Source organism: Lathyrus oleraceus, chromosome 3, assembly GCF_024323335.1.
Source record: "Lathyrus oleraceus cultivar Zhongwan6 chromosome 3, CAAS_Psat_ZW6_1.0, whole genome shotgun sequence".
Taxonomy (NCBI): Eukaryota; Viridiplantae; Streptophyta; class Magnoliopsida; order Fabales; family Fabaceae; genus Lathyrus; species Lathyrus oleraceus.
The window spans coordinates 516,793,614-516,937,792 of record NC_066581.1 but is presented as its reverse complement, the minus strand read 5'-3'; the positions used below and the strand labels follow the sequence as shown (position 1 = coordinate 516,937,792).

Genomic DNA, 144,179 nt, shown 5'->3' with positions numbered 1-144,179 from the left:
GATAGTAAACAAGAGCCTTCGATTAATCAAATTCAGTGGTCAGGAATAAAACAAGGAAACATAAATTGATAAATGGGTGATTAACAATTTGTGTCTCTTTGTTTCCATCCGGGTCATTGAATACGATTAATTAAAGGCTCAAGTTTATTATCCTAAACTTTTTCTTATTTAGATTTTTTTCATTTTCTGATTATTTGATTGGATGAGAGAATAAGTTTAGGATAGTAAACAAGAGCCTTTGATTAAAATTCAATGACCAGGATTGAAACAAAGAAACACAAATTGTCAACCGGGTGATTGACAATGTGTGTCTCATTGTTTTAATCCTGGCAATTAAATCTGATTAATCAAGGGATCAAGTTTACTACCATCAATTTTCACTTATTTTGATTTTTTTATTTCCTGATTATTTAATTGGATGAGAGAAATAAGTTGAGGATAGTAAAGAAAAACCCTTGATTAATCAAATTCAATGGTCAGGATTAAAACAAAGAAACACACATTGCCTAGCGGGTAGTTGGAAATGTATGTCTTTTTGTTTTAATCTTCTCTATTGAATCTGATTAGTCAAGGGCTCAAGTTTACTATCCTAAACCTTTTTCTAATTTTGATTTTTTTATTTTCTGATTATTTGATTGGATGAGAGAATAAGTTAAGGATAGTAAACAAGAGCCCTTGATTAATCAGATTCAATGGTCAGGATTAAAACAAAGAAACAAATATTGTCAATCGGGTGATTGACAATTATGTCTCTTTGTTTTTATCTTGGCCATTGAATCCGATTAATCAAGGGCTCAAGTTTACTATCCTAAAGTGTTTCTGATATTTCTTTTAATTTTTTGATTAATTGATTAGATGAGTGTATAAGTTTAGGATGGTAAACAAGATCCTTTGATTAATCAAATTCAATGGTCAGGATTAAAACAAAGAAACACAAATTGGCTACCGGGTGGTTGGTAATATGTGTCTCTTTGTTTTAATCCAGATCATTGAGTACGATTAATCAATGGCTCATGTTTACTATCCTAAACTTTTTATTGTTTTGATATTTTTAATTTTTTGATTAATTTATTGGATGAGAGAATAAGTATATGATAGTAAACAAGAGCCTTTAAATAATCAGATTCAATGGTCAGGATTAAAACAGAGAAACACAAATTGCCAAGCGGGTGATTGACAATGTGTATCTCTTTCTTTTAATCCTGACCATTGAATCCGATTAATCAAGGGTTCAAGTTTACATTCCTCAACTTTCTCTTATTTTTTTTCTTAATTATTTGATTAGATGAGAGAATAAGTTAAGAATAGGAAACAAAACTCACAGATTAATCAAAATAAATGGTCAAGATTAAAACAAAGAAACACATTGCCTAGCGGGTGATTGACAATGTGTGTCTCTTTGTTTTAATCTTGGCAATTGAATCCAATTAATTAAGGGCTCAAGTTTACTATCATAAACTTTTTCTTATTTTTATTTTATTTATTTTCTAATTATTTGACTGCATGAGAGAATAAGTAGAGGATAGTAAATACGAGCCTTTTATTAATCAAATTCAATGGTCAGGATTAAAATAAAGAAACATACATTGCTAGCGTGTGATTGGCAATGTGTGTCTATTTGTTTTAATCCTGACCATTGAATCCGATTAATCAAGGGCTCAAGTTTACTATCCTAACTTTTCTTATTTATTTTAACTTTCTGACTATTTGATTGTATGAGAGAATAAGTTAAGGGTAGTAAATAAAAGTCATTGATTAATCAGATTCAATGCTCAGAATTTAAAACTAAGTAACACACTTTGTCAAGCGGATGATTGGCAATGTGTGTCTCTTTATCTTAATCCTGACAATTGAATCCAGTTAATCAAGGGCTCAAGTTTACTATCCTCAAATTTTTCTTATCTTTTCTTCTTCTGATTATTTGATTGGACGAGAGAATAAGTTGAGGATAATAAACAAGAGCCATTGATTAATTAAATTCAATCGTCAGGATTAAAACAAAGAAACACGCATTGCCAAGTGGACGATTGGCAATGTTTGTCTCTTTGCTTTAATCTTGGCCATCGAATTCGGTTAATCAAGGGCTCAAGTTTACTATCCTTAACTTTTTAATTTTTTGATTTATTTTTTATTTTTTGATTATTTGAGAAGATGCGAGAATAAGTCGAGGATAGTAAACAAGAGCCCTTGATTAACCAACATCAATGGTCAGGATTAAAACAAAGAAACACACATTGTCAAGCGGGTAATTGACAGTGTGTGTCTCTTTGTTTTAATCTTGGCCATTGAATACGATTAATCAAGCGCTCGAGTTTATTATCATGAAACTTTTTCTTAATTTGAGTTTTTTTTATTTTCTGAAATTTTTGATTGGATGAGAGAATAAGTTGAGGATAGTAAACAAGAGCCATTGATTAATCAAATTCAATGTTCAGGATTAAAACAAAGAAACACACATTGTCAAGCGCGTGATAGATAATGTGTGACTCTTTGTTTTAATGTTGGCCATTAAATCCGATTACTCAAGGGCTCAAGTTTACCATTCTAAGCTTTTTTTTATTTTATTTTTTATTTTTTTCTGATTATTTGATTTGATGAGAGAATAAGTTTAGGATAGTAAACAAGACCCTTTGATTAATCAAATTCAATGGTCAGGAATAAAATAAGGAAACATAAATTGATAAACGGGTGATTAACGATTTGTGTCTCTTTGTTTCCATCTGGGTCATTGAATACGATAAATCAAAGGCTCAAGTTTATTATCCTAAACTTTTTCTTATTTAGATTTTTTTTTATTTTCTGATTATTTGATTGGATGAGAGAATAAGTTTAGGATAGTAAACAAGAGCCTTTGATTAAAATTCAATGACCAGGATTAAAATAAAGAAACACGAATTGTCAACAGGGTGATTGAGAATGTGTGTCTCATTGTTTTAATCATGGCAATCAAATCTGATTAATCAAGGGATCAAGTTTACTACCCTCAAATTTCACTTATTTTGATTTTTGTATTTCCTGATTATTTAATTGGATGAGAGAAATAAGTTGAGGATAGTAAATAAAAACCCTTGATTAATCAAATTCAATGGTCAGGATTAAAACAAAGAAACACACATTGCCTAGCGGGTAGTTGGAAATGTATGTCTCGTTGTTTTAATCTTCTCTATTGAATCCGATTAGTCAAGGGATCAAGTTTACTATCCTAAACCTTTTTCTAATTTTGATTTTTTTTATTTCCTGATTATTTGATTGGATGAGAGAATAAGTTAAGGATAGTAAACAAGAGCCCTTGATTAATCAGACTCAATGGTCAGGATTAAAACAAAGAAACACATATTGTCAAGCGGGTGATTGACAATGTATGTCTCTTTGTTTATATCTTGGCCATTGAATCCGATTAATCAAGGGCTCAAGTTTACTATCCTAAAGTGTTTCTTATATTTCTTTTGATTTTTTGATTATTTGATTGGATGAGAGAATAAGTTTAGGATGGTAAACAAGATCCTTTGATTAATCAAATTCAATGGTCAGGATTAAAACAAAGGAACACAAATTGGCTACCGGGTGGTTGGTAATATGTGTCTCTTTGTTTTAATCCTGGTCATTGAATACGATTAATCAAGGGCTCATGTTTACTATCCTAAACTTTTTATTGTTTTGATATTTTTAATTTTTTGATTATTTTGTTGGATTAGAGAATAAGTTTAGGATAGTAAGCAAGAGCCTTCGATTAATCAGATTCAATTGTCAGGATTAAAACAAAGAAATACAAATTGCCAAGCGGGTGATTGACAATGTGTATCTCTTTGTTTTAATCATGGCCATTGAATCCGATTAATCAAGGGTTCAAGTTTACTTTCCTCAACTTTCTCTTATTTTATTTTCCTAATTATTTGATTGGATGAGAGAATAAGTTAAGAATAGGAAACAAGAGTCATTGATTATTCAATATAAATGGTCATGATTAAAACAAAGAAACACATTGCCTAGCGGGTGATTGGCAATGTGTGTCTCTTTGTTTTAATCTTGGCCATTGAATCCGATTAGTTAAGGGCTCAAGTTTACTATCCTAAAATTTTTCTTATTTTTATTTTATTTATTTTCTAATTATTTGATGGCATGAGAGAATAAATTGAGGATAGTAATTAAGAGCCTTTTATTAATCAAATTCAATGGTCAGGATTAAAACAAAGAAACATACATTGCTAGCGTGTGATTGGCAATGTGTGTCTATTTGTTTTAATCCTAACCATTGAAATCGATTAATCAAGGGCTCAAGTTTACTATCCTAAATTTTTTTTTTTGACTTTCTGATTATTTGATTGTATGAGAGAATAAGTTAAGGGTACTAAACAAAAGCCATTGATTAATCAGATTCAATGCTCAGAATTTAAAACTAAGAAACACACATTGTCAAGCAGATGATTAGCAATGTGTGTCTCTTTATCTTAATCCTGACAATTGAATCCGGTTAGTTAAGGGCTCAGGTTTACTATCCTCAAATTTTTCTTATTTTTTTTCTTCTGATTATATGATTGGATGAGAGAATAAGTTGAGGATAATAAACAAGAGTCGTTGATTAATTAAATTCAATGGTCAGGATTAAAACAAAGAAACACACATTGCCAAGCGGATGATTGACAATGTTTGTCTCTTTTCTTTAATCTTGGCCATCGAATTCGATTAATCAAGGGCTCAAGTTTACTATCCTTAACTTTTTAATTTTTTTATTCATTTTTTATTTTTTGATTATTAGAGAGGATGCGAGAATAAGTCGAGGATAGTAAACAACAGCCCATGATTAACCAACTTCAATGGTCAGGATTAAAATAAAGAAACACACATTGTCAAGCGAGTAATTGACAGTGTGTGTCTCTTTGTTTTAATCTTGGCCATTGAATCCGATTAATCAAGCGCTCGAGTTTATTATCATAAACTTTTTCTTATTTTGATTTTTTTTTATTTTCTGAATTTTTGATTGGATGAGAGAATAAGTTGAGGATATTAAACAAGAGCCATTGATTAATCAAATTCAATGGTCAGGATTAAAACAAAGAAACACACATTGTCAAGCGCGTGATAGACAATCTGTGACTCTTTGTTTTAATGTTGGCCATTAAATTCGATTACTCAATGGCTCAAGTTTACCATTCTAAACTTTTTTTATTTTTTTTATTTTTTTCTGATTATTTGATTTGATGAGAGAATAAGTTTAGGATAGTAAACAAGAGCCTTTGATTAATCAAATTCAATGGTCAGGAATAAAACAAGGAAATATAAATTGATAAACGGGTGATTAACAATTTGTGTCTCTTTGTTTCCATTCAGGTCATTGAATACGATTAATCAAAGGCTCAAGTTTATTATCCTAAACTTTTTCTTATTTATATTTTTTTTGTTTTCTGATTATTTGATTGGATGAGATAATAAGTTTAGGATAGTAAGAGCCTTTGATTAAAGTTCAATGACCAGGATTAAAATAAAGAAACACAAATTGTCAACCGGGTGATTGACAATGTGTGTCTCATTGTTTTAATCCTGGCAATTAAATCTGATTAATCAAAGGATCAAGTTTACCACCCTAAACTTTCACTTATTTTGATTTTTTTATTTCCTGATTATTTAATTGGATGAGAGAAATAAGTTGAGGATAGTAAAGAAAAACCCTTGATTAACCAAATTCAATGGTTAGGATTAAAACAAAGAAACACACATTGCCTAGCGGGTAGTTGGAAATGTATGTCTCTTTGTTTTAATCTTCTCTATTGGATCCGATTAGTCAAGGGCTCAAGTTTACTATCCTAACCTTTTTCTAATTTTTATTTGAATATTTTCTGATTATTTGATTGGATGAGAGAATAAGTTAAGGATAGTAAACAAGAGCCCTTGTTTAATCAGATTCAATGGTCAGGATTAAAACAAAGAAAGACATATTGTCAAGCAGGTGATTGACAATGTATGTCTCTTTGTTTTTATCTTGGCCATTGAATTCAATTAATCAAGGGCTCAAGTTTACTATCCTAAAGTGTGTCTTATATTTCTTTTAATTTTTTGATTATTTGATTGTATGAGAGAATAACTTTAGGATGGTAAACAAGATCCTTTGATTAATCAAATTCAATGGTCAGGATTAAAACAAAGAAACACGAATTGGCTACCGGGTGGTTGGTAATATGTGTCTCTTTGTTTTAATCCTGATCATTGAATACGATTAATCAAGGGCTCATGTTTACTATCCTAAACTTTTTATTATTTTGATATTTTTAATTTTTTGATTATTTTATTGGATGAGAGAATAAGTTTAGGATAGTAAACAAGAGCCTTTGATTAATAAGATTCAATGGTCAAGATTAAAACAAAGAAACACAAATTACCAAGTGGGTGATTGACAATGTGTATCTCTTTGTTTTAATCATGGCCATTGAATTCGATTAATCAAGGGTTCAAGTTTACTTTCCTCAACTTTCTCTTAATTTTTTTCCTAATTATTTGATTGGATGAGAGAATAAGTTAAGAATAGGAAACAAGAGTCATTAATTAATCAAATTAAATGATCAAGATTAAAACAAAGAAACACATTGCCTAGCGGGTGATTGACAATGTGTGTCTCTTTGTTTTAATCTTGGCCATTGAATCCGATTAATTAAGGGCTCAAGTTTACTATCCTAAACTTTTTCTTATTTTTGTTTTATTTATTTTCTAATTATTTGATTGCATGAGAGAATAAGTTGAGGATAGTAAATAAGAGCCCTTTATTAATCAAATTCAATGGTCAGGATTAAAATAAAGAAACACACATTGCCTAGCGTGTGCTTGGTAATATGTGTCTAATTGTTTTAATCCTGACCATTGAATCCGATTAATCTAGGGCTTAAGTTTACTATCGTAACTTTTCTTATTTTGATTTTTTTTACCTTTTTGATTATTTCATTGTGTGAGAGAATAAGTTAAGGTTATTAAACAACAACCATTGATTAATCAGTTTCAATGGTCAGAATTTAAAACTAAGAAACACACATTGTCAAGCGGGTGATTGGTATAGTCTGTCTCTTTGTCTTAATCCTGACAATTGATACCGATTAATCAAGGGCTCAAGTTTACTATCCTCAAATATTACTTATTTTTTTCTTCTGATTATTTGATTGGATGAGAGAATAAGTTGAGGATAATAAACAAAAGCCATTGATTAATTAGATTAAATGGTCAGGATTAAAACAAAGAAATACACATTGCCAAGCGGATGATTGACAATGTTTGTCTCTTTGCTTTAATCTTGGCCTTCAAATCCGATTAATTAAGGGCTCAAGTTTACTATCCTTTACTTTTTAATTTATTTATATATTTTATATTGTTTGATTATTTGAAAGGATGTGAGAATAAGTCGAGGATAGTAAACAAGAGCCCTTGATTAACCAACTTCAATGGTCAGGATTAAAATAAAGAAACACACATTGTTAAGCGGGTAATTAACAGTGTGTGTCTATTTCTTTTAATCTTGGACATTGAATTCGATTAATCAAGCGCTCAAGTTTATTATCATAAACTTTTTCTTATTTTAATTTTTTTTATTTTCTGATTTTTTGATCTGATGAGAGAATAAGTTAAGGATAGTAAACAAGAGCCATTGATTAATCAAAGTCAATGGTCAGGATTAAAACAAAGAAACACACATTGTCAAGCGCATGATAAACAATGTGTGACTCTTTGGTTTAGTCTTGACCATTAAATTCGATTACTCAAGGGCTCAAGTTTACCATCCTAAACTTTTTTTTCTTCTGATTATTAGATTTGATGCGAGAATAAGTTTAGGGTAGTAAACAAGAGCCTTTGATTAATCAAATTCAACGGACAGGAATAAAACAATGAAAAACAATTTCTGTCTCTTTGTTTTTATCCGGGTCATTGAATACGATTAATCAAATGCTCAAATTTATTATCCTAAACTTTTTCTTCTTTAGATTTTTTTTTATTTTCTGATTATTTGATTGGATGAGAGAATAAGTTTAGGATAGTAAACAAGAGCATTGATTAAAATTCAATGACCAGGATTAGAACAAAGAAACACAAATTTCCCACCGGGTGATTGACAATGTGTGTCTCTTTGTTTTAATCCTGGCCATTAAATCTGATTAATCAAGGGGTCAAGTTTACTATCCTCAACTTTCACTTATTTTGATTTTTTTTTATTTCCTGATTATTTAATTGGATGAGAGAAATAAGTTGAGGATAGTAAACAAAAACCCTTGATTAATCAAATTCAATGGTCATGATTAAAACAAAGAAACACACATTGCCTAGCGGGTGATTGGAAATGTATGTGAAGGTGAGAAAAACAAGAAAGGGGGGGGTTTGAATTGTTTTGGAAAATAAGCGCTTTTTCAGAATAAGACCACACAAGGATTTTATACTGGTTCGCTTATAACACAAAGCTACTCTAGTCCACACGGCCAAGGTGATTTCGCCTTCAAAAAGGACTTAATCCACTAATCTTGAAAGATTGTTTACAACCAACGTCTAAGAGAAGGATCTCTTAGTCCTCTCAAGTATACAGACTCCGCAGAGTCACTTGAGGAAATAAAGCAATAGATAAAAAAAACTTTGTAATCTAGAGTGCTTCTAGGATAAAGCAAATATTACAACAGTAAGAACAAAAGAATGTTTCACGTTCTAAGCAAAAGCTTCGTGAAAGATTGAGAGAGAGAGAGAGGAAAAAGTTTATGTGCGTTGGTGTGTCTCTCAATGCTATTTGTTGTCCTTTATATAGAGGTGAAAGGACCGTTGAATTATTAATGGCAGATATTTGTCTTGATTAGAAATTAATGCCATAACTTCTGTTGTTTCTTGCCAAAACAACTTTGTCTCCCTGAATAACTTCTTTCCAATAATAGTTCCTTTCCATTTAATTTCGAAGTTGACGTTACTCTTTCTGAATTAGGAAATCCATTATCAAAGTCTACGTAACTCTGTTAATCTGAGATCTTGCTATGTGGCTTCAGAGCTTCTGATGATTTTGATTGCTTAGAGTTCTGATGGTGACTTCAGATGACGTTGAGAGCTTCTGGAATTTTTGATATATCGTTGTTCAGAGTCAGATCTTCTAGAGTGCACTTCTTCTTTAGATGCTTCTGATATTCTGATCTGCTGTATGCTCAGAGTCAGAACTTCTATAGCGCGTTTCTACTTCAGATGCTTCTGATCTTCTGATAATTTCTATCTGATTTCATTCTGTATCTGATGACGTAATTAGATTCCTTTCTTCTTGTTTAGAATCCTGCACACTTAGAAACTTTTCGTTAGAGTGCCATTTTTGGTTTCATCCTTTGTTATCATCAAAATCCTGGAATCTGTTGTAGAACAATTTTTGTTCTTACAATCTCCCCCTTTTTAATGATGACAAAACAAGCTTAAATGACAGATGAAACATTAAGAATTTAAAGTTTATCAGATCAGATAGAAATGAGCTCCCCCTGAGATAGGCTAGGGAGTTCAGAAGTTCTTACCAGAGCTTCCAGGCAATGAAGTATCTCGATACCTTCTGCAATTTCTTAAGTCCAGTGTTAGATGAATTTATTTTTAAGGAATAGTATGTTTGCAGAGTGCTTAAGGTATTAGGCAATTTTTCATCAGAGCTATTTGATTTCTCCCCCTTTTTGTCAGAATCAAAAAGACTTAAACAAAATAATCAACAAAACATTATATATTCAGATAACAGAACATCAAAGATAATGGCAAGAAAAACAAACATCAGAAACAAAGATAAGCAAGGCAACAAGCAAAAGATCCTAAGTGCCTAAGGGTTGGGAGGAGGAGGCATTCTCTGAAGCAGTTGAGTCAGCAGGTTCTGGATATTGACGTTCACTGAGTCCTGTTGATCCATTCTGGCTCGGAGTTCCTTCTGGTCTTTCTGAAGTTCTTCAAGCGTCTTGAGAACCAGAGGGACAAAAGTAGAGGTCTCCCCCTGAGTCAGAGCATTCTCTGCTTCAGCAGCGGCTTTAGCTTCAGCTTCAGCAGCAGCTTGTGCTTCAGCTTCAGCAGCAGCAGCAGCATCGACAAGTGCTTTGGCTTCAGCTTCCCTTGCCCTTTGGATTTCTTCTTGTCTGGCTCTTTCTTCTTCTTGCCTTCTGGCTTCTTCTTCAGCTTCTCTGGCCAGACGCTCCTGTAGTCTTGCCTCAGCATCTCTGATGAAGTCGATTCTGACTTGCTCAGAGATGTGCTTCAGCTTGAAGGCCTCAGAAGTCATCCAGCCAATGACTTTGTTCCAGTGTGTCCTTACAGAGGATGGATCATCACTGATGCCAGAGTTTATGGTCAGAGACTTGACCTTTTCCACTGAAGCCCCTGCGAACAACATAATGGCTTCCTCTAGGGTAGGCAGAGAATGTTTTGGTTCAGATGTTTGAGGTGGAGAGGTTGGAGGGCTTAGGTTGAGTGTTTGAGGTTCAGCGGAAGTGTTTGGAGGGGTGATGTCAGAGGTATGGAGGTCAAAGGGTTGAACTTCAGATGGAGTGGTGGTTGGTTGTTCTGTGGGTGGTGAAGTTACTTCAGGTTCAAGTGGAGGTTGTTGGGGTTGTTGTGGATTACGGTTTAGAGATTGAAGTTGTGCTAGAGTGGGAGAAGCGGGGTCAGAGGGTTCTGTGTCAGAGGAAAGGATAAAGTAGGGAGGTGATTCTGGGGCTGAGGATGAGGAAGTGGTTTGGTTTAATTCTTCAGCTTCGGATAGTGGTAAGGAGGTGTTGGCAAGATTAAATTTTGGTAGGGGTTGCTGTGTTCTGGTTGTGGAAGGAGGGGTTTCAGATGTGGTGTAGATGGGTGTTGGTAGAGGAGTAGAAGAAGCCAATGGCTGTACAGAGGGAACAGTAGAGGCAGACTTACCAGAAGATTCTTGCAGAGGCGCTGGAGGTCTTGATTCAGAAGATTCTCCTAGCTTTGCTTTCTTCGCTCTTGAAGCCTTCTCAGATGGACCCCTTTTGAACCTTACGAAATCTGAAGCTGAATCAGGCAGTTCGCTTAACTGAAAGTCAGAGATGTCCACTCCTTCATCCTTTAGGCGTTGGAGATAGTGGAGAATTGCTTCTACGGGTTCATTCTTGTAGAACCTTGCGAGACCATTTGGCATATCCCTCTGATCTTTTAAAGCTTCCCAAGAGGTGTCCAGAGTAGGTTTAACTTGAATCTTCTTCAGAATCCCCATGCTCTTTAGATTTCTGGAATTCAGAGGCCTTCCAGTTTCTATTGCCATATCTTCCATGAGATTATGTTTTTCTAGATGATCTACGAGCCCATTTTCTATCAGTACATCTGATAGAAGTCTTCCCTGAGGGATGTAGGTTCTGGGTTTCATGTTGTTCCTGGTCTCCCGTACGGAGTCTCTGAGGTATTTGAAGAGGAGTGCTGGGAGGCAGAGCTTCAAACCCTTGTGAATACAGTACAGAATACACTTCTGATTTGTATTGATGTAATCTGAGGAGTTGGATGCTGGTCGGTGATGAATGGTTCCCAGAATGATTTTGAGCCATACCCTGAGGTTCTGATGAAGTTCCTTGTTCTTTGATGGGTTGCCTTCTGTGTTGAATTTGAAGATAGTGGGGTTGATTTCATGAGCAATGTATTTTGACCTAGGATTGATGTTGTAAATCCTTCTTCCTCCAGCTTTCTCCATGTTCAGCAATGAGGCTATTGATTTTTCAGTAATCACGATTTTTACCCCCAAAACGTAGGAGACGATGAAATGGTCGTCAGCGTCAGCAAACCTCCAGAATTCCTTGATGAGGTTTGGGTAAACAGGACCATAAAGGCGTTGAAAATAGTTTTCCCAACCTTGTTGATGAAGTTCTTCAGTTAGGTCTACCCCATTCCTCTTCATGTTGTTGAAATCCACAAGTGATTCACACAAATCATCCAGTTTCTCGAAAGGAGTTGCAAGATTGATATGAGGCTCACGGTCAAGAATATGAGGCTCCTTGTACACTGGTGTTATAGTTACGCCTGTAACTGTTGGAGTAGGAATGCTTGTGCTTTGAGCTGCGTTGCTGGAGTCCATTTGTTGAGAATAGTTGAACACGGATTGTTGTTGAGAATCCATTGTTGATGAAGAACGAGATGAAGATGAACTGCTTGCAGAAATGCCTGAGAGAGCTGGTTTGAGAAAGTGAGTGAGAGTGAAGTGTGTGTACAATGTGAGAGAAGTGTTTATATACTTAAACGAAACACATGCAAAACGACACAGAAAAAGAGTTTAGCACAAAAACCAAGTTAGCACGCTTAGAGGGAGAAATGATTATGGCTCATTAATGAATGTCTAATCCCAACAGTATGCACACTGCTCGAGGAGATCTCAAACGTCTGTCCTTTGAATTTCTTCTGGACAGCTGACTAGAAGTTCCAAGGTTAGACGCAATTCACTCCACGTGTTTGCTTTATCTGATCTTCAGGAATACCAAACGAATGGTTCCTGGAGATTTCTAACTCAGATATCTTCTTAACTTGGTAGAAGTATCAGAGTCAGAGGCAGAAGCTCATTTGTTTATGTCAGAGTCTCATTTGACATCTTCAGAGGCACAATTTATTCAGGGCAATTTTGAATGTTCAGATTCTCTAAGATAAAAAGAAATCTATCTTCAGCTAAAGGCTTAGTAGATATATCTGCCCATTGATGATCTGTATCAATGAACTTCAATGTTACTATCCCTTTCTGAACATAGTCTCTGATAAAATGATGTTTTATTTCAATGTGCTTAGCTCTGGAGTGTAAAATGGGATTCTTACTTAAACAAATGGCAGCAGTATTATCACAGAAGATAGGAATGTTACTCTCGAAGATTTGCAGATCTTCTAACTGATTCTTCATCCAGAGCATCTGAGTTGTGCACAGTGATGCTGAGATGTATTCTGCTTCTGCAGTTGATAGAGCGATAGTTGACTGTCTTTTGCTGGCCCAGGATATCAGATTATTTCCTAGGAGCTGACAATTTCCAGATGTGCTTTTTCGTTCCAATCTATCTCCTGCATAATCTGCATCACAGTAACCCGAAAGTCTATACTCTGATGTTTTCTCATACATCAGGCCCAGGTTAGGAGTTCCTTTCAGATATTTGAAAATTCTCTTAACTGCTGTTAAGTGAGTTTCTCTAGGATCTGATTGGAATCTGGCACAGAGACAGACACTAAAGAGAATATCAGGTCGAGTAGCAGTCAGATAGAGAAGGGAGCCTATCATACCACGATAGAGCTTCTGACAAACCTTTTTACTGACTTCTTCCTTTTCAAGAATGCATGTTGGATGCATGGGAGTTTTTGCAGAGTTGCATTCAGCCATGTCAAATTTCTTCAGAACATCTTTTATGTATTTGCTTTGATGAACGTACGTGACTTCTGAAGTTTGGTTAATTTGAATTCCTAGAAAGAACTTTAGTTCTTGCATTAAGCTCATTTCAAATTCTGCCTGCATTAACTCAGAAAATTCTTGACAAACAGAGGCGTTAGCAGAACCAAAAATAATATCATCAACATATATCTGACATATCATGAGATCATTGTTAAGGTTCTTACAGAAGAGTGTGGAGTCAACTTTCCCTCTGATAAAATTGTGTTCCAGAAGAAAATTACTTAAACGTTCATACCAAGCTCTTGGAGCTTGTTTAAGTCCATATAAAGATTTTTTAAGTTTAAAGACATGTTCTGGAAAATTTGGATTTTCAAAACCTGGAGGTTGGTTGACATACACTTCTTCTGATATATAACCATTAAGGAATGCGCTCTTGACATCCATTTGATATAATCTAATAGAATGGTTAATAGCAAAGGATACAAGAAGACGAATAGATTCTAACCTTGCGACTGGAGCAAAGGTTTCATTGTAGTCAATACCTACTTGTTGACTGTAACCTTGAGCTACCAGTCGAGCTTTGTTTCTGACGACTTCTCCTTTCTCATTCAGCTTGTTTCTGAATACCCATCTGGTTCCAATAACGTGAGTGCTTCTGGGCTTGGGAACAAGATCCCAGACATCATTCTTTGTGAATTGATCTAACTCTTCTTGCATGGCTGAAACCCAGTCGTTATCTTGAAGTGCTTCATCACAGGACGTAGGCTCGATCAGAGACACTAGTCCCAGAGGCGTCGCTTTAGAGGTCCTGAAGGTAGATCTGGTTCTGACAGGTTCGTCTTTGTTGCCCAGAATCAATTCTTCAGATACGTTGATACGACTTTTAGCTTTCTTTGGGATTACTGGGGAATTAATTTCCTCAGAGTTCTGAGTGGCAGTTGCTTCTGGAGCTTTATCAGATCCTGCAAGAGTGATTTCTAAATCTGCAAAATTTTCAACTAGCTTTGACTTTTCAGGGTCAAGCTTATCGTCAAATCTGACATGAATTGATTCTTCCACAATTTTGGTTTCTGTATTGTATACTCTGTAGCCTTTAAAGCGTTCTGAGTATCCTAACATAATACCTTTCTGTGCTTTGGAATCAAACTTGTTCAGATGTTCTTTAGTGTTTAAAATAAAGCAAGAACATCCAAATGGATGAAAATATGAAATGTTTGGTTTTCTTCCTTTACACAGTTCATAGGGAGTCTTTTCCAGAATAGGTCTTATGGAGATTCTATTCTGAATGTAACACGTTGTATTTACAGCTTCGGCCCAAAAGTGCTTAGCCACATTAGTTTCGTTGATCATAGTTCTGGCCATCTCTTGGAGTGTCCTATTCTTCCTCTCTACAACTCCATTTTGTTGTGGAGTTCTAGGGCAGGAGAAATCATGGGATATTCCATTAGAGTCAAATAACTCCTCAAAGGATTTATTTTCGAATTCCCCACCATGATCACTTCTGACTCTGACAATTTTAGAGTCAAATTCTTTTTGCACTTTGGAGCAGAAACTAGTGAATACAGAGTGAGACTCACTCTTGTGTTTAAGGAATTTCACCCATGTCCAGCGACTGAAATCATCAACAATGACTAGTCCATACTTCTTTCCATTGACTGATGCTGTTTTCACAGGACCAAATAAGTCAATGTGAAGAAGTTCCAGAGGCTTAGAGGTAGTAACAATAGTTTTCTTTTTGAAAGATGTTTTTGAAAATTTTCCTTTCTGACATGCTTCACATAGAGCATTTGAAGAGAACTTCAGTTTAGGTAGGCCTCTGACTAACTCGAGTTTATTTAGCTGAGATAGTTTCCTCATGCTAATGTGGCCCAAGCGTCTATGCCATACCCATTGCTCTTCGTGAACAGACATCAGACATTTCACATTTTGTTCTTTTAAATCAGAAAGATTAATTTTATAAATATTGTTTTTCCTCTTGCCTGTGAATAGGACATAACCATTGTTTTGATTTATGGCTTTACATGTTTTTTGATTAAAGATCACGTCATAACCGTTATCACTTAATTGACTTATGGATAACAAATTATGCATTAATCCTTCCACGTAAAGGACATCAGATATAGAGGGAAGAGTACCATTACCAATAGTTCCGGAGCCTCTGATCCTTCCTTTCTGATCTCCTCCGAAGCCTACGAATCCAGCGTCTTTAAGTTCCAGGCTTTGGAACATAGACTTTCTTCCCGTCATGTGTCGCGAGCATCCAGAGTCCAGGTACCATGACTGGTGTTTGAATTTTGCTGCATAGGATATCTGCAACATAAACAATCTTATCTTTTGGTACCCAGAGTCTCTTGGGTCCTTTCTGATTAGTTTTCCCAGAGTTTCTTATAACTTTGGGTTTTCTAGCACTTTCAAATTTTTGTTCTTGTGTGTGTGTGTGTAGTGATATGAAAATGGAGATTTAAGTTGGTCACTAGTAGAAGTTTTATCTTCCGTAGGATCATACCCAATTCCCTTTTTATTGTTCTGACTGACTCCATAAATCATGGATGCCATAACACTCCTTCCTATCCCATTTTTCAGAAATTCTTGAAAGGCTTCTTCGTATTTATAAATTATCGTATTTGAAGTCTGTGGAGCTTGAGATAACGCTTCTTCTAGTTCTAAACGATTTTTATTTGCTGCATCTCTTTGTAATGTTAAAGATCTGATTTCATCTTCTCGTTTTAGAATTGTCATCTCAAGTTTGCCACATTCTTCAAATGTTTCTTCAAGACAGCCTTTTATATCTTTAAACTTTCGTTTTAATTTCTGATATGAGCTAAGAGTTTCTGACAAGCATGATTCTAGATCAGATCGAGAGAGTTCAGAAAATACCTCTTCAGATTCTTCATCTGAACTGTTCCTGGATTTGGTAGCCATGAATGCCACATTGGCCTGTTCATCAGAGTCAGATTCTGATGAGTCAGATTCGCTATCATCCCAGGTAGCCATTAATCCTTTCTTTGTCCTGAAGGTATTTTTCTTGAAACTTTCTTTTCTGGAACTGTCTTTCTTTAGCTTGGGGCATTCATTCCTGTAGTGACCTGTTTCTTTACATTCATAACAAGTAATATCTTTGTTAGTTTTACCTTTTGAGGTTGATTCTGATCGATCCCCTTTGGGTCTTGGTCTTCTGAAGTTATTGTTCCTCTTTTTCCAGAGTTGTTTAACTCTTCTGGTCAGGAGGGACAATTCTTCTTCCTCATCAGAATCTTCTTGTTCAGAGTCATCTGCATCTTCTGTCTCGGTCTGGAATGCTTTGGTTCTGTCAGATTTGCGTCTTTCAGATCTGGACTTTAATGCTACAGACTTGTTCTTCTTCTGAGGCTCATCTTCCTCTAGTTCTATCTCATGGCTTCTGAGGGAACTGACAAGCTCTTCAAGACTGATATTGTTCAGATCCTTAGACAGCTTCAGAGCAGTGACCATGGGTCTCCACTTCTTTGGCAAGCTTCTGACTATCTTTTTGACGTGGTCTGCAGTTGTGTACCCTTTGTCTAGAACTTTGAGACCTGCAATAAGAGTTTGGAATCTAGAGAACATTACCTCTATGGCTTCGTCATCTTCCATTTTGAAGGCTTCATATTTCTGGATAAGCGCCAGAGCCTTTGTCTCTTTGACCTGAGAGTTTCATTCATGAGTCATCCTCAGAGAGTCAAGTATGTCTTTGGATGTTTCTCTGTTGGTGATCTTTTCATACTCGTTGTAAGATATAGCATTGAGAAGTATGGTTCTGGTCTTGTGATGATTTTTGAAAACTCGCTTCTGATCATCTGACATCTTACTTCTGGGAACTTCAACTCCATCCTCTGTGACAGGAGGTTTGTATCCATCTGTGACAATGTCCCAGAGATCAGCATCATAGCCTAGAAAGAAGCTCTCAATCCTATCTTTCCAGTAGTCGAATTTTTCTCCATCAAAGACAGGAGGCTTAGCATTGTAACTGTCTCTTTCATTTGTGTGGGCCATGGTTTTTCTCGTTCTGGATCTCTCTACACTGTTAAGTGTTTGATTAGAAAATCAATAACAGAGCCGAAGCTCTGATACCAATTGAAGGTGAGAAAAACAAGAAAGGGGGGGTTGAATTGTTTTGGAAAATAAGCGCTTTTTCAGAATAAGACCACACAAGGATTTTATACTGGTTCGCTTATAACACAAAGCTACTCCAGTCCACCCGGCCAAGGTGATTTCGCCTTCAAAAAGGACTTAATCCACTAATCTTGAAAGATTGTTTACAACCAACGTCTAAGAGAAGGATCTCTTAGTCCTCTCCAGTATACAGACTGCGCAGAGTCACTTGAGGAAATAAAGCAATAGATAAAAAAAACTTTGTAATCTAGAGTGCTTCTAGGATAAAGCAAATATTACAATAGTAAGAACAAAAGAATGTTTCACGTTCTAAGCAAAAGCTTCGTGAAAGATTGAGAGAGAGAGAGAGAGAGGAAAAAGTTTATGTGCGTTGGTGTGTCTCTCAATGCTGTTTGTTGTCCTTTATATAGAGGTGAAAGGACCATTGAATTATTAATGGCAGATATTTGTCTTGATTAGAAATTAATGCCATAACTTCTGTTGTTTCTTGCCAAAACAACTTTGTCTCCCTGAATAACTTCTTTCCAATAATAGTTCCTTTCCATTTAATTTCGAAGTTGACGTTACTCTTTCTGAATTAGGAAATCCATTATCAGAGTCTACGTAACTCTGTTAATCTGAGATCTTGCTATGTGGCTTCAGAGCTTCTGATGATTTTGATTGCTTAGAGTTCTGATGGTGACTTCAGATGACGTTGAGAGCTTCTGGAATTTTTGATATATCGTTGTTCAGAGTCAGATCTTCTAGAGTGCACTTCTTCTTCAGATGCTTCTGATATTCTGATCTGCTGTATGCTCAGAGTCAGAACTTCTATAGCGCGTTTCTACTTCAGATGCTTCTGATCTTCTGATAATTTGTATCTGATTTCGTTCTGTATCTGATGACGTAACTAGATTCCTTTCTTCTTTTTTAGAATCCTGCACACTTAGAAACTTTTCGTTAGAGTGCCATTTTTGGTTTCATCCTTTGTTATCATCAAAATCCTGGAATCTGTTGTAGAACAATTTTTGTCCTTACAGTATGTCTCTTTATTTTAATCTTCTCTATTGAATCTGATTAGTCAAGGGATCAAGTTTACTATCCTAAACCTTTTCCTTATTTTGATTTGTTTTATTTTATGATTATTTGATTGGATGAGACCATAAGTTAAGGATAGTAAACAAGAGCCCTTGATTAATCAGATTCAGTGGTCAGGATTAAAACAAAGAAACACATATTGTCAAGCGGGTGATTGACAATGTATGTCTCTTTGTTTTTATCTTGGCCATTGGATCCGATTAATCAAGGGCTCAAGTTTACTATCCTAAAGTGTTTCTTATATTTCTTTTAATTTTTTGATTATTTGATTGGATGAGAGAATAAGTTTAGGATGGTAAACAAGATCCTTTGATTAATCAAATTCAATGGTCAGGATTAAAACAAAGAAACACGAATTGGCTACCAGGTTGTTGGTAATATGTGTCTCTTTGTTTTAATCCTGATCATTCAATACGATTAATCAAGGGCTCATGTTTACTATCCTAAACTTTTTATTGTTTTGATATTTTTAGTTTTTTGATTATTTTATTGGATGAGAGAATAAGTTTAGGATAGTAAACAAGAGCCTTTGATTAATCAGATTCAATGGTCAGGATTAAAACAAAGAAACACAAATTGCCAAGTGGGTGATTGGCAATGTGTATCTCTTTGTTTTAATCATGGCCATTGAATCCGATTAATCAAGGGTTCAAGTTTACTTTCCTCAACTTTCTCTTATTTTTTTCCTAATTATTTGATTGGATGAGAGAATAAGTTAAGAATAGGAAACAAGAGTCATTTATTAATCAAATTAAATGGTCAAGATTAAAACAAAGAAACACATTGCCTAGCGGGTGATTGACAATGTGTGTCTCTTTGTTTTAATCTTGGCCATTGAATCCGATTAATTAAGGGCTCAAGTTTACTATCCTAAACTTTTTCTTATTTTTATTTTACTTATTTTATAATTATTTGATTGCATGAGAGAATAAGTTGAGGATAGTAAATAAGAGCCCTTTATTAATCAAATTCATTGGTCAGGATTAAAATAAAGAAACACACATTGCCTAGCATGTGATTGGCAATGTGTGTCTATTTGTTTTAATCCTGACCATTGAATCCGATTAATCTAGGGCTCAAGTTTACTATCCCAACTTTTCTTTTTTTGATTTTTTTTACCTTTTTGATTATTTGATTGTATGAGAGAATAAGTTAAGGTTAGTAAACAAGAGCCATTGATTAATCAGATTCAATGGTCAAAATTTAAAACTAAGAAACACACATTGTCAATCGGGTGATTGGTAAAGTGTGTCTCTTTGTCTTAATCCTGACAATTGAATCCGATTAATCAAGGGCTCAAGTTTACTATCCTCAAATATTACTTATTTTTTTTCTTCTGATTATTTGATCAAATGAGAGAATAAGTTAAGGATAATAAACAAGAGTCATTGATTAATTAGATTCAATGGTCAGGATTAAAACAAAGAAATACACATTGCTAAGCGGATGATTGGCAATGTTTGTCTCTTTGCTTTAATCTTGGCCATCGAATCCGATTAATCAAGGGCTCAAGTTTACTATCCTTAACTTTTTAATTTAATTATTTATTTTATATTGTTTGATTATTTTAGAGGATGTGAGAATAAGTCGAGGATAGTAAACAAAAGTCATTGATTAACCAACTTCAATGGTCAGGATTAAAACAAAGAAACACACATTGTCAAGCGGGTAATTGACAGTGTGTGTCTCTTTCTTTTAATCTTGGACATTGAATTCGATTAATCAAGCGATCAAGTTTATTATCATAAACTTTTTCTTATTTTAATTTTTTTAATTTTCTGATTTTTTGATCTGATGAGAGAATAAGTTGAGGATAGTAAACAAGAGCCATTGATTAATCAAATTTAATGGTCAGGATTAAAACAGAGAAACACACATTGTCAAGCGCATGATAAACAATGTGTGACTCTTTGGTTTAGTCTTGGCCATTAAATCCGATTACTAAAGGGCTCAAGTTTACCATCCTAAACTTTTTTTTCTTTTGATTATTTGATTTGATGCGAGAATAAGTTTAGGGTAGTAAACAATAGCCTTTGATTAATCAAATTCAATGGACAGGAATAAAACAAAGAAACACAAATTGACAAACATTTTGTGTCTCTTTGTTTTTATCCGGGTCATTGAATACAATTAATCAAAGGCTCAAGTTTATTATCCTAAATTTTTTCTTATTTAGATTTTCTTTTATTTTCTGATTATTTGATTGGATGAGAGAATAAGTTTAGGATAGTAAACAAGAGCATTTGATTAAAATTCAATGACCAGGATTAAAACAAAGAAAAACAAATTGCCAACCGGGTTATTGACAATGTGTGTCTCATTGTTTTAATCATGGCCATTAAATCTGATTAATCAAGGGGTCAAGTTTACAATCCTCAACTTTCACTTATTTTGATTTTTTTTATTTCCTGATTATTTAATTGGATGAGAGAAATAAGTTGAGGATAGTATACAAAAACCCTTGATTAATCAAATTCAATGGTCATGATTAAAACAAAGAAACACACATTGCCTAGCGGGTGATTGGAAATGTATGTCTCTTTGTTTTAATCTTCTCTATTGAATCCGATTAGTCAAGGGCTCAAGTTTACTTTCCTAAACCTATTTCTTATTTTGATTTTTTTTATTTTCTGATTATTTGATTGGATGAGACAATAACTTGAGGATAGTAAACAAGAGTCCTGGATTAATCAGATTCAATGGTCAGGATTAAAACAAAGAAACACATATTGTCAAGCGGGTGATTGACAATGTATGGCTCTTTGTTTTTATCTTGGCCATTGAATTTGATTAATCAAGGGCTCAAGTTTACTATCCTAAAGTGTTTCTTATATTTCTTTTAATTTTTTGATTATTTCATTGGATGAGAGAATAAGTTTAGGATGGTAAACAAGATCCTTTGATTAATCAAATTCAATGGTCAGGATTAAAACAAAGAAACACAAATTGCCAAGTGGGTGATTGGCAATGTGTATCTCTTTGTTTTAATCATGGCCATTGAATCCGATTAATCAAGGGTTCAAGTTTACTTTCCTCAACTTTCTCTTATTTTTTTCCTAATTATTTGATTGGATGAGAGAATAAGTTAAGAATAGGAAACAAGAGTCATTTATTAATCAAATTAAATGGTCAAGATTAAAACAAAGAAACACATTGCCTAGCGGGTGATTGACAATGTGTGTCTCTTTGTTTTAATCTTGGCCATTGAATCCGATTAATTAAGGGCTCAAGTTTACTATCCTAAACTTTTTCTTATTTTTATTTTACTTATTTTATAATTATTTGATTGCATGAGAGAATAAGTTGAGGATAGTAAATAAGTGCCCTTTATTAATCAAATTCATTGGTCAGGATTAAAATAAAGAAACACACATTGCCTAGCATGTGATTGGCAATGTGTGTCTATTTGTTTTAATCCTGACCATTGAATCCGATTAATCTAGGGCTCAAGTTTACTATCCCAACTTTTCTTTTTTTGATTTTTTTTACCTTTTTGATTATTTGATTGTATGAGAGAATAAGTTAAGGTTAGTAAACAAGAGCCATTGATTAATCAGATTCAATGGTCAAAATTTAAAACTAAGAAACACACATTGTCAATCGGGTGATTGGTAAAGTGTGTCTCTTTGTCTTAATCCTGACAATTGAATCCGATTAATCAAGGGCTCAAGTTTACTATCCTCAAATATTACTTATTTTTTTTCTTCTGATTATTTGATCAGATGAGAGAATAAGTTAAGGATAATAAACAAGAGTCATTGATTAATTAGATTCAATGGTCAGGATTAAAACAAAGAAATACACATTGCTAAGCGGATGATTGGCAATGTTTGTCTCTTTGCTTTAATCTTGGCCATCGAATCCGATTAATCAAGGGCTCAAGTTTACTATCCTTAACTTTTTAATTTAATTATTTATTTTATATTGTTTGATTATTTTAGAGGATGTGAGAATAAGTCGAGGATAGTAAACAAAAGTCATTGATTAACCAACTTCAATGGTCAGGATTAAAACAAAGAAACACACATTGTCAAGCGGGTAATTGACAGTGTGTGTCTCTTTCTTTTAATCTTGGACATTGAATTCGATTAATCAAGCGATCAAGTTTATTATCATAAACTTTTTCTTATTTTAATTTTTTTAATTTTCTGATTTTTTGATCTGATGAGAGAATAAGTTGAGGATAGTAAACAAGAGCCATTGATTAATCAAATTTAATGGTCAGGATTAAAACAGAGAAACACACATTGTCAAGCGCATGATAAACAATGTGTGACTCTTTGGTTTAGTCTTGGCCATTAAATCCGATTACTAAAGGGCTCAAGTTTACCATCCTAAACTTTTTTTTTTTGATTATTTGATTTGATGCGAGAATAAGTTTAGGGTAGTAAACAATAGCCTTTGATTAATCAAATTCAATGGACAGGAATAAAACAAAGAAACACAAATTGACAAACATTTTGTGTCTCTTTGTTTTTATCCGGGTCATTGAATACAATTAATCAAAGGCTCAAGTTTATTATCCTAAATTTTTTCTTATTTAGATTTTCTTTTATTTTCTGATTATTTGATTGGATGAGAGAATAAGTTTAGGATAGTAAACAAGAGCATTTGATTAAAATTCAATGACCAGGATTAAAACAAAGAAAAACAAATTGCCAACCGGGTTATTGACAATGTGTGTCTCATTGTTTTAATCATGGCCAATAAATCTGATTAATCAAGGGGTCAAGTTTACTATCCTCAACTTTCACTCATTTTGATTTTTTTTATTTCCTGATTATTTAATTGGATGGGAGAAATAAGTTGAGGATAGTATACAAAAACCCTTGATTAATCAAATTCAATGGTCATGATTAAAACAAAGAAACACACATTGCCTAGCGGGTGATTGGAAATGTATGTCTCTTTGTTTTAATCTTCTCTATTGAATCCGATTAGTCAAGGGCTCAAGTTTACTTTCCTAAACCTATTTCTTATTTTGATTTTTTTTATTTTCTGATTATTTGATTGGATGAGACAATAACTTGAGGATAGTAAACAAGAGTCCTGGATTAATCAGATTCAATGGTCAGGATTAAAACAAAGAAACAGATATTGTCAAGCGGGTGATTGACAATGTATGGCTCTTTGTTTTTATCTTGGCCATTGAATTTGATTAATCAAGGGCTCAAGTTTACTATCCTAAAGTGTTTCTTATATTTCCTTTAATTTTTTGATTATTTGATTGGATGAGAGAATAAGTTTAGGATGGTAAACAAGATCCTTTGATTAATCAAATTCAATGGTCAGGATTAAAACAAAGAAACACAAATTGGCTACCGGGTGGTTGGTAATATGTGTCTCTTTGTTTTAATCCTGATCATGGAATACGATTAATCAAGGGCTCATGTTTGCTATCCTAAACTTTTTATTGTTTTGATATTTTTATTTTTTTGATTATTTTAGTGGATGAGAGAATAAGTTTAGGATAGTAAACAAGAGCCTTTGATTAATCAGATTCAATGGTCAGGATTAAAACAAAGAAACACAAATTTGCCAAGCGGGTGATTGACAATGTGTATCTCTTTGTTTTAATCATGGCCATTGAATCTGATTAATCAAGGGTTCAAGTTTACTTTCCTTAACTTTCTCTTAATTTTTTTCCTAATTATTTGATTGGATGAGAGAATAAGTTAAGAATAGGAAACAAGAGTCATTGATTAATCAAATTAAATGGTCAAGATTAAAACAAAGAAACAAATTGCCTAGCGGGTGATTGACAATGTGTGTCTTTTTGTTTTAATATTGGCCATTGAATCCGATTAATTAAGGTCTCAAGTTTACTGTCCTAAACTTTTTCTTATTTTTATATTATTTATTTTCTAATTATTTGATTGCATGAGAGAATAAGTTAAGGATAGTAAATAAGAGCCCTTGATTAATCCAATTCGACGGTCAGGATTAAAATAAAGAAACACACATAGCCTAGTGTGTGATTGGCAATGTGTGTCTATTGTTTTAATCATGACAATTGAATCCGATTAATCTAGGGCTCAAGTTTACTATCCTAACTTTCTTATTTTGATTTTTTTTTTACCTTTTGATTATTTGATTGTATGAGAGAATAAGTTAAGGTTAGTAAATAAGAGCCATTGATTAATCAGATTCAATGGACAGAATTTAAAACTAAGAAACACACATTGTCAAGCGGGTGATTGGTAATGTGTGTCTCTTTGTCTTAATCCGGACAATTGAATCTGGTTAATTTAGGGTTCAAGTTTACTATCCTCAAATATTTCTTATTTTTTGTTTTCTGATTATTTGATTGGATGAGAGAATAAGTTGAGGATAATAAACAAGAGCCATTGATTAATTAGATTCAATGGTCAGGATTAAAACAAGAAAAAACACATTGTCAAGTGGATGATTGGCAATGTTTGTCTCTTTGCTTTAATCTTGGCCATCGAATTCGATTAATCAAGGGCTTAAGTTTACTATCCTTAACTTTTTAATTTATTTATTTATTTTATATTGTTTGATTATTTGAGAGGATGCGAGAATAAGTCGAGGATAGTAAACAAGAGCCCTTGATTAACCAACTTCAATGGTCAGGATTTAAATAAAGAAACACACATTGTCAAGCGGGTAATTGACAGCGTGTGTCTCTTTCTTTTAATCTTGGACATTGAATTCGATTAATCAAGCGCTCAAGTTTATTATCATAAACGTTTTCTTATTTTGATTTTTTTTTATTTCTGATTTTTTGATCTGATGAGAGAATAAGTTGAGGATAGTAAACAAGAGCCATTGATTAATCATATTCAATGGTCAGGATTAAAACAAAGAAACACACATTGTCAAGCGCATGATAAACAATGTGTGACTCTTCGTTTTGATCTTGGCCATTAAATCCGATTACTCAAGGGCTCATGTTTACCATCCTAAACTTTATTTACTTTATTTATTTTCTAATTATTGATTTGATGAGAGAATAAGTTTAGGGTAGTGAACGAGAGCCTTTGATTAATCAAATTCAATGGTCATGAATAAAACAAAGAACACAAATTGACAAACAATTTGTTTGTCTCTTTGTTTTTATCCGGGTCATTGAATACGATTAATCAAAAGCTCAAGTTTATTATCCTAAACTTTTTCTTATTTAGATTTTTTATTTTTATTTTCTGACTATTTGATTGAATGAGAGAATAAGTTTAGGATAGTAAACAAAAGCCTTTGATTAAAATTCAATGACCAGGATTAAAACAAAGAAACACAAATTGTCAACCGGGTGATTGACAATGTGTGTCTCTTTGTTTTAATCCTGGCCATTAAATCTGATTAATCAAGGGATCAAGTTTACTATCCTCAACTTTCACTTATTTTGATTTTTTTTATTTCCCGATTATTTAATTGGATGAGAGAAATAACTTGAGGATAGTAAACAAAAACCCTTGATTAATCAAATTCAATGGTCATGATTAAAACAAAGAAGCACACATTGCCTAGCGGGTGATTGGCAATGTATGTCTCTTTGTTTTAATCTTCTCTATTGAATCCGATTAATCAAGGGCTCAAGTTTACTATCCTAAACTTTTTCTTAGTTTGATTTTTTTTTTATTTTCTGATTATTTGATTGGATGAGAGAATAAGTTGAGGATAGTAAACAAGAGCCCTTAATTAATCAGATTCAATGGTCAGGATTAAAACAAAGAAACACATATTGTCAAGTGGGTGATTGATAATGTATGTCTCATTGTTTTAATCATGGCCATTAAATCTGATTAATCAAGGGGTCAAGTTTACTATCCTCAACTTTCACTTATTTTGATTTTTTTTATTTCCTGATTATTTAATTGGATGGGAGAAATAAGTTGAGGATAGTATACAAAAACCCTTGATTAATCAAATTCAATGGTCATGATTAAAACAAAGAAACACACATTGCCTAGCGGGTGATTGGAAATGTATGTCTCTTTGTTTTAATCTTCTCTATTGAATCCGATTAGTCAAGGGCTCAAGTTTACTTTCCTAAACCTATTTCTTATTTTGATTTTTTTTATTTTCTGATTATTTGATTGGATGAGACAATAACTTGAGGATAGTAAACAAGAGTCCTGGATTAATCAGATTCAATGGTCAGGATTAAAACAAAGAAACAGATATTGTCAAGCGGGTGATTGACAATGTATGGCTCTTTGTTTTTATCTTGGCCATTGAATTTGATTAATCAAGGGCTCAAGTTTACTATCCTAAAGTGTTTCTTATATTTCTTTTAATTTTTTGATTATTTGATTGGATGAGAGAATAAGTTTAGGATGGTAAACAAGATCCTTTGATTAATCAAATTCAATGGTCAGGATTAAAACAAAGAAACACAAATTGGCTACCGGGTGGTTGGTAATATGTGTCTCTTTGTTTTAATCCTGATCATGGAATACGATTAATCAAGGGCTCATGTTTGCTATCCTAAACTTTTTATTGTTTTGATATTTTTATTATTTTTTTGATTATTTTAGTGGATGAGAGAATAAGTTTAGGATAGTAAACAAGAGCCTTTGATTAATCAGATTCAATGGTCAGGATTAAAACAAAGAAACACAAATTGCCAAGCGGGTGATTGACAATGTGTATCTCTTTGTTTTAATCATGGCCATTGAATCTGATTAATCAAGGGTTCAAGTTTACTTTCCTTAACTTTCTCTTAATTTTTTTTCCTAATTATTTGATTGGATGAGAGAATAAGTTAAGAATAGGAAACAAGAGTCATTGATTAATCAAATTAAATGGTCAAGATTAAAACAAAGAAACAAATTGCCTAGCGGGTGATTGACAATGTGTGTCTTTTTGTTTTAATATTGGCCATTGAATCCGATTAATTAAGGTCTCAAGTTTACTGTCCTAAACTTTTTCTTATTTTTATATTATTTATTTTCTAATTATTTGATTGCATGAGAGAATAAGTTAAGGATAGTAAATAAGAGCCCTTGATTAATCCAATTCGACGGTCAGGATTAAAATAAAGAAACACACATAGCCTAGTGTGTGATTGGCAATGTGTGTCTATTTGTTTTAATCATGACAATTGAATCCGATTAATCTAGGGCTCAAGTTTACTATCCTAACTTTTCTTATTTTGATTTTTTTTTTACCTTTTTGATTATTTGATTGTATGAGAGAATAAGTTAAGGTTAGTAAATAAGAGCCATTGATTAATCAGATTCAATGGACAGAATTTAAAACTAAGAAACACACATTGTCAAGCGGGTGATTGGTAATGTGTGTCTCTTTGTCTTAATCCGGACAATTGAATCTGGTTAATTTAGGGTTCAAGTTTACTATCCTCAAATATTTCTTATTTTTTTGTTCTGATTATTTGATTGGATGAGAGAATAAGTTGAGGATAATAAACAAGAGCCATTGATTAATTAGATTCAATGGTCAGGATTAAAACAAAGAAACACACATTGTCAAGTGGATGATTGGCAATGTTTGTCTCTTTGCTTTAATCTTGGCCATCGAATTCGATTAATCAAGGGCTTAAGTTTACTATCCTTAACTTTTTAATTTATTTATTTATTTTATATTGTTTGATTATTTGAGAGGATGCGAGAATAAGTCGAGGATAGTAAACAAGAGCCCTTGATTAACCAACTTCAATGGTCAGGATTTAAATAAAGAAACACACATTGTCAAGCGGGTAATTGACAGCGTGTGTCTCTTTCTTTTAATCTTGGACATTGAATTCGATTAATCAAGCGCTCAAGTTTATTATCATAAACGTTTTCTTATTTTGATTTTTTTTTTATTTTCTGATTTTTTGATCTGATGAGAGAATAAGTTGAGGATAGTAAACAAGAGCCATTGATTAATCATATTCAATGGTCAGGATTAAAACAAAGAAACACACATTGTCAAGCGCATGATAAACAATGTGTGACTCTTCGTTTTGATCTTGGCCATTAAATCCGATTACTCAAGGGCTCATGTTTACCATCCTAAACTTTATTTACTTTATTTTATTTTCTAATTATTTGATTTGATGAGAGAATAAGTTTAGGGTAGTGAACGAGAGCCTTTGATTAATCAAATTCAATGGTCATGAATAAAACAAAGAAACACAAATTGACAAACAATTTGTGTCTCTTTGTTTTTATCCGGGTCATTGAATACGATTAATCAAAAGCTCAAGTTTATTATCCTAAACTTTTTCTTATTTAGATTTTTTATTTTTATTTTCTGACTATTTGATTGAATGAGAGAATAAGTTTAGGATAGTAAACAAAAGCCTTTGATTAAAATTCAATGACCAGGATTAAAACAAAGAAACACAAATTGTCAACCGGGTGATTGACAATGTGTGTCTCTTTGTTTTAATCCTGGCCATTAAATCTGATTAATCAAGGGATCAAGTTTACTATCCTCAACTTTCACTTATTTTGATTTTTTTTATTTCCCGATTATTTAATTGGATGAGAGAAATAACTTGAGGATAGTAAACAAAAACCCTTGATTAATCAAATTCAATGGTCATGATTAAAACAAAGAAGCACACATTGCCTAGCGGGTGATTGGCAATGTATGTCTCTTTGTTTTAATCTTCTCTATTGAATCCGATTAATCAAGGGCTCAAGTTTACTATCCTAAACTTTTTCTTAGTTTGTTTTTTTTTTTATTTTCTGATTATTTGATTGGATGAGAGAATAAGTTGAGGATAGTAAACAAGAGCCCTTAATTAATCAGATTCAATGGTCAGGATTAAAACAAAGAAACACATATTGTCAAGTGGGTGATTGATAATGTATGTCTCTTTGTTTTTATCTTGGCCATTGAATCCGATTAATCAAGGGCTCAAGTTTACTATCCTAAACTTTTTCTTATATTTCTCTAAGTTTTCTGATTATTTGATTGGATGAGAGAATAAGTTTAGGATGGTAAACAAGATCCTTTGATTAATCAAATTCAATGGTGTAGATTAAAACAGACAAACACATTGCCTAACAGGTGATTGGTAATGTGTGTCTCTTTGTCTTAATCCTGACCATTGAATCTGGTTAATCAAGAGCTCAAGTTTACTATCCTCAAATTTTCTTATTTAGATTTTGTTTAATTTTCTGATTATTTGATTGTACGAGAGAATAAGTTAAGGGTAGTAAACAAAAGTCATTGATTAATCAAATTCAATGGTTAGGATTAAAACAAAAGTCTTAATCTTGGTCATTGAATCCGGTTAATCAAGGGCTCAAGTTTACTATCATCAAATTTTAATTTTTATTTATTTTTTGATTATTTGATTGGATGAGAAAATAAGTTGAGTATACTAAACAAGAGCCATTGATTAATTAAATTCAATGGTCAGGATTAAAACAAAGAAGCACACATTGGAAAGCGGGTGATTGGCAATCTGTGTCTCTTTGCGTTAATCTTTGCCGTCGAATCCAATTAATAAAGTGCTCAAGTTTACTATCCTTAACTTTTTTTTTTTTTTTTGATTATTTGAAAGGATGAGAGAATAAGTTGAGTATAGTAAACAAGAGCCCTTGATTAATCAAATTCAATGGTCATAATTAAAACAAAGAAACACACATTGTCAAGCGTGTAATTGATAGTGTGTGTCTTTTTTTTTAATCTTGGCCATTAAATCGGATTATTCAAGGGCTCAAGTTCACTATCCTAAACTTTTTCTTATTTTAATTTTTTTAATTTGCAGATTATTTGATTAGATGTGAGAATAGGTTTAGGATAGTAAACAAGATCCTTTGATTATTCAAATTCAATGGTAAGGATTAAACCAAAGACAAAACAAATTGCCAAATGGGTGATTGACAATGTGTGTCTCTTTGTTTATATCCTAGTCATTGAATACGATTAATCAAGGGCTCAAGTTTACTATCCTAAACTTTTTCTTCTTATTTTTTTTTATGATTATTTGATTGCATGAGAAAATAAGTTTAGGATAGGAAACAAGAGTCTTTGAGTAATCAAGATTCAATGGTCTAGAGTCTTTGACAATGTCTGTCTCTTTGTTTTAATCCTGGACATTGAATCTGATTAATCAAGGGCTCAAGGTTACTACCCTCAACTTTCTCTTATTTTGATTTTTTCCTTCTAGTTATTTGATTTGATTACAAAATAAGTTGAGGATAGTAAACAAGAGCCCTTGATTAATTATATTCAATGATCAGGATTACAACAAAGAAACACACGTTGCCAAACAGGTGATTAGCAGTGTCTCTTTATTTTAATCTTGGCGATTGAATCTGATTAATCAAGGGCTTAAGTTTACTATTCTTAACGTTTTCTTATTTTATCTATTTTTTCTATTTTCTGATTTTTTGATTAAATGATCAGGATTAAAACAAAGAAACACACATTGTCAAGTGGGTGATTGACAATGTGCGTCTCTTTGTTTTAATCTTGGCCATTGAATCTGATTAATCAAGGGCTCAAGTTTACTATCCTATGCTTTTTTATTTTTTTATTTTTTATTTTATTTTTTTATTATTTGATTGGATGAGAGAATAAGTTTAGGATAGTAAACAAGATCCTTTGATTCAATGGTCTAGATTAAAACAAAGAAACAAAAGCTGCCTAGTGGGTGATTTGCAATATGTGTCTCTTTGTTTTAATCTTGGTCATTGAATACGATTAATCAATGACTCAAGTTTACTATCCTAAACTTTTTTTTTCTGATTATTTGATTGGATGAGAGAATAAGTTTAGGATAGTAAACAAGAGCGTCTGATTAATCAGATTCAATAGTCATGATTAAAACAAAGAAACACAATTTGCCAAGCGGGTGATCGACAATGTGTGTCTCTTTTTTTAGTCTTGGCCATTAAATCCGATTAATCAAGGGATTAAGTTTAATGTCCTAAACTATCTTTGATTTTTTTTCTGATTATTTGATTGGATGAGAGAATAAGTTGATGATAGTAAACAAGAGCCCTTGATAAATCAAATTCAATGGTCAAGATTTAAATAATGTCTGTCTCTTTGTTTTAATCTTAGTCATTAAATCCGATTAATCAAGGACTCTAGTTTATTATCCTAAACTTTTTATTTTTTTATTTTTTATTTATTTTCTGATTATTTCATTGGATGAGAGTATAAGTTGAGGATAGCAAATAAGAGTCCTTGATTAATCAAATTCAATAGGCAGGATTAAAACAAAGAAACACACATTTTCTAGCGGCTGATTCGCAATGTGTGTCTATTTGTTTTAATCCTGACCATTGGATCTGATTAATCAAAGGCTCAAGTTTACTATCCTCAACTTTTTTTTTCTGATTATTTGATTGGATGAGAGAATACGTTTAGGATAGTAAATAAGAGTCATTGATTAATCAGATTCAATGGTCAGAATTAAAACAAAGAAACACACATTGTCAAGCGGCTGATTAGCAATGTATGTCTCTTTGTCTTAATCCTGACCATTGACTCCGATTAATCAAGGGCTCAAGTTTTCTAACCTCAACTTTTTCTTATTTGTTTTCTTCTGATTATTTGATTGGATGAGAGAATAAGTTGTGGATAGTAAACAAGAGTCATTGTTTAATCATATTCATGGGTCAGGATTAAAACAAAGAAACAGACATTGCAAAGCGGGTGATTGGCAATGTGTATCTCTTTGTCTTAATCCTAACCATTGACTCCGATTAATCAAGTGCTCAAGTTTTCTATCCTTAACTTTTTCTTATTTTAATTTTTTTTATTTTCTTATTACTTGATTGGATGAGATAATAAGTTGAAGATAGTAAACCATAGCCCTTGATTAATCAGATTCAATAGTCAAGATTAAAACCAAGAAACACTCATTGTCAAGCGGGTGACTGGCAATGTGTGTGTCTTGGTTTTAATCCTTACCATTGAATCCATTTAATCAAGGACTCAAGTTTACAATCCTCAACTTTTTCTTATGTTAAATTCTTATTTATTTTATGATTATTTGGCTGGATGTAAGAATAAGTTTAGGATAGTAAACAAGAGCCTTTGATTAATCAAATTCAATGGTTAGGATTAAAACAAAGAATCACAAATTACCAAACGGATGATTGATAATTTGTATCTCTTCGTTTTAATTCTGGTCATTGAATACGATTAAACAAGGGCTCAAGTTCCTAAACTTTTAATTTTTTTTAATTTTTTAATTTTTTGATTGGATGAGAGAATAAGTTGAGGATAGTAAACAAAGGGTTCCATTAAATCCTGGTCGTTGATTATGTGTGTCTCTTAGTTTTAATCTTGGCCATTAAATCTGATTAATAAAGGGTTCCAGTTCACTATCCTAAAATTTTTCTTATTTTTTTATTTTTATTTTCTGATTATTTGATTGGATGAGAGACTAAGTTTAGGATAGTAAACAAGAGCTTTTGATTAATCAAATTCAATTGTCAGGATTAAAACAAAGAAATACAAATAGCTAAACAGGTGATTGACAATTTGTGTCTCTTTGTTTTCATCCGGGTCATTGAATACGATTAATCAAGGGCTCAAGTTTACTATCCCAAACGTTTTCTTACTTAAATATTTTTCTCTTTGAGGATAGTAAACAAAGGGTTCCATTAAATCCTGGTCGTTGATTATGTGTGTCTCTTAGTTTTAATCTTGGCCATTAAATCTGATTAACATAGGGTTCCAGTTCACTATCCTAAATTTTTTCTTATTTTTTTATTTTTATTTTCTGATTATTTGATTGGATGAGAGACTAAGTTTAGGATAGTAAACAAGAGCTTTTGATTAATCAAATTCAATGGCCAGGATTAAAACAAAGAAATACAAATAGCTAAACAGGTGATTGACAATTTGTGTCTCTTTGTTTTCATCCGGGTCATTGAATACGATTAATCAAGGGCTCAAGTTTACTATCCCAAACTTTTTCTTACTTAAATATTTTTCTCTTTGAGGATAGTAAACAAAGGGTCCCATTAAATCCTGGTTGTTGATTATGTGTGTCTCTTAGTTTTAATCTTGGCCATTAAATCTGATTAATAAAGGGTTCCAGTTCACTATCCTAAAATTTTTCTTATTTTTTTATTTTTATTTTCTGATTATTTGATTGGATGAGAGACTAAATTTAGGATAGTAAACAAAAGCTTTTGATTAATCAAATTCAATGGTCAGGATTAAAACAAAGAAATACAAATAGCTAAACAATTGATTGACAATTTGTGTCTCTTTGTTTTCATTCGGGTCATTCAATACGATTAATCAAGGGCTCAAGTTTACTATCCCAAACTTTTTCTTACTTAAATATTTTTCTTCTGATTATTTGATTGGAACAGAGAATATGTTTAGGATAGTAAACAAGATTCTTTGATTAAAATTCAAATACCAAGAATAAAACAAAGAAATACAAATTGCCAAGCGGGTGATTCACAATGTGTGTCTCTTTGTTTTAATTATGACCCTTGAATCCGATTAATCAAGGGCTCAAGTTTACTATCCTCAACTTTCTCTTATTTTGATATTTTTTTCTGATTATTTGATTGGATGAGAGAAATAACTTGAGGATAGTAAAGAAGAGTCGTTGATTAATCAGATTCAATGGTCATGTTTAAAATAAAGAAGCACACATTACCTAGCGGGTGATTGAAATTGTATGTCTCTTTGTTTTAATCTTGGCCATTGAATCTGATTAATCAAGAGCTGGAGTTTACTCTCCTAAACTTTTTCTTATTTTATTTTTTTTAATTTTTTGATTATTTGATTGGATGAGAGAATAAGTTGAGGATGGTAAAGAAGAGTCATTGATTAATCAGATTCAATGGCCAGGATTAAAACAAAGAAACAACATTGACAAGCGTGTGATTGACAATGTGTGTCTCTTTGTTTTAATCCCGACCATTAAATCCGATTAATCAAGGGCTCAAGATTACTATCCTAAACTTTTTCTTATTTTAACTTCTTTTTTTTAATTTCTGATATTTTGATTCGATGCGAGAATAAGTTAAGGATAGTAAACAAAAGTCTTTGATTAATCAAATTCAATGGTCAAGTTTAAAACAAAGAAACACAAACCATCAAACGGGTGATTGATAATTTGTGTCTCTTTGTTTTAATCCTGGTCATTGAATACGATTAATCAAGAACTCAAGTTTACTATCCTAAACTTTTTCTTATTTAGATTTTTTTTATTTTCTGATTATTTGATTGGATGGGAGAATAAGTTTAAGATAGTGAACAAGAGCCTTTGATTAAAATTCAATAATCAGGATTAAAACAAAGAAACACAAATTGTCAAGCGGGTGATTCACAATGTATGACTCTTTGTTTTAATCATGGCCATTGAATCCGATTAATCAAGAGCTCAAGTTTACTATCCTCAACTTTCTTATATTTTTATTTTTTATTTTTTTATGATTATTTGATTGGATGAGAGAATAAGTTGAAGATAGTAAAAAAAGAGTCATTGATTAATCAAATTTAATGGTCTGGATTAAAACAAAGATACACACATTGTCAAGCGAGTGATTGGCAATGCGTGTTTCTTTGTTTTAAATTTTGCCATTGAATCCGATTAATCAAGGGCTCAAGTTTACTGTCCTAAACTTATTCTTATTTTGATTTTTGTATCTTCTGATTATTTGATTGGATTAGGGAATAAGTTGAGGATAGTAAAGAAGAGTCATTGATTGATCAAATAATATTGTCATAATTAAAACAAAGAAACACACATTGTCAAGTGTGTGATTGATAATGTGTGTCTCTTTGTTTTAATCTTGACGATTAAATCTGATTAATCAAGGGCTCAAGTTTACTATCCTAAACTTTTTCCTATTTTAATTTTTTCTTTTGATTATTTGATTGGATGTATTATAAATTTAGGATAATAAACAAGAGCCTTTGATTAATCAAATTCAATGGTCAAGATTAAAACAAAGAAACACAAATTACCAAACAAGTGATTGACAATTTGTATCTCTTTGTTTTAATCTTGACGATTAAATCTGATTAATCAAGGGCTCAAGTTTACTATCCTAAACTTTTTGTTATTTTAATTTTTTCTTTTGATTATTTGATTGGATGTATTATAAATTTAGGATAGTAAACTAGCATTTGATTAATCAAATTCAATGGTCAGGATTAAAACAAAGAAACGCAAATTATCAAACAAGTGATTGACAATTTGTATCTCTTTGTTTTAATCCTGGTCATTGAATACGATTAATCAAGGGCTCAAGTTTAATATCCTAAATTTATTTTATTTTAATTTTATTTTATGATTATTTGATTGGATGGGAGAATAAGTTAAGGATAGTAAACAAGAGCCATTGATTAATCAGATTAAATTGTCATGATTAAAACAAAGAAACACATATTGTCAAGCGTGTGATTCACAATGTGTGTCTCATTCTTTTAATCTTGGCAATTAAATCCGATTCATCAAGGGCTCAAGTTTACTATCCTAAACTTTTTCTAATTTTTTTCTTCTGATTATTTAGATGCGAGGATAAGTTTAGGATTGTAATTAACAGTCTTTGATTAATCAAATTCAATTGTCATGATTAAAACAAAGAAACACAAATTGTCAAACGGGTGATTGACAATTTGTGTCTCTTCCTTTTAATTTTGATCATTGAATACGATTAATCAATGACTCAAGTTTACTCTCCTAAACTATTTCTTATTTAGATTTTTTTATTTTGTGATAATTTAATTGGATAAGAGAATATGTTTATAATAAATAGTAAGCAAGAGCCTTTGATTGAAATTCAATGATCAAGATTAAAACAAAGAAACATAAATTGTGAAGCGGGTGATTGACAATGTGCGGCTCTTTGTTTTAATCCTGACAATTAAATCAAATAAGTCAAGGGCTAAAGTTTATTATCCTAAATTTTTTATTTTATTTATTTTATTTTCTGATTATTTGATTGCATGAAAGAATAAGTTTAGGATAGTAAACAAGAGCCATTGATTAATCAGATTCAATGGTCAGGATTAAAACAAAGAAGCACACATTGCCAAGCGGGTGATTGACAATGTGTGTCTCTTTGTTTTAATCCTGACCACTGAATCCGATTAATCAAGGGCTCAAGTTTACTATCCTTAATTTTTTCTTATTTTTTTTATTTTCTGATTATTTGATTGGATGAGAGAAATAAGTTGAGGATAGTAAAGAAGAGTTGTTGATTAATCAAATTCAATGGTCATGTTTAAAATAAAGAAACACACATTACCTAGCGGGTGATTGAAATTATATGTCTCTTTGTTTTAATCTTGGCCATTGAATCTAATTAATCAAGAGCTAGAGTTTACTATCCTAAACTTTTTCTTATTTTATATTTTTTAATTTTCTGATTATTTGATTGGATGAGAGAATAAGTTTAGGATAGTAAAGAAGAGTCATTTATTAATCAGATTCAATGGCCAAGATTAAAACAAAGAAACACACATTGACAAGCGTGTGATTGACAATGTGTGTCTCTTTGTTTTAATCCTGACCATTAAATCCGATTAATCAAGGTCTCAAGATTATTATCCTAAACTTTTTCTTATTTTAACTTCTTTTTTTTATTTTCTGATTTTTTGATTGGATGCGAGAATAAGTTAAGGATAGTAAACAAAAGTCTTTGATTAATCAAATTCAATGGTCAAGTTTAAAACAAAGAAACACAAACCATCAAACGGGTGATCGATAATTTGTGTCTCTTTGTTTTAATCCTGGTCATTGAATACGATTAATCAAGAACTGAAGTTTACTATCCTAAACTTTTTCTTATTTAGATTTTTTTTATTTTCTGATTATTGATTGGATGGGAGAATAAGTTTAAGATAGTAAACAAGAGCCTTTGATTAAAATTCAATAATCAGGATTAAAACAAAGAAACACAAATTGTCAAGAGGGTGATTGACAATGTGTGACTCTTTGTTTTAATCATGGCCATTGATTCCGATTAATCAAGAGCTCAAGTTTACTATCCTCAACTTTCTTATATTTTTATTTTTAATTTTTTTTATGATTATTTGATTTGATGAGAGAATAAGTTGAGGATAGTAAAAAAGATTCATTTATTATTCAAATTTAATGGTCTGGATTAAAACAAAGATACACACATTATCAAGCCAGTGATTGACAATGCGTGTTTCTTTGTTTTAATTTTTGCGATTGAATTCGATTAATCAAGGGCTCAAGTTTACTATCCTAAACTTTTTCTTATTTTGATTTTTTTATCTACTGATTATTTGATTGGATTAGGGAATAAGTTGAGGATAGTAAAGAAGAGTCATTGATTGATCAAATTACATTGTCATAATTAAAACAAAGAAACACAAATTGTCAAGCGTGTGATTGATAATGTGTGTCTCTTTGTTTTAATCTTGACGATAAAATCTGATTAATCAAGGGCTCAAGTTTACTATCCTAAACTTTTTCTTATTTTAATTTTTTCTTTTGATTATTTGATTGGATGTATTATAAATTTAGGATAGTAAACTAGTCTTTGATTAATCAAATTCAATGGTCGGGATTAAAACAAAGAAACACAAATTATCAAACAAGTGATTGACAATTTGTATCTCTTTGTTTTAATCCTGGTCATTGAATACGATTAATCAAGGGCTCAAGTTTAATATCCTAAATTTATTTTATTTTACTTTTATTTTATGATTATTTGATTGGATGGGAGAATAAGTTAAGGATAGTAAACAAGAGCCATTGATTAATCAGATTAAATTGTCATGATTAAAACAAAGAAACACATATTGTCAAGCGTGTGATTCACAATGTGTGTCTCATTGTTTTAATCTTGGCAATTAAATCCGATTCATCAAGGGCTCAAGTTTACTATCCTAAACTTTTTCTAATTTTTTTCTTCTGATTATTTAGATGCGAGGATAAGTTTAGGATTGTAATTAACAGTCTTTGATTAATCAAATTCAATTGTCATGATTAAAACAAAGAAACACAAATTGTCAAACGGGTGATTGACAATTTGTGTCTCTTCGTTTTAATTTTGATCATTGAATACGATTAATCAATGACTCAAGTTTACTCTCCTAAACTATTTCTTATTTAGATTTTTTTATTTTCTGATAATTTAATTTGGGTAAGAGAATATGTTTATAATAAATAGTAAACAAGAGCCTTTGATTGAAATTCAATGATCAAGATTAAAACAAAGAAACATAAATTGTGAAGCGAGTGATTGACAATGTGTGCCTCTTTGTTTTAATCCTGGCAATTGAATCAAATTAATCAAGGGCTCAAGTTTATTATCCTAAATTTTTTATTTTATTTTTTTATTTTCTGATTATTTGATTGGATCAGAGAATAAGTTTAGGATAGTAAACAAGAGCCATTGATTAATCAGATTCAATGGTCAGGATTAAAACAAAGAAGCACACATTGCCAAGCGGGTGATTGACAATGTGTGTCTCTTTGTTTTAATCCTGAACATTGAATCCGATTAATCAAGGGCTCAAGTTTACCATCCTCAATTTTTTCTTATTTTTTTTATTTTCTGATTATTTGATTGGATGAGAGAAATAAGTTGAGGATAGTAAAGAAGAGTCGCTGATTAATCAAATTCAATGGTCATGTTTAAAATAAAGAAACACACATTACCTAGCGGGTGATTGAAATTATATGTCTCTTTGTTTTAATCTTGGTCATTGAATCTGATTAATCAAGAGCTGGAGTTTACTATCCTAAACTTTTTCTTATTTTATTTTTTTAATTTTCTGATTATTTGATTGGATGAGAGAATAAGTTGAGGGTAGTAAAGATGAGCAATTGATTAATCAGATTCAATGACCAAGATTAAAACAAAGAAACACACTTTGACAAGCGTGTGATTGGCAATGTGTGTCTCTTTGTTTTAATCCTGACCATTAAATCCGATTAATCAAGGGCTCAAGATTATTATCCTAAACTTTTTCTTATTTTAACTTATTTTTTTTATTTTCTGATATTTTGATTGGATGCGAGAATAAGTTAAGGATAGTAAACAAAAGTCTTTGATTAATCAAATTCAATGGTCAAGTTTAAAATAAAGAAACACAGACCATCACACGGGTGATCGATAATTTGTGTCTCTTGGTTTTAATCCTGATCATTGAATACGATTAATCAAGAACTCAAGTTTACTATCCTAAACTTTTTCTTATTTATATTTTTTTATTATTTTCTGATTATTTGATTGGATGGGAGAATAAGGTTAAGATAGTAAACAAGAGTCTTTGATTAAAATTCAATAATCAAGATTAAAACAAAGAAACACAAATTGTCAAGCGGATGATTGACAATGTGTGACTCTTTGTTTTAATCATGGCCATTGAATCCGATTAATCAAGAGCCCAAGTTTATTATCCTCAACTTTCTTATATTTTTATTTTTTTATGATTATTTGATTGGATGAGAGAATAAGTTGAGGATAGTAAAAAAGAGTCTTTGATTAATCAAATTTAATGGTCTGGATTAAAACAAAGATACACACATTGCCAAGCGAGTGATTGGCAATGCGTGTTTCTTGGTTTTAATTTTTGCCATTGAATCCGATTAATCAAGGGCTCAAGTTTACTATCCTAAACTTTTTCTTATTTTGATTTTTTTATCTTCTGATTATTTGATTGGATTAGGGAATAAGTTGAGGATAGTAAAGAAGAGTCATTGATTGATCAAATTATATTGTCACTACGCCAAATAAGGGAAAAGAGGGCGCTTATTTTGGCTATAACAGCGCTTTTAAGCGCCCTCTAAAGTGGCGCTGGCATAGGTAAAGACAGCGCTTTGTTTTCCTGGAGAAAGCGCTCTCTAAAGTGGCCCTTTAAGGGCCACATTATAGTGCGCTTTCAGAAAAAAGCGCCCTCTGGAGTGGTCCATAAAGGGCCACCTTAGAGGGCGCTTTCTGGACAAAGCGCCCTCTAAAGTTGTCAATGTAAAGTGTTTAGAGGGCGCTTCCTACAGAAAGCGCCCTCTAAAGTGTTAGTTATTTTAAAAAAAATTGTTTGAAAAACAATGGGTATTTAATTGGGAACCTGTTCGCATGCTGCAAAAGTGTAAAATTCATATTGATTTCATCCTTTAATCCAATGTTATACACCATTAATCCATTGATATATACAACATGAATCCATTTATATACAACATTAATCCTCCATATATACAACATTAATATATTGATATTCATGCATGTACAACAACATTCCATACATATATGTACAACAACTACAACCTATATGATTCTATGATCAATAATGAATTGACACAAATTCATCCTTCATTTCATCCAAATGAGCTCTTGAGTAAGATTTGTATTCGTCAAAGTACTACAATTAAGAGAATAAAACATATTCATGATTTAGTAACAAATTAGATGAAATATCCGATAATATTAAAATAAACCCTAAGTTATTATTCCATACCATTTTTGGGATGTCTATACGATTCAACGCAATGATATCTCTCATAAATCTCAATACAAAAAATCCGCAATCGATCGAATTGTTTTGCTGAGGACACTACACAGAAAAACAAACAAACAATATATATATATATATATATATATATATATATAGATATATATATAGATATATATATATATATATATATATAATATATATATAGAATATATATATATATATATATAGATATATATATATATATATATATATATATATATATATATATATATATATATATATATATATATATATATATATATATATAATATATATATATATATATATATATATATTTCTTACAAACACTATTATAAGCAAAAAACAAACACTTATAAGCAAAAATAAGAAACTTAATATATACCTGAACTCTGACCCAGGTAATGTCCTTCATATTACGATAATTCTTTTTCGATCTAAATTTTGGTATTGCCCTAACAAAATAAAAACGTATATTGAGATCAATCTGACAGACATAATCAAATATACAAATACACACGAATATTTAGGGGAATTTCACTTACGCGTCAACCGTCTTCTTCATACTCGGATATTTACTCCAATCACCCGGTAACGAATCGAGATAATACACCATTAGTCTCGAAAGATCCATAGCAACCAACACCCAGTGACCACTGTAAAATAAAACAAAAATTTAGATGCATGAAAATTTTCTACGTAAAAGATATACATAGATTAGAATGAAATTATTAGAAAGAAAATCTAACCCGTTGCCAGAATTAAACGGTAAAAAATACAAACTGGGTGTAGTATTATCGCCGGCCACCATGAATCTATCGACTAGTTCATTCATTACGGATGTTGGATTTTTCGTTATAAACGTTGTGTTGATACTGGAAGCAGCAATAAAATTGAATCGGTTACACAATTCAGTTTCCCGCATCAATGTGTCATACATATACCTTAAATAGAAACATAATAAACATTAGACTACTCATTGAAATGTGTAAATAAAATCTTCAACTAAGTAAATAATAGATTGATCAGAGTACCATATGTATGTATGAATGACAGCGATGCCCAATTCTTCGTGTTCAAAAAGTTGTTGCATGTCCTCCTTTGCAATTAATTCGGAATGAGCAATTCCGAAAACACCTTCATCCATATCTACACTACGGATGGCGCCGTGCATAATATCTGACTCTTCCACCATTTTCTCAACACGCATCATAATTTGAGATTTTGTCCCGGACGTCGTTGGAATTTCCTTACTAGCTTTGTCCAACATTTGACCGGGAACCTAAAAATATAAATTAAATCATGACTTTTTGTGATGCAACAGAATCGTTGTGTATATAATTCAATGGGTATATATATTTGTACCTCTTTTTGAGATTTAGGATTTGTTTTTGTCTCGGACTTCGTTTGAATATCCTTACCAGCTTTTTTCAACATTCGACCGGGAACCTAAAAATTCATATAAATTAAATCATGACTTTTTGTGATGCAACAGAATCGTTGTATATATAATTCAATGGGTATATATATTTGTACCTCTTTTTGAGATTTAGGATTTGTTTTTGTCCCGGACTTCGTTGGAATATCCTTACCAGTTTTTTTCAACATTCGACCGGGAACCTAAAAATTCATATAAATTAAATCATGACTTTTTGTGATGCAACAGAATCATTGTGTATATAATTCAATGGGTATATATATTTGTACCTCTTTTTGAGATTTAGGATTTGTTTTTGTCCCGGGCTTCGTTGGAATATCCTTACCAGCTTTTTTCAACATTCGACCGGGAACCTAAAAATTCATATAAATTAAATCATGACTTTTTGTGATGCAACATAATCGTTGCGTATATAATTCAATGGGTATATATATTTGTACCTCTTTTTGAGATGCAACCGACTCGATGCGTCTTGAAATCCCTTTACCAGCTTTATGTGTGGGTCTTGTAGGAGTCTAACATTACCATGTAATAAGGATTGATTAAATATCATAATTGTAGCTGAATTGAAATGTGAATACTAAATATTCATAATCATTTAGAACATATATACCTCGGCATCTGGGAAAATTAGATCTGACAGCCATCCAACAAAGGATCCGACTGCATCTCGCATCAACGTTGTCTCTGAAACAACGTCAGGTAATGGTAGAAGCGCGTTCGTATCTAATACAAGGTCAACCGAAACTTTCATATATCCCACCAGGAGGGGATTATGGTGAAGTAATTCACCCGAAGTGTTGTGCACTTTTCCCTTGCCAACTATGCGATAAGTTGGTGACGATAGATACAGCTGACAAGGTGTAATGCCCTAAACCAATAATAAATATGTTATTGTTAACGTGTATATGTGTCAAGTAAAAAAGTGCTATTTTAATTTCATAATAACATATATAATTACCTCGGGAAATTTCGGTTGACAATTGATAATAGCTCGGTCACTAGTATCTTTTGCCTCGGAACCGCGCCTTTCCTCTCTATACCTTGCATTCTCCTTTTGCAGTTCGAGTACTTGTGCCCTTAACTCCGCCAAGGTCTCCATCACCTCTCCATCACCTCTTTGTTGGTAGGATTTTTTGTTTTTGGTTTTTTATAAAATGACGACGGAGTCACACCAAAACCCTTACCCCTCACACGACCGGAATACTCAGGAACATTTAGTACTCGACTAAGTAGGCTCCTGCAATCCTGGACCTCGGTTGAAGGTAAGGTTTGGGATAAAGTCTCCTGAAATATTATTAGAGGAGATTAAAAATGAATTATATGTCTAACAAAATTTTCGATATAATTAAAGAAATAATGTTATATATACTTACACATTCGTCATAAACATTTTGAACCGCTTCAACGACAACCCCATCCTTCCCAACCCGAGCAGCCTTCCACAATACGTGCTCCGGAAGAGATGTTGCGTCACTTTTCTCCTCGGCTAGCTACACATTGAATCAGATTATAAGATCATCAGTTATAACATATTGTGACAATGTATAAGCTCATAGCATTTGAATATACTCACAATTATTTATTGTAAGCGTGCATATCCCGTACGCTCTTTTTTGTACGGATACGCGGGTTTTGATGCCCTTTTCCGATTTTTGTCGCTTACTTCCTGGATAAAAAAGTTTAAGGCATATCAGAACCAAGTAACTTAACAATTGTATAATACCATAATTAATAGACATTACATGGAATTTTTCGTTTCTTCGTTTGGCGACAAAGTTATCCCTTTCTTCGGCTGAAATAATCTCCGCATACTTCATTGGCCGTTCTGCTTCAACAAATTTTCCTTCCTCATCCTTGAGAAATTTGTTGGACAAAAAGGATCGAAATCCTCGGAGTCTTTTTCCGGCCAAATGAATACAATATTTTTGCCGGCTTTCATCGATTTGAAAGGATCTCTAAAAAACATACACATGGAGTGTGTTATTATAAGTAATATTATAACAATATATGGTCAACAAATAGTCAACAAAAAAAACATATAACAATATATGGTAAGTACCTGTATCTCGGACCATATTTTTTCTTTGCCAACCTTCAATTCCGGACTTCTCCAATTATCACATGTAATCGGAATATGTTGTCGAACAAGGAAACCAATGTAACTTGCCAACATTGAACCGTTAGGCTCAATTAGTTGGTCTTCAGCACTCCAATGTACTTCGAATTTTTCACCCTTGTCTCTTGCACGAATGATTGACTTCATAACAGTCAATCCTCGTTTGATTTCATTTTCAACATTGTTACGTGATCCACTCGCGTCATGGGTATCGTCTTGGTTACTAGCCATTTTATCTGTAATATAGAAATGATTCAATAAGACCCAAGTAAGACAATGACCATATTCGTGAAGCTACACAAAAAACACATTCACGAATATGGTCATTGTCTTACTTGGGTCTTATTGAATCATTTCTATATTACAGATAAAATGGCTAGTAACCAAGACGATACCCATGACGCGAGTGGATCACGTGACAATGTTGAAAATGAAATCAAACGAGGATTGACTGTTATGAAGTCAATCATTCGTGCAAGAGACAAGGGTGAAAAATTCGAAGTACATTGGAGTGCTGAAGACCAACTAATTGAGCCTAACGGTTCAATGTTGGCAAGTTACATTGGTTTCCTTGTTCGACAACATATTCCGATTACATGTGATAATTGGAGAAGTCCGGAATTGAAGGTTGGCAAAGAAAAAATATGGTCCGAGATACAGGTACTTACCATATATTGTTATATGTTTTTTTTGTTGACTATTTGTTGACCATATATTGTTATAATATTACTTATAATAACACACTCCATGTGTATGTTTTTTAGAGATCCTTTCACATTGATGAAAGCCGGCAAAAATATTGTATTCAATTGGCCGGAAAAAGACTCCGAGGATTTCGATCCTTTTTGTCCAACAAATTTCTCAAGGATGAGGAAGGAAAATTTGTTGAAGCAGAACGGCCAATGAAGTATGCGGAGATTATTTCAGCCGAAGAATGGGATAACTTTGTCGCCAAACGAAGAAACGAAAAATTCCATGTAATGTCTATTAATTATGGTATTATACAATTGTTAAGTTACTTGGTTCTGATATGCCTTAAACTTTTTTATCCAGGAAGTAAGCGACAAAAATCGGAAAAGGGCATCAAAACCCGCGTATCCGTACAAAAAAGGGCGTACGGGATATGCACGGTTACAACAAAGAATTGTGAGTATATTCAAATGCTATGAGCTTATACATTGTCACAATATGTTATAACTGATGATCTTATAATCTGATTCAATGTGTAGCTAGCCGAGGAGAAAAGTGACGCAACATCTCTTCCGGAGCACGTATTGTGGAAGGCTGCTCGGGTTGGGAAGGATGGGGCTGTCGTTGAAGCGATTCAAAATGTTTATGACGAATGTGTAAGTATATATAACATTATTTCTTTAATTATATCGAAAATTTTGTTAGACATATAATTCATTTTTAATCTCCTCTAATAATATTTCAGGAGACTTTATCCCAAACCTTACCTTCAACCGAGGTCCAGGATTGCAGGAGCCTACTTAGTCGAGTACTAAATGTTCCTGAGTATTCCGGTCGTGTGAGGGGTAAGGGTTTTGGTGTGACTCCGTCGTCATTTTATAAAAAACCAAAAACAAAAAATCCTACCAACAAAGAGGTGATGGAGAGGTGATGGAGACCTTGGCGGAGTTAAGGGCACAAGTACTCGAACTGCAAAAGGAGAATGCAAGGTATAGAGAGGAAAGGCGCGGTTCCGAGGCAAAAGATACTAGTGACCGAGCTAGTATCAATTGTCAACCGAAATTTCCCGAGGTAATTATATATGTTATTATGAAATTAAAATAGCACTTTTTTACTTGACACATATACACGTTAACAATAACATATTTATTATTGGTTTAGGGCATTACACCTTGTCAGCTGTATCTATCGTCACCAACTTATCGCATAGTTGGCAAGGGAAAAGTGCACAACACTTCGGGTGAATTACTTCACCATAATCCCCTCCCGGTGGGATATATGAAAGTTTCGGTTGACCTTATATTAGATACGGACGCGCTTCTACCATTACCTGACGTTGTTTCAGAGACAACGTTGATGCGAGATGCAGTCGGATCCTTTGTTGGATGGCTGTCAGATCTAATTTTCCCAGATGCTGAGGTATATATGTTCTAAATGATTATGAATATTTAGTATTCACATTTCAATTCAGCTACAATTATGATATTTAATCAATCCTTATTACATGGTAATGTTAGACTCCTACAAGACCCACACATAAAGCTGGTAAAGGGATTTCAAGACGCATCGAGTCGGTTGCATCTCAAAAAGAGGTACAAATATATATACCCATTGAATTATATACGCAACGATTATGTTGCATCACAAAAAGTCATGATTTAATTTATATGAATTTTTAGGTTCCTGGTCGAATGTTGAAAAAAGCTGGTAAGGAAATTCCAACGAAGTCCGGGACAAAAACAAATCCTAAATCTCAAAAAGAGGTACAAATATATATACCCATTGAATTATATACACAATGATTCTGTTGCATCACAAAAAGTCATGATTTAATTTATATGAATTTTTAGGTTCCCGGTCGAATGTTGAAAAAAGCTGGTAAGGATATTCCAACGAAGTCCGGGACAAAAACAAATCCTAAATCTCAAAAAGAGGTACAAATATATATACCCATTGAATTATATACACAACGATTCTGTTGCATCACAAAAAGTCATGATTTAATTTATATGAATTTTTAGGTTCCCGGTCGAATGTTGAAAAAAGCTGGTAAGGATATTCCAACGAAGTCCGAGACAAAAACAAATCCTAAATCTCAAAAAGAGGTACAAATATATATACCCATTGAATTATATACACAACGATTCTGTTGCATCACAAAAAGTCATGATTTAATTTATATTTTTAGGTTCCCGGTCAAATGTTGGACAAAGCTAGTAAGGAAATTCCAACGACGTCCGAGACAAAATCTCAAATTATGATGCGTCTTGAGAAAATGGTGGAAGAGTCAGATATTATGCACGGCGCCATCCGTAGTGTAGATATGGATGAAGGTGTTTTCGGAATTGCTCATTCCGAATTAATTGCAAAGGAGGACATGCAACAACTTTTTGAACACGAAGAATTGGGCATCGCTGTCATTCATACATACATATGGTACTCCGATCAATCTATTATTTACTTAGTTGAACAATTTATTTACACATTTCAATGAGTAGTCTAATGTTTATTATGTTTCTATTTAAGGTATATGTATGACACATTGATGCGGGGAACTGAATTGTGTAACCGATTCAATTTTATTGCTGCTTCCCGTATCAACACAACGTTTATAACGAAAAATCCAACATCCGTAATGAATGAACTAGTCGATAGATTCATGGTGGCCGGCGATAATACTACACCCAGTTTGTATTTTTTACCGTTTAATTCTGGCAACGGGTTAGATTTTCTTTCTAATAATTTCATTCTAATCTATGTATATCTTTTATGTAGAAAATTTTCATACATCTAAATTTTTGTTTTATTTTATAGTGGTCACTGGGTGTTGGTTGCTATGGATCTTTCGAGACTAATGGTGTATTATCTCGATTCGTTACCGGGTGATTGGAGTAAATATCCGAGTATGAAGAAGACGGTTGACGCGTAAGTGAAATTCCCCTAAATATTCGTGTGTATTTGTATATTTAATTATGTCTGTCAGATTGATCTCAATATACGTTTTTATTTTGTTAGGGCAATACTGAAATTTAGATCGAAAAAGAATTATCGTAATAGGAAGGACATTACCTGGGTCAGAGTTCAGGTATATATTAAGTTTCTTATTTTTGCTTATAATAGTGTTTGTTTTTTGCTTATAATAGTGTTTGTAAGAAATTAACTATATATATATATATATATATATATATATATATATATATATATATTGTATATTTTTCTGTGTAGTGTCCTCAGCAAAACAATTCGATCGATTGCGGATTTTTTGTATTGAGATTTATGAGAGATATCATTGCGTTGAATCGTATAGACATCCCAAAAATGGTATGGAATAATAACTTAGGGTTTATTTTAATATTATCGGATATTTCATCTAATTTGTTACTAAATCATGAATATGTTTTATTCTCTTAATTGTAGTACTTTGACGAATACAAATCTTACTCAAGAGCTCATTTGGATGAAATGAAGGATGAATTGTGTCAATTCATTATTGATCATAGAATCATATAGGTTGTAGTTGTTGTACATATATGTATGGAATGTTGTTGTACATGCATGAATATCAATATATTAATGTTGTATATATGGAGGATTAATGTTGTATATAAATGGATTCATGTTGTATATATCAATGGATTAATGGTGTATAACATTGGATTAAAGGATGAAATCAATATGAATTTTACACTTTTGCAGCATGCGAACAGGTTCCCAATTAAATACCCATTGTTTTTCAAACAATTTTTTTTAAAATAACTAACACTTTAGAGGGCGCTTTCTGTAGGAAGCGCCCTCTAAACACTTTACATTGACAACTTTAGAGGACGCTTTGTCCAGAAAGCGCCCTCTAAGGTGGCCCTTTATGGACCACTCTAGAGGGCGCTTTTTTCTGAAAGCGCACTATAATGTGGCCCTTAAAGGGCCACTTTAGAGAGCGCTTTCTCCAGGAAAACAAAGCGCTGTCTTTACCTATGCCAGCGCCACTTTAGAGGGCGCTTAAAAGCGCTGTTACAGGCCAAAATAAGCGCCCTCTTTTCCCTTATTTGGCGTAATGGGATAAGAGAATGTGTTTATAATAAATAGTAAACATTTGATTGAAATTCAATGATCGGGATTAAAACAAAGAAACATAAATTATGAAGCGGGTGATTGACAATGTGTTTCTTTATTTTTAACCCTGGCAATTGAATCAAATTAATCAAGGGCTCAAGTTTATTATCCTAAATTTTTTTATTTTTTTTTATTTTTTGATTATTTGATTGGATGAGAGAATAAGTTTAGGAGAGTAAACAAGAGCCATTGATTAATCAGATTCAATGGTCAGGATTAAAACAAAGAAGTCAAGGGCTCAAGTTTACTATCCTCAATTTTTTCTTATTTTTTTTTATTTTCTGATTATTTGATTGGATGAGAGAATAAGTTCGTAAACAATAGCCTTTAATTACTGATATTCAATGGTTAGGATTAAAATAAAGAACCACATATTGTCAAGCGAGTGATTGGCAATGTGTGTGTTACTTTGTTTTTATCTTGGCCATTGAGAATCCAATTACTCAAAGGCTCAAGTTTACTATCCTAAACTTTTTTTTATTTTTTTATTTTCTGATTATTTGCGGATGAGAGAATAAGTTTAGGATAGTAAACAAGAGTCTTTGATTAATCAAATTGTCAAGCGGGTGATTGACAATGTGTGTCTCTTTGTTTTAATCATGGCAATTGAATACGATTAATCAAGGGCTCAAGTTTACTATCCTAAAGTTGTTCTTATTTTGATTTTTTTTTATTTTCTAATTATTTGATTGGATGAGAGAATAAGTTTAGGATAATAAACAAGAGCCTTTGATTAACCATATTCAATGATCATGATTAAAACAAAGAAACACATATTGTCAAGCGAATGATTGGCAATGTGTGTCTTTTTTGTAATCATGGCCATTGAATTCGATCAATCAAGGGCTGAAGTTTACTATCTCAACTTATCCACTCATCAAATCAAATAATCAGGAAATAATTGAGGATGAGAGAATAAGTTAAGGATAGTAAGCGAGAGCCCTTGATTAATCGAATTCAATGGTCGAGATCAAAACAAAGAAACACTCATTGCGAAGAGGGTGATTTGAATGAAATATGTGTCTCTTTATTTTAATCCTGACCATTTAATCCGATTAATCAAGGATTTAAGTTTACTATCCTTAACTTATTCTCTCATCCAATCAAATAATCAGGAAATACAAAAAACCAAAATAAGAAAAAGCTAGCTGGTAAGAGGGTGGAAAAACATGTAGCTAGAGAGTGGAATGTTTTGAGAACGTGACCTCTCTCTGAGCTCATAATAGAAAAGGGAGAAGAAAATAATTAAAATGGTTTTTTGGCTAGGTGACGGAATAAAAAACAATGCCTTAAGATTTCTCTCCCCCCTCTCTTTAGAGAAAAGCAGGAATAAAATTTCTAAGCCACCAACCCTCTCCTTGATCCAACTCGCTTATACTTCCTCTTTCACTCATATCATTTCCACTCCTTCCATTTCCTAACCTCTTACCACTCCATTTCAAGTCTATCTCATAAAAGGTCCATCCCACTCTCTCCTCATTTTACTCTTGACTCCACAAAGATAACTCTTTCAACAAAACAACTTCCATCTTCATCACACTTCCCTTCTATCTCCTCCCATAGCAACTGTAAATCACCAGCAACAACCAAACACACTCCTTTCGACGTAAGCATCACAACAACACCTTCAGTGATCACCTTGAAACATCACCTTTGTGACTCATTACTAACAATTGTGCGACCATTTACTTCCTTCCTGTCACATTTATTCTTCCAATTTTTTGTAGTTCTTTTATATATGTTACTTATTTTGTTTTTTTAAATATTGTTTATATGTTTATTTTTGCAATAGCTAGTTTTGTATGTTGATCAAACAAATTTTCATTATGTTTTAGATTAATTTGTTTTGATTCCAAATGGCATTATGCTTTGCAGCATTATTGTATTGATTAAATCAAAATTTGAACGATCCGTACATTTAACGCATTCAATTATTCTACCTGGATTTTGTTATTAGTTTGTAAATAATGTAACATCATTGTAAATAATGTTTGGTTGTTGCTACCTTTTATTGTGATGTGATTTCAGAGTTTAAATCCAATTTAGCTTTTGAAAATTGTTTTGGATGCATAAATTCGGTTGCTCGACTTCTTATAGATTGATTCATACATGAATCCACCTTAAGTTAGCTTAGAGCTTCAATACTTTAAGTTTCTTTTTATTTTCCATTGTAAATATTGTATATATAGTTTATCAAGTTACTGGATTTCTCATTGCAGAAGCAAATTCGACTTTGTAATATTATTTTCGCTCGATTTCTTATAGAGTGATTCCTACATGAATCCACTTTAAGTTAACTTAGATAAATTAAGTATTCTAGATTTTAGTTTATTTTCGGTCCCTTGGTTTTCTTTTGGGCCTTCTTACAATGAGCTCATAGTTTTAATTACTTTATTATATCCCCATTCGACAAAATATACTCCTATGACGTATCATAATTTCACTGTTTTCCTTTTGTTCTTATTGCATTAGTTAATTGTTAATTCAAGATTAGCATAAAATCAACCATTTTTGAAAAAAGAATAAAAAATAAACGCTTGATCCAATGCAAATCAAAATCATTTCCACTATCCCAACTTCTCAATCATTTTCAAACCCTCAAATTATTTCATCTTGTTTCAATTCAATGCAAATAAAAACATCGATCAACATCAAGCGCCTTTTCCCAATTCAAAGTCAAAACACTTAATTATGCTTAAACACCATTTTAAAGGATGAAAAATGAGATGGTTTGAAGCCTTCCATTATTCTCCTCGATTATTTGGATACAAGTTACCCTACTCAATCATTTGAGTGATCGTCATCCAACCAAACACTCAAACAAATCAAACTTATTTTCCACCCTTGCGCGACTTCGAATAACTTTTTCATAAACGAATACACTTTATCCATATCAACGTGAACAAACCAAGGCTTCTTCTGCCTCCAAGAGCGGACAATAAGAAAAGATTTTAACCACTCGATAGGTCTAAAGGACCACTCCTTAAAAGCAACCAACAAATAGTTCTTTACTACAAAGAATTACGTAGCTTTGAGTTCTCTATCACACCGTGAGATATGTAGAAGCAAGACCCGCCGCAATCTTGTCAAGCACCACATAAAAAAAACATTTTTACCACCCAATCTCCGCAAATGATCATATTTTTCGAGATGCAACACACATCTACCCTCTTGTCCAACAAAGCTGACTTCACCCCACTGTTATGAGACCCGTAACAATTATAAGATGATGATGGAGCAAGGAAAGGAAAGTAACCTTGAAATCAATGTTGACGCCTAGAATATTGCTGCTTAAATAGGCGCATCATCACTCACTATGGGGTAACCAATCCTTAATTTGGCTTTGTTCATCCCGAGGGGGGTCTTGTCCTACTCATGATACCAGTGGTTAATTGGGGAACCAAAACCACTTTGATGCGTTTGCCCAACATGAATCTATGTATGACAACAAAGATCTCTTTAATGCCTTCTAGATGCCTCTGTATATGAGGCATGTAATAGAGAGGCTCCATGGTCTAGAGGAAAAGTTCAAGTCCATTGAGGTTCACTTAACTCTCAACCTAGACTCTATCGACATATGCTTAGTATCAGGGCTAGTCATCCCGCAGAATTTCAAGATCCCAAATTTTGACAAGTATAAGTGGCTCAGTTATCCCCACACCCACCTAAGGGAATACTACCACAATATGGTAACTCATATTTACAATGACAAACTCCTGATCCATTACTTCCCGAACAACCTCATTGCCCATCTTTGAAATGGAACATGCAACTAGAAAGGAGTCAGGTCCAATCTTGGAGGGGACCTCGTGAAAGCTTTCCTCAAGCATTATCAATATAACGCTGGAGGGAGTCTGTAGCTAAGGTCCACCCCCACTACTTTACAAGGAATTGATCGACATGTTTATGGAGACGTTGTAGTTCCAATACATGGAAAAGATGGTTGGAGCTAGCTTCTCATCATTCTCCGACGTTGTTACCGCTGGAGAAAGCTACCATGTGTCTGCAAAAAGCGGTTTGTGTTTCATCCTTGGTATGAACAACTAGTACCTATCAAATTAACTTCAACCAATTTGAATTTGTAGCTATATATGAGTATTTGAGATGTTATATGTTTCCTTAAGTTCTTTTGTATTTAAGTTAATGCACTTCATTGTTTATACATGTTATAGCTTGAGGAGAAGCAACGATTTAAGTTGTTGTGTTAAATGAAATTTGATAATTCAAATGTTGTAAACAAGGGAAAAAAACATTGACTGTAAGTGGTTACTACTTAATATAATTAATATTGTAACAGCTAAAGGTACAAAAAAGTTATTTTTTCTATTATTTATTTGTGTAAATTATATCCCAAACATTTGTATAAATTTGCTTTTTGAGACGGTCTCATCAATTAGTAAATGATATACTTGAATGCATGGGAAACAAACCAGTGGCGTGAAGCCATCTTATTATACATGAGATCAACAATACTATGTTTGAAAAATTATTTTTAATCAAATGGATCGAGACTTGAATCGTGAAAGAATCACTTTTTTATAGTATTTCAAGCTCTCTCGAATATCTTAAAGTTTTTATGTAGGAATACCGAGGATAATTCAGTCTTTTCGAATTTGCACAAGACGGATAAAAATTCGAATGTAGTGAAGAGTCTCTGGAGTTTATTCTAGAGGATATGCATTTTTGTTATGACTTTTCTGAACTCGGAATGTTCAACTTATAGGTCAAATTGGTGTTGTTTCATGAGGTTGCGACCCTTGATGAAACACACACTTTCAGCAACGTTTTTGCTAAATGTTGCAATGCTTCGCCTACAACAATATTTTTCAAACGTTGCACTGTTTCTCCTACAACAACCGTTTTCAAAGGTTGTATTGTTTTTCATTCTGCAACACGTCACAAAATGTTGCCTATTTTCGAATTCAAAAGATAAATTGTCTACTCAACACTTCACAAGTATTGTCTATTTCTGAATTCAAAAGTTAACATTCACTAGCACATTTTCCTTTCATTTTGTAACACATTCAAGACTATTAATTGTTAATAATTTACAACACACCATTAAGAGTGATGTCACAGAACTAGTTGTACATGTTGTGATGCTTGTTCTACTCTGATACCTCAACCAAATACCATAGTTCTAAATCTTGGTTGGGTTCTTCTCATAAATCTCATTGATGGCAAGGATTTGACCATTGCTTTTCTTTATATTCTCCGGCTTCCTCAGGAAATACTAGAACTTGGACTTGGCACAAACTTCATTGGTAGCCCAAAGCTTCATATGCTAAATATTCTATTGTTCATCTAATTGCGTATGGAGAGCTCTACCAACCACCTGGTATTAATGGAACCTGAAATAAACCATCTTGAGAGAATAGGAAATGGTAGGATTGATCTCTGAGTGTATCCGGTGAAACTGGTATCTATTGTAAGAAATGAGAACTATCAATATCAACCATCAGATTTAATTAACGCTTAAGATTTATTAATTTCAAGTAAACATCACTTTACTGAATTTTTTTCCTATTATGCCCAATATATAAAAATTCAATAAATAGATAATCTTTTTCATAAATAATTTTTATTTGCTATAATTATCGTAATATTTGTTGGGAAACTCCAATCTTGAATTTAACCAAATCAATCTTGATGAACAAGAATCAATCTTTCTTATGGATCACCCCTCTTGTTCTTCACCATTTATTAAGGTGAAATAACCACTCATTGACTACAAGATGACTCTATATTACACAGAGAATTAAAGAAGAAAATAATGCAATTGAAAAGAGAGAAAATAAATTCTTGAGGAAGAAGAAAAATGTATATTATTATGCAAATTGCACTCTAAGTGTTTGCTATAATGTTTGTTAATCACAACTGTGATTTCTGAAACTACACAATGCAACTACAAACAACTGAATGAATCATTACATTATGAAATATAGCGCATATCTATTTATAGATGAGATTACTTGCACTCAAAGTAATCACAAAATAACTACTCAACTAAAACTAAGCTAAGTTAAACTATTTCGACTCTGTCGACTCCTTTGACATCTACATGCTTCGACTGCATGCTTTGACAGGTTGTATTTAACTTTCTGTCTACAACAAATACAGACTCTTTTTGGCACAAACTAATTTTGACACCCGTCGAATAAAAATACACAATTTCAACTTCAACACAAGAATTTCAAATTTAATACGTTGCCTAATTCTTGTGTCTAAGCTATCTACATTCATCATTATTCTTAATCTCTTGAACAATTTGACATGCATAACCTTCATCATTATATTTGCAATCTAATTCTCTAATCTGCAATGCTCCAGGATCAAGTTTCCATTCACTACTTGTTCTCTCATGTAATGAAATCTCATTTCGATGTGTTTGCTTCTTTCGTGTGCTATCAGATTCTTCTTCAGGTTGATATCAGACATGTTGTTGATCTTCATGGTCATCGCTCGATGATTCTTCCTTGTAATTTCTTCAACAAGATTCATCATCCATGTTGCTTGGAATGCAAATGACGAAGCTGTTATGCATTCAGCCTCACATGATGATAAGGCTACCACTAGTTCCTTTCTTAAACTCCACGCAATTGGCTTACCACCTAACATGAACACATAACCTGTTATCGATTCTCTATCTTTAGCATCACCACACCAACTAGAGTCAGTGTATCCCACAAGCTTGCATTATGGCTGCAAGATGAGATACCTTTTGCTTTTGCATGAATTTGTTTACTAAGCCTACACAGTAGGCTAAATCTGGTATTGTATGACAGAGTTATCAAAGTGATCTAATGAGCCTTTTTTACTGCTTTGGATTGACATCATCTTCATTTGAGTCTTTTGACGATTCCAATCTGAGTTCAGCAGGGATCAAAGTTGGGTTGCAATATTGCATCTCAAATCTCTTGAGTATTTCTCATGCATATCTTCTTTGGTGCACAATCAAGCCTCTACTACTCTTGTAGAATTCGATGCCAGGGAAGTATGAGAGATTTCTCAAGTCTGACATTTCAAACTACTTAGTTAAGTCATGTTTGAAGTCTCCAATCTCCTTCTTGCAACTTCATGTTATTAACAGGTCGTCTACATAGAGACATAGCATAAAAAACTCACTCCTTCTTCTCCTGACATACACATCATACTCTGTTTAACACTTCTCAAACTCTTTCTCTCTTTGAAAGTCTTCTATTTTCTTGTTTCAAGCTCTTGGAGCTTGTTTCAGACCATTCCATGATTTATGTAGTCTGTATACTTTCCTCTCTTGGTCCTTCTTCACAAACCCAACTGGTTGTTTTATGTACACCTCTTCGTCTAGCCAACTGGGTTCATTTTGACTTTGTATACCCATTTCACATCAATTTCCTTCTTCCCTTTTGGAAATTTAACTAGTGACCAAGTATCATTGTTTTTTTATGGATTTTATCACATCCACCATAGCTTTCATCCACCTTGAGTCTTTCATTGTTTCTGCTACATTGACTGGCTCAGTATCTTCATAGAAGGCATAATGTACAAACTCAACTTCATCTAATGTGACTACACATTCCTGCAGTCTTGCAGACATGTTTCTAGTTCTCTGAGGTCTGGTTGTGCTAGCTTGACCTTCTACAACTTCTTGTCGAACTTCTTTAACAGCTTGTCGAACATCTTTAACAGCTTCACTAGCTAGTTCATCACACATAATTCTCACTGAATAATTCTTGATGTTCTTAGTACAATCTCACTCCTTAAGCTCGTCTACGATCACATCCATATCGACTTACTTGTTCATTGGCTCGAACAGTCTGTATCCACTAGTCGAATGATGTCCCACCAGGATCATCTGACTCGACTTATCATCCAATTTTCTTGTTAGATGATCCTAAACTAGGTTTGACACCATACCAACATTATTTTGGTGTGATACCTTCAAGCCTCTTTGTCGAATATCTAGTCAATATTTATGTTATAGTCAACATAGCCTCACACCATAACTTATTGGGAGATGCTTGCCTTTTAACATACTTCTCACCATATTCATAGTGGTTGTGTTCTTTCTTTCAGAAGTACCATTTTGTTGAGGAGTGTATGGTGGTACCACCTCATGCAAAATTCCTTCTTTTGTACATAGTGTGCCAAAATCCTTCAACACGTACTCTTCACCTCCATCTTTGATGAAGTTATTCTTTTGTTGCTTTGCTTGAACACATTCTTCACATACTTCTTCTGGAATATGGATTTCTGGTAGGCCTGAAACCATGTTCTTCCTCTTCAGATTACTAATGTCATTGAAATTCAAGTGACCAAGTCTGTCATGCCACAACTGCTCATCTCTGCTAAGCACTTGTGTTCCAACATTTTAAGTTCAATCCTGAAGGTACTATTCTAAGACATATTAGCATTTAATATTAACATATTTATCGATTCGATCACTTCCATCTTTCTATCTTTGATTAATACTTTGTAATTCCTCTCGATCAACTGACCTTTACTTAGTAGATTACTATTCATCCCATGCATGTACAACACATTGGAAATTATTGATCATTTACCATCCTTTCTCCTGATCAGAACATTACTAATACCTTCAGCATATAGGGTATTGTCGTTTGAAAAAATTTCCTTGTTCTTTGACGAGGGATTGATGTTGATAAACTAGTGTTTTCTTCCAGTCATGTGCGATGAACAACCTGAGTCGAGATGCCATTGATCTTTGAATCTTTCTTTTTATTTTTTTATGACCATTAGCATTACTTTGTCTTCTTCAAGCTTTGCATCACTTTCTTTATCTTTCTTGCCTCCTCGACGTTGACTTTCATAATGGCCATATTTTTAATAATTGAAGTATTGAGTATGACTTTTATTAGGTTTTCTTCCATTACCTCTTCCTCTATCGGCACCACCACCTCTGTGATTGCCTTGGTTAAAATATTGCCTCTGATTTGATGAACTACCCTCTTGATGGTTTCCTCTACCTTTTCTTCCATTCCATTTTCTTTTCATTTCTTTAGTCGACTGAGCTTGCAAAGTCGTGTCAGTCTTCGACTTTATTGTAGTTCTTTCAACCATTCTTTATTCATGAAACTCAAGCATCCCTTGAAGCTATTCATTTTTCGTACTTGACAAATCCTTTGATTCTTCTATTGCTACTATCAAATGATCGAATTTTGGATGCAATGACCTCAAAATCTTTGACACTATAGATTTTGATGTTAGCACGTCTCCATACATTTTGATTTGATTCACCAATTTCATTACTTTGGCGAAGAAATCAGTCACACTTTTATTGTTTTCCATCTGAAGCAATTTGTACATTCTTTTATGAGTTTGTAACTTCAACTCCTTCACTTTCTCATCGCCTCTAAATGATTTTTCCAGGATATCCCTTGCTTCTTTTGTGGAATCTACACCACCAACTTTCTCAAAGTTGTCTGGATCGATGCACTAGTGGATTAAAAAGAGATCCTTGTAATATTTATTCTTCAAATCTTTGTGTGCAACCTTTTGTTCATCCATAGCATTATCTCCAATTGGTGTTACTCCATTCTTCACAAGATCCCAAAGATCTTTAAAACAGAAAATAACCTTCATCTGCTTACACCAATTTTCTAAATTCTATCATTCAAGATTGGAAGATTCGCTGGAAATGGTCGTTTGGATGATTAATTGCGATTCAATGTGTCCCAAAGATAACATAGTCAGGGCTCTAGATACTAGATGTTGGGAAAACTCAAATATTAAAGTTAACCAAATCAATCTTGATGAAAAAGAATCAATCTTTCTTATTGATCACCCGTCTTATTCTTCACCCTTTTTACTCAGGTGAAACAACTACTCCTTGATTGCAAGATGATTCTACATTACATGGAGAACTAAAGAATAAAACAATGCAATGGAAAAGAGAGAAAATAAATTATGGAGGAAGAAAAAAATGTATATTGTTGTGCAAACTGGCTTTATGTCTTTGCTACAATGTGTGTTAATGACAACTATGATTTCTAAAACTACACAATGCAACTACAAACAACTGAATGAATCATTACATTATGAAATAAAGCTCTATCTATTTATATATGATATTACTTGCACTCTAAGTAATCACAAAATAACTAACTCAACTAAAACTAAGCTAAGTCAGACAATTTCGAGTCTTTCGACTCCTTCGACAATTACATGTTTCGACTGCATGCTTTGACAAGTTGTAGTTGACTTTCTATCAAATACAGCAAATACAAACTATGTTCGATACAAACTAATTTCGAAATCCATCGAATACAAACACATCATTTCGAATTTGACACAAAGAATTATAAACAATATTATCACATTTGTACAATTTATTTTAAATGGTCATAATTGTAGAATTTGCACACACAAATCTTATTAAACTTGCAAATTAATAAATAAACCAAATTAAAATATAGGATATAACTTTACATTATTCCATATATTTAATCAAATGAAAACATATGTTATAAATCAATAATGTATTTTAATTTAAAATGATTATAATAATATAACTTGCAAAAAAATACATTTTGAATTTCAAATAAATAAATCAAACCAAATTAAAATATAAGTAATAATTTCACTTTCTTTGATATTTTTAATCAAATAAAAAAATAAGTATTAAATAAATAATGTATTTTATTTAAAATAGTCACAATAGTATAACCAACAAAAAAATGCAAAAAAAAAATCAACCAGAATAAAATGTAAATAATAATTTTACATTCTTAAATATTTTTAATTAAATGAATAAAATTATATGAGTTCTAAAGTATAAATCAAAGACTACATTCATAGTATTATTCAACATTTAAAAATGAATAAAACTATGTCACTCCTAAAGTATAAATTAAATATGATCTAAATAAATCAAAATTTCAATCAAAATTTTAAATCATATAAAAATAAATAGTTTTGAAGTCAGAATAATAGTGAAAATAGAAAAATATTGTGATAATATTTAAATATTAAATATAATACATGTGAAAAAGATTATACTATTGTGATAATATTCTAATAATTATAGCAAATATAAAATATCTCTAAAAAGATTCTTTTTATTATGAAACATAAATTCAGTAAAGTGCTCTTTACATGAAATTAATAAATCTAATGGTTGATATTGATAGTTCTCATAGACCCAATGCTTTAAAGTTTGATATTAATATGTGGTGTCTCTCTCACTTGTATGGTTGCTCCTAAATTCTGACGTGATGGTCCTCTGACCCTCTTATGACCGAACAATAGTATCAGAGTCTAGTTCGTCTATGGCTCCTTGTAACAAAAGTCTTTTTGACAAGGGTGTTCAGGATACGTATTCCGTTGTAGTTATCCAACAGGGGTGCAAGTAGATATGGATGAAAAAGCTTTCATTTGAGGGGTACAATATCCATAAGAATGGAATGACTCACACTTGAGGGAAAGATTGTTGGCATATTGAGTGTGAGTATGAGTTCCACCTGGATGGAAAAATGAATGTTGAACACTTTATAAGTGGAAAGAAACATAGACCGAATGCCTTAAGGTTTTGAGTTCATATGTGGTATCTCTCTTACTTGTATGGTTGCTCCTAAATCCTAATGTGATGATCCTCGGGTCCCCTCATGACCAAACTGTGGTATCAAAGCCTAGTTAGGCTAGGGCTCCTTGCATCAAAAGACTTCCTGTCAAAGGTGTTCAAGAGCGCGTTTTCTGTTGAAGCCATCAAACGGTGGTGCAAGTAGATATGGATAAAAAAGATTTCATTTGAAGGGGAATAATACCCAGATGAATATATGGACTCATACTTTGAAGGTGAAAAAAATACATCAAAAAAATGAGGTTGAATTGTGTATAAATAATTATTTCAACTTCTGAAAACTGACTTCAGAATCTGAATAAGTTCCGAATCTGATCTTAGAGATGACAACAAAATATAAAGATTTAGAAGTAAAACATAAATAAAGAATGACACATAGAGTTATCTTGGTTCCTTCCATAAATTAGGAGTAGTCTAGTCCCCTTGTATTACAAGAGATTTTCACTATAATCAAACACATTACAACTTGCTCAAGAAAACTAGAAAGAGACTTCAACTGCTCAATAACACTAGAAAGAGACTTATGCTCAAGCACACAGGAAAGAGACTTCAATTGCTCAAGCAAACTAGCAAGAGACTTCCTAGACTCTAAACAATCAGTTTAGAAGAATAGATAACAACTATACTTGATATATACTCAGAGGTGTAAAAGTGATACAACACACACAAAGGCTCTTAATACTTAATATTTCTAAGATATACAAAGATAAGAAATCTTAAGTATTGTGCAAAGAAACAATTTTATTCACGTAAGCTCAAAGTTGTTGTGTAATGTGTTGTTATCTTCCTTTAAATATTCATCTCCTTTTATATAGGTAGTAAGAGACGTTCGAGGATAACTTGAACAAGAGGTATTTGCTGAGAAGCTTTTCCAAAATATATGTTGGAAGTTGTTATACAAAAAGTTACTGTTTTATGTAACAACTTTATCCAAAATACCTTTTACAAACCAGGTATCTAATGAGTTGTTGGAGTAGACATAAGGAGACAAGTCTGTTGATTCTAAGAGTTGGCAGCAATTTTGGTAAAACAAAGAGTGTTCACAAGATGTCATGTGTGATGTCTTAACATGAGATATCCTATGTACCTGCTGGAGTTGAAGAACATATGCAAGCAGGATTGTTTCAGAATGCCACATACATTGACAAGGCTTCTGATATTGGTTGTACCTGCTGGAGCTTATATGGAAGACATATGTTGCAGGATTGTTTCAGTTGACATACTCATTGTCATGGTAACTGATATGGCTGTACCTGCTATAAAAGGAAACTGGATTATGCAGGATTTTTCCAGATGTCAGACCCGATGTCATGACATCTTGTACACAGAACATTCAGTATGAATGTCTGGTGTTTTGTGATTGCACAATTGGTGGCAATCATTGGTTGATTGAAGATATGGCTAGCTGGCGCATTCTATCAGGGATATCAACCAGATTTGTTTATTTTCCAAGGAGATCTTTACAGCTGATATGAAAAGATTTGATTGGAAAATATATCTAGGGTTTTCAAGGTGTCCAATACTTCTATAAAAAGGGACTTAGAAAACCTGTTTGTACACACAACCAAGACTGAGCGAAATTTAGAGAGAGAGCTAGGGTTTGTGTCTGTAGGTCATTCAAGTCATCCATTGATGATTGAATTGGACTGATTTGTCTTCTTGATCAAAGCTTTGAAGCAAGATCAAGAGTGTGTCTTCTTGATTGAAACTGTGAAGTAAAATCAAGAATATTGTAATTGAAAAGTATTTTCTTTTCACAAGGGATTGTTGTTTAAGATCACGGGTGTGTGATTGTAAGGGAAGTGAGTGGGTTCTCATATCTAAGAGTGCTTAGGTAGAAATTGCACGGGTAGAGATTAGGTGAGAAAGACTGTAACTTGGTGAAGTGTACGGATAGTCTTTGAACTAATTCTATTATAGTGAATTTCCTTCCTGGCTTGGTAGCCCCCAGACGTAGGTGAGTTGCACCGAACTGGGTTAACAATTGCTTGTGTTATTCGCTTTACCATTCTGTTTTTGGTTATCCATTGTTTATAACCAGATATCAGTGTCGTAACATTATCTTCGACATCTTATATCTGATACCAGAATTTCAATTGGTATCAGAGCAGGCATCCTGCTCTGGTTCTGGGTGAGATCTAGGGACAATACTTTCTGGTACAATGGAGAGAGATGGAGGATCTGTTCATAGGCCACCAATTTTGGATGGTTCTAACTATGACTATTGGAAACCTAGAATGGTAGCGTTTCTGAAATCCCTTGATAACAAGGCTTGGAAAGCTGTGCTAACAGGTTGGGTGCATCCTGTCATTACTAAAGAAGGAGAAGCCACCACTGAGAAGAAGCCTGAAGAACAATGGTCCAAGGAGGAGGATGATCTTGCTCTTGGAAACTCTAAAGCCTTGAATGCAGTATTCAATGGGGTAGACAAGAATATTTTCAGGCTGGTGAATAACTGTGAAGTGGCCAGAGATGCTTGGGACATTCTCAAGGTCACTCATGAAGGCACCTCTAGGGCAAAGATGTCTAGACTTCAGCTGCTCACCTCCAAGTTTGAAAACTTAAGGATGAAAGAAGATGAAAATATTCATGAATTTCACATGAGTATCCTTGAGATAGCTAATTCTTCAGGAGCCCTGGGAGAGAAGATGACAGATGAAAAGTTGGTGAGAAAAATACTTAGGTCACTTCCTAAGAGATTTGCAATGAAGGTGACTGCCATAGAAGAGTCTCAAGACATCTCCAACATGAGGGTAGATGAGTTAACTGGCTCCCTCCAAACCTTTGAGATGGGATTGATTGAGGGAACTGAAAAGAAAACCAAGAGCATTGCCTTTGTATCCAACACAGAAGAGGAAAACAGTCAAGATTTGGATAAAGAGTGGGCCAATGAAGTTGCAATGCTGGGGAGACAGTTTAACAGATTGTTAAAGAAAATGGATGTCAGATCCAAGGCAAATGTCAAGAACATCTCGTCTGACATCAGTAAATCCAACAATGCTGGAAGAAAAGCAAGAGCAGATGAGAAGCCCAAAGAAGGAAAAGAGGTTCAGTGCTATGAACGTGATGGGTATGGACACATCAAGACTGAATGTGGAACCTACCTTAAGAAACAGAAGATGAGTCTTGCTGAAGAGGCTGCAAATCTTGTGACTGCTTTGACAGGAAGATGGGAATCTGATGAAGAGTCAAGTGATGGTGAGGTAACCTTTGAGGAATTGGCCTCTACCTACAGAGAGTTGTGTCAGAAAAGTGTTGAGCTGAACAAGCAGTCTTTAAATCAGGAGAAAGACATAACTCAACTTGAGAATGAGAAGGTAGAATTCTTGGAAACCATCTCCAAATTGAAAACATAAGTTGTGGCTCTAAAGGTCAAGCTTGATGAAGATCAACAAGTTGAGAGCCAGAAGATAGTCCAACTGGAGAAAGAAAAAGCAGAATATGTGGAAACCATCTTCAAGCTAAAGACTGAAGTTGTGCTCTTAAACTCAAAACTAGAAGAGACAACCAAGTATGTAAGGATGCTGAACAATGGATCTGACTGCTTAGACAAGATTCTTCAAACTGGACAAATCACAGGAGTCAAATCTGGATTAGGGTACCATAAAACTAAGGCTGAAAGTAGTTACACTAGCTGCAAACCTCAAGCTAAACCTAAATGCAGCAATAGTAAGAGCAGGTCCAAGATGTCACATCATATGTCACACCATCAGAAGAAAGAACAGCAGAAAGACAAACACCAAAGATGGAGATGTCATTACTGTGGGAAATTTGGACACTCAAGGCCCTTCTGCTATAAGTTGTATGGTTACCCTACCCCCTTTCATCAACAGAAGAGAAAACAGCAGGATAGCAAACACCAAAGATGGAGATGTCATTACTGTGGGAAATCTGGACACTCTAGGTCCTCCTGTTATAAGCTGTATGGTTATCCTAGCTATGTTCATCAACAGACTTACTATCAACCCAGACCCAAATATCACAGGCCTATCAACAAGAAGAAATGAGTTCCTAAGACTAATGCTCTAAGTCTAATAGCTCACAAAGAAGAGTGGTATTTTGATAGTGGATGCTCCAGACACATGACTAGGAACCAAGACCTGCTAACTGATCTTCACCCTCATGACTTAAGCTATGTAACCTTTGGTGATGGAGCTAAAGGTGAAATAAAGGGGATAGGCAAGCTTGAGTACCCTGGAGCTCCTAAACTTGACAATATTCTTCTAGTCAAGGGACTGACTTCAAATTTAATAAGCATCAGTCAGCTAGGGGATCAAGGTCTGAGTATCATCTTCACTAAAACTGAATGTCAGATTGTGAACAAAGACAGTGAAGTAATTATGAAAGGAATCCGGACCAACAACAACTGATACATGTGGAGCTCTCAAATGGATAATCCCTCTAAGATAAGCACAGTTGCAAGAAGAATCTCCAAGGGAAAAGAAAAGTGTCAAAAGGTCATGATGGCCCAAACACATGAATACTTGACTGGTGGTATGAAGTCTGAAGGTAGTAAGAGGCTTGCTGAGACACAATGGACTATGAGTGCAAAGGAGAATAAGAAGATATCAGATGAAAGCAACAATGCTCAACCAAGTTGGATGAAAGTTCTGATGATTACATACAATGTCACACTCGATGTTATGACATTATATTATGACAACCTGGTTGGTACTCCTTTGTCCAAAGATCATATTCAGCACAGCTGGACCAAGTACATCACTTGCTTTCATCACTTATGTAGAAAGTATGTAGAAAACAAACTCATAGTTCTACAACATGAAATGCAACTAACCAACAGGACTGCAAGGGATTGGTATGTTAAAAAATTAGGGGTTTGGTGTCTTGAGAAAATATGGCAATTAATGAGGAGTGGAAAAGGCAACAAGAATATTGTCTGCCCAATGAAAAGAAAAAGCCACATTACTAATGAACCATCTCTTAGTATTGGAAATAGCACACTCTGCCTGAACACAATCAAAGAACCTCTGCTAGGGCAAAGAAAGTTTTCTCAAAAGTTCAACAACATGTCTCAACATCCGTCAACATCTAGCTCAAAATCCTTCCATACTAGAACTTCCTCCATGGAATTTTTAGATGAAGATTTGATGGAAGTAACTCCTCTGCGTATGTGTAACACCTCAAAATTTGCCCTCCTCTCTTGGGACTAGCTAGCATATTGCATATCATTTGTAGGTCATTAGGCATTGCATATTGCATATCATGTGGCAACATTGTGCAAGCTATCCTCATAAGTCTTGGTCAGAAGATGAAGAGGTTGAGAGGTTCAAGCCTGAGGGTTTATGGACTGGTCACCAACCATCTGAGGGTTGTGGTTCAAATTAGGGTTTCATGATGCCTCAAGGAGGTTGAGCTTGATCTTGGTTGAAATGATACATCATCATCATCATGGTCTTGTCATCACCAAGGGATTCATTGCTCATGATCAGATACCTTGAGATTAGGGTTTTGACCACTGGTCAACCCTAATCATTTGCATTGTGCCAATCAGGGCTTGGCAAGGAGATGGGGTTTTCAGTGGATATGGGGATCATCATATGGTTATATTGAGCTTATGGAAGCTAGGGTTTCATCATTGAGCCATTTCATCAGGAGTTTGAGGCTCAAGCTCAACAGTGCATAGCCAGATTCATCTATCAGTCAGAAAAGTCAACTGTGGTCAACTGTGCCTGAATTGATGGATTTGGAGGTGGGAGAGAGTTAGAGACACTTCATTCATGTCTAAACAAGTTTCATTTGGCATTTCAAACATCAAGAATGAAGAAAATAAAGTCAGATGGAAACTTTCCAAAAATAGAAAGTGACTTGTAATTGAAAATTGCCAAAAATGGAAAGTTTTTCTCTTCAAAATTACGTGTCCAAAAATGCTCCAAATGAAATTTTGTTCAACATGAAAGTTGTAGATCTTGCTCTCACCTTTCCAAAAAGTCCAAGAACATGAATTTCTCATGTGTGGTTGGCAAGTTATGGATTGATCTTTGTCCATAAAAGTTGAATTTCAAAGTGGCATAACTTTTGATTCACAAGGCCAAATTGAGTGAGGTTTCTTTGAGCAAACTCCATTTGTCATGTACTAACATGATGCATCATCACATTTCATCAAAAATCATCATAGCAAAAGTCCATTTTTCAAGTGTTCATTTTGAAAATTGGTGGGAAAAAAGGTCAATTTCCAAAATACAAGGCATTTGCACACAAAACCTTTTCCAACACATCATGAACATCAAATAGGACTTGCTTGAACTGGTTTTGTACTGTTGCATTGGCTGAATTAGAAAAGGGCATTTTGGCCAATTATGCATAAACCTCATTTTGCTAATTCACTTCCAATTTGCCTAATTGTGATTAACACTTGGATTAACACATGGTATAAGATCATAATCATAACAGAAAATGATAATCACATTTCATTTCTCAGATCTAACAAACTTTTCATCCAAAAACCTCTCAATTTTCTTCCAACTTTTTCACACTTTTTCACCATTTTCCATTGAATTGCTTCATTCTTTTTGCTGTTTCTTGTGTGATCTCTCTTCTGCAGGACCTTGTGAAGAACTGTTGATCAAAACCTTGGCCAAAGCATTGAGGAATTGGAACTGTTGCATCCAAGAACATTCATGGCAGTTTGAAGATTCTATAATCTGGAGCTGTTTTGAACTGAAAGAACTCTTCCATTCATCTTCCCTTGCATTAAGCTTCATCTGTTTTCATCTTTCACAGCTCACAAGTCACGAATTCATCGCTGCCATCATCATAAGGTTAGATTTCGATTTCAACAATTGCTAAAATCATGATATGGCTTGTGTAGATCTAAGTTCATAGAGTAGCATGCAGCTTGTAGTTTTGAAATTCATTGAAAATTGAGTGAGAAATCTGGAATTTAAGATTGGATGTGAAAACTTCTTTTGATCGATTTGCTTAGCATGATAGGAATTAGGCTAAATCATGGTGATATTGTTGATGTACATGTTCAGACGAGTTCAGTGATATGCGATTTGTCCATTTTCGTGCTTGTTTGTTCTTGATGAATTTTCTGGAAATGATGAATGTATGAATGTTCAAGAACAGCTCCAGGACGCGTTTTGATCCGTGTTTTTCCATTTCATTTTCAAATTCTTGTTTCCCGCGGGCCTGAGCCAATCACGTTTTGCCATGGAATAAATTGAAACGCTGCGTTTTGTCTTCGCTGCTTCATAATTACAATTTTGCCATTCCAGCATATTAAATCATTTTATTTCACTTCTTTTTTTTCATTTTTATTTCACTTTGATCATTCATCTTTAAAAATTCATAACTCCTTCAAAAATAATCCAAATTTGATGAGACTTTTTTCACCATTCTCCTTGTGATGTGTAGTTTTTTTTGGTGATTTTTAATATTTTTGTGCACGCGTGAAAAAGTTATTTGTCTAGGGAATGTTTGAATGTATCCTTTGTGCACCATGCTCACCATTTCATTCATAAAATCTTGATGCTTCATTAGAAATTGATGAAATTTTTTGTGCATGTTCTAGACATCTTAAGGAGCATTTTGATATGTGGTTTGCAATTTTTGAGTTCCTGGTTGATGAGATATGATTTTTTGAATAGAGGTGTGACAATTTGTGTCACACCATTCATTGTGTAATTTCATGATTTTATTTGATGTGCTTGTGGACATTGGAGTGAGCTGAATTTTTGCATGATTGAGCATATGGATGTTGAGAATACATGTGAATTTTTATGGAATTTTTGATGGCATTTCCTAATTGATTGGAATTTTATCCCCTGTTTGGTCATTTGTTGATTTTTTGTGACACATGTTTGTATTTGCTTTGTGAAATTCTGGTCATTAATGGGATGGATGTGAAATTTGGCGTGTGTGTTGTAGACACCTTAAAGAACATCTTGGTTTTGGTCTCATTCATTTATCATATTTCATTTCTGTTTTATAATTGATGGAAGTTGATGCTTGTTTTGATGCCTTGTGTTGGCTTGCTTGAACTTGTCTGGACTTTATGAATTTCATTGACCTACTTCCCTTGATCCAAATGAGCTGAAATTTGATATGCTACTCATTGAATGTGTTCTGTTTAGGCTTGAATTTTTGTGGAATTTATTGAGCTGTTTTGATATTGATTTGATTGTGATCATTCTGTTTGCTCTAATGTGTTTCCAAAGTGCATAGTTTGGCATGATTTGTTCATAAAATAGATTTGGTGCATAGTTTTGATGTGAGACCAATTGGACCTTATTCTGGAGTGATTTATCTTGATTCTTGTTGAGTTTCACTTGCTGTTTTGAATTTTTCATCTCCTTTGGACCCTAGGCTTGTCCTAGTGGTCTTGTTTCTCACGTTTGAATGTGATTTTCAGGTTGAAGAAGCAAATGTTTTAAAGGAGATTAATGCAAGTTGATTGAGTTTGGTTTATATGCTTGTTAGGGACTAACTTGGTTTATTTTGTAGGATGCTTGGCTCACTTGAGTTGATTGTGCTTTGCACATGTGATTGATTGTGTTGACTGTTGATTCTTATCTTGTCTGTTTTGACTTTGTGATTGGTATACTGACTGAATTAGATTGATTTCAGGTACTTTAGTCGCTAACAGGTCCCTTGAGAACTTGCTTGTGCTGCTGCTTGGTTGTATAAACCAATTGAGGTAGAATTTCTTTTCTCCATGTAGTTTGGAAGACCTGGCCTGTTACTTGGCCAGGCACCTGTCTGAAGTCCTCCTTAAGAGGCGATGTTTGTGATTGTTTAACTTTGTCCCCAAGCAGGAAAAGTCCTGGATTAAGGCAATTGGCAGAACCCAAGGGATGTGCAATCCATCCCCTGCTATTCTTGTTGAGTCGTCCCTCTGCTCACACCACTGTGTTGATGCATTGGGACATTAACCCAAGATCTTATACAGTTGTACAGTTGAGTCAGAGTCATGAGTGTAGAAGGGTTCCCACTTTCTGAACCCACGCTCCTTTGTCTGAAGCTCTCCCTGGCCAGGGATAAGAGCTGTGAAGTCTAATCTTCACTCACCTTTCATCTGGCTTCACCTTGACTCTCAATGTCAAGGTTAAGAGCTAACATCACCCTGACACAGTTGTGTTGCTTTTGCAACTTAACCCTTGATTGAGCCCACCTTGTCTGAATATAGCGTGTGCTAATTGCAAATGTTTGCTTTGTTCTGATTATGTTTGCTTTGATTGCTTTGCCTGTTTAGGATTAGCTTGCTGCCTGAGCAAGTTAGGATGGAAACCATAACATAGGGCAATGATGCATGATAACATCTAGGCTCGAGTCCAGCTCCCTAGTAGTGTGTCTCCCTTTGTATCTGGTTAGAATTTCTTTCCCGTTCAGGGGAACTACGTCGCCCTGATCCTCATACCAGATGAGGTACGTAGGCAGGAGATCGTGCGAGGTCTCTCCGGGCGCCCTTTTCTCTTTTTGTGGTGTTGTGTGCGTGCAACCTCTTTGTTTCTTTGGACGTCTCAGCGTCTCTTCTTGCTTGCTTGATGACTTGTAGGTCCGAGTTCCCGACTCCCTACTAGTTTGCATGTTCATCCTTTCCCGTTCAGGGGAACTACGTTGCCCTGATCCTCATACCAGATGAGGTACGTAGGCAGGAGGTCGCACGAGACCTCTCCGGGCACCCTTTTCTTTTTTGCGTGTGTTGTGCTTGCCAGCTAGCAGGCTCGAGTTCCCGACTCCCTGTTAGTCTGTGTGTTCAGCTTCTTCTGACGTCTCAGCGTCTTCTTGGTGTTTGTTTGACAGCTAGCAGGCTCGAGTTCCCGACTCCCTGTTAGTCTGTGTGTTCACCCTTCTTGGTGTTTGCTTGACAGTTGCTAGGCTCGAGTTCCCGACTCCTTAGTAACTTGTTGTTTGTTTCTTCTTGTGTGTCAGGATATGGATGTAAGCCCAGCGATTGGCTGTCCGTATCCTGAGTGTGTTTGTTTGGTTCGGAAGCCGATGTAAGTCCAGCGATTGGCGTTCGGGTTCCATGTTTGCCTGCTTGTATTTGTTTTGATGTCTCAGCGTCTGTGCGTGTGTTTTGTTTCGGCGTGCGTGAGCCGAACTACGGTAGCTCTGATTCTCGTTCCAGACGAGATACGTAGGCATAGGATGCGATATCCTAGCGAGCCCTCTCCCCTTTTCCTCCACCTGTGTTGTCTTCAGTGTGTGTGTGTGTGATGTTTGTTTAGCAACCTTTTCCTATCTTTAGAGCGTGGATCCCGTCGAGTACGACGGATGCGTAGGGGTGCTAATACCTTCCCTTCGCATAACCGACTCCCGATCCCTTTCTCTTTGGTCGCGAGACCATGTCTTTTCCAGGTTTACTCTAAGCGTTTCCTTTCCCTCTTTTGGGATAAATAACGCACGGTGGCGGCTCTGTGTTGTTTTTGTTTTAGCCCGCCGGTTGTTTTTCGCGGATGCGACAGCTGGCGACTCTGCTGGGGACTTTAGAAGTTGACCTTTCTGCTGGTCCATCTTCCCTAAGCGAGTCTCTCCTAGCGTTCTAGGATAGTTTAGGTTGCTTGTGTTGCTTTATTTATGGCATTTATTATTCTGACTGTGTATATATTTGCATAAATATTTGCATGCATCATACTATCATGTTGTCGTCCTCTGTGCAGGTGGTTCTTCTGTTTTGGGGTGGGTGTTCTGAGTGGGGCTAAAACCCAGGCCCGAGTATACACCTAGGATTAGTGTGGTCTCACGTTCCTCACATGCCGGTTGGGCATGCTGTTGCGACGTGACATACCACAAGCCGGACGAGGTTCATCTGAGAGTGCTCTTCCTCAGTGGGGTTTTCCACTTTGGTTGGGTTACCTCTTTTGAGCTATTGACTTCGGTGACCGATCTTTCCCGGATCTTTGGTTTAGACGATCTCAGGAGAGCTACAATGGCACACCCGAAAGGGCAAACCCATTGAGTATCTCTGCCCGATTGTCGAGACTATTATCCGCCTTAGGATGACCTGATTAGAATTTACCTGTGAGGGGAGGGTGATTCTTTCGGATGCATGTTCTGATGGTGACTTTGATGGTGACTATTGGTTCCGTTGATCAGAGTCATATTCATAAGTCGGATGTATGGTCATTTATTGCTGAGACGCCGGAGTGCTGTCTGTGTTATTGATCAGTGGGGATCCGTTTATTTCAGGATTCCCCGGGCCGATTCAGAGATGGTTATGGGTATCTGCTCAGAGTTTGTCTGATGATGATGATGGTGTATCTTTTAGTTCCGTTTATTTCGGAACTCCCAAGTCGGATTTATGATTAATCAGACTTCAGATGGTTGTGATCAATTCAGAGATCAGGCTTCAGTGCAACAGATGATCAGATGACTGGGAGGATGGCACAGTGCATGCATTCACGCATCAGCATCATCCACATTTTGCATTCATCTGCATCAAACTTACGTCTAGCCATATGGGGAGAATTATCGATTGAGACTCTGGTTGAGAGACATCTTGAATTTCAAAATGTGGATGTCAAAATATTTTCTGTCTCGATGAAACCAGGATTAAAAGACGGAAGCTTCCTCGTATGGATAGACGGTGCATTCATGCATATTAACCTGTTTGCTGTTTTGCAGGTGCCAGTCTCTAACGTGTTTAATTGACACCGGAATGACGAATCTTCCCAACACCGACATTATCGAATTGAAAGAGATGATAAGGGAGTGGTCCAATGTTGTGCGAGGGCTCACCGAGGGGCAGAAAGTGATCGCCGAGAAGGTGGAAAGGATTGAAAACTGGCTGAGAATGGGGCAAACCCGGGGAGATGCTCTGTCGTTTGGAGTAGGGAAGCCCTCTGGCGGTATTCAGTACAAGAAGGAGGTTGAGTCAAGTGAAGGGCGTGCCAAAAAGGGTAAGGATCGTTATCACTCGTATGCTGCTGCATTGACTATTCCTGCTGGTAATTCATCTGTACTACAGCAGCGGCAGTCACCTCCACAGAGAACACAGAAAGCTGGGTGCCAAGTGAGAAGAAGGACGACAGATCGTCATTTTGATAAGCCGCCCGTGACTTATGCCTCTCTGTTTAAGAAGTTGATGGATCTTGGGTTGGTGCAGCCAAGGACATTGGTTCCAGGGAAACCAGATCAGAGGGTTGCCAGTTATGATGAGAATGTCAGGTGCAAGTTCCATGCTGATGCACCCGGACATCACATTGAGGATTGCAAAGCTTTTAAGCATGTGGTCCAAGATTTGGTGGATTCTAAAGCCATAAATTTTGCGCAGATGTCGGATATTAATGCTAACCCCATGCCGATGCAGGGCCCTATGGGGGTGAATGTGATGTCCAAAGACAAGAGGAGAATGGGCAAAACGAATGAGGATCAGTTAAAGATTCCAATGTCTGTGGTCCAGAAGCATCCGATGAAGAGTGTGGCTTTCCCTGGTGTTGATAACTGTTGTGCGACTGTCGCCACAAAGGGGCGTGCAAGGATGAGGGAAACCATTCAAGGAATGATTGAAGTAGGAATGGACGATGTAAGATGTAAAGCACCCAGTCTGGCAGTTGAAACCGTCAAGGTGGAGAACGCCATTATTGCTGAGACCGAGAAAAAGCCGTCCAGTTCTTCTTACAAGCAGGCAGTGGAAGTGGTGAGAAATGGAGGGATCCCAGGCTGGGGGAAGATCATAGGCATTGTGGTAAAGGCGGATATGTTTGGGGTTGGCTACCAGGAAGGCCAAGACTCGTCTGAGCAGAACAGAGGACGTCGTCCACCGTTCGCATTTGTCAGTGCCGGAGTGCTGGGTACAGATCACGCCTATACAGTGGGTGAAGAAACTGACAGTGACTGCGGGTTTGACGGTTGGATAAAGCCGTGCGTACCAGGAAACTGGAAGGCCTAAACAGATCATCACTGTCATTCTACCGGAAGAGTAATGATTTCTGTTTCAATTTTATCTGCATGAAAGCCTTACGTGTTGCCCGACACGTAATGGTTCATTGTAAGGGCCACCTCATGTTTAATTTTGCAAATTTGCATCATAAATAAATGGATGTTTTTCAGTTAAAAGCGGTGTTCCCTGTTTTTCATTTATTTTTGCAGTTTAAAAACAAATAAAAATGGCAATGTTTGTTTTCATTTTTTCCCTTTTTTGATTTGTCTCGTTCCGACTTCGAAAAGTAATTCTCCGGATCTCGTTGATAACAATTCGGTTACACCTTTGTATGACTTCGACAATCCGATCTATCATGCCGAAGAAGAAGGCGAAGAAGATTGTGATCTGCTGGAAGATTAGCCAGGTTGTTGAAACAAGAGGAGAGGGTGATTCAGCCGCATGAAGAGCGAGTTGAGACCGTTAACCGGTATGCTTCCGAGGTCAGAAAGGAAGTGAAAGTTGGGGCCGCTTCAGAGGCGAGTCGAGAACAGAATGGTAGCCCTGTTGAAAGAGCATGGGATACCTTCGCCTGGTCATGTCAGGATATGCCAGGGTCGGATACCGGTGTCGTCGTGCACAAGCTACCATGGAGAGAAGACTGTCTTCTAGAGAAGCAGAACGCCGGTGCTACTTATCAGAGAGCCATGGTGACTTTGTTTCATGATATGATTCATCAAGAAATCGAATGCTATGTTGATGACATGATAGCAAAGTCCCCAAACAGAAGAGGGGCATCTAGTGGATCTGGCCAAGTTGAGTGGACCAGTTGAGACAATTCAAACGGAGGTGATTGACAATGTGTATCTCTTTGTTTTAATCATGGCCATTGAATCCGGTTAATCAAGGGTTCAAGTTTACTTTCCTCAACTTTCTCTTATTTTATTTTCCTAATTATTTGATTGGATGAGAGAATAAGTTAAGAATAGGAAACAAGAGTCATTGATTATTCAATATAAATGGTCATGATTAAAACAAAGAAACACATTGCCTAGCGGGTGATTGGCAATGTGTGTCTCTTTGTTTTAATCTTGGCCATTGAATCCGATTAGTTAAGGGCTCAAGTTTACTATCCTAAAATTTTTCTTATTTTTATTTTATTTATTTTCTAATTATTTGATTGCATGAGAGAATAAATTGAGGATAGTAAATAAGAGCCTTTTATTAATCAAATTCAATGGTCAGGATTAAAACAAAGAAACATACATTGCTAGCGTGTGATTGGCAATGTGTGTCTATTTGTTTTAATCCTAACCATTGAAACCGATTAATCAAGGGCTCAAGTTTACTATCCTAATTTTTTTTTTTAACTTTCTGATTATTTGATTGTATGAGAGAATAAGTTAAGGGTACTAAACAAAAGCCATTGATTAATCAGATTCAATGCTCAGAATTTAAAACTAAGAAACACACATTGTCAAGCAGATGATTAGCAATGTGTGTCTCTTTATCTTAATCCTAACAATTGAATCCGGTTAATTAAGGGCTCAGGTTTACTATCCTCAAATTTTTCTTATTTTTTTCTTCTGATTATATGATTGGATGAGAGAATAAGTTGAGGATAATAAACAAGAGTCATTGATTAATTAAATTCAATGGTCAGGATTAAAACAAAGAAACACACATTACCAAGCGGATGATTGACAATGTTTGTCTCTTTTCTTTAATCTTGGCCATCGAATTCGATTAATCAAGGGCTCAAGTTTACTATCCTTAACTTTTTAATTTTTCTATTCATTTTTTATTTTTTGATTATTAGAGAGGATGCGAGAATAAGTCGAGGATAGTAAACAACAACCCATGATTAACCAACTTCAATGGTCAGGATTAAAATAAAGAAACACACATTGTCAAGCGAGTAATTGACAGTGTGTGTCTCTTTGTTTTAATCTTGGCCATTGAATCTGATTAATCAAGCGCTCGAGTTTATTATCATAAACTTTTTCTTATTTTGATTTTTTATTATTTTCTGAATTTTTGATTCGATGAGAGAATAAGTTGAGGATATTAAACAAGAGCCATTGATTAATCAAATTCAATGGTCAGGATTAAAACAAAGAAACACACATTGTCAAGCGCGTGATAGACAATCTGTGACTCTTTGTTTTAATGTTGGCCATTAAATTCGATTACTCAATGGCTCAAGTTTACCATTCTAAACTTTTTTTATTTTTTTATATTTTTTTTTTTATTATTTGATTTGTTGAGAGAATAAGTTTAGGATAGTAAACAAGAGCCTTTGATTAATCAAATTCAATGGTCAGGAATAAAACAAGGAAACATAAATTGATAAATGGGTGATTAACAATTTGTGTCTCTTTGTTTCCATTCGGGTCATTGAATACGATTAATCAAAGGCTCAAGTTTATTATCCTAAACTTTTCTTATTTATTTTTTTTTTATTTTCTGATTATTTGATTGGATGAGATAATAAGTTTAGGTTAGTAAGAGCCTTTGATTAAAATTCAATGACCAGGATTAAAATAAAGAAACACAAATTGTCAACCGGGTGATTGACAATGTGTGTCTCATTGTTTTAATCCTGGCAATTAAATCTGATTAATCAAAGGATCTTGTTTACCACCCTAAACTTTCACTTATTTTGATTTTTTATTTCCTGATTATTTAATTGGATGAGAGAAATAAGTTGAGGATAGTAAAGAAAAACCCTTGATTAATCAAATTCAATGGTCAGGATTAAAACAAAGAAACACACATTGCCTAGCGGGTAGTTGGAAATGTATGTCTCTTTGTTTTAATCTTCTCAATTGGATCCGATTAGTCAAGGGCTCAAGTTTACTATCCTAAACCTTTTTCTAATTTTTATTTGAATATTTTCTGATTATTTGATTGGATGAGAGAATAAGTTAAGGATAGTAAACAAGAGCCCTTGTTTAATCAGATTCAATGGTCAGGATTAAAACAAAGAAACACATATTGTCAAGCAGGTGATTGACAATGTATGTCTCTTTGTTTTTATCTTGGCCATTGAATCCAATTAATCAAGGGCTCAAGTTTACTATCCTAAAGTGTGTCTTATATTTCTTTTAATTTTTTGATTATTTGATTGTATGAGAGAATAACTTTAGGATGGTAAACAAGATACTTTGATTAATCAAATTCAATGGTCAGGATTAAAACAAAGAAACACGAATTGGCTACCGGGTGGTTGGTAATATGTGTCTCTTTGTTTTAATCCTGATCATTGAATACGATTAATCAAGGGCTCATCTTTACTATCCTAAACTTTTTATTATTTTGATATTTTTAATTTTTTGATTATTTTATTGGATGAGAGAATAAGTTTAGGATAGTAAACAAGAGCCTTTGATTAATAAGATTCAATGGTCAGGATTAAAACAAAGAAACACAAATTACCAAGCGGGTGATTGACAATGTGTATCTCTTTGTTTTAATCATGGCCATTGAATTCGATTAGTCCAGGGTTCAAGTTTACTTTCCTCAACTTTCTCTTAATTTTTTTCCTAATTATTTGATTGGATGAGAGAATAAGTTAAGAATAGGAAACAAGAGTCATTTATTAATCAAATTAAATGATCAAGATTAAAACAAAGAAACACATTGCCTAGCGGGTGATTGACAATGTGTGTCTCTTTGTTTTAATCTTGGCCATTGAATCCGATTAATTAAGGGCTCAAGTTTACTAGCCTAAACTTTTTCTTATTTTTGTTTTATTTATTTTCTAATTATTTGATTGCATGAGAGAATAAGTTGAGGATAGTAAATAAGAGCCCTTTATTAATCAAATTCAATGGTCAGGATTAAAATAAAGAAACACACATTGCCTAGCGTGTGCTTGGTAATATGTGTCTAATTGTTTTAATCCTGACCATTGAAACCGATTAATCAAGGGCTCAAGTTTACTATCCTAATTTTTTTTTTTAACTTTCTGATTATTTGATTGTATGAGAGAATAAGTTAAGGGTACTAAACAAAAGCCATTGATTAATCAGATTCAATGCTCAGAATTTAAAACTAAGAAACACACATTGTCAAGCAGATGATTAGCAATGTGTGTCTCTTTATCTTAATCCTAACAATTGAATCCGGTTAATTAAGGGCTCAGGTTTACTATCCTCAAATTTTTCTTATTTTTTTCTTCTGATTATATGATTGGATGAGAGAATAAGTTGAGGATAATAAACAAGAGTCATTGATTAATTAAATTCAATGGTCAGGATTAAAACAAAGAAACACACATTACCAAGCGGATGATTGACAATGTTTGTCTCTTTTCTTTAATCTTGGCCATCGAATTCGATTAATCAAGGGCTCAAGTTTACTATCCTTAACTTTTTAATTTTTCTATTCATTTTTTATTTTTTGATTATTAGAGAGGATGCGAGAATAAGTCGAGGATAGTAAACAACAACCCATGATTAACCAACTTCAATGGTCAGGATTAAAATAAAGAAACACACATTGTCAAGCGAGTAATTGACAGTGTGTGTCTCTTTGTTTTAATCTTGGCCATTGAATCTGATTAATCAAGCGCTCGAGTTTATTATCATAAACTTTTTCTTATTTTGATTTTTTATTATTTTCTGAATTTTTGATTCGATGAGAGAATAAGTTGAGGATATTAAACAAGAGCCATTGATTAATCAAATTCAATGGTCAGGATTAAAACAAAGAAACACACATTGTCAAGCGCGTGATAGACAATCTGTGACTCTTTGTTTTAATGTTGGCCATTAAATTCGATTACTCAATGGCTCAAGTTTACCATTCTAAACTTTTTTTATTTTTTATATTTTTTTTTTTTATTATTTGATTTGTTGAGAGAATAAGTTTAGGATAGTAAACAAGAGCCTTTGATTAATCAAATTCAATGGTCAGGAATAAAACAAGGAAACATAAATTGATAAATGGGTGATTAACAATTTGTGTCTCTTTGTTTCCATTCGGGTCATTGAATACGATTAATCAAAGGCTCAAGTTTATTATCCTAAACTTTTTCTTATTTATATTTTTTTTATTTTCTGATTATTTGATTGGATGAGATAATAAGTTTAGGTTAGTAAGAGCCTTTGATTAAAATTCAATGACCAGGATTAAAATAAAGAAACACAAATTGTCAACCGGGTGATTGACAATGTGTGTCTCATTGTTTTAATCCTGGCAATTAAATCTGATTAATCAAAGGATCTTGTTTACCACCCTAAACTTTCACTTATTTTGATTTTTTTATTTCCTGATTATTTAATTGGATGAGAGAAATAAGTTGAGGATAGTAAAGAAAAACCCTTGATTAATCAAATTCAATGGTCAGGATTAAAACAAAGAAACACACATTGCCTAGCGGGTAGTTGGAAATGTATGTCTCTTTGTTTTAATCTTCTCAATTGGATCCGATTAGTCAAGGGCTCAAGTTTACTATCCTAAACCTTTTTCTAATTTTTATTTGAATATTTTCTGATTATTTGATTGGATGAGAGAATAAGTTAAGGATAGTAAACAAGAGCCCTTGTTTAATCAGATTCAATGGTCAGGATTAAAACAAAGAAACACATATTGTCAAGCAGGTGATTGACAATGTATGTCTCTTTGTTTTTATCTTGGCCATTGAATCCAATTAATCAAGGGCTCAAGTTTACTATCCTAAAGTGTGTCTTATATTTCTTTTAATTTTTTGATTATTTGATTGTATGAGAGAATAACTTTAGGATGGTAAACAAGATACTTTGATTAATCAAATTCAATGGTCAGGATTAAAACAAAGAAACACGAATTGGCTACCGGGTGGTTGGTAATATGTGTCTCTTTGTTTTAATCCTGATCATTGAATACGATTAATCAAGGGCTCATCTTTACTATCCTAAACTTTTTATTATTTTGATATTTTTAATTTTTTGATTATTTTATTGGATGAGAGAATAAGTTTAGGATAGTAAACAAGAGCCTTTGATTAATAAGATTCAATGGTCAGGATTAAAACACAGAAAAACAAATTACCAAGCGGGTGATTGACAATGTGTATCTCTTTGTTTTAATCATGGCCATTGAATTCGATTAGTCCAGGGTTCAAGTTTACTTTCCTCAACTTTCTCTTAATTTTTTTCCTAATTATTTGATTGGATGAGAGAATAAGTTAAGAATAGGAAACAAGAGTCATTTATTAATCAAATTAAATGATCAAGATTAAAACAAAGAAACACATTGCCTAGCGGGTGATTGACAATGTGTGTCTCTTTGTTTTAATCTTGGCCATTGAATCCGATTAATTAAGGGCTCAAGTTTACTAGCCTAAACTTTTTCTTATTTTTGTTTTATTTATTTTCTAATTATTTGATTGCATGAGAGAATAAGTTGAGGATAGTAAATAAGAGCCCTTTATTAATCAAATTCAATGGTCAGGATTAAAATAAAGAAACACACATTGCCTAGCGTGTGCTTGGTAATATGTGTCTATTTGTTTTAATCCTGACCATTGAATCCGATTAATCTAGGGCTCAAGTTTACTATCGTAACTTTTCTTATTTTGATTTTTTTTACCTTTTTGATTATTTCATTGTGTGAGAGAATAAGTTAAGGTTATTAAACAAGAGCCATTGATTAATCAGTTTCAATGGTCAGAATTTAAAACTAAGAAACACACATTGTCAAGCGGGTGATTGGTATAGTCTGTCTCTTTGTCTTAATCCTGACAATTGATACCGATTAATCAAGGGCTCAAGTTTACTATCCTCAAATATTACTTATTTTTTTCTTCTGATTATTTGATTGGATGAGAGAATAAGTTGAGGATAATAAACAAGAGCCATTGATTAATTAGATTAAATGGTCAGGATTAAAACAAAGAAATACACATTGCCAAGCGGATGATTGACAATTTTGTCTCTTTGCTTTAATCTTGGCCTTCGAATCCGATTAATTAAGGGCTCAAGTTTACTATCCTTAACTTTTTAATTTATTTATTTATTTTATATTGTTTGATTATTTGAAAGGATGTGAGAATAAGTCGAGGATAGTAAACAAGAGCCCTTGATTAACCAACTTCATTGGTCAGGATTAAAATAAAGAAACACACATTGTCAAGCGGGTAATTAACAGTGTGTGTCTATTTCTTTTAATCTTGGACATTGAATTCGATTAATCAAGCGCTCAAGTTTATTATCATAAACTTTTTCTTATTTTATTTTTTTTTATATTCTGATTTTTTGATCTGATGAGAGAATAAGTTAAGGATAGTAAACAAGAGCCATTGATTAATCAAAGTCAATGGTCAGGATTAAAACAAAGAAACACACATTGTCAAGCGCATGATAAACAATGTGTGACTCTTTGGTTTAGTCTTGACCATTAAATCCGATTACTCAAGGGCTCAAGTTTACCATCCTAAACTTTTTTTTCTTCTGATTATTAGATTTGATGCGAGAATAAGTTTAGGGTAGTAAACAAGAGCCTCTGATTAATCAAATTCAACGGACATGAATAAAACAATGAAAAATAATTTGTGTCTCTTTGTTTTTATCCGGGTCATTGAATACGATTAATCAAAGGCTCAAATTTATTATCCTAAACTTTTTCTTCTTTAGATTTTTTTTTTATTTTCTGATTATTTGATTGGATGAGAGAATAAGTTTAGGATAGTAAACAAGAGCATTGATTAAAATTCAATGACCCGGATTAGAACAAAGAAACACAAATTTCCCACCGGGTGATTGACAATGTGTGTCTCTTTGTTTTAATCCTGGCCATTAAATCTGATTAATCAAGGGGTCAAGTTTACTATCCTCAACTTTCACTTATTTTGATTTTTTTTATTTCCTGATTATTTAATTGGATGAGAGAAATAAGTTGAGGATAGTAAACACAAACCCTTGATTAATCAAATTCAATGGTCATGATTAAAACAAAGAAACACACATTGCCTAGCGGGTGATTGGCAATGTATGTCTCTTTATTTTAATCTTCTCTATTGAATCTGATTAGTCAAGGGATCAAGTTTACTATCCTAAACCTTTTTCTTATTTTGATTTGTTTTATTTTATGATTATTTGATTGGATGAGACCATAAGTTAAGGATAGTAAACAAGAGTCCTTGATTAATCAGATTCAGTGGTCAGGATTAAAACAAAGAAACACATATTGTCAAGCGGGTGATTGACAGTGTATGTCTCTTTGTTTTTATCTTGGCCATTGGATCCGATTAATCAAGGGCTCAAGTTTACTATCCTAAAGTGTTTCTTATATTTCTTTTAATTTTTTGATTATTTGATGGGATGAGAGAATAAGTTTAGGATGGTAAACAAGATCCTTTGATTAATCAAATTCAATGGTCAGGATTAAAACAAAGAAACACGAATTGGCTACCAGGTGGTTGGTAATATGTGTCTCTTTGTTTTAATCCTGATCATTCAATACGATTAATCAAGGGCTCATGTTTACCATCCTAAACTTTTTATTGTTTTGATATTTTTAGTTTTTTGATTATTTTATTGGATGAGAGAATAAGTTTAGGATAGTAAACAAGAGCCTTTGATTAATCAGATTCAATGGTCAGGATTAAAACAAAGAAACACAAATTGCCAAGTGGGTGATTGGCAATGTGTATCTCTTTGTTTTAATCATGGCCATTGAATCCGATTAATCAAGGGTTCAAGTTTACTTTCCTCAACTTTCTCTTATTTTTTTCCTAATTATTTGATTGGATGAGAGAATAAGTTAAGAATAGGAAACAAGAGTCATTGATTAATCAAATTAAATGGTCAAGATTAAAACAAAGAAACACATTGCCTAGCGGGTGATTGACAATGTGTGTCTCTTTGTTTTAATCTTGGCCATTGAATCCGATTAATTAAGGGCTCAAGTTTACTATCCTAAACTTTTTCTTATTTTTATTTTACTTATTTTCTAATTATTTGATTGCATGAGAGAATAAGTTGAGGATAGTAAATAAGAGCCCTTTATTAATCAAATTCATTGGTCAGGATTAAAATAAAGAAACACACATTGCCTAGCATGTGATTGGCAATGTGTGTCTATTTGTTTTAATCCTGACCATTGAATCCGATTAATCTAGGGCTCAAGTTTACTATCCTAACTTTTCTTTTTTTGATTTTTTTTACCTTTTTGATTATTTGATTGTATGAGAGAATAAGTTAAGGTTAGTAAACAAGAGCCATTGATTAATCAGATTCAATGGTCAGAATTTAAAACTAAGAAACACACATTGTCAATCGGGTGATTGGTAAAGTGTGTCTCTTTGTCTTAATCCTGACAATTGAATCCGATTAATCAAGGGCTCAAGTTTACTATCCTCAAATATTACTTATTTTTTTTCTTCTGATTATTTGATTGGATGAGAGAATAAGTTAAGGATAATAAACAAGAGTCATTGATTAATTAGATTCAATGGTCAGGATTAAAACAAAGAAATACACATTGCCAAGCGGATGATTGGCAATGTTTGTCTCTTTGCTTTAATCTTGGCCATCGAATCTGATTAATCAAGGGCTCAAGTTTACTATCCTTAACTTTTTAATTTAATTATTTATTTTATATTGTTTGATTATTTGAGAGGATGTGAGAATAAGTCGAGGATAGTAAACAAAAGCCATTGATTAACCAACTTCAATGGTTAGGATTAAAACAAAGAAACACACATTGTCAAGCGGGTAATTGACAGTGTGTGTCTCTTTCTTTTAATCTTGGACATTGAATTCGATTCATCAAGGGATCAAGTTTATTATCATAAACTTTTTCTTATTTTAATTTTTTTTATTTTCTGATTTTTTGATCTGATGAGAGAATAAGTTGAGGATAGTAAACAAGAGCCATTGATTAATCAAATTTAATGGTCAGGATTAAAACAAAGAAACACACATTGTCAAGCGCATGATAAACAATGTGTGACTCTTTGGTTTAGTCTTGGCCATTAAATCCGATTACTAAAGGGCTCCAGTTTACCATCCTAAACTTTTTTTTCTTTTGATTATTTGATTTGATGCGAGAATAAGTTTAGGGTAGTAAACAATAGCCTTTGATTAATCAAATTCAATGGACAGGAATAAAACAAAGAAACACAAATTGACAAACATTTTGTGTCTCTTTATTTTTATCCGGGTCATTGAATACAATTAATCAAAGGCTCAAGTTTATTATCCTAAACTTTTTCTTATTTAGATTTTATTTTATTTTCTGATTATTTGATTGGATGAGAGAATAAGTTTAGGATAGTAAACAAGAGCATTTGATTAAAATTCAATGACCAGGATTAAAACAAAGAAAAACAAATTGCCAACCGGGTTATTGACAATGTGTGTCTCATTGTTTTAATCATGGCCATTAAATCTGATTAATCAAGGGGTCAAGTTTACTATCCTCAACTTTCACTTATTTTGATTTTTTTTATTTCCTGATTATTTAATTGGATGAGAGAAATAAGTTGAGGATAGTATACAAAAACCCTTGATTAATCAAATTCAATGGTCATGATTAAAACAAAGAAACACACATTGCCTAGCGGGTGATTGGCAATGTATGTCTCTTTGTTTTAATCTTCTCTATTGAATCCGATTAGTCAAGGGCTCAAGTTTACTATCCTAAACCTATTTCTTATTTTGATTTTTTTTATTTTCTGATTATTTGATTGGATGAGACAATGACTTGAGGATAGTAAACAAGAGCCCTTGATTAATCAGATTCAATGGTCAGGATTAAAACAAAGAAAAACATATTGTCAAGCGGGTGATTGACAATGTATGGCTCTTTGTTTTTATCTTGGCCATTGAATTCGATTAATCAAGGGCTCAAGTTTACTATCCTAAAGTGTTTCTTATATTTCTTTTAATTTTTTGATTATTTGATTGGATGAGAGAATAAGTTTAGGATGGTAAACAAGATCCTTTGATTAATCAAATTCAATGGTCAGGATTAAAACAAAGAAACACAAATTGGCTACCGGGTGGTTGGTAATATGTGTCTCTATGTTTTAATCCTGATCATTGAATACGATTAATCAATGGCTCATGTTTACTATCCTAAACTTTTTATTGTTTTGATATTTTTAATTTTTCGATTATTTTATTGTATGAGAGAATAAGTTTAGGATAGTAAACAAGAGCCTTTGATAAATCAGATTCAATGGTCAGGATTAAAACAAAGAAACACAAATTGCCAAGCGGGTGATTGACAATGTGTATCTCTTTGTTTTAATCATGGCCATTGAATCCGATTAATCAAGCGTTCAAGTTTACTTTCCTCAACTTTCTCTTAATTTTTTTCCTAATTATTTGATTGGATGAGAGAATAAGTTAAGAATAGGAAACACGAGTCATTGACTAATCAAATTAAATGGTCAAGATTAAAACAATGAAACACATTGCCTAGCGGGTGATTGACAACGTGTGTCTTTTTGTTTTAATCTTGGCCATTGAATCCGATTAATAAAGGGCTCAAGTTTACTATCCTAAACTTTTTCTTAGTTTTATTTTATTTATTTTCTAATTATTTGATTGCATTAGGGAAAAGTTAAGGATAGTAAATAAGAGCCCTTTATTAATCAAATTCAATGGTCAAGATTAAAATAAAGAATCAAACATTGCCTAGCGTGTGATTTGCAATGTGTGTATATTTATTTTAATCATGACCATTGAATCCGATTAATATAGGGCTCAAGTTTACTATCCTAACTTTTCTTATTTTAATTTTTTTTTTACCTTTTTGATAATTTGACTGTATGAGAGAATAAGTTAAGGTTAGTAAACAAGAGTCGTTGATTAATCAGATTCAATGGTTAGAAATTAAAACTAGGAAACACACATTGTCAAGCGGGTGATTGGTAATGTGTGTCTCTTTGTCTTAATCCTGACAATTGAATCCGGTTAACCAATGGCTCAAGTTTACTATCCTCAAATATTTCTTATTTTTTTTCTTCTGATTATTTGATTGGATGAGAGAATAAGTTGATGATAATAAACAAGAGTCATTGATTAATTAGATTCAATGGTCAGGATTAAAACAAAGAAACACACATTGCCAAGCAGATGATTGGCAATGTTTGTCTCTCTGCTTTAATCATGGCCATCGAATCCGATTAATCAAGGGCTCAAGTTTACTATCCTTAACTTTTAAACTTTTTTATTTATTTTATACTGTTTGATTATTTGAGAGGATGAGAGAATAAGTCGAGGATAGTAAACAAGAGCCCTTGATCAACCAACTTCAATGGTCAGTATTAAAACAAAGAAACACACATTGTCAAGCGGGTAATTGATAGTGTCTGTCTCTTTCTTTTAATCTTGGACATTGAATTCGATTAATCAAGCGCTCAAGTTTATTATCATAAACTTTTTTTTTTGTTGATCTGATGAGAGAATAAGTTGAGGATAGTAAACAAGAGCCATTGATTAATCAAATTCAATGGTCAGGATTAAAACAAAGAAACACACATTGTCAAGCGCGTAATAAACAATGTGTGACTCTTAGTTTTAATCTTGGCCATTAAATCTGATTACTCAAGGGCTCAAGTTTACCATCCTAAGCTTTTTTTATTTTTTTTAATTTTCTGATTATTTGATTTGACGAGAGAATAAGTTTAGGGTTGTAAACAAGAGCCTTTGATTAATCAAATTCAATGGTTAGGAATCAAACAAGGAAACACAAATTGACAAACAATTTGTGTCTCTTTGTTTTTATCCGGGTCATTGAATATGATTAATCAAAGGCTTAAGTTTATTATCCTAAACTATTTCTTATTTAGATTTTTTTTTCATTTCTGATTATTTGATTGGATGAGAGAATAAGTTTAGGATAGTAAACAAGAGCCTTTTATTAAAATTCAATGACCAGGATTAAAACAAAGAAACACAAATTGTCAACCGGGTGATTGACAATGTGTGTCTCATTGTTTTAATCCTGGCAATTAAATCTGATTAATCAAGGGATCAAGTTTACTACCATCAACTTTCACTTATTTTGATTTTTCTATTTCCTGATTATTTAATTGGATGAGAGAAATAAGTTGAGGATAGTAAAGAAAAACCCTTGATTAATCAAATTCAATGGTCAGGATTAAAACAAAGAAACACACATTGCCTAGCGGGTAGTTGGAAATGTATGTCTCTTTGTTTTAATCTTCTCTATTGAATCCGATTAGTCAAGGGCTCAAGTTTACTATCCTAAACTTTTTTCTAATTTTGATTTTTTTATTTTCTGATTATTTGATTGGATGAGACAATAAGTTGAGGATAGTAAACAAGAGGCCTTGATTAATCATATTCAATGCTCAGGATTAAAACAAAGAAACACATATTGTCAAGCGGGTGATTAACAATGTATATCTCTTTGTTTATATCTTGGTAAATGAATCTGATTAATGAAGAGCTCAAGTTTACTATCCTAAAGTGTTTCTTATATTTCTTTTAATTTTTTGATTATTTGATTGTATGAGAGAATAACTTTAGGATGGTAAACAAGATACTTTGATTAATCAAATTCAATGGTCAGGATTAAAACAAAGAAACACAATTTGGCTACCGGGTGGTTGGTAATATGTGTCTCTTTGTTTTAATCCTGATCATGGAATACGATTAATCAAGGGCTCATGTTTGCTATCCTAAACTTTTTATTGTTTTGATATTTTTATTTTTTTGATTATTTTGGTGGATGAGAGAATAAGTTTAGGATAGTAAACAAGGGCCTTTGATTAATCAGATTCAATGGTCAGGATTAAAACAAAGAAACACAAATTGCCAAGCGGGTGATTGACAATGTGTATCTCTTTGTTTTAATCATGGCCATTGAATCCGATTAATCAAGGGTTCAAGTTTACTTTCCTTAACTTTCTCTTAATTTTTTTCCTAATTATTTGATTGGATGAGAGAATAAGTTAAGAATAGGAAACAAGAGTCATTGATTAATCAAATTAAATGGTCAAGATTAAAACAAAGAAACAAATTGCCTAGCGGGTGATTGACAATGTGTGTCTTTTTGTTTTAATATTGGCCACTGAATCCGATTAATTAAGGTCTCAAGTTTACTATCCTAAACTTTTTCTTATTTTTATTTTATTTATTTTCTAATTATTTGATTGCATGAGAGAATAAGTTAAGGATAGTAAATAAGAGCCCTTGATTAATCAAATTCGACGGTCAGGATCAAAATAAAGAAACACACATAGCCTAGCGTGTGATTGGCAATGTGTGTCTATTTGTTTTAATCATGACAATTGAATCTGATTAATCTAGGGCTCAAGTTTACTATCCTAACTTTTCTTATTTTGATTTTTTTTTACCTTTTTGATTATTTGATTGTATGAGAGAATAAGTTAAGGTTAGTAAATAAGAGCCATTGATTAATCAGATTCAATGGACATAATTTAAAACTAAGAAACACACATTGTCAAGCGGGTGATTGGTAATGTGTGTCTCTTTGTCTTAATCCTGACAATTGAATCTGGTTAATCTAGGGCTCAAGTTTACTATCCTCAAATATTTCTTATTTTTTTCTTCTGATTATTTGATTGGATGAGAGAATAAGTTGAGGATAATAAACAAGAGCCATTGATTAATTAGATTCAATGGTCAGGATTAAAACAAAGAAACACACATTGTCAAGTGGTTGATTGGCAATGTTTGTCTCTTTGCTTTAATCTTGGCCATCGAATTCGATTAATCAAGGGCTTAAGTTTACTATCCTTAACTTTTTAATTTATTTATTTATTTTATATTGTTTGATTATTTGAGAGGATGCGAGAATAAGTCGAGGATAGTAAACAAGAGCCCTTGATTAACCAACTTCAATGGTCAGGATTTAAATAAAGAAACACACATTGTCAAGCGGGTAATTGACAACGTGTGTCTCTTTCTTTTAATCTTGGACATTGAATTCGATTAATCAAGCGCTCAAGTTTATTATCATAAACGTTTTCTTATTTTGATTTTTTTTTATTTTCTGATTTTTTGATCTGATGAGAGAATAAGTTGAGGATAGTAAACAAGAGCCATTGATTAATCATATTCAATGATCAGGATTAAAACAAAGAAACACACATTGTCAAGCGCATGATAAACAATGTGTGACTCTTTGTTTTGATCTTGGCCATTAAATCCGATTACTCAAGGGCTCATGTTTACCATCCTAAACTTTATTTACTTTATTTTATTTTCTGATTATTTGATTTGATGAGAGAATAAGTTTAGGGTAGTGAACGAGAGCCTTTGATTAATCAAATTCAATGGTCATGAATAAAACAAAGAAACACAAATTGACAAACAATTTGTGTCTCTTTGTTTTTATCCGGGTCATTGAATACGATTAATCAAAAGCTCAAGTTTATTATCCTAAACTTTTTCTTATTTAGATTTTTTATTTTTATTTTCTGACTATTTGATTGAATGAGAGAATAAGTTTAGGATAGTAAACAAAAGCCTTTGATTAAAATTCAATGACCAGGATTAAAACAAAGAAACACAAATTGTCAACCGGGTGATTGACAATGTGTGTCTCTTTGTTATAATCCTGGCCATTAAATCTGATTAATCAAGGGATCAAGTTTACTATCCTCAACTCTCACTTATTTTGATTTTTTTTATTTCCCGATTATTTAATTGGATGAGAGAAATAAGTTGAGGATAGTAAACAAAAACCCTTGATTAATCAAATTCAATGGTCATGATTAAAATAAAGAAACACACATTGCCTAGCGGGTGATTGGCAATGTATGTCTCTTTCTTTTAATCTTCTCTATTGAATCCGATTAATCAAGGGCTCAAGTTTACTATCCTAAACTTTTTCTTAGTTTGATTTTTTTTTATTTTCTGATTATTTGATTGGATGAGAGAATAAGTTGAGGATAGTAAACAAGAGCCCTTAATTAATCAGATTCAATGGTCAGGATTAAAACAAAGAAACACATATTGTCAAGTGGGTGATTGATAATGTATGTCTCTTTGTTTTTATCTTGGCCATTGAATCCGATTAATCAAGGGCTCAAGTTTACTATCCTAAACTTTTTCTTATATTTCTCTAAGTTTTCTGATTATTTGATTGGATGAGAGAATAAGTTTAGGATGGTAAACAAGATCCTTTGATTAATCAAATTCAATGGTGTAGATTAAAACAGACAAACACATTGCCTAGCGGGTGATTGGTAATGTGTGTCTCTTTGTCTTAATCCTGACCATTGAATCTGGTTAATCAAGAGCTCAAGTTTACTATCCTCAAATTTTCTTATTTAGATTTTGTTTAATTTTCTGATTATTTGATTGTACGAGAGAATAAGTTAAGGGTAGTAAACAAAAGTCATTGATTAATCAAATTCAATGGTTAGGATTAAAACAAAAGTCTTAATCTTGGTCATTGAATCCGGTTAATCAAGGGCTCAAGTTTACTATCATCAAATTTATTTATTTTTATTTTTTGATTATTTGATTGGATGAGAAAATAAGTTGAGTATACTAAACAAGAGCCATTGATTAATTAAATTCAATGGTCAGGATTAAAACAAAGAAGCACACATTGGAAAGCGGGTGATTGGCAATCTGTGTCTCTTTGCGTTAATCTTTGCCGTCGAATCCAATTAATAAAGTGCTCAAGTTTACTATCCTTAACTTTTTTATTTATTTATTTATTTTTTGATTATTTGAAAGGATGAGAGAATAAGTTGAGTATAGTAAACAAGAGCCCTTGATTAATCAAATTCAATGGTCAGAATTAAAACAAAGAAACACACATTGTCAAGCGTGTAAATGATAGTGTGTGTCTTTTTTTTTAATCTTGGCCATTAAATCGGATTATTCAAGGGCTCAAGTTCACTATCCTAAACTTTTTCTTATTTTAATTTTTTTAATTTGCAGATTATTTGATTAGATGTGAGAATAGGTTTAGGATAGTAAACAAGAGCCTTTGATTATTCAAATTCAATGGTAAGGATTAAACCAAAGACAAAACAAATTGCCAAATGGGTGATTGACAATGTGTGTCTCTTTGTTTATATCCTAGTCATTGAATACGATTAATCAAGGGCTCAAGTTTACTATCCTAAACTTTTTCTTCTTCTTTTTTTATGATTATTTGATTGCATGAGAAAATAAGTTTAGGATAGGAAACAAGAGTCTTTGAGTAATCAAGATTCAATGGTCTAGAGTCTTTGACAATGTCTGTCTCTTTGTTTTAATCCTGGACATTGAATCTGATTAATCAAGGGCTCAAGTTTACTACCCTCAACTTTCTCTTATTTTGATTTTTTCCTTCTAGTTATTTGATTTGATTACAAAATAAGTTGAGGATAGTAAACAAGAGCCCTTGATTAATTATATTCAATGATCAGGATTACAACAAAGAAACACACGTTGCCAAACGGGTGATTAGCAGTGTCTCTTTATTTTAATCTTGGCGATTGAATCTGATTAATCAAGGGCTTAAGTTTACTATTCTTAACGTTTTCTTATTTTATCTATTTTTTCTATTTTCTGATTTTTTGATTAAATGATCAGGATTAAAACAAAGAAACACACATTGTCAAGTGGGTGATTGACAATGTGTGTCTCTTTGTTTTAATCTTGGCCATTGAATCCGATTAATCAAGGGCTCAAGTTTACTATCCTATGCTTTTTTATTTTTTTATTTTTTATTTTATTTTTTTATTATTTGATTGGATGAGAGAATAAGTTTAGGATAGTAAACAAGATCCTTTGATTCAATGGTCTAGATTAAAACAAAGAAACAAAAGCTGCCTAGTGGGTGATTTGCAATATGTGTCTCTTTGTTTTAATCTTGGTCGTTGAATACGCTGATTATTTGATTGGATGAGAGAATAAGTTTAGGATAGTAAACAAGAGCGTCTGATTAATCAGATTCAATAGTCATGATTAAAACAAAGAAACACAATTTGCCAAGCGGGTGATCGACAATGTTTTTCTCATTTTTTAGTCTTGGCCATTAAATCCGATTAATCAAGGGCTTAAGTTTAATGTCCTAAACTATCTTTGATTTTTTTTCTGATTATTTGATTGGATGAGAGAATAAGTTGATGATAGTAAACAAGAGCCCTTGATAAATCAAATTCAATGGTCAAGATTTAAATAATGTCTGTCTCTTTGTTTTAATCTTAGTCATTAAATCCGATTAATCAAGGACTCTAGTTTATTATTCTAAACTTTTTATTTTTTATTTTTTATTTTATTTTCTGATTATTTCATTGGATGAGAGTATAAGTTGAGGATAGCAAATAAGAGTCCTTGATTAATCAAATTCAATAGGCAGGATTAAAACAAAGAAACACACATTTTCTAGCGGTTGATTCGCAATGTGTGTCTATTTGTTTTAATCCTGACCATTGGATCTGATTAATCAAAGGCTCAAGTTTACTATCCTCAACTTTTTTTTTCTTTTGATTATTTGATTGGATGAGAGAATACGTTTAGGATAGTAAATAAGAGTCATTGATTAATCAGATTCAATGGTCAGAATTAAAACAAAGAAACACACATTGTCAAGTGGCTGATTAGCAATGTATGTCTCTTTGTCTTAATCCTGACCATTGACTCCGATTAATCAAGGGCTCAAGTTTTCTAACCTCAACTTTTTCTTATTTGTTTTCTTCTGATTATTTGATTGGATGAGAGAATAAGTTGTGGATAGTAAACAAGAGTCATTGTTTAATCATATTCATGGGTCAGGATTAAAACAAAGAAACACACATTGCAAAGCGGGTGATTGGCAATGTGTATCTCTTTGTCTTAATCCTAACCATTGACTCCGATTAATCAAGTGCTCAAGTTTTCTATCCTTAACTTTTTCTTATTTTAATTTTTTTTTATTTTCTTATTACTTGATTGGATGAGATAATAAGTTGAAGATAGTAAACCATAGCCCTTGATTAATCAGATTCAATAGTCAAGATTAAAACCAAGAAACACTCATTGTCAAGCGGGTGACTGGCAATGTGTGTGTCTTGGTTTTAATCCTGACCATTGAATCCATTTAATCAAGGACTCAACTTTACAATCCTCAACTTTTTCTTATGTTAAATTCTTATTTATTTTATGATTATTTGGTTGGATGTAAGAATAAGTTTAGGATAGTAAACAAGAGCCCTTGATTAATCAAATTCAATGGTCAGGATTAAAACAAAGAATCACAAATTACCAAACGGATGATTGATAATTTGTATCTCTTCGTTTTAATTCTGGTCATTGAATACGATTAAACAAGGGCTCAAGTTCCTAAACTTTTAATTTTTTTTAATTTTTTAATTTTTTGATTGGATGAGAGAATAAGTTGAGGATAGTAAACAAAGGGTTCCATTAAATCCTGGTCGTTGATTATGTGTGTCTCTTAGTTTTAATCTTGGCCATTAAATCTGATTAATAAAGGGTTCCAGTTCACTATCCTAAAAATTTTCTTATTTTTTTATTTTTATTTTCTGATTATTTGATTCGATGAGAGACTAAGTTTAGGATAGTAAACAAGAGCTTTTGATTAATCAAATTCAATTGTCAGGATTAAAACAAAGAAATACAAATAGCTAAACAGGTGATTGACAATTTGTGTCTCTTTGTTTTCATCCGGGTCATTGAATACGATTAATCAAGGGCTCAAGTTTACTATCCCAAACTTTTTCTTACTTAAATATTTTTCTCTTTGAGGATAGTAAACAAAGGGTTCCATTAAATCCTGGTCGTTGATTATGTGTGTCTCTTAGTTTTAATCTTGGCCATTAAATCTGATTAATAAAGGGTTCCAGTTCACTATCCTAAATTTTTTCTTATTTTTTTATTTTTATTTTCTGATTATTTGATTGGATGAGAGACTAAGTTTAGGATAGTAAACAAGAGCTTTTGATTAATCAAATTCAATGGTCAGGATTAAAACAAAGAAATACAAATAGCTAAACAGGTGATTGACAATTTGTGTCTCTTTGTTTTCATCCGGGTCATTGAATACGATTAATCAAGGGCTCAAGTTTACTATCCCAAACTTTTTCTTACTTAAATATTTTTCTCTTTGAGGATAGTAAACAAAGGGTTCCATTAAATCCTGGTCGTTGATTATGTGTGTCTCTTAGTTTTAATCTCGGCCATTAAATCTGATTAATAAAGGGTTCCAGTTCACTATCCTAAAAATTTTCTTATTTTTTTATTTTTATTTTCTGATTATTTGATTGGATGAGAGACTAAGTTTAGAATAGTAAACAAAAGCTTTTGATTAATCAAATTCAATGGTCAGGATTAAAACAAAGAAATACAAATAGCTAAACAATTGATTGACAATTTGTGTCTCTTTGTTTTCATCCGGGTCATTCAATACGATTAATCAAGGGCTCAAGTTTACTATCCCAAACTTTTTCTTACTTAAATATTTTTCTTCTGATTATTTGATTTGAACAGAGAATATGTTTAGGATAGTAAACAAGATTCTTTGATTAAAATTCAAATACCAAGAATAAAACAAAGAAATACAAATTGCCAAGCGGGTGATTCACAATGTGTGTCTCTTTGTTTTAATTATGACCCTTGAATCCGATTAATCAAGGGCTCAAGTTTACTATCCTCAACTTTCTCTTATTTTGATATTTTTTTTTCTGATTATTTGATTGGATGAGAGAAATAACTTGAGGATAGTAAAGAAGAGTCGTTGATTAATCAGATTCAATGGTCATGTTTAAAATAAAGAAACACACATTACCTAGCGGGTGATTGAAATTGTATGTCTCTTTGTTTTAATCTTGGCCATTGAATCTGATTAATCAAGAGCTGGAGTTTACTATCCTAAACTTTTTCTTATTTTATTTTTTTTAATTTTCTGATTATTTGATTGGATGAGAGAATAAGTTAAGGATAGTAAAGAAGAGTCATTGATTAATCAGATTCAATGGCCAGGATTAAAACAAAGAAACAACATTGACAAGCATGTGATTGACAATGTGTGTCTCTTTGTTTTAATCCTGACCATTAAATCCGATTAATCAAGGACTCAAGATTACTATCCTAAACTTTTTCTTATTTTAACTTCTTTTTTTTAATTTCTGATATTTTGATTCGATGCGAGAATAAGTTAAGGATAGTAAACAAAAGTCTTTGATTAATTAAATTCAATGGTCAAGTTTAAAACAAAGAAACACAAACCATCAAACGGGTGATCGATAATTTGTGTCTCTTTGTTTTAATCCTGGTCATTGAATACGATTAATCAAGAACTCAAGTTTACTATCCTAAACTTTTTCTTATTTAGATTTTTTTTTATTTTCTGATTATTTGATTGGATGGGAGAATAATTTAAGATAGTAAACAAGAGCCTTTGATTAAAATTCAATAATCAGGATTAAAACAAAGAAACACAAATTGTCAAGCGGGTGATTGACAATGTGTGACTCTTTGTTTTAATCATGGCCATTGAATCCGATTAATCAAGAGCTCAAGTTTACTATCCTCAACTTTCTTATATTTTTATTTTTTATTTTTTTATGATTATTTGATTGGATGAGAGAATAAGTTGAAGATAGTAAAAAAGAGTCATTGATTAATCAAATTTAATGGTCTGGATTAAAACAAAGATACACACATTGTCAAGCGAGTGATTGGCAATGCGTGCTTCTTTGTTTTAATTTTGCCATTGAATCCGATTAATCAAGGGCTCAAGTTTACTGTCCTAAACTTATTCTTATTTTGATTTTTGTATCTTCTGATTATTTGATTGGATTAGGGAATAAGTTGAGGATAGTAAAGAAGAGTCATTGATTGATCAAATAATATTGTCATAATTAAAACAAAGAAACACACATTGTCAAGTGTGTGATTGATAATGTGTGTCTCTTTGTTTTAATCTTGACGATTAAATCTGATTAATCAAGGGCTCAAGTTTACTATCCTAAACTTTTTCCTATTTTAATTTTTTCTTTTGATTATTTGATTGGATGTATTATAAATTTAGGATAATAAACAAGAGCCTTTGATTAATCTAATTCAATGGTCTAGATTAAAACAAAGAAACACAAATTACCAAACAAGTGATTGACAATTTGTATCTCTTTGTTTTAATCTTGACGATTAAATCTGATTAATCAAGGGCTCAAGTTTACTATCCTAAACTTTTTCTTATTTTAATTTTTTCTTTTGATTATTTGATTGGATGTATTATAAATTTAGGATAGTAAACTAGCATTTGATTAATCAAATTCAATGGTCAGGATTAAAACAAAGAAACACAAATTATCAAACAAGTGATTGACAATTTGTATCTCTTTGTTTTAATCTTGGTCATTGAATACGATTAATCAAGGGCTCAAGTTTACTATCCTAAATTTATTTTATTTTACTTTTATTTTATGATTATTTGATTGGATGGGAGAATAAGTTAAGGATAGTAAACAAGAGCCATTGATTAATCAGATTAAATTGTCATGATTAAAACAAAGAAACACATATTGTCAAGCGTGTGATTCACAATGTATGTCTCATTGTTTTAATCTTGGCAAATTAAATCCGATTCATCAAGGGCTCAAGTTTACTATCCTAAACTTTTTCTAATTTTTTTCTTATGATTATTTAAATGCGAGGATAAGTTTAGGATTGTAATTAACAGTCTTTGATTAATCAAATTCAATTGTCATGATTAAAACAAAGAAACACAAATTGTCAAACGGGTGATTGACAATTTGTGTCTCTTCGTTTTAATTTTGATCATTGAATACGATTAATCAATGACTCAAGTTTACTCTCCTAAACTATTTCTTATTTAGATTTTTTTATTTTCTGATAATTTAATTGGATAAGAGAATATGTTTATAATAAATAGTAAGCAAGAGCCTTTGATTGAAATTCAATGATCAAGATTAAAACAAAGAAACATAAATTGTGAAGCGGGTGATTGACAATGTGCGTCTCTTTGTTTTAATCCTGGCAATTAAATCAAATTAATCAAGGGCTCAAGTTTATTATCCTAAATTTTTTATTTTATTTATTTTATTTTCTGATTATTTGATTGGATGAGAGAATAAGTTTAGGATAGTAAACAAGAGCCATTGATTAATCAGATTCAATGGTCAGGATTAAAACAAGAAGCACACATTGCCAAGCGGGTGATTGACAATGTGTGTCTCTTTGTTTTAATCCTGACCATTGAATCCGATTAATCAAGGGCTCAAGTTTACTATCCTCAATTTTTTCTTATTTTTTTTATTTTCTGATTATTTGATTGGATGAGAGAAATAAGTTGAGGATAGTAAAGAAGAGTTGTTGATTAATCGAATTCAATGGTCATGTTTAAAATAAAGAAACACACATTACCTAGCGGGTGATTGAAATTATATGTCTCTTTGTTTTAATCTTGGCCATTGAATCTAATTAATCAAGAGCTAGAGTTTACTATCCTAAACTTTTTCTTATTTTATATTTTTTAATTTTCTGATTATTTGATTGGATGAGAGAATAAGTTGAGGATAGTAAAGAAGAGCCATTTATTAATCAGATTCAATGGCCAAGATTAAAACAAAGAAACACACATTGACAAGCGTGTGATTGACAATGTGTGTCTCTTTGTTTTAATCCTGACCATTAAATCCGATTAATCAAGGTCTCAAGATTATTATCCTAAACTTTTTCTTATTTTAACTTCTTTTTTTTATTTTCTGATATTTTGATTGGATGCGAGAATAAGTTAAGGATAGTAAACAAAAGTCTTTGATTAATCAAATTCAATGGTCAAGTTTAAAACAAAGAAACACAAACCATCAAACGGGTGATCGATAATTTGTGTCTCTTTGTTTTAATCCTGGTCATTGAATACGATTAATCAAGAACTCAAGTTTACTATCCTAAACTTTTTCTTATTTAGATTTTTTTATTTTCTGATTATTGATTGGATGGGAGAATAAGTTTAAGATAGTAAACAAGAGCCTTTGATTAAAATTCAATAATCATGATTAAAACAAAGAAACACAAATTGTCAAGAGGGTGTTTGACAATGTGTGACTCTTTGTTTTAATCATGGCCATTGATTCCGATTAATCAAGAGCTCAAGTTTACTATCCTCAACTTTCTTATATTTTTATTTTTTATTTTTTTATGATTATTTGATTTGATGAGAGAATAAGTTGAGGATAGTAAAAAAGATTCATTGATTATTCAAATTTAATGGTCTGGATTAAAACAAAGATACACACATTGTCAAGGGAGTGATTGGCAATGCGTGTTTCTTTGTTTTAATTTTTGCGATTGAATTCGATTAATCAAGGGCTCAAGTTTACTATCCTAAACTTTTTCTTATTTTGATTTTTTTATCTTCTGATTATTTGATTGGATTAGGGAATAAGTTGAGGATAGTAAAGAAGAGTCATTGATTGATCAAATTACATTGTCATAATTAAAACAAAGAAACACAAATTGTCAAGCGTGTGATTGATAATGTGTGTCTCTTTGTTTTAATCTTGACGATTAAATCTGATTAATCAAGGGCTCAAGTTTACTATCCTAAACTTTTTCTTATTTTAATTTTTTCTTTTGATTATTTGATTGGATGTATTATAAATTTAGGATAGTAAACTAGTCTTTGATTAATCAAATTCAATGGTCGGGATTAAAACAAAGAAACACAAATTATCAAACAAGTGATTGACAATTTGTATCTCTTTGTTTTAATCCTGGTCATTGAATACGATTAATCAAGGGCTCAAGTTTAATATCCTAAATTTATTTTATTTTACTTTTATTTTATGATTATTTGATTGGATGGGAGAATAAGTTAAGGATAGTAAACAAGAGCCATTGATTAATCAGATTAAATTGTCATGATTAAAACAAAGAAACACATATTGTCAAGCGTGTGATTCACAATGTGTGTCTCATTGTTTTAATCTTGGCAATTAAATCCGATTCATCAAGGGCTCAAGTTTACTATCCTAAACTTTTTCTAATTTTTTTCTTCTGATTATTTAGATGCGAGGATAAGTTTAGAATTGTAATTAACCGTCTTTGATTAATCAAATTCAATTGTCATGATTAAAACAAAGAAACACAAATTGTCAAACGGGTGATTGACAATTTGTGTCTCTTCGTTTTAATTTTGATCATTGAATACGATTAATCAATGACTCAAGTTTACTCTCCTAAACTATTTCTTATTTAGATTTTTTTATTTTCTGATAATTTAATTTGGATAAGAGAATATTTTTATAATAAATAGTAAACAAGAGCCTTTGATTGAAATTCAATGATCAAGATTAAAACAAAGAAACATAAATTGTGAAGCGGGTGATTGACAATGTGTGCCTCTTTGTTTTAATCCTGGCAATTGAATCAAATTAATCAAGGGCTCAAGTTTATTATCCTAAATTTTTTATTTTATTTTTTTATTTTCTGATTATTTGATTGGATCAGAGAATAAGTTTAGGATAGTAAACAAGAGCCATTGATTAATCAGATTCAATGGTCAGGATTTAAACAAAGAAGCACACATTGCCAAGCGGGTGATTGACAATGTGTGTCTCTTTGTTTTAATCCTGAACATTGAATCCGATTAATCAAGGGCTCAAGTTTACCATCCTCAATTTTTTCTTATTTTTTTATTTTCTGATTATTTGATTGGATGAGAGAAATAAGTTGAGGATAGTAAAGAAGAGTCGCTGATTAATCAAATTCAATGGTCATGTTTAAAATAAAGAAACACACATTACCTAGCGGGTGATTGAAATTATATGTCTCTTGGTTTTAATCTTGGTCATTGAATCTGATTAATCAAGAGCTGGAGTTTACTATCCTAAACTTTTTCTTATTTTATTTTTTTAATTTTCTGATTATTTGATTGGATGAGAGAATAAGTTGAGGATAGTAAAGAAGAGCAATTGATTAATCAGATTCAATGGCCAAGATTAAAACAAAGAAACACACTTTGACAAGCGTGTGATTGACAATGTGTGTCTCTTTGTTTTAATCCTGACCATTAAATCCGATGAATCAAGGGCTCAAGATTATTATCCTAAACTTTTTCTTATTTTAACTTATTTTTTTTATTTTCTGATATTTTGATTGGATGCGAGAATAAGTTAAGGATAGTAAACAAAAGTCTTTGATTAATCAAATTCAATGGTCAAGTTTAAAATAAAGAAACACAGACCATCACACGGGTGATCGATAATTTGTGTCTGTTTAAATCCTGATCATTGAATACGATTAATCAAGAACTCAAGTTTACTATCCTAAACTTTTTCTTATTTATATTTTTTTATTATTTTCTGATTATTTGATTGGATGGGAGAATAAGGTTAAGATAGTAAACAAGAGTCTTTGATTAAAATTCAATAATCAGGATTAAAACAAAGAAACACAAATTGTCAAGCGGATGATTGACAATGTGTGACTCTTTGTTTTAATCATGGCCATTGAATCCGATTAATCAAGAGCCCAAGTTTACTATCCTCAACTTTCTTATATTTTTATTTTTTTATGATTATTTGATTGGATGAGATAATAAGTTGAGGATAGTAAAAAAGAGTCTTTGATTAATCAAATTTAATGGTCTGGATTAAAACAAAGATACACACATTGCCAAGCGAGTGATTGGCAATGCGTGTTTCTTGCTTTTAATTTTTGCCATTGAATCCGATTAATCAAGGGCTCAAGTTTACTATCCTAAACTTTTTCTTATTTTGATTTTTTTATCTTCTGATTATTTGATTGGATTAGGGAATAAGTTGAGGATAGTAAAGAAGAGTCATTGATTGATCAAATTATATTGTCACTACGCCAAATAAGGGAAAAGAGGGCGCTTATTTTGGCCTATAACAGCGCTTTTAAGCGCCCTCTAAAGTGGCGCTGGCATAGGTAAAGACAGCGCTTTGTTTTCCTGGAGAAAGCGCTCTCTAAAGTGGCCCTTTAAGGGCCACATTATAGTGCGCTTTCAGAAAAAAGCGCCCTCTGGAGTGGTCCATAAAGGGCCACCTTAGAGAGCGCTTTCTGGACAAAGCACCCTCTAAAGTTGTCAATGTAAAGTGTTTAGAGGGCGCTTCCTACAGAAAGCGCCCTCTAAAGTGTTAGTTATTTTAAAAAAAAATTGTTTGAAAAACAGTGGGTATTTAATTGGGAACCTGTTCGCATGCTGCAAAAGTGTAAAATTCATATTGATTTCATCCTTTAATCCAATGTTATACACCATTAATCCATTGATATATACAACATGAATCCATTTATATACAACATTAATCCTCCATATATACAACATTAATATATTGATATTCATGCATGTACAACAACATTCCATACATATATGTACAACAACTACAACCTATATGATTCTATGATCAATAATGAATTGACACAATTCATCCTTCATTTCATCCAAATGAGCTCTTGAGTAAGATTTGTATTCGTCAAAGTACTACAATTAAGAGAATAAAACATATTCATGATTTAGTAACAAATTAGATGAAATATCCGATAATATTAAAATAAACCCTAAGTTATTATTCCTTTCCATTTTTGGGATGTCTATACGATTCAACGCAATGATATCTCTCATAAATCTCAATACAAAAAATCCGCAATCGATCAAATTGTTTTGCTGAGGACACTACACAGAAAAACAAACAATATATATATATATAGTTAATTTCTTACAAACACTATTATAAGCAAAAAACAAACACTATTATAAGCAAAAATAAGAAACTTAATATATACCTGAACTCTGACCCAGGTAATGTCCTTCCTATTACGATAATTCTTTTTCGATCTAAATTTTAGTATTGCCCTAACAAAATAAAAACGTATATTGAGATCAATCTGACGGACATAATTAAATATACAAATACACACGAATATTTAGGGGAATTTCACTTACGCGTCAACCGTCTTCTTCATACTCGGATATTTACTCCAATCACCAGGTAACGAATCGAGATAATACACCATTAGTCTCGAAAGATCCATAGCAACCAACACCCAGTGACCACTGTAAAATAAAACAAAAATTTAGATGCATGAAAATTTTCTACGTAAAAGATATACATAGATTAGAATGAAATTATTAGAAAGAAAATCTAACCCGATGCCAGAATTAAACGGTAAAAAATACAAATTGGGTGTAGTATTATCGCCGGCCACCATGAATCTATCGACTAGTTCATTCATTACGGATGTTGGATTTTTCGTTATAAACGTTGTGTTGATACGGGAAGCAGCAATAAAATTGAATCGGTTACACAATTCAGTTCCCCGCATCAATGTGTCATACATATACCTTAAATAGAAACATAATAAACATTAGACTACTCATTGAAATGTGTAAATAAATTGTTCAACTAAGTAAATTATAGATTGATCGGAGTACCATATGTATGTATGAATGACAGCGATGCCCAATTCTTCGTGTTCAAAAAGTTGTTGCATGTCCTCCTTTGCAATTAATTCGGAATGAGCAATTCCGAAAACACCTTCATCCATATCTACACTACGGATGGCGCCGTGCATAATATCTGACTCTTCCACCATTTTCTCAAGACGCATCATAATTTGAGATTTTGTCCCGGACGTCGTTGGAATTTCGTTACTAGCTTTGTCCAACATTTGACCGGGAACCTAAAAATATAAATTAAATCATGACTTTTTGTGATGCAACAGAATCGTTGTGTATATAATTCAATGGGTATATATATTTGTACCTCTTTTTGAGATTTAGGATTTGTTTTTGTCCCGGACTTCGTTGGAATATCCTTACCAGTTTTTTTCAACATTCGACCGGGAACCTAAAAATTCATATAAATTAAATCATGACTTTTTGTGATGCAACATAATCGTTGTGTATATAATTCAATGGGTATATATGTTTGTACCTCTTTTTGAGATTTAGGATTTGTTTTTGTCCCGGACTTCGTTGGAATATCCTTACCAGCTTTTTTCAACATTCGACCGGGAACCTAAAAATTCATATAAATTAAATCATGACTTTTTGTGATGCAACAGAATCGTTGTGTATATAATTCAATGGATATATATATTTGTACCTCTTTTTGAGATTTAGGATTTGTTTTTGTCCCGGACTTCGTTGGAATATCCTTACCAGCTTTTTTCAACATTCGACCGGGAACCTAAAAATTCATATAAATTAAATCATGACTTTTTGTGATGCAACAGAATCGTTGCGTATATAATTCAATGGGTATATATATTTGTACCTCTTTTTGAGATGCAACCGACTCGATGCGTCTTGAAATCCCTTTACCAGCTTTATGTGTGGGTCTTGTAGGAGTCTAACATTACCATGTAATAAGGATTGATTAAATATCATAATCGTAGCTGAATTGAAATGTGAATACTAAATATTCATAATCATTTAGAACATATATACCTCGGCATCTGGGAAAATTAGATCTGACGGCCATCCAACAAAGGATCCGACTGCATCTCGCATCAACGTTGTCTCTGAAACAACGTCAGGTAATGGTAGAAGCGCGTCCGTATCTAATACAAGGTCAACCGAAACTTTCATATATCCCACCGGGAGGGGATTATGGTGAAGTAATTCACCCGAAGTGTTGTGCACTTTTCCCTTGCCAACTATGCGATAAGTTGGTGACGATAGATACAACTGACAAGGTGTAATGCCCTAAACCAATAATAAATATGTTATTGTTAACGTGTATATGTGTCAAGTAAAAAAGTGCTATTTTAATTTCATAATAACATATATAATTACCTCGGGAAATTTCGGTTGACAATTGATACTAGCTCGGTCACTAGTATCTTTTGCCTCGGAACCGCGCCTTTCCTCTCTATACCTTGCATTCTCCTTTTGCAGTTCGAGTACTTGTGCCCTTAACTCCGCCAAGGTCTCCATCACCTCTTTGTTGGTAGGATTTTTTGTTTTTGGTTTTTTATAAAATGACGACGGAGTCACACCAAAACCCTTACCCCTCACACGACCGGAATACTCAGGAACATTTAGTACTCGACTAAGTAGGCTCCTGCAATCCTGGACCTCGGTTGAAGGTAAGGTTTGGGATAAAGTCTCCTGAAATATTATTAGAGGAGATTAAAAATGAATTATATGTCTAACAAAATTTTCGATATAATTAAAGAAATAATGTTATATATACTTACACATTCGTCATAAACATTTTGAATCGCTTCAACGACAGCCCCATCCTTCCAACCCGAGCAGCCTTCCACAATACGTGCTCCGGAAGAGATGTTGCGTCACTTTTCTCCTCGGCTAGCTACACATTGAATCAGATTATAAGATCATCAATTATAACATATTGTGACAATGTATAAGCTCATAGCATTTGAATATACTCACAATTCTTTGTTGTAACCGTGCATATCCCGTACGCCCTTTTTTGTACGGATACGCGGGTTTTGATGCCCTTTTCCGATTTTTGTCGCTTACTTCCTGGATAAAAAAGTTTAAGGCATATCAGAACCAAGTAACTTAACAATTGTATAATACCATAATTAATAGACATTACATGGAATTTTTCGTTTCTTCGTTTGGCGACAAAGTTATCCCATTCTTCGGCTAATAATCTCCGCATACTTCATTGGCCGTTCTGCTTCAACAAATTTTCCTTCCTCATCCTTGAGAAATTTGTTGGACAAAAAGGATCGAAATCCTCGGAGTCTTTTTCCGGCCAATTGAATACAATATTTTTGCCGGCTTTCATCGATGTGAAAGGATCTCTAAAAAACATACACATGGAGTGTGTTATTATAAGTAATATTATAACAATATATGGTCAACAAATAGTCAATAAAAAAAACATATAACAATATATGGTAAGTACCTGTATCTCGGACCATATTTTTTCTTTGTCAACCTTCAATTCCGGACTTCTCCAATTATCACATGTAATCGGAATATATTGTCGAACAAGGAAACCAATGTAACTTGCCAACATTGAACCGTTAGGCTCAATTAGTTGGTCTTCAGCACTCCAATGTACTTCGAATTTTTCACCCTTGTCTCTTGCACGAATGATTGACTTCATAACAGTCAATCCTCGTTTGATTTCATTTTCAACATTGTTACGTGATCCACTCGCGTCATGGGTATCGTCTTGGTTACTAGCCATTTTATCTGTAATATAGAAATGATTCAATAAGACCCAAGTAAGACAATGACCATATTCGTGAAGCTACACAAAAAACACATTCATATACCTTCCATTTCTCTCATGTTACAACAATCTAAACTCTCTCTTTTTTTCATCATTATTGAATACAAACTCACACACACCTACTGCATACAAAAGACCAATGCAAACTTATGGTGTTTGGAACATGAACAAACTTGCATCCATAATCATCAAACTTCCAAGCACAAGCTCAAACACACTCCAAATGACATCAATTTTCAATTAGAAATAAAAAACCTTACATAACCATACAACATACAACATTCAGTGATCAAAACCATACACACAAAAAATAACAAAAAATGATTTTCAACAAGGTGCTCATGAACACCATATAGTGCTCGTTGATTAATGTTGATTAATGTTGATTAATGTTGATTAATGTTGTTTAGGGCAAACGAGCACTATATGGTGTTCATGAGCACCTTGTTGAAAATCATTTTTTGTTATTTTTTTGTGTATGGTTTTGATCACTGAATGTTGTATGTTGTATGATTATGTAAGGTTTTTTATTTCTGATTGAAAACTGATGTCATTTGGAGTGTGTTTGAGCTTGTGCTTGGAAGTTTGATGATTATGGATGCAAGTTTGTTCATGTTCCAAACACCATAAGTTTGCATTGGTCTTTTGTATGCAGTAGGTGTGTGTGAGTTTGTATTCAATAATGATGAAAAAAAGAGAGAGTTTAGATTGTTGTAACATGAGAGAAATGGAAGGTATATGAATGTGTTTTTTGTGTAGCTTCACGAATATGGTCATTGTCTTACTTGGGTCTTATTGAATCATTTCTATATTATAGATAAAATGGCTAGTAACCAAGACGATACCCGCGAGTGGATCACGTAACAATGTTGAAAATGAAATCAAACGAGGATTGACTGTTATGAAGTCAATCATTCGTGCAAGAGACAAGGGTGAAAAATTCGAAGTACATTGGAGTGCTGAAGACCAACTAATTGAGCCTAACGGTTCAATGTTGGCAAGTTACATTGGTTTCCTTGTTCGACAACTTATTCCGATTACATGTGATAATTGGAGAAGTCCGGAATTGAAGGTTGGCAAAGAAAAAATATGGTCCGAGATACAGGTACTTACCATATATTGTTATATGTTTTTTTTGTTGACTATTTGTTGACCATATATTGTTATAATATTACTTATAATAACACACTCCATGTGTATGTTTTTTAGAGATCCTTTCACATTGATGAAAGCCGGCAAAAATATTGTATTCAATTGGCCGGAAAAAGACTCTGAGGATTTCGATCCTTTTTGTCCAACAAATTTCTCAAGGATGAGGAAGGAAAATTTGTTGAAGCAGAACGGCCAATGAAGTATGCGGAGATTATTTCAGCCGAAGAATGGGATAACTTTGTCGCCAAACAAAGAAACGAAAAATTCCATGTAATGTCTATTAATTATGGTATTATACAATTGTTAAGTTACTTGGTTCTGATATGCCTTAAACTTTTTTATCCAGGAAGTAAGCGACAAAAATCGGAAAAGGGCATCAAAACCCGCGTATCCGTACAAAAAAGGGCGTACGGGATATGCACGGTTACAACAAAGAATTGTGAGTATATTCAAATGCTATGAGCTTATACATTGTCACAATATGTTATAATTGATGATCTTATAATCTGATTCAATGTGTAGCTAGCCGAGGAGAAAAGTGACGCAACATCTCTTCCGGAGCACGTATTGTGGAAGGCTGCTCGGGTTGGGAAGGATGGGGCTGTCGTTGAAGCGGTTCAAAATGTTTATGACGAATGTGTAAGTATATATAACATTATTTCTTTAATTATATCGAAAATTTTGTTAGACATATAATTCATTTTTAATCTCCTCTAATAATATTTCAGGAGACTTTATCCCAAACCTTACCTTCAACCGAGGTCCAGGATTGCAGGAGCCTACTTAGTCGAGTACTAAATGTTCCTGAGTATTCCGGTCGTGTGAGGGGTAAGGATTTTGGTGTGACTCCGTCGTCATTTTATAAAAAACCAAAAACAAAAAATCCTACCAACAAAGAGGTGATGGAGACCTTGGCGGAGTTAAGGGCACAAGTACTCGAACTGCAAAAGGAGAATGCAAGGTATAGAGAGGAAAGGCGCGGTTCCGAGGCAAAAGATACTAGTGACCGAGCTAGTATCAATTGTCAACCGAAATTTCCCGAGGTAATTATATATGTTATTATGAAATTAAAATAGCACTTTTTTACTTGACACATATACACGTTAACAATAACATATTTATTATTGGTTTAGGGCATTACACCTTGCCAGCTGTATCTATCGTCACCAACTTATCGCATAGTTGGCAAGGGAAAAGTGCACAACACTTCGGGTGAATTACTTCACCATAATCCCCTCCCGGTGGGATATATGAAAGTTTCGGTTGACCTTGTATTAGATACGGACGCGCTTCTACCATTACCTGACGTTGTTTCAGAGACAACGTTGATGCGAGATGCAGTCGGATCCTTTGTTGGATGGCCGTCAGATCTAATTTTCCCAGATGCCGAGGTATATATGTTCTAAATGATTATGAATATTTAGTATTCACATTTCAATTCAGCTACAATTATGATATTTAATCAATCCTTATTACATGGTAATGTTAGACTCCTACAAGACCCACACATAAAGCTGGTAAAGGGATTTCAAGACGCATCGAGTCGGTTGCATCTCAAAAAGAGGTACAAATATATATACCCATTGAATTATATACGCAACGATTCTGTTGCATCACACAAAAGTCATGATTTAATTTATATGAATTTTTAGGTTCCCGGTCGAATGTTGAAAAAAGCTGGTAAGGATATTCCAACGAAGTCCGGGACAAAAACAAATCCTAAATCTCAAAAAGAGGTACAAATATATATACCCATTGAATTATATACACAATGATTCTGTTGCATCACAAAAAGTCATGATTTAATTTATATGAATTTTTAGGTTCCCGGTCGAATGTTGAAAAAAGCTGGTAAGGATATTCCAACGAAGTCCGGGACAAAAACAAATCCTAAATCTCAAAAAGAGGTACAAATATATATACCCATTGAATTATATACACAACGATTCTGTTGCATCACAAAAAGTCATGATTTAATTTATATGAATTTTTAGGTTCCCGGTCGAATGTTGAAAAAAGCTGGTAAGGATATTCCAACGAAGTCCGGGACAAAAACAAATCCTAAATCTCAAAAAGAGGTACAAATATATATACCCATTAAATTATATACACAACGATTCTGTTGCATCACAAAAAGTCATGATTTAATTTATATTTTTAGGTTCCCGGTCAAATGTTGGACAAAGCTAGTAAGGAAATTCCAACGACGTCCGGGACAAAATCTCAAATTATGATGCATCTTGAGAAAATGGTGGAAGAGTCAGATATTATGCACGGCGCCATCCGTAGTGTAGATATGGATGAAGGTGTTTTCAGAATTGCTCATTCCGAATTAATTGCAAAGGAGGACATGCAACAACTTTTTGAACACGAAGAATTGGGCATCGATGTCATTCATACATACATATGGTACTCCGATCAATCTATTATTTACTTAGTTGAACAATTTATTTACACATTTCAATGAGTAGTCTAATGTTTATTATGTTTCTATTTAAGGTATATGTATGACACATTGATGCGGGGAACTGAATTGTGTAACCGATTCAATTTTATTGCTGCTTCCCGTATCAACACAACGTTTATAACGAAAAATCCAACATCCATAATGAATGAACTAGTCGATAGATTCATGGTGGCCGGCGATAATACTACACCCAGTTTGTATTTTTTACCGTTTAATTCTGGCAACGGGTTAGATTTTCTTTCTAATAATTTCATTCTAATCTATGTATATCTTTTACGTAGAAAATTTTCATGCATCTAAATTTTTGTTTTATTTTACAGTGGTCACTGGGTGTTGGTTGCTATGGATCTTTCGAGATTAATGGTGTATTATCTCGATTCGTTACCGGGTAATTGGAGTAAATATCCGAGTATGAAGAAGACGGTTGACGCGTAAGTGAAATTCCCCTAAATATTCGTGTGTATTTGTATATTTAATTATGTCTGTCAGATTGATCTCAATATACATTTTTATTTTGTTAGGGCAATACTAAAATTTAGATCGAAAAAGAATTATCGTAATAGGAAGGACATTACCTGGGTTAGAGTTCAGGTATATATTAAGTTTCTTATTTTTGCTTATAATAGTGTTTGTTTTTTGCTTATAATAGTGTTTGTAAGAAATTAACTATATATATATATTGTTTGTTTTTTTGTGTAGTGTCCTCAGCAAAACAATTCGATCGATTGCGGATTTTTTGTACTGAGATTTATGAGAGATATCATTGCGTTGAATCGTATAGACATCCCAAAAATGGTATGGAATAATAACTTAGGGTTTATTTTAATATTATCGGATATTTCATTTAATTTGTTACTAAATCATGAATATGTTTTATTCTCTTAATTGAAGTACTTTGACGAATACAAATCTTACTCAAAAGCTCATTTGGATGAAATGAATGATGAATTGTGTCAATTCATTATTGATCATAGAATCATATAGGTTGTAGTTGTTGTACATATATGTATGGAATGTTGTTGTACATGCATGAATATCAATATATTAATGTTGTATATAAATGGATTCATGTTGTATATATCAATGGATTAATGGTGTATAACATTGGATTAAAGGATGAAATCAATATGAATTTTACACTTTTGCAGCATGCGAACAGGTTCCCAATTAAATACCCACTGTTTTTCAAACAATTTTTTTTTAAAATAACTAACACTTTAGAGGGCGCTTTCTGTAGGAAGCGCCCTCTAAACACTTTACATTGACAACTTTAGAGGGCGCTTTGTCCAGAAAACGCCCTCTAAGGTGGCCCTTTATGGACCACTCCAGAGGGCGCTTTTTTCTGAAAGCGCACTATAATGTGGCCCTTAAAGGGCCACTTTAGAGCGCTTTCTCCAGGAAAACAAAGCGCTGTCTTTACCTATGCCAGCGCCACTTTAGAGGGCGCTTAAAAGCGCTGTTATAGGCCAAAATAAGCGTCCTCTTTTCCCTTATTTGGCGTAGTGGGATAAGAGAATGTGTTTATAATAAATAGTAAACATTTGATTGAAATTCAATGATCAGGATTAAAACAAAGAAACATAAATTATGAAGCGGGTGATTGACAATGTGTTTCTTTGTTTTTAATCCTGGCAATTGAATCAAATTAATCAAGGGCTCAAGTTTATTATCCTAAATTTTTTTTTTATTATTATTTGATTGGATGAGAGAATAAGTTTAGGATAGTAAACAAGAGCCATTGATTAATCAGATTCAATGGTCAGGATTAAAACAAAGAAGTCAAGGGCTCAAGTTTACTATCCTCAATTTTTTCTTATTTTTTTTTATTTTCTGATTATTTGATTGGATGAGAGAATAAGTTCGTAAACAATAGCCTTTAATTACTGATATTCAATGGTCAGGATTAAAATAAAGAACCACATATTGTCAAGCGAGTGATTGGCAATGTGTGTGTTACTTTGTTTTTATCTTGGCCATTGAATCCAATTACTCAAAGGCTCAAGTTTACTATCCTGAACTTTTTTTTATTTTTTTATTTTCTGATTATTTGCGGATGAGAGAATAAGTTTAGGATAGTAAACAAGAGTCTTTGATTAATCAAATTGTCAAGCGGGTGATTGACAATGTGTGTCTCTTTGTTTTAATCATGGCAATTGAATACGATTAATCAAGGGCTCAAGTTTACTATCCTAAAGTTGTTCTTATTTTGATTTTTTTATTTTCTAATTATTTGATTGGATGAGAGAATAAGTTTAGGATAATAAACAAGAGCCTTTGATTAACCATATTCAATGATCATGATTAAAACAAAGAAACACATATTGTCAAGCGAATGATTGGCAATGTGTGTTTTTTTTGTAATCATGGCCATTGAATTCGATCAATCAAGGGCTGAAGTTTACTATCTCAACTTATCCACTCATCAAATCAAATAATCAGGAAATAATTGAGGATGAGAGAATAAGTTAAGGATAGTAAGCGAGAGCCCTTGATTAATCGAATTCAATGGTCGAGATCAAAACAAAGAAACACTCATTGCCAAGAGGGTGATTTGAATGAAATATGTGTCTCTTTATTTTAATCCTGACCATTTAATCCGATTAATTAAGGGTTTAAGTTTACTATCCTTAACTTATTCTCTCATCCAATCAAATAATCAGGAAATACAAAAAACCAAAATAAGAAAAAGCTAGCTGGTAAGAGGGTGGAAAAACATGTAGCTAGAGAGTGGAATGTTTTGAGAACGTGACCTCTCTCTGAGCTCATAATAGAAAAGGGAGAAGAAAATAATTAAAATGGTTTTTTTGGCTAGGTGACGGAATAAAAAACAATGCCTTAAGATTTCTCTCCCCCCTCTCTTTAGAGAAAAGCAGGAATAAAATTTCTAAGCCACCAACCCTCTCCTTGATCCAACTCGCTTATACTTCCTCTTTCACTCATATCATTTCCACTCCTTCCATTTCCGTTACCTCTTACCACTCCATTTCAAGTCTATCTCATAAAAGGTCCATCCCACTCTCTCCTCATTTTACTCTTGACTCCACAAAGATAACTCATTCAACAAAACAACTTCCATCTTCATCACACTTCCCTTCTATCTCCTCCCATAGCAACTGTAAATCACCAGCAACAACCAAACACACTCCTTTCGACGTAAGCATCACAACAACACCTTCAGTGATTACCTTGAAACATCACCTTTGTGACTCATTACTAACAATTGTGCGACCATTTACTTCCTTCCTGTCACATTTATTCTTCCAATTTTTTATAGTTCTTTTATATATGTTACTTATTTTGTTTTTTTAAATATTGTTTATATGTTTATTTTTGCAATAGCTAGTTTTGTATGTTGATCAAACAAATTTTCATTATGTTTTAGATTAATTTGTTTTGATTCCAAATGGCATTATGCTTTGCAGCATTATTGTATTGATTAAATCAAAATTTGAACGATCCGTACATTTAACGCATTCAATTATTCTACCTGGATTTTGTTATTAGTTTGTAAATAATGTAACATCATTGTAAATAATGTTTGGTTGTTGCTACCTTTTATTGTGATGTGATTTCAGAGTTTAAATCCAATTTAGCTTTTGAAAATTGTTTTGGATGCATAAATTCGGTTGCTCGACTTCTTATAGATTGATTCATACATGAATCCACCTTAAGTTAGCTTAGAGCTTCAATACTTTAAGTTTCTGTTTATTTTTCCATTATAAATATTGTATATATAGTTTATCGAGTTACTGGATTTCTCATTGCAGAAGCAAATTCGACTTTGTAATATTATTTTCGCTCGGTTTCTTATAGAGTGATTCCTACATGAATCCACTTTAAGTTAACTTAGATAAATTAAGTATTCTAGATTTTAGTTTATTTTCGGTCCCTTGGTTTTCTTTTGGGCCTTCTTACAATGAGCTCATAGTTTTAATTACTTTATTATATCCCCATTCAACAAAATATACTCCTATGACGTATCATAATTTCACTGTTTTCCTTTTGTTCTTATTGCATTAGTTAATTGTTAATTCAAGATTAGCATAAAATCAACCATTTTTGAAAAAAGAATAAAAAATAAACGCTTGATCCAATGCAAATCAAAATCATTTCCACTATCCCAACTTCTCAATCATTTTCAAACCCTCAAATTGTTTCATCTTGTTTCAATTCAATGCAAATAAAAACATCGATCAACATCGAGCGTCTTTTCCCAATTCAAAGTCAAAACACTTAATTATGCTTAAACACCATTTTAAAGGATGAAAAATGAGATGGTTTGAAGCCTTCCATTATTCTCCTCGATTATTTGGATACAAGTTACCCTACTCAATCATTTGAGTGATCGTCATCCAACCAAACACTCAAACAAATCAAACTTATTTTCCACCCTTGCGCGACTTCGAATAACTTTTTCATAAATGAATACACTTTATCCATATCAACGTGAACAAACCAAGGCTTCTTCTGCCTCCAAGAGCGGACAATAAGAAAAGATTTAACCACTCGATAGGTCTAAAGGACCACTCCTTAAAAGCAACCAACAAATAGTTCTTTACTACAAAGAATTACGTAGCTTTGAGTTCTCTATCACACCGTGAGATATGTAGAAGCAAGACCCGCCGCAATCTTGTCAAGCACCACATAAAAAAAACATTTTTACCACCCAATCTCCGCAAATGATCATATTTTTCGAGATGCAACACACATCTACCCTCTTGTCCAACAAAGCTGACTTCACCCCACTGTTATGAGACCCGTAACAATTATAAGATGATGATGGAGCAAGGAAAGGAAAGTAACCTTGAAATCAATGTTGACGCCTAGAATATTGCTGCTTAAATAGGCGCATCATCACTCACTATGGGGTAACCAATCCCAAATTTGGCTTTGTTCATCCCGAGGGGGGTCTTGTCCCTACTCATGATACCAGTGGTTAATTGGGGAACCAAAACCACTTTGATGCGTTTGCCCAACATGAATCTATGTATGACAACAAAGATCCCTTTAATGCCTTCTAGATGCCTCTGTATATGAGGCATGTTATAGAGAGGCTCCATGGTCTAGAGGAAAAGTTCAAGTCCATTGAGGTTCACTTAACTCTCAACCTAGACTCTATCGACATATGCTTAGTATCAGGGCTAGTCATCCCGCAGAATTTCAAGATCCCAAATTTTGACAAGTATAAGTGGCTCAGTTATCCCCACACCCACCTAAGGGAATACTACCACAATATGGTAACTCATATTTACAATGACAAACTCCTGATCCATTACTTCCCGAACAACCTCATTGCCCATCTTTGAAATGGAACATGCAACTAGAAAGGAGTCAGGTCCAATCTTGGAGGGGACCTCGTGAAAGCTTTCCTCAAGCATTATCAATATAACATTGATCTTGCACCCAACCGTATCCAGCTATAGGACATGATGTAACACAACAATAAATCATTCAAGGAGTACACCTAACGCTGGAGGGAGTCTGTAGCTAAGGTCCACCCCCACTACTTTGCAAGGAATTGATCGACATGTTTATGGGGACGTTGTAGTTCCAATACATGGAAAAGATGGTTGGAGCTAGCTTCCCATCATTCTCCGACGTTGTTACCACTGGAGAAAGAATAGAAAGCCGCATGAAGAAGGGAAAGCTACCATGTGTCTGCAAAAAGCGGTTTGTGTTTCATCCTTGGTATGAACAACTAGTACCTATCAAATTAACTTCAACCAATTTGAATTTGTAGCTACTTATGAGTATTTGAGATGTTATATGTTTCCTTAAGTTCTTTTGTATTTAAGTTAATGCACTTCATTGTTTATACATGTTATAGCTTGAGGAGAAGCAACGATTTAAGTTGTTGTGTTAAATGAAATTTGATAATTCAAATGTTGTAAACAAGGGAAAAAAAACATTGACTGTAAGTGGTTACTACTTAATATAATTAATATTGTAACAGCTAAAGGTACAAAAAAGTTATTTTTTCTATTATTTATTTGTGTAAATTATATCCCAAACATTTGTATAAATTTGCTTTTTGAGACGGTCTCATCAATTAGTAAATGATATATTTTATCACCCTCAATTATCTCTCAATTCCTCTTTCCCTCTCTAGAATCTAATTTTTCTTTATTCACTCATCTTATCATTTCCAAGTTATAACAAAAGACACACTATAATATGGTTTCTAATAAAAAAATCCTAAAAACAAATTGATAATGTGAAAATTTTCCATTTGAAATTTGTAAGATAAGAAATGGTAAATGGATGATCGAACTTGAAGGCAAAATAAAAGATGGAAAATAAGAAATCCAATTCACAAACATACCTTCGATCGATTCGTTGTGCAATGATGGGAATTAACTACAGCCACTTCAACAAAGATTTAATTGCAATGAATATAGATTTTTCTGTTAAAAAAGAAAGAAAAGAAGTGATTAATGAGACGTGAGAAAGATAGGAACTTAGAAAGGTAGGAACATGAAAATGGAACATAAGTTTCAAATTCATAAACATACCTTTGATTCATTCAGCAATGATGAGTCTTAGTAGTTATTTCACCAAATCGAAATGAGTGTATAATATTTATGTAGAAAAATAAAAATGAATGAATATGATGAATGAGAAGTATGATGAGTCTTTTTATATTGACTCTGTCAACGGTCGAAAATTTTTCTGTTGTAAAACCGTTTGAAAATTTGTGTGTCTGAAAAGTATTATAGCCGTTAGAGATTTCAATTTCTTTGACAGATAGCCGTTGGAGATTCAATCGGTAAGGCTCTCTAAACATTGTACTTTTTAAATTTATTCAATAATAACTAATATATTTAATTTATATTTTATTCACGTTTTTTTTATAAATAAGAGTAAAGGAAATAATCATAATATCTTTTACTGTGTAGATACCGATTTTTATAATCTATCAGGTATAGGGACAAATAGTTTCCTTAAGTAAAAGTCTAAATATTGTTTATATCTATTTTTATGGTTTTTCCTAAAAGAAACGAAGTGATCTCTTTATCAACAATTTATTTAAAAATTAGTAATATATAAATATAAATATATTATACAATAAAAAATTAAATACCCTCAATTAATTCATTATTATAATATTATTTATTCATAATACTATATTATTATGATATTATTCATTCTTACATATTTTCATGACATGCAAATAAAACACCTCATAAAATCTAAATAACCTCTTCAGCAATATTATTCCCTAATGATAAATGAATTAGGATCCACTTATGTTTTTCTATATTAATTTTCTTTCAATATATTTTTGTCTATAACATAGTCACAAATAGCTTTTTTTAGGTAAAAATCTAAAAATTGTTTATATTCATTTTTATATTATATATTATATATATATATATATATATATATATATATAGAGATATATGAGGAGAGAGAGAGATAGAGAGAGAGAGAGAGAGAGAGAGAGAGAGAGAGAGAGAGAGAGAGAGAGAGAGAGAGAGAGAGAGAGAGAGAGAGAGAGAGAGAGAGAGAGAGAGAGAGAGAGAGAGAGAGAGAGAGAGAGAGAGAGAGAGAGAGAGAGAGAGAGAGAGAGAGAGAGAGAGAGAGAGAGAGAGAGATAGAGAGAAGAGAGAGAGAGAGAGAGAGAGAGAGAGAGAGAGAGAGAGAGAGAGAGAGAGAGAGAGAGAGAGATGAGAGAGAGAGAGAGAGAGAGAGAGAGAGAGAGAGAGAGAGCGAGAGAGAGAGAGAGAGAGCGAGAGAGAGCATATGAGATTAGTTCATCATAGATCTATTCTACATGCTAACTCTCATAGACATAGATACACTCTATAGATCAACAGATTGAGAAGAGAGTAATATAAATTAGTTTGATTCTACTCAAAAAGATTGGCATAATATTCAACAGAAACAAAAATATTTAAAACCAAATACAATGGTCTAAATGATAAACATAAATGTTGACATTTTCATCACTTAAGCACATTAATTACATAAACAAGTTGGGCTTCTTGACCTAGTTCGTAGTCTTGAGCTTCTTGGTTAGCGGTCTGATTTTCTTGAAAACCAATGGGAACTTAATCTTGAAGTTATGGAATTGTTTGGTGCTCTCCTTCCTGCAGAGCTTAGCAGGAATGATGCCAAGCTTGATAACTTAAATGTATGGGAAACAAACCATGTGGCGTGAAGCCATCTTATTGTACATGAGATCAACAACGCTATGTTTGAAAAATTATTTTAAATCAAATGGATCGAGACTTGAATCGTGAAAGAATCACGTTTTTATAGTATTTCAAGCACTTTCGAATATCTTAAAGTTTTTATGTAGGAATACCGAGGATAATTCAGCCTTTTCGAGTTTGCACAAGACGGATAAAAACTCAAATGTAGCGAAGAGTCTCTGGATTTTATTCTAGAGGATATGCATTTTTGTTATTACTTTTCTGAATCCGGAATGTTCAACTTATAGGTCAAAATGGTGTTGTTTCATTAGGTTGTGATCCTTGATGAAACACACACTTTCAGCAACGTTTTTGCTAAATGTTGCAATGGTTCGCCTACAACAATATTTTTCAAACGTTGCACTATTTCTCCTACAACATCCGTTTCCAAAGGTTGTATTATTTCTCATTCTGCAACACGTCACAAAGTGTTGCCTATTTTCGAATTCAAAAGATAAATTGTCTACTGCAACACTTCACAAGTATTGTCTATTTCTGAATTCAAAAGTTAACATTCACTAGCACATTTTCCTTTCATTTTGTAACACATTCAAGACTATTAATTGTTAATAATTTACAACACACCATTAAGAGTGATGTCACAGAACTAGTTGTACATGTTGTGGTGCTTGTTCTACTCTGATACCTCAACCAAATACCATAGTTCTAAATCTTGGTTGGGTTCTTCTCATAAATCTCATTGATGGAAAGGATTTGACCATTGCTTTTCTTCATATTCTCCGGCTTCCTCAGGAAATACTAGAACTTGGACTTGGCACAAACTTCATTGGTAGCCCAAGGCTTCATATGCTAAATCTTCTATTGTTCATCTAATTGCATATGGAGAGCTCTATCAACCACCTGGTATTAATGGAACCTGAAATAAACCATCCTGAGAGAATAGGAAATGGTAGGATTGATCTCTGAGTGTATCCGGTGAAACTGATATCTATTGTAAGAAATGAGAACTATCAATATCAACCATCAGATTTAATTAACGCTTAAGATTTATTAATTTCAAGTAAACATCACTTTACTGAATTTTTTTCTATTATGCCCAATATATAAAAATTCAATAAATAGATAATCTTTTTCATAAATAATTTTTATTTGCTATAATTATCGTAATATTTGTTGGGAAACTCCAATCTTGAATTTAACTGAATCAATCTTGATGAACAAGAATCAATCTTTCTTATGGATCACCCCTCTTGTTCTTCACCATTTATTAAGGTGAAACAACCACTCATTGACTACAAGATGACTCTATATTATACAGAGAATTAAAGAAGAAAATAATGCAATTGAAAAGAGAGAAAATAAATTCTTGAGGAAGAAGAAAAATGTATATTATTATGCAAACTGCACTCTAAGTGTTTGCTACAATGTTTGTTAATCACAACTGTGATTTCTGAAACTACATAATGTAACTACAAACAACTGAATGAATCATTACATTATGAAATATAGCGCATATCTATTTATATATGAATCATTACTCAACTAAAACTAAGTTAAGTTAGACTATTTCGACTCTATCGACTCCTTCGACATCTACATGCTTCGACTGCATACTTTGACAGGTTGTATTTAACTTTCTGTCAAATATAACAAATACAAACTCTGTTCGACACAAACTAATTTTGACACCCGTCGAATAAAAACACACAATTTCGACTTCAACACAAAGAATTTCAAATTTAATACGCTGCCTAATTCTTGTGTCTAAGCTATTTACATTCATCATTATTCTTAATCTCTTGAACAATTTGACATGCATAACCTTCATCATTATATTTGCAATCTAATTCTCTGATCTGCAATGCTCCAGGATCAAGTTTCCATTCACTACTTGTTCTCTCATGTAATGAAATATCATTTCGATGTGTTTGCTTCTTTCGTGTGCTATCAGATTCTTCTTCAGGTTGATATTAGACATGTTGTTAATCTTCATGGTCATCGCTCGACGATTCTTCCTTGTAATTTCTTCGACAAGATTTATCATCCATGTTGCTTGGAATGCAAATGACGAAGCTGCTATGCATTCAGCCTCACATGATGATAAGGCTACCACTAGTTCCTTTCTTAAACTCCATGCAACTGGCTTACCACCTAACATGAATACATAACCTGTTGTCGATTCTCTATCTTCAGCATCACCACACCAACTAGAGTCAGTGTATCCCACAAGCATGCATTATGGCTGCAATATGAGATACATTTTGCTTCTGCATGAATCTGTTTACTAAGCCTACACGGTAGGCTAAATCTGGTCTTGTGTGACAGAGTTATCAAAGTGATCTAATGAGTCTTTTTTACTGCGTTGGATTGACATCATCTTCATTTGAGTCTTTCGACGATTCCAATCTGAGCTCAGCAGGGATCAAAGTTGGGTTGCAATCTTGCATCTCAAATCTCTTGAGTATTTCTCATGCATATCTTCTTTGGTGCATCATTAAGCCTTTACTACTCTTGTAGAATTCGATGCCAGGGAAGTATGAGAGATTTCTCAAGTCTGACATTTCAAACTACTTAGTTAAGTCATGTTTGAAGTCTCCAATCTCCTTCTTGAAACTTCATGTTATTAACAGGTCATCTACATAGAGACATAGCATAAAAAACCCACTCCTTCTTCTCCTGACATACACATCATACTCTGTTTAACACTTCTCAAACTCTTTCTCTCTTTGAAAGTCTTCTATTTTCTTGTTTCAAGCTCTTGGAGCTTATTTTAGACCATTCAGTGATTTATGTAGTCTGTATACTTTCCTCTCTTGGTCCTTCTTCACAAACCTAACTGGTTGTTTTACATACACCTCTTCGTCTAGCCAATTGGATTCATTTTGACTTTGTATACCCATTTCATATCAATTTCCTTCTTCCATTTTGGAAATTTAACTAGTGACCAAGTATCATTGTTTTTTTATGGATTTTATGTCATCCACCAGAGCTTTCATCCACCTTGAGTCTTTCATTGCTTCTGCTACATTGACTGGCTCAGTATCTTCATAGAAAGCATAATGTACAAACTCAACTTCATCTAATGTGATTACACATTCCTGCAGTCTTACAGACATGTTTCTAGTTCTCTGAGGTCTGCTTGTGCTAGCTTGGCCTTCTACAACTTCTTGTCGAACTTCTTTAACAGCTTGTCGAACATCTTTAATAGCTTCACTAGCTAGTTCATCACACATAATTCTCACTGAATAATTCTTGATGTTCTTAGTACAATCTCACTCCTTAAGCTCATCTACGATCACATCCATATCGACTTACTTGTTCATTGGCTCGAACAGTTTGTATCCACTAGTCGAATGATGTCCCACCAGGATCATCTGACTCAACTTATCATCCAATTTTCTTCTTAGATGATCCTAAACTAGGTTTGACATCATACCAACATTATTTTAGTGTGATACCTTCAAGCCTCTTTGTCGGACATCTAGTCAATATTTATGTTATAGTCAACATAGCCTCACACCATAACTTATTGGGAGATGCTTTCCTTTTAACATACTTCTCACCATATTCATAGTGGTTGTGTTCTTTCTTTCAGAAGTACCATTTTGTTGAGGAGTGTATGGTGGTACCATCTCATGCAAAATTCCTTCTTTTGTACATAGTGTGTCAAAATCCTTCGACACGTACTCTCCACCTCCATCTTTGATGAATCTATTCTTTTGTTGCTTTGCTTGAACACATTCTTCACATATTTCTTCTGGAATATGGATTTCTGGTAGGCCTGAAACCATGTTCTTCCTCTTCAAATTACTAATGTCATTGAAATTCAAGTGACCAAGTCTGTAATGCCACAACTGTTCATCTCTGCTAAGCACTTGTGTTCCAACACTTTAAGTTCAATCCTGAAGGTACTATTCTAAGACATATTAGCATTTAATATTAACATATTTATCGAGTCGATCACATTCATCATTCTATCTTTGATTAATACTTTGTAATTCCTCTCGATCAATTGACCTTTACTTAGTAGATTACTATTCATCCCATGCATGTACAACACATTGGAAATTATCAATAATTTACCATCCTTTCTCCTGATCAGAACATTACTAATACCTTCAGCATATAGGGTATTGTCGTTTGAAAAAACTTCCTTGTTCTTTGATGAAGGATTGATGTTGATAAACTAGTGTTTTCTTCCAATCATGTGCGATGAACAACCTGAGTCGAGATGCCATTGATCTTTGAATCTTTCTTTTTCTTTTTTATGACCATTAGCATTACTTTGTCTTCTTCAAGCTTTGCATCACTTTCTTTATCTTTCTTGCCTCCTCGATGTTGACTTTCATAATGGCCATATTTTTAATAATTGAAGTATTGAGTATGACTTTTATTAGGTTTTCTTCCATTACCTCTTCCTCTATCGGCACCACCACCTCTGTGATTGCCTTGGTTAAAATATTGTCTCTGATTTAATGAACTACCCTCTTGATGGTTTCCTCTACCTTTTCTTCCATTCCATTTTCTTTTCATTTCTTTAGTCGACTGAGCTTGCAAAGCCATGTCAGTCTTCGACTTGATTGTAGTTCTTTCAACCATTCTTTATTCATGAAAGTCAAGCGTCCCTTGAAGCTATTCATTTTTCATACTTGACAAATCCTTCGATTCTTCTATTGCTACTATCAAATGATCGAATTTTGGATGCAATGACCTTAAAATCTTTGACACTATAGATTTTGATGTTAGCACGTCTCCATACATTTTGATTTGATTCACCAATTTCATTACTCTGGCGAAGAAATCAGTCACACTTTTATTGTTTTCCATCTGAAGCAATTTGTACATTCTTTTATGAGTTTGTAACCTCACCTCCTTCACTTTCTCATCGCCTCTAAATGATTTTTCCAGGATATCCCATGCTTCTTTTGTGGAATGTACACCACCAACTTTCTCAAAGTTGTCTGGATCAATGCATTAGTGGATTAAAAAGAGATCCTTGTAATATTTATTCTTCAAATCTTTGTGTGCAACCTTTTGTTCATCCATAGCATTATCTCCAATTGGTGTTACTCCATTTTTCACAAGATCCCAGAGATCTTTAAAACAAAAAATAACATTCATCTGCTTACACCAATTTTCTCAATTCTATCATTCAAGATTGGAAGATTCGCTGGAAAATGGTCGTTTGGATGATTAATTGCGATTCAATATGTCCCAAAGATAACATAGTCAGGGCTCTAGATACTAGATGTTGGGAAAAATCAAATATTAAAGTTAACCAAATCAATCTTGATGAATAAGAATCAATCTTTCTTATTGATCACCCGTCTTATTCTTCACCCTTTACTCAGGTGAAACAACTACTCCTTGATTGCAAGATGATTCTACATTACATGGAGAACTAAAGAAGAAAACAATGTAATGGAAAAGAGAGAAAATAAATTATGGAGGAAGAAAAAATGTATATTATTGTGCAAACAGACTTTATGTCTTTGCTACAATGTATGTTAATGACAACTATGATTTCTAAAACTATACAATGCAACTACAAACAACTGAATGAAACATTACATTATGAAATAAAGGTCCTCTCTATTTATAGACGATATTACTTGCACTCTAATTAATCACAAAATAACCAACTCAACTAAAACTAAGCTAAGTCAGACAATTTCAGGTCTTTCGACTCCTTCAACAATTACATGTTTCGACTGCATGCTTTGACAAGTTGTAGTTGACTTTCTATCAAATACAGCAAATACAAACTATGTTCGATACAAACTAATTTTGAAATCCGTCGAATACAAACACATCATTTCGAATTTGACACAAAGAATTATAAACAATATTATCACATTTGTACAATTTATTTTAAATGGTCATAATTGTAGAATTTGCACACACAAATCTTATTAAACTTGCAAATTAATAAATAAACCAAATTAATATATAGGATATAATTTTACATTATTCCATATATTTAATCAAATGAAAACATATGTGATAAATCAATAATGTATTTTAATTTAAAATGATTACAATAATATAACTTGCAAAAAAATAGATTTTGAATTTCAATTAAATAAATCAAACCAAATTAAAATATAGGTAATAATTTCACTTTCTTTAATATTTTTAATCAAATAAAAAAATAAGTATTAAAAAAATAATGTATTTTATTTAAAATAGTCACAATAATAGAACCAACAAAAAAATGCAAAAAAAATCAACCAGAATAAAATATAAATAATAATTTTACATTCTTAAATATTTTTAATTAAGTGAATAAAATTATATGAGTTCTAGGGTATAAATCAAAGACTATATTCATAGTATTATTCAAAATTTAAAAATGAATAAAACTATGTCACTCCTAAAATATAAATTAAATATGATCTAAATAAATCAAAATTTCAATCAAAATTTTAAATCATATAAATATAAATAGTTTTGAAGTCAGAATAATAGTGAGAATGGGAAAATATTGTGATAATATTTAAATTTTAAATATAATACATGTGAAAAAGATTATACGTGATAATATTCTAATAATTATAGCAAATAGAAAATATCTCTAAAAAGATTCTTTTTATTATGAAACATAAATTCAGTAAAGTGTTCTTTAAATGAAATTAATAAATCTTAAATGTTAATTAAATCTAATGGTTGATATTGATAGTTCTCATAGACCCAATGTTTTAAAGTTTTATATTAATATGTGGTATGTCTCTCACTTGTATGGATGCTCCTAAATTCTGACGTGATGGTCCTCTGACCCTCTTATGACCGAACAATATTATCAGAGTCTAGTTCGTCTATGGCTCCTTGTAACAAAAGTCTTTCTGACAAGGGTGTTCAGGATACGTATTCCGTTGTAGTTATCCAACGGGAGTGCGAGTAGATATGGATGAAAAAGCTTTCATTTGAGGGGTACAATATCCATAAGAATGGAATGACTCACACTTGAGAGGAAGATTGTTGGCATATCGAGTGTGAGTATGAGTTCCACCTGGATGGAAAAATGAATGTTGAACACTTTATAAGTGGAAAGAAACATATACCCAATGCCTTAAGGTTTTGAGTTCATATGTGGTGTCTCTCTTACTTGTATGGTTGCTCCTAAATCCTGATGTGATGATCCCCGGATCCCCTCATGACCAAAATGTGGTATCAGAGCCTAGTTAGGCTAGGGCTCCTTGTATCAAAAGTCTTCCTGACAAAGGTGTTCAAGAGCGCATTTTCTGTTGAAGCCATCAAACGGTGGTGCAAGTAGATATGGATGAAAAAGCTTTCATTTGAAGGGGAATAATACCCACATGAATAAATGGACTCATACTTTGAAGGTGAAAAAAATACATCAAAAAAATGAGGTTGAATTGTGTATAAATAATTATTTCAACTTCTGAAAACTGACTTCAGAATCTGATCTTAGAGATGACAGCAAAATATAAAGATTTAGAAGTAAAGCATAAATAAATAATGACACATAGAGTTATTCTGGTTCCTTCCACAAATTAGGAGTAGTCTAGTCCCCTTGTATTACAAGAGATTTTCACTATAATCAAACATATTACAACTTGCTCAAGAAAACTAGAAAGAGACTTCAACTGCTTAATCACACTAGAAAGAGACTTATGCTCAAGCACACAGGAAAGAGACTTCAATTGCTCAAGCAAACTAGCAAGAGACTTCCTAGACTCTAAACAATCAGTTTAGAAGAATAGATAACAACTATACTTGATATATACTCAGAGGTGTAAAAGTGATATAACACACACAAAGGCTCTTAATACTTAATACTTCTAAGATATACAAAGATAAAAAATCTTAAGTATTGTGCAAAGAAACAACTCTATTCACATAAGCTCAAAGTTGTTGTGTAATATGTTGTTATCTTCCTTTAAATATTCATCTCCTTTTATATATGTAGTAAGAGACGTTAGAGGATAACTTGAACAAGAGGTCTTTGCTGAGAAGCTTTTCCAAAATATATGTTGGAAGTTGTTATACAAAAAGTTACTATTTTTTGTAACAACTTTATCCAAAATACCTTTTACAAACCAGGTATCTAATGAGTTGTTGGAGTAGACATAAGGAGACAAGTCAACTCTTTTCGAGCCTTGTGCTACAAAGCACTAGTTGGCATTCTTTAAAATATGGTTTTCACAAAGTAGATTTACTTTAGAGTCTGAGCTTTATTCAGAAGCGGAGTTCCCTTGAATTGGTCTTCAAAGTCTGAGTTATCAGATTCTGAACCTTCAAAACCTGAGTCTTTAGCTTCTCTTTATATGCTCTTTTAGAGTCAGAACCATGTAAAATTTTAGCTTATGTTCTTGTACACTTGAACACATGATAATATAACCTATGTTCTTTGAGTACTTTGTTATCACAAAAACTTAAGGGATATGAACAATTTTGTTCCAACAATCTCCGTCTTTTTTATGACAAATAAAAGTATTTAAGAACAATGATTGGTCAATTTAACTATCTTGAATGACATCAGGGTATGAGTTTTTAAGCTCCTCCTTAGTGTAATAGTTCAAAGGTTGAGTTTTGAAAGCTCCCCCTAAGTCCTGTCCAAGATGATTAACTTATCTTAATAGCACAAATAATAAACTTCATAATTTAAACACATAAGCAAGAAAAAATAAGTTCTTGTTAGATAGGTTCAGGTGCATTCAAAATGCTCTTACCTCCTTAAATACTTTCATGTTTTCACCCTTTTGTTATCAATAAAAAAATATAGATAATAGAAAGAGAAAAGATACTAAAGAAATATAGATCGTATGGGAATTCATCAAGTCTGAATAAAAATTAAAAAATCATGATTGGTTTTTTTCTTTTGTCACCAGTAAAGAAAAACGTGATAAATGACTAGAATTTGTAAAAGATGCTAAAAATCATGATATATTCTAACCTATTCTTCAGCTAATGAGACATAGAAGTCAAACCTTGGAAGGAGAGTCTAAAGAACAAGAATGTATCTCTCTATTGATTTTATTGGTGCATACTAAACCAGACAAATTTCTCTTTTTCCCTTTTTATCTATAAAATCCAGTTTAGAACATGCAAAAATATACATTCCTCCTTTTTTCATAAAACTTCTCTCTTGATCAGAATTAGCAAATCAAGTGAAAACACGGAGAATGGTTCTTTTGAAGAAGTTAAGAAGGCTATAAAGGATTAGAAAGATGAGAAAGGTGTTGGAACTTCTGTTGGAGCATCTAGGGTTGGAAGAACTTCGGCGACAAAGATGAAGAACCCCAAGAAGATGGTCTTCTCACTAAGTTTGAGTAGCCTCTTGTATTGCTCGTTTATTTTCAAAGCCTTATAATCCTTTCTCAATGAATAAAAGCAGATCTTTCCCACACATTTGTTGAAATCTCTTTTTAACCATCAAAGTCATGTGTGCAGTGAATTTTTATTAAAAAAAGCATAAACTTACACTAACTGATGTCCAAAAAGATTGTCAAAACAAGATTTTATTTTATCAGACGTAATATCCCAAAATTGACATAGCTCGGAGTTTAAAACATATAAGCAAATAAAACTAAAAGCTTAACAGATATAAGTTCAAGTCAAAAGAAGTTTTCATCATTAAATAAAACCAGGGGATGCAAAAATGATAAAACAAAATAAATTAATAAAACAAGTTCTAAATCCTAAGACTACGGTTTCTTCATGAGCTTATTGATAGACTTCAGATCAGAACATATCTCCTCTTTCTTAGCAACCACAAAACTGATCTGAGCATCCACTGTTTTTTGATGACTTGCAAGGTTGGAAATTTGAGAGCTCATATCTTGAATATGATTGCCCATCTAAACTTGAGAATTAGAAACATAAGCTAATCTTACCTCAAGCTGATTCTGCCTCTGACTAGATGAAGCAACAACTTCCGATGAGAAGCTTCTCAGATTTTGTATGACTAAATCAACAGAAGATCTGAAAGCATCCCATTTTGTAGCATATGTTACAGTGTCAGTGATGACATGCCTATTAAGGACAAGCTCTCTGACCTTAAATTAAAGTCCATCTCTAAACTCTTTTATTTGGGAAAGGATTTGGAGAGGAGTATTTTGGTTAGGGTTATAAACAAGTGAAGGTGAGAGACAGCGAGGGATGTGGATTGCTTCTGTATGAGAGGGGGTATCTCTAGTCTCGGAGAGCTATTTTGTGCCAGCTTATGCCACAGTAGCAGTGTCTTTAACTTGAGATAAAGGGTGAGGTTCAAGATAAGGTTTAGGTTGAGGTTTAAATACAATCTCATGTTGAGGTTCATCAAATACAACATATTCAGACTCAATAGTAGGTTGACTCTGAGTCTGTTGTTCTGAAGGACTAGAGGGTTAAGATTCAAAGGGAGAAGGGTCAGCAACGTAAAATTATTGGGGTGTGACTAACAGAGGTGTTTGATTGGATTAGTTATAGGGTAATTCATTAATTAGATGCTCTGAGAGAGCTTCTAGCTAGTGAATGGCTCATAGATTCTCTGAATTTGGTTTAGGTCAATTAATTCTGGGACGGTTGTATGTTGAGTGGGGAAAATTATAGGTTGGTATTTTATGATAGGTAGGTTGTTTGGTAGATGGGGAAAATCTGTGTTCATAGGATTTAGAGGATGAAAGGGTTGGGGATTGCCTAAGTAATAGATAAGAGTTCATACTTGAATTAAAAAAAGGGTCAAAAAAGTAACTGAATGTAGCTTCAACAACCAAAGGCTCTTATGTAGTGAATACTTCTTCAGCAACTTGGTCCTAAAAAACCACGTCTTTGGCCACACAACCCTTTTCATTTCCCGCATCAGCTTCAACTTTCATAGTTCTACCAGTTTCTAGAACCACCTCAGAAGCAGCAATATCAAAAGACACCTTCTCAGAAACTTCAAGTGCAAGTTCTTAAGCAAAATGAACAACTTCAGGTGCACTAGTAACTGAAGTAAAACTATAGCTCAATTGCTCCCTCAAAACATCATTTTCCTTTTGAGTGACTTCTTCAACATTTTCCACTAAGGTAGCTGCAACAAGTTTGGGACTAGCTATGAAAACACATGACATAAGAGAGTCTGCATGTTGTCTAGCTTTCCTCTTCAAATGCACTTCTTCTTATTATTATTATTATTATTATTCAATTGGAAGAATCATTTTCCTTAGCTTCTTTTGTTTGAAAGCAAGCTCATGGCCTTTTTCCTTCACATAGGTTTGACATGTACCTCCACTTCTAGTTTTGGTAGGCACAACCTTAGTTTTGAGAATTTTTTTTTAAAATATCCAAAAATTTAAAAAAAATTTCAAAAATATACAATTTTTCAAAATAATTACACAAATGGCCAATTTTGGTCATTTTTTACACTAAGGCGCCACCCTAGTTGGCGCCTACCCTTAATGGGTAGGGCAAGTCGCCACTAGGAGTGGCGCCTATGCCCATTCCAATTTTTTTTTTTTTTTTTTTTTTTAAATATGTTTTTTTTTTTTTTTTAAATTTTTTTTAATTTATGAATTTATATTTTTTCTTAATTATATTAATTTATGTTAAGACATATATATAAATAAATTTTTTTACAAGATATATATATATATATATATATATATATATTATATATTAATTTATATTATATATATATTAATTTATATTATATATATTAATATAATTTATAAGTAATAAATATTATTTGTAAATTTTTGGAAAAAAAATTAATTTATATACGTATAAAGATATGATAGACAATATTTTAAAGATAAAGATAAAGATATAAAGATAATAAACAGAAATATTTTTATTTAAATAATAGACAAGACAAATATTACAAAGATATGATTAATCACATATGATGCGGTCCCTGGTACGATCCGCACGGGGGAGGTCTAATAACTCGCCTAGACGGTTCACGTGGTGGTGGTGCTTCCCTATTACCACCCCTTGCCCTAACGCGCCCCCTTGCCGCTTGCCGTTGTGGTTGGGTCGAAGTCCCTTCAGTGCTGTAGGAAAGACGAGTCCCCTCTGCGCCCTCGAAGCTTTGTCTCGGTGGGACAAACTGACTACTGCTGGGTGCGCCCTCGAATTGTGGTCTTTGGTAGTTTAGGGTTGAATCGGGTTGGCCAAAGTGCAATGTTTGTTGTGGTGTGTAGTAGTCCTGTTGGTAGTCCTCTTGTATACCCGTGTCGGGGCTAGGTGGAGGACTGGAAGAGCTTGGGAAATTGTCGTGTTGGAAGTGTTGGGATTGGTGGAAGTAGGGGGATTGATATTGTGGTAGGTGTTGGGACTGTTGATGGTGGTGGGAATGTTGAGTTTGTTGTTGGTAGTCTTCATGGTATTGGGATTGAGTTTGTGGTATGTATTGTTGATTTGGTTGGGGGGTGGACATGTGTTGTGGTGGTTGTTGTTGGTAATATGGTGGTGGTGGTTGTTGTTGGTAATAAGGTGGTGGTGGTTGTTGTTGGTAAAATGGTTGTGGTGGTTGTTGTTGGTAATAAGGTGGTGGTTGTTGTTGTTGGGAATACTGTGGTGGTTGTTGTTGTTGGGAATACTGTGGTGGTTGTTGTTGTTGGAAATATGGTTGTTGCATCCGGGGATCGTCCAAATAGAACGGGTCAGACACAATCATTTCTGGATTGGTATTTGCTCTATACCAATCCACATATTCCCTTGTCGGCTTCATTTCGTTGGGCGCCACCGGAAATTGTAGAACATAGTGGGCACGGTCTTTCCACATTTTACGAAACTCCTTAGCAAATTCCTTCCAATTTGGGCATACCACTGGTGGCTGACTTTTTTTAGATGCCAAGGTTCCATAGACATTAGGGGGCCTGGGATTTCTTGATGCATTCCGAATTGAAGCTTGACACGGTCACTCTGGTGCATCTCCACAGTGGTGAACCGCATTATGGCCGTTTTTGCTGTCCAAACAGCTGCATCTTCGGGGTTGGGTTGATGTTCCAATCCCAAATATGGCCTCCAAATAAACTGCAAAGAAAAAAGTAAATATGTTATTTATCGAGAATGCATGATATTAATAAATCAGTTAGAAGCTGAGTGATTTAGTGGTAATACATCCTGTGCTCGGAGACGATCCAACAGTTGACGATAAAATATAATTTTATTTTTGGGGGTAAGACTGTAATCCAGTCCGGTTGTAATGAACCTAAACAAAAAAAGATAAATAATATTAGTTACAAATATTTATAGAATAAATATACAAAATGAAATAAGATCATAAATTTACCTAGTTGCGTAGGGGAAGGAGTAGTCATTAGGATTTTCTGGGGCTAGCCTCGGCAATCTCCACCACCCCCATGTTTGGAGCAAAAAAGCACATCCAGAAAATGTACAGTGCTCATTTTGTGCATTTTTACACAAAGAGCTATATAGGAATGCTAATACTGCAGAACCCCAACTATATGTACACGTCCTCTAATGTGACGGTACATTCACCAGTTGGTAGGTGAAAAGTGTGTGTCTCAGGTCTCCAACGTTCACACAGAGCCAAAATGAATTTGGCATCAATGGTGGCATTTACGACATGCATTACATGACCGAAACCCGCACGCTCTATGTAAGGTACGCACCATGGGTCTGGATAAGGCATTGGGTGTGAACGTTGACGAAATTTCTTGGGATCCTTTAAAAACAAACAATATAAACAATCATTATATTGGACTTTTAAAAAACTAATTACAAACATACGAAAGAGGCAATGTTCAAGAAAAACTTACGAATGAGGCAATGTTTGCCCTAGTTCCTCTGTGTTCTTGGCCCATGGTAAGAAGCGACATGACTGCAATGTAGGAAGAAGCTTGGTGGATGAGAAGTTTCGCCTGAGTTCTCTGAATAAAAGTGTTAGTGGTTGATGAAAACTTGCAAGAATGACCCTCTATTTATACTCGTTTTCAAGTAGACTGAATATGCAAAAATGTGACAAGTGTAAGGCATGCGTGGTAGTGTTGGCATGCATTGGTGGAATCTGATGATGCAAAAATGTGACAAGTGTAAGGCATGCGTGGGAATCTTGCAGAATAGGTGCAGACTAGGTGGCAGTGTTGGCATGCATTGGTGCAGACTAGGTGGGAGTTGTCTTGTCTTGGGGAAGACTTGGTGGAATCTGGTGATGCAAAAACGTGACAAGTGTAAGGCATGCGTGGGAATCTTGCAGAATAGGTGCAGACTAGGTGGCAGTGTTTGCATGCACTACGCCAAAAAAGACCTATGAGAGCGCTTTTTTTGGCCTTTAAAAGCGCTTAAAAGCGCTGCCGTAGGTGGCGCTGCTATAGGTTTTAGCAGCGCTTTTTGTTTACTAAAAAGCGCTGCTAAAGGTTGTCAATAGAGAGCGCTTTTTAGTAAAAAGCGCTGCTAAAGGTGGTATATAGACAACCTTTAAGAGCGCTTTTTACTAAAAAGCGCTCTCTATTCATAGATGTGAGACTGAGACCTATAAGAGCGCTTTTACCTTAAAAGCGCTTTCATAAGTCTGAAACCCATGAGACCTATAAGAGCGCTTTTACCTCAAAAGCGCTTTCATAAGTGTGAAACCCATGAGACCTATAAGAGCGCTTTTACCTTAAAAGCGCTTTCATAAGTGTGTGAGACTGAGACCTATAAGAGCGCTTTTACCTTAAAAGCGCTTTCATAAGTGTGAAACCCATGAGACCTATAAGAGCGCTTTTACCTTAAAAGCGCTTTCATAAGTGTGAAACTCATAGATGTGAGACTGAGACCTATAAGAGCGCTTTTACCTTAAAAGCGCTTTCATAAGTGTGAAACCCATGAGACCTATAAGAGCGCTTTTACCTTAAAAGCGCTTTCATAAGTGTGAAACTCATAGATGTGAGACTGAGACCTATAAGAGCGCTTTTACCTTAAAAGCGCTTTCATAAGTGGAGACCTATAAGAGCGCTTTTACCTTAAAAGCGCTTTCTTTACATAGGCGAATTTTTTTTCAAGCTATTACAGCGCTTTTTTTAAAAAGCGCTTTCTTTTTGGTGCTGCCAAAAGCACTTTTTGGCGTAGTGATGCATAGGTGCAGACTAGGTGGGAGTTGTCTTGTCTTGGGGAAGACTTGGTGGAATCTGATGATGCAAAGGTGTGACACGTGGAAGGCATGCATGGGAATCTTGCAGAATAGGTGCAGACTAGGTGGTAGTGTTGGCATGCATTGGTGCAGACTAGGTGGTAGTGTTGGCATGCATTGGTGCAGACTAGGTGGGAGTTGTCTTGTCTTGGGAAAGACTTGGTGGAATCTGATGGTGAAAAAATGTGACACGTGTAAGGCATGCGTGGGAATCTTCTTTAAAATAAATAATTAAGCGTAAATAAGATTGAATATTATTTTAAACACATAATCACTATTTTACTTTATTTGTAAGAAACTACTAACACGATTTTAAGAATTTCTTTCCTATAACATGTTTGTTGTCATTTTATGGTGATCTATGTGCTTGCGCTTTTTTTATCACATTTTTTATTATGCCAAAAGGGCATAAGTAAACTCTTAGGGGGGAAATATGGATAGGTGGATAGGTTGGCATGCGTGGGAATCTGCCAGACTTGGTGGTGAAGACTTGATGGGGAACAGGCATGCATGGGAATCTCTGAGACTAAGTTCAGGCTAGGTGGATAGGTTGGCATGCATTAGTACAGACTAGGTGGGAGTGTTGCATTCAAGGGTGTGACACGTGTAAGGCATGCGTGGGAATCTGCCAGACTTGGTGGTGAAGACTTGATGGGGAACAGGCATGCATGGGAATCTCTGAGACTAAGTTCAGGCTAGGTGGATAGGTTGGCATGCATTAGTACAGACTAGGTGGGAGTGTTGCATTCAAGGGTGTGACACGTGTAAGGCATGCGTGGGAATCTTCCAGACTTGGTGGTGAAGACTTGATGGGGAACAGGCATGCATGGGAATCTCTGAGACTAAGTTCAGACTTGGTGGTGAGGACTTGATGGATAGGCAGTAAGATTCTTGCAGTATAAATATTCACACACATTTTCGCAAAGGTATTCACAATATCTTCACAGCAATCTTCACAAAACCTTGACAATATCTTCACAAAACCTTCACAAAACCTTCACAAAACCTTCACAAAACCTACACAAAACCTTCACAAAACCTTCACAATGTCTTCACAAAACATGGCATCTTCATCACAATACAAAGTCAAAGCTCACGTCAATGGTGAGACTTATGAATGTGATAGGTCTGGCTTCCTATTTAGAAACACCGAATGCACTCGTTTTTGTCTAAATAGAGGAGCTGACTTCTCTTATCTGAAGAGGAAGATTGAGTCCAAACTAAGACAACCCGTGTCCCAAATTTTTTATCAACAACCTTTTTTTTCAGAAAACAACTCTGTCAAGTTTTATAAGTCATTGATTCAAAATGACATGGAGACACAATACATGCTTCGTAACCATGAGTACTCTGGTTACGAATACATAGTGTTGTACATTGTGTTGGAACAACCTCAACCAACTCAGAATATTCAATCACAGGTTATTGATCCTGTGATTGATGACGAACAAGATGCTGAGCACCACGTTGAAGACGATGTGGTTGATGATGCTGAAGACGTGGTTGATGACTTGGTGAACCGTCATTCTGAAGACGAAGACCAAGCTCAAATACCTATAGCGCAACGCTACTCACCTCCTGCGCACTTCACAACACTTAACTTGGGCGAGGATGAGCCCTCATCAGATATGTTCTACAACCCATATATGAGGTCTGATGAGGACTAAAGAAGGGTGACCAATTTCGGACCAAGGAAGAGTGTCTGTTAGCAATAAAGAACTGGCACTTGAAAAATTGTGTTGACTACGATGTTATCAAATCAAATCCAGAAAGATACGTTATTGTATGCAAAAATCCGGAGTGTGGATATAGGTTGATGGCATCGTACAAGAAGAAGCATAATGCGTGGGTGATAGGGTCCATATCTCAAGCTCACATTTGCGTCAACACCAACATGGCACAGGATCATCGCAAACTTAGCCATGACATGATCTGCCATTCCATATTACCTCTAGTTGAGGCTGACCCGTCACTGAAGGTCAAAACAATTATCTCCCATTGTGTGGCTGTTTTCAAATATACACCGTCATACAGAAAGGCTTGGTTAGCGAAAACCAAGGCAATTGAACTGGTGTACGGTAACTGGGAGGAATCATACAAACAACTACCACGCTACCTGGCTGCACTACGATTGTATTCACCTGGGACGGTTACTATAATGGAGACCTTGCCTGCACAATCCCCTGACGGAACTCGTCTAGAAGGTAATGGAATTTTCCATAGACTTTTCTGGGCATTCCGTCCCTGCATCATCGGGTTCACATTCTGCAAACCACTTGTTCAAGTCGATGGAACTTGGCTGTATGGGAAATACAAAGGATCGTTACTGATGGCGGTCGCACAAGATGGCAATTCAAATATTTTCCCAATAGCCTTTGCATTGGTGGAAGGAGAAACGGCTGCTGCTTGGAGTTTCTTCCTTAAGAATCTTCGAACGCACGTGACTCCACAAGCTGGCATCTGCGTGATTTCTGACAGGCACGCTTCAATAGACAGTGCATACAATAATCCAGCAAATGGTTGGCATGACCCCCCGTCTACCCATGTCTACTGCATAAGGCATATTGCTCAAAATTTTATGCGGGAGTTCAAGGATAACTTCTTGAAGCAACATTTGATAAACGCGGGGTATGCATTAAACCAATCTGGATTCCAATACTACCGCCGGGAAATAGTGTTGGCAAATTCTGATGCAGGGAGGTGGATCGATAATATCGACAGAGCGAAGTGGACTAGATCATACGACGATGGGGTGAGGTGGGGCCACATGACAACAAATCTTGTGGAATCAATGAACGGCGTGTTTAAGGGCATACGTAACCTCCCGGTAACCGCATTGGTGAGTGCGACCTATTTTCGGATGGCAACGTTGTTCGTAACAAGAGGCAGGCGCTGGAATGAAGTGTTGCAGACGAGTCAAGTATATAGTGATGCCTGCATGAAGTTTATGAGGCAGGAATCTGCCAAAGCCAGCAGCCATCGGGTTACGGAATTCGACCGCCATGGCCACACTTTTAGTGTCAAGGAAACAATTGACCACAACCAAGGGCTGCCCAGACAAGAGTATAGGGTCCTAATACCAGACCGTTGGTGCGACTGTGGTCAATTTCAGGCCTATCGTATGCCTTGTTCCCATGTCATTGCAGCGTGTTCACACAGCCACTTCGATGCATTATCGCTAGTGTCTCCAATCTACAAAGTTGCAACATTGCTCAATGTATACGACAATCCCTTTCCGGTGGTAGCATTGGAGGCGTATTGGCCAGAGTATGACGGGGAAATTGTTTGGCACAACGAATCGATGCGGCGGAATAAAAGTGGTCGCCCAAATAGCAGGCGCATTAGAACTGAAATGGACGTCGCAGAGAAAATGCAGAGGAAGTGTAGCATATGTAGACAACTAGGGCATAATAAGAACAAATGTCCATATCGTGGATCTAGTTCCACAACTTAGTTTTCACTTTCATAAATCTGTGTACCAAAATCATTTTAAATTAAAGTTTACTTTTTATTCCAAATAGAAGATGACACTTGAACAACAAACACAAACATCTAACATTACAACACCAATTACTAAAACAAAAACAAATACTGGAACAAAAACAAGTACTAAAACAAGAACAAGTACTAGAACAATAACAAATACAACAATAACATGACAAACAACCATTAAAATCTAAGAAATTACAACAGTTAACACTATGTCGTCTGATCCATGCATCATTTGGATGCAATCAATGTCGCTTTCAACTTCAACCCACCAACGTATCGTTTCTCCAGTTTCAAATGAGAACCTTGTTCTAAGCCTCTGAATCCTTCTGATGACTTCACCAGGTTGGTAATCTCCCTCTAACCAAGACATCAAGGACCTTTTTAGTTGGTCCAACGAACGGATGTTCCAAAATTTCATCTCCATTGGAGGTTTCAAAGGCGAGAAAATAACATGCCCATCCCTTTTTAAGATTACTGGTTCAGGATCCGGGCGCCTTGATGATGTTCGCTGCCATGACGACGGTCTTGGGGATGCCATGAACTCAACTTGATACAGAAAGTGATAGGAAACAGTGGTGAAGAAAATGGAAGGAAATAACACTTTATTTATAGGAAAAGATCTGGGTTGTACACCAGTCTACCTAACCCTAATTAGTGTCGCACTTGATTACTTAATCTTATAGGGAATTAGGGTTTCAATTAGGTCATAACTACCAAACTCTAATTATAACCGATCAATAAACCCTAATTATAAATGATAAATTAACCTTAACATGATTAACCCTAATTCTTCCAAAAAATTTTAAATAATAATAATTACTTATAAATTAAATTAGTATATATATAAATTAATATATATATATATATATATATATATATATATATATAATAATATATCTTGTAAATAATTTTATTTATTATATGTGTTAATATAAATTATATTATTTAGAAAAAATATAAATTCATAAATTAAAAAAAATTTAAAAAAAAAAAAAAAAAAAAAAAAAAAAAAAAAAAAACATATTTAAAAAAAAAAAAAAAAAAAAAAAAAAAAACTTAAAGGGTAGGCGCCACTCCTAGTGGCGACTTGCCCTACCCTTTAAGGGTAGGCGCCAACTAGGGTGGCGCCTATGTAGGAAATTAGGGCAAAAATTGCCCATTTTGGTAAATTTTTGGAAAAAATGGATATTTTTGAAATTTTTTTTAAATTTTTGGATATTTTAAAAAAAAATTCTAGTTTTGAAAGCTACCTCCTCAACTTCATTTTGTAAGGCCTTCTGAGCATCACTTAAAAGCTTTTTCTTAGAAGGCTTCTGAGTGACATGTTCTTCTTCTGAAGTAGGACGCTTCCTCTTCTTTCTTCTGCTGTGATTATCAGGAGCTTTATCTGGAATATTCTCTATGGTCATAGTTACCATAATTTGTTTCTTGACCGTCATAAAGTATTGTCTAATAACTTCTAGGTTGTCTTCTTTAGTAATCACATGATAGTTGTCTATGTATGCTCTACTTTCATCTCTTATGATTCTGATAGGATCGGGAACCATCAAAATAAACTTCTTTTTGATGACTTGCATGTTTTCCAGAACTGTTGCTGAGAGAACATTACCATAGCAGACTTCTAGGTCATGAGTAACATTTAACTATTTCAGAACATCAATCAGTCTGCATGAATAAAAGAGCTCAGAGAGTAATATAGCATAAGGATAATCTTTTTATTGTGCTTCTGAGAATCCTTGATTGACTCACAGAGATAATGAAATATGTAAGTAGAGAGATTGAAAGGCTTCTTATTGATTACAAACCATAGGAAGTGTTAGTGATCCCATGAAATCTAATCAGAACAGCCTTCTCTGGGAATCAGACTGCTTATGATAATCTTGAAGAGGAGTCTGAATGGAAGATACAAATTCTTCACTTTTCCAAAATATTTTTGATTCTCAGAAAGGTTTGCTTTAATCTCTGAGGCAAACTTGGTTCCATCTTTTGAGTTATGTTTCACAATACCAGTATTCTCTACACCAATCACTTGAGCAATATTGTCTTTGGTGATAGCAATATCAACTCCCATGACAACATACTTAATTTCAGTACATTTAAACTCGTTTAAACCCGTTTCAATCCTTGTTTTCCCTTTCAAACTCTTGTCATTTTCTATAGCATTTCTTACTTCAACCAAAGCAGCAAACTTATCATACATTCCAACCCTTGCCCAAAAGTCCTTGATAAGAAGAGAATATGTTGGACCATTCAGAATGTTAAAGTAGTTCATCCATACTTATTCTTCAAAATGCTCAATTAGAGGATACCCGTTTGTAGAAAAACTCTTGAAGTCCACTACTTACTCAATGATGAGTTTTAGATATTCTTCTCTAAGCAACAAAGGTCTAGGTCTGATCTAAAGACTTGCACCAAAATCCAAATTAAGAGGAATTTGTTGAGAAAAAGAGGATGTCATTGGTGGAGTTTAGGGTTTTTATAGGTTTTGTTTAGAAAAATGAAAGGTGTAGGAGAGAGTAATGGTAAGTGTGTGAAGAGATGAGTGATAAAGTGATTTTTGTTAGAAATTTGAAAGGTTAATTTCAGTTTTGATAGAAACTAAAAAGTAATTTTTTAGGATTCAATAAGAGTTTTCAGCATTACCCATCTGACTCTACCCAAATGGCTACTACACATGCTAGACAATTTTCAGACACATGGAATCTTAAGTGGGACATATGTCATAACAAAAAAAATCCACTTAAATGTTATCAGATGCAAATAACCTTTGTCGTACCCCAAATTTTGCCCATTATTGTCTTGATTTTTATGGTCATTGATTGTCAAAGTTTATTGAGTCTTTACCATTTGCATTAGTCTATTTTTATCTGAGTACCATGCATTTGAGTCCAGAGTCAACCCCATTGATCCAAAAGTCAAAGGGGGCCCATTTTGACTTTTTCCTCTTATTTGATTTTTGTTGTTGCTAACTTTATTTCAACGATGTTAAGGATTATTAATATTATTAATTTTATTATTTGCATAAATAAAATGTTATTAGTTGACGTAGCATTATGTTTATTAATACTTGTATATTAGTGTTAGTATTATTAGATTATTAATATTAATGGTATTATTATTAATGCTTTTATTTAGGTCTAGTATTCAAGTAGTCAAGAGTCAGTTTTTATTATTATTAGTTTGCTATTAGTGAGTTAGCTTTTTATTAGTTTTTTTTTTTGAGTCTATGGATCAGTTCAAGGTCCACGAGTCGAAAAAGTCTAAGTCAAAGTCCGTGTAACTATTCAAAGTTAAGGACCAAGTTCATCCAAACCCTAAATGTGCTACAGTAATTATATGTAGGTGGATCAAATCATCAAAAAGTGAAAAAAATAATAGAAAATCCTTCCATATATGAAATTCAGATACATTTCGTGCAATTTTACAAAGGACATATGACCAGATACACAAAAAAACCATGGATTATCGGGAATGCTACTTTTGCTACAATCAATCTGACCTAAAAAAATTTCCTAATTTAAATTTAACCCAACACTATATAAACTAAAGAGATTTATGAGATGATGGAGAATAAATTAACAAAAAAACATAAGTTGCTGCAATATCCTTCCACCACCCGAAGGTCTTAACATCGGTACTTAGGGTTTTGCCTTGAAACCCTAAGCTACTTGAGCTTAGGTCTACAACCAGTCCAAATAAATACCTTGCATGCCAAAACGAGAAAAGGAAGATTGAGAAAAAGGAAGATAGAAAGAAACAAAAAAAAGAAAAGAGAAATGGAGAGCTTACGTTGTGGGAACTCACTGCAGATCAAGTAGGTGTTGTTGTTTTCTTTATCTGAATGCGACCATGTGGAATTTTGTAATATTTGAATAGACTAAGTTTTTGGGATCCTAGGGTTTACTGAGTTTAGTAATGGTTTGTTATTTGTGTTTGATTGTGTTTCAGATGTTGATTTGAGGTAAGACTTGTTAGATTTGGGAGGGGTCTAGGGTTTCCAAAACACAAAGGGTTCAATCTGAATGTTTGGATTAGCTTTTCTTGATTCTGGATTAGGATATGGGACTGAAAGAAAATTAGGATGGGAGGTTGTGTTGATAGTTTCAATGTTTGAGGAAGGGAGGCTAGTTTCTTGAAATTGGATTAGGGTTCCTCTGAGTCTAGGGGTTTAAGATGAAGATGTTAGGGTTAGGGTTCTTTTGGGTTGGGTTATGGTTCGTAGGTTTGGATGAGGGTTAAATGATAGGGTTCTTTTAGGGTGGGTTAGGGTTCATAGGTTTGGAAGAGGGTTAATGGTTAGGGTTCTTCTAGGTTGGGTTAGGGTTTATAGGTTTAGTTGGGCTAAGGTTGAATGTTTGAAGATCTCAGTTGAACTTCAACTGGAAATATAGGGGTTGCAATGTTTTAGAGGGTGGTTAGGGTTTGGGGTGGTTCTGCTAAGGCTAAAGACGATGTGAGATGTAGAGAGAGGAGAAAGCGTAGATGTAAGAGGGAGATATGGAGTCTGAAAGAGTGAAAGTAGAGTGAGAATATAGGAGGGGGAAATGAAAATCTAGAAAATGGTTTAAATAATCCCTCTGACGTGCAAGGGATCTTCAACGCATGGCTCCTCTCGGGGCCACAAGACCAAGTGGTCTCTCTTATCCCCTATAAGCGTGTATGCCATGTGACACGCTGCGAAAAATACCTGAGCACATCGCACGCTCGAATATACAACAGAGTCGCCATCGAACTTTATTTATTCATAAAGGAAAGGGAAAATATCAATAAAACCTTGGGGAATAGAAATGGGTAAGGAAGTCGGTTATGCAAGGGGAATGTATTAGCACGCCTCACATCCGTTGTACCCAACATGAACCATTTTTATTGTTCTTTGCGTGAATAGGTGTTACTATCTAAAGGTTACTTGAAAATGATAAAAGGGGAAAAAGTTTAATAATTAATGTACTCGCCAAGGATTTGAACCTTTGTGTCTACGTGTCCTTATAGTGCAATAAGTAAACCATATCTTCGTAGTTCATGGAACTAAAGGTAAGAGATGAAAAAAATGTTGTTTGAAGTGTGATGAAAGTATGGTTTGAACCAAAGGTTGTGTTGTTTGAACCTATAGGTAGGTGTGTATGAACAAAAGAGAGTGTGGCATTAACCAATAGATGATGATTATCCAAAGAGAAAAAAGTGTGTTGCCAGAGCATGGAGCTCCACAGGGTAATGCAAGAAGAAAAGGTTTTAACCGTGAAAGGTGGTTAACCCAAAGAGAGGGGTTTGGTTCAGAGATGAGTGATTAACCATGAGAAGGTTAACCCAAAGAGTGTATGGATGCCAAATAAGGTTGTGTTTGGTCCAAAGAAAAAGTGTATTATTGTTGGAGATGGTTGAAGTGTTGCCTGTAGGGAAGTAGACTTGAAAATCATTTGATTTGAATTGCACTAAAGTCTATGAACGAAGGTGAATACTGTGAAAAACTAGGGCCTACGCTCCGTATGAAAAGGTACTCTAGACAAGGATATGAGTGATCCCCCTTATCATTCTTCGTTGCTTAAGGCTCGTGGGGCGCAATTCTCATCATGACTGGAAAGTGTTGAAGAGACCTTTGTTGTGCTTGAGCAGTAGTCTGGTGCAACGTGTTGGTGTAAGCCCTAGAGGCCAATACTTTTGGTACTTGTATCGAATTATTTATTAATAATAAAAAGGCTTTTTCTTTATTATGTTTGTTTAATAAAGTCCCTAGAATAGCTAGTCTATTTAATGTATCAAGAGTGACTTAATCATGAGATCACATTAAACATAAGGACATTATTCTTAAAGTATCTGTAGTCGAGCTTTATTGTGAAGTGGGATAACTTTAAAGCATTAAGACTATTATGTATATAGACTGATGATCACATCTCATGGATCATGGATAAGGAGTTATCAAGTCTTAAACATAGGTATGAATATTAAGAGTAATATTTATACTGGATTGACCCGCTATGAGAATACTATATAGAATGTTATGCAAAGTGTCATAAGTTATTCTCATGGTGATAATGGTGTATACCACCCTTCGACCTGAAACCGCTATGGACCCTAGATGTAGAGTTGAGTGCCTTATTACTGATCAAACATTGTCCGTAACTGGATGACCATAAAGACAGTTGATGGGTACTCCACGAAGCATGCTAAGGGACATGAGTGACCTAGATGGAATTTGCCCATCCTGCGTAACAGGATAAATGTCTATGGGCCCAATATTGAACTGGACAAGGATGACACGGTCTATGCCTTGTGTTCAATATAGACATAAGGGCAAAAGGGTAATTGTACACATAAGTATTATCACAAAAGGATTTGTCAGATCACATGGCATTTTTGTGTCTTGGGTAGGAGTGATGTGTTGCTAGATACCACTCACTGTTTATTATGTTAAATACGTGATTTAATATAATTATCAATGCCGCGAACCTATAAGGTCACACACAAAAGGACGGATTGATGAGAGATAGAGTAACTAAGGTACACCGTAAGATACGGTGCACTTAAGTGAATTGTAGAACATCGTAAGGTACGATATACTTAAGTAGAATACGAAATATGGTAAGGTACCACGCGCTTAAGTGATTTTGGCATATTATAAGATATGGGCCACATACACTTAAGTGGACTTTTTAGCTTGCAGCCCACACAAGTGGTTCTATAACTAGAACCCTTGTGCAGAAGCATTTGTGCAGTTGCAATTTCGTTTCTCTCTCTCACACACACTCAAAGCCTTCATTCATAGCAGCTAGCACTGAGATTGAAGGAATCCGTTCGTGTGGACTGAGTAGAGGCGTTGTCATCATTTAACGTTCGTGATCGCTCCGTAGATCTGCGTCAAAGGTTTCTATCGTCACAAGAGGTAACGATTCTATCATTGATCATACCCATTCGTAAGGATCACTAAAGGAGAACTTTTTTAAATTCCGTTGCGTTTTGGATCGCTATTCTCCTTATGTGGTATCAGAGCCACTTACGAAACCATGCATCTGATAGCTGTTTATTTTCTGTATTAATATGATTAAAAGACAAAATGAATCAAAGAATAAACGAGTAATTAAATTTGGCATCATGTGTGTACGATTTGGATGATTGATGTTGACTATGCTTTGGAATCCGACATTAGTATGGTGAAGCAGCGATACATCGATCGTTCATAGGTTACGCAATTGAGATCGATCAAGTTATATATATGATATAAGTAATCCTGATGCAAAATAAGGTATATATGATATACTGTTTTTGTTTCGTTCATTCAAACACTTAATGGTTGTTTTCCTTTGGACGATCAATGGTCGTTTGCTTCTTGATCTGACATTAGTATGGTGAAGCAATGACCTATTGATACTGAATCAATAATCGAGGTGTGTTTGACGGTTTGAAATTGGTGCATTAGGGTTAATGACGGCACAAGGGTTGTGTTGTCAAAGAGTTATGAATTGAGGGCCTGTCGGATCGCTTTTGTTGACAATTTCAAAGCGTTGATTTTGGCCGCATGACGTTCGTGATGGGCCTGTGACGGTCGTGACAGGCTGGACGTGACGGTCGTGACATGCTTTGTGACGATCGTCACATTCACAAAGGCTGTATTCTCTGTTTTTCTGTTTTGTGACCGGGCAGTGGAACCCCGGCTAACTTTGCGTAGTGTGATTGGTCGCCGAAATTTAATTTGGTTTTAATTAATTAAAAAAATTCAAATTAATAATATTAATGTGTTTATTATTATTGTCTTGTGGTGATCGGTTATGGCCTTAGTTTTTCTGTATTTTGTTTTGGGATTTTAAAATGCGACCTGCGTGTCGTGCCTCTCTTTTAATCTCTTAATGTAACTTCTTTTCTCATCTCACTCCCTCGTATGTAAAACGAGTTTCTTTTATGTAATGTAATATTATGAAGAAAGAGAAGAATTCAATATCAAAGGACGACAACCTTGAAGATCTTTCTTGGAGAAGCTTAGATCGTTATTAGGTTAGCTTAGATTCTCTCATTGGCTTGGGAGAACAATTGCGCTAGGGGGCCATAACCGTTTCATTATATATGTTTATGCATGTGAATGAATGTTGATGCATGTGAGAGACGATTTATATGATAAATAAGCCGGTGAGATCAGAATAATTGCAAATTCCCTCAAAATTATATATTCAGTTTATGCTTTCTAAGTTTTAGCACTCATCAAGACTAGTATCGGATAATTTAGGTTTCGCCTACGCGAGGTGCATGTTCTATATTAGTAAGGTGCGATGGGATAATTGTAATATCCAATTGCTAAAACAATGGGTCAAACTCAACTAAACAAATTATAATAAGATTATATGTGTTTAGAAGCAAGAGTTGGAAATGATTCATGTGATGGATTGAAATAAGGAGTTATTCACCCAACTAAAATATTCGAGAGTTGTATTAGATACAATTGGAAGGAGTTCCTACCTAAATAACCTAGTTTTGTGTAATCCGCCTACGCGGACTTAAAACAAAGTGAAATGTGGATCTCGACCCACTAGAAAATCTTCCAACGGGATTTTCCGAATCAAATGGTGAGGGTCATTTGTTTTGAGTAAAATAGTGGGAGCATATTTAATTAAAGGCCTAATTAAATATGTTATTGGTACTTATATTTTCATTATTTTCATGTAGATTACCATGACAACAAACACCTCTAACAACATTTTGCGATCAATCCTTGACAAGGAAAAATTTGTCTGGGACAAATTTTCTGGATTGGCACCGAAATCTGAGGATTGTCCTCAAACATGATAGAAAGCTGTATGTCTTTGAGAAACCTGTTCCTGAAGAGGAACCTCCTAGTTCCACACCTAAGGCAGAAAGAGATGCTTATAAGAAGTATGTTGATGATGCCAATGAAACTGCTTGTCTCATGCTAGCTACCATGAACTCAGAGTTGCAAAAGCAACATGAGAACATGGAAGCGTTCGATATGATCGAACACCTGAAGATGCTCTATCAAGAGAAAGCAAGGCATGAAAGGTTTGAAGTTTCAAAATCCCTTTTTTAAGGCAAGTTAGTTGTGGGAGCCCATGTAGGT

General features: G+C 33.7%; 3 protein-coding genes and 1 pseudogene across 13 annotated transcripts; 1 reads left to right on the top strand and 3 right to left on the bottom strand.

Moving 5' to 3' along the window:
* Nucleotides 1–53,095: 53,095 nt before the first annotated feature.
* LOC127128558 (uncharacterized) lies at nt 53,096–115,018 on the bottom strand. 11 transcript variants are annotated; one of them, XM_051057906.1, is made up of 11 exons: nt 103,371–103,769; nt 103,023–103,280; nt 102,850–102,924; nt 102,679–102,762; nt 102,508–102,591; nt 102,337–102,420; nt 102,006–102,253; nt 101,721–101,915; nt 101,517–101,627; nt 101,357–101,426; nt 100,887–101,054 (listed from the first exon to the last, which is right to left on the bottom strand). In XM_051057906.1, exons 1-11 carry the CDS (start codon nt 103,509–103,511, stop codon nt 100,962–100,964), a joined length of 1,443 nt encoding a protein of 480 aa, XP_050913863.1. In that variant the 5' UTR covers nt 103,512–103,769; the 3' UTR covers nt 100,887–100,961. The 11 variants fall into 11 exon arrangements, 5 of the variants coding, with proteins under 5 accessions (XP_050913863.1, XP_050913862.1, XP_050913860.1 ...); XM_051057905.1 differs by lacking the exons at nt 100,887–101,054; nt 102,337–102,420 and adding an exon at nt 101,061–101,246; XM_051057903.1 differs by lacking the exons at nt 100,887–101,054; nt 102,508–102,591 and adding an exon at nt 101,061–101,246 and having other exon boundaries at nt 103,371–103,766.
* Nucleotides 107,941–109,826, top strand: LOC127128560 (uncharacterized). The gene is made up of 2 exons (XM_051057908.1): nt 107,941–108,020; nt 108,104–109,826. Exons 1-2 carry the CDS (start codon nt 107,949–107,951, stop codon nt 108,407–108,409), a joined length of 378 nt encoding a protein of 125 aa, XP_050913865.1. The 5' UTR covers nt 107,941–107,948; the 3' UTR covers nt 108,410–109,826.
* Nucleotides 115,019–116,372: 1,354 nt separating the features above from the next.
* On the bottom strand, nt 116,373–117,495 carry LOC127128557 (60S ribosomal protein L18a-2-like; annotated as a pseudogene).
* Nucleotides 117,496–136,955: 19,460 nt separating this feature from the next.
* On the bottom strand, nt 136,956–137,393 carry LOC127131923 (uncharacterized). The gene has a single exon (XM_051060806.1). The coding sequence runs from the start codon at nt 137,391–137,393 to the stop codon at nt 136,956–136,958; it is 438 nt and encodes a 145-aa protein (XP_050916763.1).
* Between the last annotated feature and the right edge of the window lie 6,786 nt (nt 137,394–144,179).

Bases quoted from the DNA above. Each gene is read 5' to 3' on its own strand.
- LOC127131923 (XM_051060806.1), bottom strand. From the start codon at position 137,393: ATGAACTACTTTAACATTCTGAATGGTCCAACATATTCTCTTCTTATC.
- LOC127128558 (XM_051057905.1), bottom strand. From the start codon at position 103,511: ATGGAGACCTTGGCGGAGTTAAGGGCACAAGTACTCGAACTGCAAAAG. The intron at 103,281-103,370 runs GTAATTATATAT...TTATTGGTTTAG, and splicing joins GTCAACCGAAATTTCCCGAG to GGCATTACACCTTGTCAGTT. The intron at 101,427-101,516 runs GTAAGTGAAATT...TTATTTTGTTAG, and splicing joins ATGAAGAAGACGGTTGACGC to GGCAATACTAAAATTTAGAT.
- LOC127128560 (XM_051057908.1), top strand. From the start codon at position 107,949: ATGTTGAAAAAAGCTGGTAAGGATATTCCAACGAAGTCCGGGACAAAA. The intron at 108,021-108,103 runs GTACAAATATAT...TTATATTTTTAG, and splicing joins ATCCTAAATCTCAAAAAGAG to GTTCCCGGTCAAATGTTGGA.